General features: G+C 34.1%; 9 protein-coding genes across 11 annotated transcripts; 5 read left to right on the top strand and 4 right to left on the bottom strand.

The window, feature by feature from the left end:
• Positions 1-27896: 27896 nt before the first annotated feature.
• On the bottom strand, positions 27897-32982 carry LOC112707129 (uncharacterized). Its single transcript, XM_025758718.2, has 7 exons — positions 32725-32982; positions 31524-31803; positions 30550-30880; positions 29354-29438; positions 28924-29010; positions 28586-28831; positions 27897-28439 (listed from the first exon to the last, which is right to left on the bottom strand). Exons 2-7 carry the CDS (start codon positions 31697-31699, stop codon positions 28360-28362), a joined length of 1005 nt encoding a protein of 334 aa, XP_025614503.1. The 5' UTR covers positions 31700-31803; positions 32725-32982; the 3' UTR covers positions 27897-28359.
• A 32233-nt stretch (positions 32983-65215) lies between these two features.
• LOC112707126 (probable L-type lectin-domain containing receptor kinase VII.2) lies at positions 65216-67684 on the top strand. Its single transcript, XM_025758715.2, has one exon. The coding sequence runs from the start codon at positions 65384-65386 to the stop codon at positions 67490-67492; it is 2109 nt and encodes a 702-aa protein (XP_025614500.1). The 5' UTR covers positions 65216-65383; the 3' UTR covers positions 67493-67684.
• Positions 67685-67850: 166 nt separating this feature from the next.
• LOC112707127 (L-type lectin-domain containing receptor kinase VII.1-like) lies at positions 67851-70548 on the top strand. Its single transcript, XM_025758716.3, has one exon. The coding sequence runs from the start codon at positions 68319-68321 to the stop codon at positions 70383-70385; it is 2067 nt and encodes a 688-aa protein (XP_025614501.1). The 5' UTR covers positions 67851-68318; the 3' UTR covers positions 70386-70548.
• Positions 70549-70984: 436 nt separating this feature from the next.
• LOC112705281 (probable L-type lectin-domain containing receptor kinase VII.2) lies at positions 70985-74033 on the top strand. Its single transcript, XM_025756118.3, has one exon. It carries the CDS (start codon positions 71839-71841, stop codon positions 73912-73914), a length of 2076 nt encoding a protein of 691 aa, XP_025611903.1. The 5' UTR covers positions 70985-71838; the 3' UTR covers positions 73915-74033.
• A 44-nt stretch (positions 74034-74077) lies between these two features.
• Positions 74078-79480, bottom strand: LOC112707128 (probable serine/threonine-protein kinase At1g54610). The gene is made up of 8 exons (XM_025758717.3): positions 78399-79480; positions 77483-77767; positions 76969-77286; positions 76668-76895; positions 76326-76426; positions 75798-75912; positions 74963-75433; positions 74078-74598 (listed from the first exon to the last, which is right to left on the bottom strand). Exons 1-8 carry the CDS (start codon positions 78777-78779, stop codon positions 74434-74436), a joined length of 2064 nt encoding a protein of 687 aa, XP_025614502.1. The 5' UTR covers positions 78780-79480; the 3' UTR covers positions 74078-74433.
• Positions 79481-84095: 4615 nt separating this feature from the next.
• On the top strand, positions 84096-89216 carry LOC112705280 (uncharacterized). Its single transcript, XM_025756117.1, has 2 exons — positions 84096-86369; positions 86535-89216. The coding sequence occupies exons 1-2, from the start codon at positions 84096-84098 to the stop codon at positions 89214-89216; spliced, it is 4956 nt and encodes a 1651-aa protein (XP_025611902.1).
• A 5630-nt stretch (positions 89217-94846) lies between these two features.
• On the top strand, positions 94847-98537 carry LOC112707125 (mannan endo-1,4-beta-mannosidase 2). Of its 2 annotated transcripts, none has more exons than XM_025758712.3 (5): positions 94847-95889; positions 96239-96361; positions 96961-97083; positions 97423-97634; positions 97892-98537. In XM_025758712.3, the coding sequence occupies exons 1-5, from the start codon at positions 95524-95526 to the stop codon at positions 98283-98285; spliced, it is 1218 nt and encodes a 405-aa protein (XP_025614497.1). In that variant the 5' UTR covers positions 94847-95523; the 3' UTR covers positions 98286-98537. The 2 variants fall into 2 exon arrangements, with proteins under 2 accessions (XP_025614497.1, XP_025614496.1); XM_025758711.3 differs by having other exon boundaries at positions 96239-96436.
• Positions 98524-99497, bottom strand: LOC112705279 (uncharacterized). Its single transcript, XM_025756116.2, has one exon. The coding sequence runs from the start codon at positions 99495-99497 to the stop codon at positions 98715-98717; it is 783 nt and encodes a 260-aa protein (XP_025611901.1). The 3' UTR covers positions 98524-98714.
• Positions 99498-113014: 13517 nt separating this feature from the next.
• LOC112707123 (uncharacterized) lies at positions 113015-119863 on the bottom strand. 2 transcript variants are annotated; one of them, XM_025758709.3, is made up of 19 exons: positions 119645-119863; positions 119455-119492; positions 119313-119335; positions 117227-117333; positions 117084-117135; positions 116898-116982; positions 116616-116706; positions 116199-116237; positions 116000-116067; positions 115801-115863; positions 115627-115682; positions 115459-115532; positions 115208-115300; positions 115016-115117; positions 114710-114790; positions 114518-114609; positions 114387-114402; positions 113479-113589; positions 113015-113389 (listed from the first exon to the last, which is right to left on the bottom strand). In XM_025758709.3, the coding sequence occupies exons 1-19, from the start codon at positions 119768-119770 to the stop codon at positions 113276-113278; spliced, it is 1431 nt and encodes a 476-aa protein (XP_025614494.1). In that variant the 5' UTR covers positions 119771-119863; the 3' UTR covers positions 113015-113275. The 2 variants fall into 2 exon arrangements, with proteins under 2 accessions (XP_025614494.1, XP_025614495.1); XM_025758710.3 differs by having other exon boundaries at positions 115016-115072.
• Positions 119864-140180: the final 20317 nt, after the last annotated feature.

Here is a 140180-nt window from a genome sequence, read left to right as displayed (position 1 = left end):
ATACAATAGATGATGATTATTAATGATCATAATTTGATCACGTAATATATATAAGAACATGAATTTTAATATACCAAAAAAAATAAATTTTAATATAATACTCAATGATTTATCACATAAACTTTGACCTCCTCTCAAATTAGTATAATGTTTAAAAATAATAATATTAATTTCTATGAAGAAATATAAATTTAAAATTTGAGAATGAAAAAAAAATTGTTTAAAAATATATTCTCTTTGTAATTTCACAAGCTCACACCAAATTAAATTTGATTAATATTATCATGTATGTATAAAAAATTAATTATTAAATTAATTATTTATTTATAATATATTTAAAATATAAAATATATATTAAAAATAAATTATATATATTTATACACAAATAAATAATAATTAAATACTTTGAAATCTAATAGTAGATCTCAATAATCAGTAATACTAATAGTAATAGAGAAAGTTTAAGGATTAATATTTTTGTTAAAATTTGACCAACACTTAACCATCAAAAAGAAAATAATTAATTCTACATTATTAAATATCATCTCACACCATTAAAAATATTAATAATAGCTAATTAATAGTTAAATATCACAAATTTTACGAAAATATTTAATAACTATAAAGAAAATCAGCCAAAAACAATTATAATTTATCTTATTTAATATTCATTAATGATTATTATAATTAATAAATATTAAATGAGATAAATTCTAACTATTTTTTTTTGTCTCCTTATTATTATCCATTATTGACCCTAACACTCCTCATAGTAATAAACTATTACATGCTGTTTAAGCAAAATAAAAAAATAAAACAAAATCCAGGTGTACTTGACGATGATTCATAGATGGATTGGGGAGGGCTTATCCAAAATAATGTCAAATGGGAGGGATACTTTTTAATCACTTTTGATTTGGAATTAGAAAAGTGTGGGACCGGCTCAACTAGTTTTGGTTGTTATACGCATATTCCATATCAATATGCTACTAGCTGTGCTTCTCCAATATATTTATATATATGGCGAAAGTGCCCCTCAATAATTTTATTCCTCCTGTTGCTGAGATAACCTTATTAACATTTAAAAGGGTGGCACTAGTTTCGGCATCTCAGCCCCATGGTTTGCAAATTCCTGGTTTTGTGTTTTTTTTTTTCTTTTTTTTAACGGATCATTATGTCATTATTTTATTTTTTTAGGTAGTTGAAGGATTCGGAAAAGCTAATACATCCCGAGTTTGAAACTGCTAGTTTAATTAAGTTATCCAATCTATTAATGAATTAAGAAGACCAAGTCATCTGTTAAATATATTATTACTTTCTTTTTACCATTATATTCACAAGAATTTGTATCATCAAAGGCTTTAACTTGATTTTTGTGATGGGCTGATTAATCGAATATATTAAAAAAAAAAGACCATAGAGTTAGAGAGAATGCCATCACAATAAAAGAGGCAGATTGTAAGTTGTTTAAGATGTCAGATAATAATGGATACAATATAAATTTATTAAAAAATATTGGAGAAAAATTTATTCGAAATTTATTGCTGTAGTGATGGATTTTTTTTGGACAGTAAAACTACTTTAATGTTACATAAGTGACTTTGGCTTCGAAATTTCTTAGGTTTAAAAAGATCAAAGACGGAGATCAGTATGGTTGGATGTATATATAATGTAATACCTAAATTTTTAATACTTTATGATCGTATTAAAAATTCGAATGCTTTTCATTACTTTTACATTTTTTAATTTTATACTATATTTATTTAATATTGAACCTTTGTGAATACGATCTAAAATTTTTAATTAAAAAAATGTAAATTTTTTATTTTAAATTACTTAATCACAAAATTTATATATTCACATAATTTTATATACATAAATTTAGTCAAAGAATCTCAATTATAAATCCTACCCCTCTAAAAACTAAAAACAATAAACAATGAAAGGAAAATAAATTTTAACAACTCAACTTGTGAATATAATATGTTATGCTCCTATAATTTCGCACTAAACTTACGCACCTGTAGCTGAAAATGATGGAAATAGGGGGTAAGAATTGGGGAGTTCTTAGTAGGGTCGAGATTAGAAGTTAAGTTCGTTTTATTATACTCTCAGTCAATAACAACAGTCAACAAAGTATAATCGAATTCAACAATTACAGAACATAAAATCCAATCACAAGCACACACAATCATAGAAAACACAATGACAAACAAATATGTACAAACAAGTATGATGCATGTCTAGTCCTATACAGGCCATGAGCTCATGTGTCGGTTTGTTGTCCGATTCCCGACACTGGTCCTGAGATAAGCGTTTCGTACCGCCATCCTTATCTCAGCCAACGTCCCCTCCATGAGCGTTAAGCATCACCGTCCTCATGGGGGAACATTCCTTTCGGTCTTCAGTGAGCGTTACGCATCGCCGTCCTTACTAGACACTTGGTACTAAGGCCCAAACAGCACTCAATTTCTTTTCAATCTTTACTCTCTACTCTACTGCGATAGAGATTCCTTTAATTAATACCTTCTTTTCTATCGTATTCTCTGCTCTCATGTGGCAGAAGTTCTTTAGTTTCTTTTATTCTCTATTATTTATTGAATTATATTTCCACTTAACTTAGCAACCTTTGTCTGAGTTTGGCTTCCAATGCTATAACCTTTGTAAGCAACATCTGTCTTACAGGCGCGACTCTTTTGAGTCGATGTATGCAAATATAACCTCTGTAAACAACATCAGTCTTACAGGTGAGACTCTCTCTAGCCAATGTATATATTGATAACCTCTGTAAGCAACTTCTGTCTTACAAGTGCGACCATCCCCTAGAGTGGCCGATATATCTCTGGAAAACAAATCTCGGTGGACTCACCACCATATCTCTGCTTATATCATTTTCTTTTCGTTTTTCTTTATTTTTTTCTATGCTCTGCCCTCCTTTAGCAGGGATTCTTAGTTCTTTTAGTTTTTATTCTCCACTCTCCTGTGATAAGGTTTCTTTAATATTCTTCTTTCTTTTTCTTTTTCTTTCTTCTTCTTTTCTTTCCTATCCTTCCATAAATAATTTATCTTCGCATTATTTTCTCACATTTTCCTAAGTGTCTTATGAAAAAGAATTATAAAGTACTTTAATTAAGTCTGTATTTTCTAAAATTTTTAAGATAACTCTGTTTGCTCTTCTCTAACTTATAATAATATTAATAATATCTCTACTAATTAATATTCGTAATAAAATATTAACAATAATATAAATAGAATAATTTAAATGGTAAAAAAGTAATATATATATATATATATATATATATATATATATATATATATTCTTAAAACTTAGTTTATAAAACCTTATTTTTAAACTTTTATTAATTACTTTCTAAATCACGAACTTTTTAATATTATATTTTTAATCTTAATATTTTATAAAATTATATTTGAAACCTCACTTATTTTCATATTTATAAAAATAACCCTAAACTTTTATAAAATACCCATTTTTACTCTTATACTTTATTTATTACCCAAAATACCCAAAAATTTATATAATTATAAATTGTACCTCAATTTTTATATACAAATACAATGTTACCTTTCAAAAATAAAGTTTAGGTATTAATCTTCCTCTTATTCCAAAACCAAAACCCTTACCCTTTTTCTCTTAAAATATTACTTGTGCTTTAATCTGACCTCGAATTTTTCAATTATCGATTCTTCGTAACTTTTAATCTTTTCTCTTAGCCATTAAACCTCACCAAATTTATCTCAAAATACTATACCACAACAATCCCAAATTTACCAAAACATTCCAGGTGACTGTTCATACATAGCCGACCCAAAATCTCAAGCAAACAACAATAATTCAATAATAATTCAACATAAATTTATTCAAACTCAAACGATAATTAATCAATACAATATTTACTTATCAAATTTAAATTTAATTATTATAAAGTTACCAAACCCTATTTCTGTAAGAAATCAAAATACTCGAAATTTGGAGAAGTTTTTTGACTAAGCTGCCGTAAAAAAAATGTCAGAAATCGTCTGTAACTCATAAAATTCTAATTGGCCGAACTCAAAAAAAGAAAAATTACGTCACCGTCAATTTTTATCGAACAAAAATAATATTAATATGTAAAAATAAAAAATACAAACATTTTTATCAGATTATATTTTTTATTGAAATTACGATTTACAAAAAATCGAAACCAAAAGCTCAACGGTTCCATGGTTTCCGTTCTCCTCTCTCTCCCGGTATTTCTCTCTTTCTTTTTATTTGTTTTTCGTTCGGTCATATTGAATAGAAACTATAATTATATGCATGAAATAAGATTAGGTGTCAAGCTTATATGTATATAAGCCGTCTCCTCTTCTTTTCTTTAATTTCCTTAATGCCTTCGCCAAAGTGAAGGTAATAATTTAGTAATAATAATAATAACAATAAACAACAACAATAGTAATAATAATAATAATTTTTTTATTTTTTAAAAATATTTTATTATAATAAAAATTATTTAAAAATTTTAATAAATTTTAAACTCAAAATATCATAAAATTTAATTTAATTATTTTAAAAAAATAATTTTATTTAAATAAAATAATAAATTATGAATAACTCAATGAAATTTTTAAAATCTCGAGATGTTATATATAAGGTATATTGAATGTACTAATTCAAAAAATGAGAAACGTAATATCATGATTAGTAGAAAAAATTCAAAGTACTTGTGTCAAAAGAAAAAAGATACATGATGGAGCATTAATTATTTATGAGATTGTGCAATGGATGAAAACGAAGAAGAGTTTAGCGATAATTAAGTTGAATTTTTAAAAAGTGTAGAGTCAAGTAGAGATTTATGAATATTGTCCTTCAGAAGATGGTTTTGGTCACAGATGAAGAGGATGAGTTAAGAAATGTGTTTGCACGGTGTCTATGTCGATTCTGATAAATAGTTCGCCATCTAAATCCTATAAGATGGAATGAGAATTAAGGCAAGGTGATCTTCTTTTTTTATTTTTCTTTGTTCTGATTGTTGATGTGCTCCATAAGATGGTAGTTGAGATAGTGAGGAATAGAAGAATTTTTATATTGTTGGTTGGAAAGGACAATATTAAATTGTTTCACTTACAGTTTACAAATAATACCATTTTTTTCTGAAGGATGAGAAAACTATCAAAAACTATAAGAGACTCTTGTGATATTTTGAGGTGATTCTGAACTGAGTACTAATTTTGATAAATATAATTTGATTCCAGTTAATTGGGAGTTGGAGTGGACGCGGATGATGTGTAGCTTGTTGGGGTGTAGAAAATTTTTTTTTCAGTTAAATATCTTGAAATTTCATTGGGAACGAATTCGAGACTTATCAAGACATGGAAGTCGATAATAGAAAAAGTGAAAGAGAAGCTCAACTTATGAAAAATGAAAACATTCAATAAAGCTGGTAAGTTTGTCCTTATTAAATTTCTGCTTAATATATAGTTTGCTAGTATACTATCTTAACTTGTACAAAATGTTAAAAGTAGTGGTAGAGAGGTTAATTTCATTGCAAAGGAGATTCATGTGGAGTAACGAGGATGGCAAGTATGGGATCCCCTTAGTGAAGTGAAAAATAGTGCAAGCTCCAAAAAGGTTAAGAGGGTTGGGAATGGAAGATGCAGTACTTTAGAATACTTCCTTCTTATTCAAGTGGTGATGGTGGTTCTCAAATGAAGATTGTCCATTATAGAAGAAAATTATGTGTTTTTACATTAATTTAAAAACCAATATGTTACTTTTTTATTAGTCTATATCTACAAGAGAGGGTTCATAGAAGGATATATGTCTCTTACAGATAAAGAAACAGGCAGTGAAAGATAAGATGATCTGATGATTGTCTTTGAAGGTAAGAAATGACAGAAGTATCTAATTATGGAAAGATAATTGATTACCAAGTGGTGTATTGAAAGACACTCTTTTAAGACTTTTCTCGGTCTCAAAACAAAACTATCTGTTATAAGAGATTGTGGATTTTAGGATGAGTTAGAGTGGATATGAAATTTCCAATGGAGAAGAGAACTATTCCAATAGAAGTTGAAACTAGTTAACTAATTTCATGAGATTCTACAATCAGTTAAATTAACAATTGAGAGAGAGGATCGACTTGTATGAAAATTTGATAAATCAGGTGATTATTCTACTAACTCCTTTTGTGCAGGTTTTACAGACGAAAACACTCCTCGGGGATATTACAAGCTATAGCTTTACTAGTTCTATTTGAAGGGATCTAGTACAACCACGAATTGAGTTATTTTGTATTAGTAGGTAGAGTTAATACTAAGAAGAGATTATGTAGGTTAGACGTTATTGATTAGAATGATAATATACATATTATGTAAAAAGGATGTTGAAAATGTTCATCACTTATTTGTTGGTTGCCTTGTGAGTTTATTTGATAGGTGTGGTGTGTGTGGTTGCTTATCTATGGTAGATTATGGGTTATCTAAGGATAATTAAGCAACATTTTGAGAGTTGACAAAAATATCTCTAAAAACAAAAGAACGTAAAAGGTGATTATTAATTGAATTTTTTTTATCATTTGAAATACATGGATAAAAAATAATAATAAGATATTCCAGTTCAGAAGTAATGAATATTATTATTGAGAAGTCGCTTATGAATTACAAAGAGTAGACATATCGATCACAATAATTATTAATGACAATGTGAGAGATGGCTATAGATTGATCGAATTTTTTATTCTTAGATGTTTAGCACTTTAATTTATACTTTATATTTTGTACTTTTGTTATTTCATCTTGTTATATGTTGAGTTCTTTAATTTATTTAAAAACTAAATAAATAAACGAATAAGTTGATATTATTCGGTTAATCTAGGTTGATTATATTAAATATATTATTAATAAAGCAATATATACATTTTAGATGTTATTATATATACACACAATAATTAACTAGTAAAAATTATAATAATTATAGTAGTGTAATGTAACTATCGCTTTGTTTTATAGACGTGTATCTATTTCAAAAGAATTTAAATGCAGTACGTAAGAGTGAGTGCGACAGAAACATATTCTTATGCTGTAATTTGTATCTGATAAATAAAGAGACTTGTGCTATTATTTTGGCACTAATAATTAACTAAATTAGTAGAAGAGATAATGATATCTTATTAACTTTATCGCGAGTATTATAATTAAGGACGAGCTAATAATAATTCGAATTTTGTTATATAGACAATAATTTTTATAAATAATGTGAACAATAAATTTTAAAATTGATCTAATAAAATAAAAAATATACTATTTTAGATTACTTCTTAAATTTTAACATTAGAATAATTATTTGCACATTTAATGAATTGAACATCTAATCATTATTAACTGTATATAAATAAAACAAATCAAAAATAATAACCATTCAATTAAAAATAATTAACATAATCATCTATATATCTATTAAATTAATAAACATTTAATATATTTATAGTTCACGTTATTATTTAGTATTTTCATTGTTTAACTAGACTTTTTCTAATAATTCTCTCGTGTTGTAGTTGGAGCTTTTCTTTTCATGTTAGTGTCATAGCAATTGGCAAGTGCTCCATATAAGCTAATCTCTCTTATACTTGATGTGAAAACAACATTATTGTTAATTGGTTTAATTAACGTTGTTAACAACATTATTATTGTTGATTTAATTAACGTTGTTATCGTTATTATTTTTTTCGATAATATTAAAAAATAAAAAAATTAAAAATTTTTGACTGTTTTTAACTCATTGATTTTAGTTAATAATTATTATTGAATTTAAAAAAAAAATTCCCACGTCAAAGAGAAACCACGATGGAGAGATAAATACATAATACAACTGTGACATATCTTTAGTTTCTTTTAAATAATAACAATCTTGAATTTTAAAATTTTTTATCATAAAAATTTTAATATTATATCATCAAATTATTTATTTTAAAAATTTAAATTATTAAAATCAGATATATAAATAATTATATATAATCTAAAAAAATTGATAGTTTAACATATATATATAATTATTCATATATTTGTTTTTAATAATTTAAAATTTTAAAATAAATAATTTAATAATAGATAAAATATATTTTTTGTCCTTAATATTTGTCAAAAATTTAAAAATACCTCTAGACCGGATATTGTTCAAAGTGTGGGTGTATGTTCAAGATTTCAATCTCACCCAAAAAAATCTCATTTAACGGCTGTTAAGCGCATCATTAGGTATATTAAGGGAACATGTGATTATGGCTTGTGGTATCCAAAATCTGATGATTTTTGTGCAGTAGGATTTTGTGATGCAGATTATGCGGGAGATCGAGTGGATAGAAGAAGCACCTCGGGCATGTGTTGGTTCCTTGGAAGCTCACTCAACATGTGGTCAAGCAAGAAACAAGCCACAGTGGCACTATCCACAGCTGAAGCTGAATATATATCCGCATCTGCTTGTTGTTCACAATTAATTTGGTTAAAAACTCAATTGGAAGATTACAAATTAAAAATCAATAGCATACCCTTATTTTGTGATAACATGAGTGCAATAAATATTTCCAAGAATCCTGTTCTGCACTCAAGAACAAAGCACATTGAAATTACATATCATTTCGTTAGAGAACATGTGCAAAAGGGTACTATTGATATTCAATTTGTAAAATCTGAAGAACAACTTGCTGATATTTTTACAAAACCCCTCTGTGAAGATAGATTCTGTTTGTTAAGGAAAAGCTTGGGAATGATTGATTTAAATCAAGTTGAAAAACTGTGAATTTCTGAATCTGTTCAATTTTATCTCGCAGGAATGGACGAGATAAAAATAAATGCATAATAGGAGAGCTATGCCTAAGGGGGAGACTGCGCAGAAACAAATTTCAATGGGCCCCACAAAATCCCTTTGATCCATCTCTGACCACTTTGTTAATTATTCTTTTTTTGAAAACCAAATCTCAAAGATATCCTTTCATATCTAGTTGAAAGAGGTATAATGTCAAATCAAATCCTTCCCTTTTCAACTAATCCCTTGATTTAAGGAACCCTCCTTTCAAATTTCTTGGAAAACCGCTTTGGTTAATAACCGTACATAATGACTATTAACCACCCCCATCATCTCTCTCCAATCAACATTTATTGCTTCCTTAACCTCCCTCCACTCTCCACCTTCGGCCAACCTTTCTTCTTCCACCCCCATTATCTCTCTCCCCATAATGAAAAAGAAAAGTGCATCAAGAAAAAGTGAAAGAATCCATCTCTCTCAAAAACCGTTCACTCCACAAACACACACTCATATTCACATTCACTCAACATCCTCTTCCTCTCCTTCTCAATCTGTCAAACCAACACCCACCATGAGAAAGAAGATTGCTCACAAGAGTTCTGGCCATGGCAAAAACAAGGAGCCCAGTGTTGAAGAAGAGTCGTCTCAAACCTCACCCGTTCCTTCTCCACCGCCGCGATCACCCAAGAAGGCAACACCACACACATCAGGAAGAAGTTCTCAGAAGCCCAAAGGTTTTGTGTTGCATGAAACCAGGGAATCGGCAAATCTTGAGTCACTAGAATTCAAGAACAAGTTTCACAAGTCACATTCTCACTATGATCCATCCAGATTCCTCACATGTGCATTTTATGAATTCCATCAAGAAGTTCTGGAAAAGAGGCATATCTGTCCCTCCTACTTGGTGAATCTTGATCAACTGTCAGCCAAAGGAATTATTTTGCAACCCTTGTTTGATAACATCAAATGGTCTCCACTGCTACACACTCACAAAATGGTATATCCAAAATTGGTTAGGCAATTTTATGCGAATCTCAGACTGATTGATGGTACTCTTCACTCTTATGTGAAACGTGTGCATATGGCTCTGAACACTGAAACCATCAGTGCTGCCCTTGGTTACACGGACGAGGGACCGAGGGTATACATGAGTGACAAATGGGATGATCATGTTGGGATTACTTACAAGCAGGTTCTCTCTCAAATCTGTGCAAACATGTCTGGATTAGATGGCACTGTTCCTACTCACAAAGCTCTTGGACCAACCAACTCATTGCTGCATCGCATCACTACCCACATTTTAACTCCACAAAGTGGTTCTCACAATAGGGTAACTGTATCTGATTCCTTAATAATTTTTGCCCTTGTTACTTCTTCTCCTATTTCATTTGCTTATCTCATGATCAGACATATGTGGGATTATGTAAGAAGTACCAAAAAGGCTAACTTACCTTATGGAATATTTCTCACGTGTATTTTTGAGTACTATAAGGTAGATTTAACAAATGAGACTGTGGAGAACAAAATTTCTATGATTAAAGGCGGTGGTGCTGTAAAAGGAACAAAGAGTAAGAAATCAATGCCAATGGACAGTGACCTCGAAAGCCAGTTTGAATCCTCCAAAGCAACCGAGTCAACAAGGGAAATCCTCACCGAATTTTCTAACATGTCTACACTCATGATTCAATTCCATAGGGCTTCTCGAAAGCTAGCCTATGAAAATGAACGTGCTTGGGGGAGATGTAGAGAGCGAGTTGGTATGATGCTGGAGAACTTGGAAAAGGATCTGGGCGCTGGCAGTGAAGAAGATGTTGCAGACTCTGATTATAATTTGTCTGATGAATGACTGTTTTCCTTTTATTTGATATTGGCTCTATTAGGCTCAATCTATTTTTTGTATGAGCATGACTTGAAACTCCCTGCTCTGTGATACTTTGACACACTCTTGTTACTTTTGTTATGAATATTTTGTGGTATTATTCATATTTTGTGCAGGTGCCCCTTGATGATAAAAGGGGGAGAAAAACCAGTCTCCAAAATTGAAATTTGGAACTAATGAAACAGGGGGAGGATAATGAAAACAAGGGATGAAATTTTCAATTGATGAAAATTCATGATCACCCTTGTTTAAAGAATGCATTTGGCATTTGGTTTATAATGATGTTTGATTTATTGAATGCCTGATTGTTGATTTATCTTGATGAACATGTTTTTATTTGAAATACTCTTATTCATCTTGGTAAATATTGATCAGAAAACATATTTTTGGTAGTTCCTTTAAACTGTGATATCTAACAACTGCCATGTTTTTTGTTCATATGAGATTCAAAAATATTTTCCTTACTTGAATGATATAGCTCTGATACCTTGACTGGAAAATAATTGAATTTTTTTAACAACACTGTTTGAGCTTAGTTGATGTGTTAGTTTGAGCAGTTAATCAGTTTTGATATCAAATGAGTTTTGATTATTAATTAAAACTGCTCATAAATCAAGCATTTAGCATTATGAATAAGTATGCTAAATAACATTGTTATTTTGAAGCTTGATTAAAATGTTACAGGTTTATGCTTCCCTTGGTAAAATAGCATATATTAAGGGGGAGCCATGTAACAATTTGGAAAGGGAGAAATTCAATCCTCAAAGGGAGTACTCGTACTCAATCTTTAAACTTCTTTCCATTTCAATTTTAATAATGTTTGTCATCAAGGGGGAGATTGATGAGTTTGGAAAACTCCAAATTAATTTTTGTGATGAACAAACATTATTAAAATATTTAATTACAAAATTATTAATTCAATGTTATTTGATTATATGTTAATTAATAATTTTGTAATGCAGGAATTGAATCGGGCCGAAAATAAAATAAAATGTTGCAGCCCAAGTGTGAATTTGCTTTCCAATTCAGCATTGATTCAAAAATATTCAATGATATATGGCTGAATTATTGTGATGGTTAACTGGGCTAGATTAATATTGTTACTACAAGCCCAAAGAAAGCTTCCTATGTTTGATCCAAATCCATCAGGAAAGCAATTGTTACTAGTTGGGCCAAGAATAATCCTTATTGCAACCAAGCCCAAAATTATTGAATGCTTCCATGCATTACCCGAATCCATGAAGCTTCCAACGGATTCCAACTCACTTTTTGAAGGATTTGAAATTTAATTAAACTAGCATGTGGAACATGAGAGAGAAGGTGTGATTGACATGACGGTGATCATAATGATACACGCCACTCTAAGCTAGGAAAGTGGGACTTTAATTTCATTTTGTTATTACCCATTAGTTTGAGTTCAAACTTCTCTCTATCCTCTCTCTTACCCTTCCTTCTCTCTTCGGTTATTACACAGGAAACAATGGCTTCCATGAAAGCAAAATGGAGCTACCGAAGCAAGGGAAGAACAAGCTACAAGACCATCAAGCTAATGATGGCTAGAAAACATACTAAAATAAAAATGAGCTGTGGCTGAGATATTCACCAAATATGGTTAGATTTGGTGAGGTTATCTTGAGCTTTTCATGCTCAAAATGGACATTGAAGATTCGGCCAGCAAGGAAGATCTTGGAGGCGTGACTTGTCTTCGATTCTGATCAACCAACACAGGGAGTAGCTAGAGTGGCGAAGTGATGGTTGAAGGCAGAGATTGAAGCAGATAAAGTCATCATCATCATGAAGCATCAAGGGCCAGAAATCCATCTTGGAGAGGAAGCCAAGGATGGAGTGCTCAGATTGATGAAGAATGATGACCAAGGAAGGACTAGAGGTATTTGCATGTTGGTTTTTGCATGAGTTACCTCTTCTCTCTTAGTGGCCGAACCGGTTTTGTGTGAAGGAAAAGAAGCTGAGCTCGGGTTTGTGTTTCAACTGTGAAAGCTTCACTTCTCTATAAAAGGGGTAAACAGTCATGGTTTGAAGCAAGGAGTAAGGTTTGAGAGTGCAAGGCACAGAGTTCTCAGAGCTACATAAGTTAGCAGTTCTTCTTCTCCTTCAATGTTTTATGTTTTGTATTTTTTTGTTTAATTTTGTCATGTCTTGAGTCTCATGGAAAAAGGCAAACAGTGAGGTTTGTAAGAAAAAACCATAGAGCGGAAAAAGGCAGAAAGTGCAAAATTAAAAGAAAAAGCCATAGATGTCTTAGAGTTCCTTTGTACATCTGTGTTGTGTTTCATGATTCTGTGGGAATCCCCTTGTAAGTTGGGTTAGCACTTTACAACTTGTAATCTGGATGATTATAGTGAAATTCCATCATTGTTGTGATGGAGATTGGATGTAGGCTGCACTGCACTTAGCAGCTGAACCAGGATACATCTGGGTGTAATCTTCTCTCTTTCTTCCTACTTCAATTCTGTTTTTACTGTTCAGATGAAGAATCAAAAAATGTCTCGTATCAAGTGACAAGACAAAATGAAAATGTCTCGTGGCTAGGGACGAGATAAAACAGAAAAGTCTCTTCTAAGTCCAGCAAGTGTTAGCAAGCAAAAAGGGGCTAAGATTCAACCCCCCCTTCTCTTAGCCACTGAAACCATCAATTGGTATCAGAGCCTGGTTTCAAAGAGATCAAGCTTTGCAGCTTGGAGTAAAGATCCTCATGGCAGAAAACAGTGGCACAAGTGTGTTGTCCTACAATCTGACTGAAGGTCAATCAAGCAACAGACCTCCCCTCTTCAATGGGAAAAATTATACCTATTGGAAGGAGAGGATGAAGATATTTGTACAAGCCGTGGATTACAGACTTTGGAAGATCATTTTGGAAGGCCCTAAATTTCCAACTACCACAAATGCTCAAGGAGTAATCTCTCTGAAACCAGAAGCAAACTGGACCGAGGAAGATAGGAAGACCGTGGAGTTAAATGCCAAGGCAACCAATCTACTCAACTGTGCCATCAGCTTTGAGGAGTACCGACGTGTATCACGATGCACAACGGCAAAGAAAATCTGGGACAAGTTACAAATCACTCATGAAGGAACTACCATTGTAAAGAAAACTCGGACAGACATGTTAAACAGGGAATATGAGATGTTTGCAATGAAGGAAGGAGAGTCCATTGATGAACTGTTCGAACAGTTCAATATCATCACTGTTGGCTTAGATGCTCTTGGAATCACACATTCAGAATTTGTGCTAGTGAGAAGAGTGTTGAGATGTCTCACAAAAGAGTGGGAAACAAAAGCTTTAATTATTTTTGAGAGTAGTAACTTAGATTCCATGACACTTGATGATTTGAGAGGAAATCTACTTGCTTTTGAAAACTCCTATTTGAAAAAAGATTCAAAAAAGAAAGGAATTGCTTTTTCTTCTATGACTAACCTTCTAGATGATGAATCCAGTGATAACTCTTCTGAAAATGAGTTTGTGTTGTTTGCAAAAAAATTCAGAAAAATGGTAAAGCTCAAAGGCAAAGGCAGCGGCTCAAGGAAGATGAAGAAAGACCTTAGCAAAGTAACTTGTTACAATTGCAAGGAAATAGGTCATTTCAAATCTGATTGTCCCAAGTTAAAAAGGGAAGAAAAGCCAAAAAGGAAAAAGAAAAAGGGACTGATGGCTTCATGGGAAGATTTGGAGAATGACTCAGATGATGATGATGAAGAATCTGAGACTAAGTCACAGCCTTGTCTCGTGGCAAATGAGGTAGAGCAGATATCCTTTCAAAACTCTAACACTGAAGACCTTCATCTCATGATAGATCACCTTTCTGAAAAAATAAGATGTTTTCTAACTGAGAATCAAGATCTTGAACAACAAAATTTCATTCTTAAAGCTGAAAATGATTTCCTCAAAGAAAAACTAAGAGAGGCGGAAACTGCTTGTGATCTTGTGGAAGAAAATAAGCAGTTAAAAGCCCAAGTTAGAAGCTGTGAAAGTAACCATTCTGTTCTTGCATATGTGAACTGTTTTAAGCAAAATGAAGAGTTGCTCAAAGAGGTTAAAAGATTTAAAGATGACTTAGCCAAGTTCACCCAAAGTTCTGAAAATTTGAACCAAATCTTGGCTAGTCAAAAACCTCTTTATGATAAAGCTGGGTTGGAATTTTATAAATCTGAAAAATCACATGTTGAAAATATTGCTTCAACTTCAAATGATGTAAAATATCAAGATCCAACTCACTTTAACAAAACTGCAACTCCAAGATTTTGTAGACTGTGCAACCGAAGTGGTCATTTTCCAGTTCAATGTTTCTTTGGTGAAAGAATGATTGGTGACAAAGTTTACAAAGTTGTTTTTGATTACAATGATTTGGGACATAAGAGATGGTTTAACGTGAAAGGATCACAGAAAATTTGGATACCTAAGGTCACTTGAGTTGATTTTGCAGGTATGCCTAGCATCCAAGAAGAAAGAAAATATGTGGTACATGGATAGTGGATGCTCTAGGCATATGACCGGGAAGACAACCTTCTTCATAAAGCTTGATGAATATGATGGAGGATTTGTCACATTCGGTGATGATGCAAAAGGAAAAATAGTGGCTGTTGGGAAAGTGGGTAAAAATTTTTCATCTTGTATAAATGATGTCCTTCTTGTACATGGCTTGAAACATAACTTGCTTAGTGTTAGTCAATTGTGTGATTTGGGCTTTGAAGTTATTTTTAAGAAACTTGTTTGCTTAGTAGTTTGTGAGAAAACTGGGGATATTCTATTTGAAGCTAAAAGATGTAATAATGTGTATGGATTAACTCTTGAGGATTTAAAGGAACAAAATGTAACATGCTTCGCCTCACTTGAATCTGAAAAATGGCTTTGGCATAGAAAGTTGGGTCATGCTAGCATGTACCAAATTTCTAAGCTAGTCAAAAGAAATTTGGTTAGAGGAATTCCAAACATCAAGTTTGATAAAGATCTTACTTGTGATGCGTGCCAATTGGGCAAACAAGTAAAATCCTCTTTTAAATCAAAAGATGGAATTTCAACCAAAAGGCCATTAGAAATGTTACATATTGATCTTTTTGGTCCTACTAGAACTCAAAGTTTAGGAGGTAAACACTATGGTCTTGTGGTGGTAGATGATTACACTAGATTTGGTTGGGTACTTTTCCTTGCTCATAAGAATGATGCATTTTATGCTTTCTCCACCCTTTGTAAGAAAATTCAAAATGAAAAGGATTTGAAAATTGCCCATTTGAGAAGTGATCACGGAAGAGAATTTGAAAATCAAGACTTTGAAAAATTCTGTGATGACTTAGGGATTTCTCATAATTTTTCATGTCCTAGAACCCCCCAACAAAATGGGGTGGTTGAAAGAAGGAATCGAAGCCTTCAAGAAATGACTAGGGCCATGCTATGTGAGAATGAAATCCCCAAATTCTTATGGGCTGAAGCTGTGAACACAGCATGTTATATTTTGAATAGAACAATCATTAGAAAAGGGTTAAAGAAAACTCCTTATGAGCTATGGAAGGGAACCCCTCCAAATCTTAAATACTTTCATGTTTTTGGATGCAAATGCTTTGTTCTTAACAATAAGGAAAACCTTGGTAAATTTGATCCAAAATCATATGAAGGAATGTTTGTTGGATATTCCACCACAAGCAAGGCCTATAGAGTTTATCTCAAAGAATATAGAACCATAGAGGAATCCATACATGTTACCTTTTGTGATTCTAACTTAATTCCCAGTACTGTAAAGGAAAATGAATCAGATTGTGAAGAAGATGGAACAAATAAAGAAAATCCTAAATCTATGCAAAATGAAGAATCTGTCAGCCCAGTTTTGTCTCGTCAGATCGAAGAAGAAACATCCATTTTGTCTCCTGAGCAGGCACGAGCAACTGAAACAGGGAGACCACCAGAAGATCATCAAAGCTCAACATCAGTCCGAAAGCCTAGAGAATGGAAATCCATGAGGGGTTATCCTCATGACTTCATCATTGGTGATCCCTCTCAAGGAATAACAACAAGATCCTCCACCAAAAGGCAAGCCGAACCTAGCAACTTTGCTCTCTTGTCACAAATGGAGCCCAACAATGTCAAACAAGCTCTTGAAGATCCATCTTGGGTCAAGGCCATGCAAGAGGAGCTTGCTCAATTTGACAAGAATGAGGTTTGGACATTAGTACCTCATCCGGATGGTAAGAAGGTAACGGGTACTAAATGGATATTTAAAAATAAACTTGGAGAGGATGGACAAGTTGTTCGTAATAAGGCTAGATTAGTGGCTCAAGGTTACGATCAAGAAGAGGGAATTGATTTTGATGAGTCTTTTGCTCCGGTAGCTAGAATGGAAGCAATTAGGTTGCTTCTTGCCTATGCTGCCCATAAGGGTTTCAAAATGTTTCAAATGGATGTTAAGTGTGCTTTCCTTAATGGCTTTATTGATAGAGAAGTGTATGTGGCTCAACCCCCCGGTTTTGAACATAAAGATTTTCCTAATCATGTTTTTAAACTATCAAAGGCTCTTTATGGCCTTAGACAAGCTCCTAGAGCTTGGTATGAAAGGCTTAGTGCCTTCCTATTAGAAAATCATTTTCAAAGGGGAACCACCGACACTACTTTGTTCATTAAAGTTTCTAATGATGACATTCTTCTTGTTCAAGTTTATGTGGATGATATTGTGTTTGGATCGGCCAATGAGTCCTTGTGTGAAGAGTTTGGAAAACTCATGACTAGTAAGTTTGAAATGAGTTTAATGGGAGAGCTAACTTTCTTTCTTGGCCTCCAAATTAAACAAACTCCTAGTGGTACCTTTATTCACCAAGGCAAGTATGCAAAAGAATTGATAAAGAAATTTGGCTTAGAGAATTCCAAACCAATGGGAACACCAATACATCCTAACACTAAACTTGAAAAGGATGATGATGGCCTAGATATGGATGAGACACGGTATAGAGGAATGATTGGCTCATTAATGTATCTTACATCCTCTAGACCGGATATTGTTCAAAGTGTGGGTGTATGTTCAAGATTTCAATCTCACCCAAAAGAATCCCATTTAACGGCTGTTAAGCGCATCATTAGGTATATTAAGGGAACATGTGATTATGGCTTGTGGTATCCAAAATCTGATGATTTTTGTGCAGTAGGGTTTTGTGATGCAGATTATGCGGGAGATCGAGTGGATAGAAGAAGCACCTCGGGCATGTGTTGGTTCCTTGGAAGCTCACTCAACATGTGGTCAAGCAAGAAACAAGCCACAGTGGCACTATCCACAGCTGAAGCTGAATATATATCCGCATCTGCTTGTTGTTCACAATTAATTTGGTTAAAAACTCAATTGGAAGATTACAAATTAAAAATCAATAGCATACCCTTATTTTGTGATAACATGAGTGCAATAAATATTTCCAAGAATCCTGTTCTGCACTCAAGAACAAAGCACATTGAAATTAAATATCATTTCATTAGAGAACATGTGCAAAAGGGTACTATTGATATTCAATTTGTAAAATCTGAAGAACAACTTGCTAATATTTTTACAAAACCCCTCTGTGAAGATAGATTCTGTTTGTTAAGGAAAAGCTTGGGAATGATTGATTTAAATCAAGTTGAAAAACTGTGAATTTCTGAATCTGTTCAATTTTATCTCGCAGGAATGGACGAGATAAAAATAAATGCATAATAGGAGAGCTATGCCTAAGGGGGAGACTGCGCAGAAACAAATTTCAATGGGCCCCACAAAATCCCTTTGATCCATCTCTGACCACTTTGTTAATTATTCTTTTTTTGAAAACCAAATCTCAAAGATATCCTTTCATATCTAGTTGAAAGAGGTATAATGTCAAATCAAATCCTTCCCTTTTTAACTAATCCCTTGATTTAAGGAACCCTCCTTTCAAATTTCTTGGGAAACCGCTTTGGTTAATCACCGTGCATAATGACTATTAACCACCCCATCATCTCTCTCCAATCAACATTTATTGTTTCCTTAACCTCCCTCCACTCTCCACCTTCGGCCAACCTTTCTTCTTCCACCCCCATTATCTCTCTCCCCATAATGAAAAAGAAAACTGCATCAAGAAAAAGTGAAAGAATCCATCTCTCTCAAAAACCGTTCACTCCACAAACACACACTCATATTCACATTCACTCAACATCCTCTTCCTCTCCTTCTCAATCTGTCAAACCAACACCCACCATGAGAAAGAAGATTGCTCACAAGAGTTCTGGCCGTGGCGAAAACAAGGAGCCCAGTGTTGAAGAAGAGTCGTCTCAAACCTCACCCGTTCCTTCTCCACCGCCGCGATCACCCAAGAAGGCAACACCACACACATCAGGAAGAAGTTCTCAGAAGCCCAAAGGTTTTGTGTTGCATGAAACCAGGGAACCGGCAAATCTTGAGTCACTGGAATTCAAGAACAAGTTTCACAAGCCACATTCTCACTATGATCCATCCAGATTCCTGACATGTGCATTTTATGAATTCCATCAAGAAGTTCTGGAAAAGAGGCATATCTGTCCCTCCTACTTGGTGAATCTTGATCAACTGTCAGCCAAAGAAATTATTTTGCAACCCTTGTTTGATAACTTCAAATGGTCTCCACTGCTACACACTCACAAAATGGTATATCCAAAATTGGTTAGGCAATTTTATGCGAATCTCAGACTGATTGATGGTACTCTTCACTCTTATGTGAAACGTGTGCATATGGCTCTGAACACTGAAACCATCAGTGCTGCCCTTGGTTACACGGACGAGGGACCGAGGGTATACATGAGTGACAAATGGGATGATCATGTTGGGATTACTTACAAGCAGGTTCTCTCTCAAATCTGTGCAAACATGTCTGGATTAGATGGCACTGTTCCTACTCACAAAGCTCTTGGACCAACTAACTCATTGCTGCATCGCATCACTACCCACATTTTAACTCCACAAAGTGGTTCTCACAATAGGGTAACTGTATCTGATTCCTTAATAATTTTTGCCCTTGTTACTTCTTCTCCTATTTCATTTGCTTATCTCATGATCAGACATATGTGGGACTGTGTAAGAAGTACCAAAAAGGCTAACTTACCTTATGGAATGTTTCTCACGTGTATTTTTTAGTACTATAAGGTAGATTTAACAAATGAGACTGTGGAGAACAAAATTTCTATGATTAAAGGCGGTGGTGCTGTAAAAGGAACAAAGAGTAAGAAATCAATGCCAATAGACAGTGACCTCGAAAGCCAGTTTGAATCCTCCAAAGCAACCGAGTCAACAAGGGAAATCCTCACCGAATTCTCTAACATGTCTTCACTCATGATTCAATTCCATAGGGCTTCTCGAAAGCTAGCCTATGAAAATGAACGTGCTTGGGGGAGATGTAGAGAGCGAGTTGGTATGATGCTGGAGAACTTGGAAAAGGATCTGGGCGCTGGCAGTGAAGAAGATGTTGCAGACTCTGATTATAATTTGTCTGATGAATGACTGTTTTCCTTTTATTTGATATTGGCTCTATTAAGCTCAATCTATTTTTTGTATTAGCATGACTTGAAACTCCCTGCTCTGTGATACTTTGACACACTCTTGTTACTTTTGTTATGAATATTTTGTGGTATTATTCATATTTTGTGCAGGTGCCCCTTGATGACAAAAGGGGGAGGAAAACCAGTCTCCAAAATTGAAATTTAGAACTAATGAAACAGGGGGAGGATAATGAAAACAGGGGATGAAATTTTCAATTGATGAAAATTCATGATCACCCTTGTTTAAAGAATGCATTTGGCATTTGGTTTATAATGATGTTTGATTTATTGAATGCCTGATTGTTGATTTATCTTGATGAACATGTTTTTATTTGAAATACTCTTATTCATCTTGGTAAATATTGATCAGAAAACATATTTTTGGTAGTTCCTTTAAACTGTGATATCTAACAACTGCCATGTTTTTTGTTCATATGAGATTCAAAAATATTTTCCTTACTTGAATGATATAGCTCTGATACCTTGACTGGAAAATAATTGAATTTTTTTAACAACACTGTTTGAGCTTAGTTGATGTGTTAGTTTGAGCAGTAAATCAGTTTTGATATCAAATGAGTTTTGATTATCAATTAAAACTGCTCATAAATCAAGCATTTAGCATTATGAATAAGTATGCTAAATAACATTGTTATTTTGAAGCTTGATTAAAATGTTACAGGTTTATGCTTCCCTTGGTAAAATAGCATATATTAAGGGGGAGCCATGTAACAATTTGGAAAGGGAGAAATTCAATCCTCAAAGGGAGTACTCGTACTCAATCTTTAAACTTCTTTCCATTTCAATTTTAATAATGTTTGTCATCAAGGGGGAGATTGATGAGTTTGGAAAACTCCAAATTAATTTTTGTGATGAACAAACATTATTAAAATATTTAATTACAAAATTATTAATTCAATGTTATTTGATTATATGTTAATTAATAATTTTGTAATGCAGGAATTGAATCGGGCCGAAAATAAAATAAAATGCTGCAGCCCAAGTGTGAATTTGCTTTCCAATTCAGCATTGATTCAAAAATATTCAATGATATATGGCTGAATTATTGTGATGGTTAACTGGGCTAGATTAATATTGTTACTACAAGCCCAAAGAAAGCTTCCTATGTTTGATCCAAATCCATCAGGAAAGCAATTGTTACTAGTTGGGCCAAGAATAATCCTTATTGCAACCAAGCCCAAAATTATTGAATGCTTCCATGCATTACCCGAATCCATGAAGCTTCCAACGGATTCCAACTCACTTTTTGAAGGATTTGAAATTTAATTAAACTAGCATGGGGAACATGAGAGAGAAGGTGTGATTGACATGACGGTGATCATAATGATACACGCCACTCTAAGCTAGGGAAGTGGGACTTTAATTTCATTTTGTTATTACCCATTAGTTTGAGTTCAAACTTCTCTCTCTCCTCTCTCTTACCCTTCCTTCTCTCTTCGGTTATTACACAGGAAACAATGGCTTCCATGAAAGCAAAATGGAGCTACCGAAGCAAGGGAAGAACAAGCTACAAGACCATCAAGCTAATGATGGCAAGAAAACATACTAAAATAAAAATGAGCTGTGGCTGAGATATTCACCAAATATGGTTAGATTTGGTGAGGTTATCTTGAGCTTTTCATGCTCAAAATGGACATTGAAGATTCGGCCAGCAAGGAAGATCTTGGAGGCGTGACTTGTCTTCGATTCTGATCAACCACCACAGGGAGTAGCTAGAGTGGCGAAGTGATGGTTGAAGGCAGAGATTGAAGCAGATGAAGTCATCATCATCATGAAGCATCAAGGGCCAGAAATCCATCTTGGAGAGGAAGCCAAGGATGGAGTGCTCGGATTGATGAAGAATGATGACCAAGGAAGGACTAGAGGTATTTGCATGTTGGTTTTTGCATGAGTTACCTCTTCTCTCTTAGTGGCCGAACCGGTTTTGTGTGAAGGAAAAGAAGCTGAGCTCGGGTTTGTGTTTCAACTGTGAAAGCTTCACTTCTCTATAAAAGGGGTGAACAGTCATGGTTTGAAGCAAGGAGTAAGGTTTGAGAGTGCAAGGCACAGAGTTCTCAGAGCTACCTAAGCTAGCAGTTCTTCTTCTCCTTCAATGTTTTCTGTTTTGTATTTTTCTGTTTAATTTTGTTATGTCTTGAGTCTCATGGAAAAAGGCAAACAGTGAGGTTTGTAAGAAAAAGCCATAGAGCGGAAAAAGGCAGAGAGTGCAAAATTAAAAGAAAAAGCCATAGATGTCTTAGAGTTCCTTTGTACATCTGTGTTGTGTTTCATGATTCTGTGGGAATCCCCTTGTAAGTTGGGTTAGCACTTTACAACTTGTAATCTGGATGATTATAGTGAAATTCCATCATTGTTGTGATGGAGACTGGATGTAGGCTGCACTGCACTTAGCAGCTGAACCAGGATACATCTGGGTGTAATCTTCTCTCTTTCTTCCTACTTCAATTCTGTTTTTACTATTCAGATGAAGAATCAAAAAATGTCTCGTATCAAGTGACGAGACAAAATGAAAATGTCTCGTGGCTAGGGACGAGATAAAACAGAAAAGTCTCTTCTAAGTCCAGCAAGTGTTAGCAAGCAAAAAGGGGCTAAGATTCAACCCCTCCTTCTCTTAGCCACTAAAACCATCAGTAGATTTGGAGGCTTTATGTCCCAAAAAAATACAAATTCTTGATATGACTTTGTCTTCACAATGTTATTTCTTCCGTGGATTTTAGATGTAGTCGTGGTTTAGGTACATCTAATATATGTCATAGATGTAATGCTGCACTATCTCATAAATTGTCCCAAGGCTAACATGATTTGGACTGCTTTAAGCCTCACTACAGCAAATATTAACCTATCTTTTTTTTTAAAGGACATCTTCAAGTATAGTAACTTCTTTATCTTCCTCTCGGCTCTTTGCTGGATTTGGCGTGGTAGGAATGAGCTTTTTAACTCTGACAATCCTTGGAATATGAGTAGTGTGATTAGTTTGATTAGAGGATCAGTTAGGGAGTTGCATACTATTTTTACCATGGATCATTCCTCAAGTCCTCGCTATTTTGGGTGTCTCCCGCTACTGATGTTGTTAAAATTAATTATAATACTAATCTTTGTAGTCGAAATGGTATTGTTGGTTTTGATTGTATTATTCGAAATTTTGATGGATATTGATTTAAGAGTTCTAATGGTTTTATCGTAACTGACAGTATTCTTTGGGTTGAATTTTATGCTATTTGGAGGGGTCTTATTCTTGTATGCTTAGAATTATGGTTATCGGGAAGTTCTGTATGAAACAGATTACTTAAAAGATTTCTCTTTGGTGCAAACAAGGAGATTTGGTGATACTATGCAAGAGCAGAATTTGGTGAGCAAAGTCTAAGATATCTTGACATAAAATTGAAGAGCTAGTATTTCTTTGATCTAGAGATCAGCCATCATAGCTCGAAAAGCTTTGTTGAATATGGAACATTATGTGGAGTACCTGCAACCTTTAGATGAGCTTCTTCATCTAATTCCTTTAGATTATAACTCTCTCATGCGATTTGGCGTGTTTTTTTTTTCTTCTTTTTTGGTTGTTTATTTTTATTTTATCTTTAATCACAAAAAAATTATATAACTGAATTAATTAACACCGATTGTTTGATATATACATCGAAATCTAAGGATACCAAAGAGATTCAACAAATCAAAAGTCTTTCGATTTAGGTTGTGTTTGTATTTTGAGATCGAGACTACAACTCGTGTTTAGTGACTAAAAGTTGAAATTAAAATTTCAATTCCGGATTACAAAATTTCAGTTCTTGCAGTACTTCTAAAAAAATATGGACATAGAGTAGTGAAATTTCTAAAAATAAATACTAAAATTTTAATAATATTTTTTTCCAAAAGTACCATTATTTAATTTTTTAAATTTTAAATTTATTTTTCAATCTTTATATTTATCTTAATCTAAATATAATACTAAAAAATAATTTAATCTTTCTCTTGTAATGTTCATCTCTCATATTAAGTCACCTCTCCAAACAAAACCTTAAAACTACAAGGTTGTTATTCTCAAATGAAATGTGTTCTAAAAAGTAAAAAATAAAGCCCTAGACCCTTGAGCCTTCTCAAGGGACATGCATCCAATTTGTTATTCAAAAAGGTTCAGAAGAAATATAAATTTCACACACATAGGATGTGATTTGTTGTGATTAAAACTATAGGATGATATGCGGCATGGATCTCCAACATATACATCCAAGAGTTATATGTCATCTGAATATATTGATTTCATATATATATATATATATATATATATATATATGTAAACAGTTGTTCTTTCTCTATAGTATATTATGGTTTACCTCCATTTAAAATGCTTTAGTTTGCACCATTCTTTTTAGAGAAATATTAGATATATCATCCATCTTTTCTTGTACACATTTCGATTCACCTTTAGTATTAAAAATAAGGGATAAGAAACAATAAAAGATAAGTCTATCTAGGACAGCGGATGGTAAATATATGGAAATTAACTCGTGCAATAATATAAGAGATAAATGAGTAAAATGAATTTTGAAAACGAAGAAATATTTTTCTATTACAATAATAACGATAACATACAATAAACAATAGATGAATAATACGTACAATATTATAATAAAAAAATACATATAATATGAATGAAAATAAAGGGAATTGATTTGTCCACTTCAAAAAAGTGCACTCAAGTAGTAATTATTAATTGGCCCTTTTTGTTTACTCAGAATGAAAGGGATAAGTTAATCAATGAGGATGATCGTGCAACTAGCTTCCTGTTATATATTCCTTTTTGATTATTTATAACGTGTCTAGGTTAAAATAATAAAAAGAAATCACCACGTTATACTCCGAGGAGCTGGAAGTCAATAAATCCCAAAAAGGCTTATGTCAGGTGAAAACCTCTTAGAGTTAAGAGATAAGATCAAAATTATTTTATTCTACAAGTAATTAAGGATTAAATTAAAGAACTATTGTGAAGAATAGTTAATAATAATATAATGTAGATTCAAGTATTAACCTTATATAGAGCATGATAGAAAAAGTGAAGTTTCCTGTAAAGAAGACAAACATAAGTTGATGGGGCCCACCAACTTATTGAAAGTTGACATGCAGATTTACAGTTTAGAAGTGCTCATAGATCATATTTGTATATTTGTAGTGTTTATTCAAATTTTATATAAAAATTGTAGATATAGATCTGATTCGTAAAATTATCGGATCGGATTGGATCGGATTTATACATTAATTGAATCGGATTACAGATTTTATATAGATATTTGTATATTTTCATATTTATAAAAATAAATAAATAAATAAATATTTTTTTATAATTTATTTCAACTAATAATTATTATATATATTGTATTATTTTATTTTTATTATTTAAAAATATATATTTAATATTATTTTAAAAATAAGCATGTTTAAAAAAATAGAAAAAAAGATATTAATATTTTTTAATAAAAATAAGTTTTAAAAAGTATTTTTATATTTTGCGGATATATCCGATATTCGATCTGATCCGATCCGCAAATGTGTGGATTTGATCTAGGGCTGGCAATGAGTAGGGTTTGGACTCTACTCTAACTTTATTCGGGGGATGAAAACTTTTTTAAAACTCTACCATACCCTATCCGCGGTTAAGAATCTCTCAACCCTAACCCTACCCGTACCCTAAAGTTCTAAACTCTACCCTACCTGACCCTACCCGCAGAAAAATAAAAAATTTTTAAACAAATATAAAATTCAATCATTCTAATTTTTATACATATTAATAAAATAGAAAATAAAAAACTAAGTTCAAATTAAAATTAAAAACAATAAAATTTTAAAAAAATCCAACATAAAATTACAAATAATATGATCATCAACTAATTTAGTGGTTATTTTAAATTTTTATAAAAGAAAGATTGTAAGTTCAACACTCATTTTCTTTACTACATACATAATTTGTATATATATGAGGGGTGCGGGTAGAGACTAGAGTAGGGTAGAGTATGCCCTAAACCCGTACCTAACCCTATCTACAGGCAAATTTATATCATACCGGATTCTACTTTACCCGCAATGGATAGGGTAGACAACCCTATTCGACGAGTTGGTTTGGGTTGAGTACCTGCGGATAAGATATAAATTGCCAGCCTTAATTGGATCGAATCAAATCCAAGATTAAAAACAACAAATATTAAATCCAATATGATATTTTAGTGCAGATTAAATCGAAGTTTTGGTCATATTCAATGTAATCCACATGGGTGCTTAATTTAAACTTTTCCATTGTAAACTCTAAATACGAATCAAAGCTTTTGTTAAAAAAAAGAAAAAAGAAGAAGAAGAAAAACGAATCAAAGCTTTATATTAGAAGCTAAGAATAGGAATGCAGCATATATATCAATTAAAATCATACGAAGTACTTTAGCGTGGAAAAATTTACATTCTAATTCATAGCTATTTATTTATTTATGGGTAAAGTATTTTTTTTTTAAATTATCAAAAACTTTTAAAATATCTATAAATTTTATTTTATTTTAATTTTGTCTAAAAAATTTTTAATTTATATCAGATATATTCTTAATAATTAAATTTTTGAAAAAATTAAAACTAATCTAACAATAATAATGTATGATAAATATATTTGATTTGCTTTGTTAAAGACTGTTCTTGTAAAGTTATTTTTAAATTGGTTATAATTTTTTAAAAAATTAATCGTTAAGAATAAATTTGATGTAAGTCAAAAACTTCTAAAACAAAATTGAAACAAAATAAAATTTAAAAATATTTGTAAAATTTTTAATAAACTTCAAAAACAAAAAATATACTTTATTCTTTATTTATTTATTTTTACAACAGAGCATCTATTGTCGAATATAGAAATTAGTTTCTTAATAGCATATAAATACATCAATGATAAAAGAAATAGTCGAAAAAATAATTAATTATTTTGATCTTTTAGCATTACTCAATTAGGTTAATTGAGAATTAATTGTTGTCTCCATCTCTATGATTCAAGAAGTGTACTGTATTCAAAAGATGACGGAAACAATAATAAGATAATTGACAACTATTTTTTAACACTTTTGATAATGCGATATGATGTTACTCAACCAACATGATTCATCTTAACAAGAGTAATAAGTTTTTTTTTTTTTTCCCTTCTCTTTTCAAAAGTATGAATTCCAATATGCTATCTAAAGTCTAAAGAATAAAAATAGAAACTTTAAACTTATACCCCTAAGCGCGGTAAAAACATCTATCTAAATTCTGCAAATTATTCTACAGAATGGACAATAATAATCATATAATTACAAAGTTAGTAACTTCAATCTATTCTAATCTAATGGTCCATTAAGAGCATTTTATACCAATAATAATGATTCAGTAAAAATTAACTCTAAATATATACTTAGCTTTCGCAGTTTAATACATAACTTGTTACTTGAAAGAATCTAAATCCCATAAAAGGATCGGATTTGCTAACACATCATGATAGAGTAGCTACAAAGTTAATTAGATAATAATGTGCATTAAGTAGGTGGATCACTAAGCAAATTGAACTATAATATTGATTAATGAATGGTGAAGAATGAATTACAAGTAGGATGATGTCAAGATCTGAAACCAGGGATCATCAACTAAACATATACGACAAGGCCATGAGCATATTAAAAACATAATTAAACTAGCTGACGTGCGTTCAATCCATAATATTGCAAAATTATATAATAATATGGTTGTGGTATGATTAATATGATCATCAAATTAATCCAAATTAAAGGTTTCCAAATGTCATATTTTTCAGAATTAAAGTGAAATAGAATGTTTAGAAATATGCGGTGAGCATTGATCAAACATGCGACCTTCAGACCTTCAGTCTAACGCTCTCCCAACTGAGTTATCCCTGCATGAGATTGAAGAGTACTATTCTACTACTAAACCACTGGTGCTGGTGTAGTGGTGTATATAAGAAGGATTGATATATTAATATATTATAATTATATCTTGTTAACAACTCCTCCTTTGAAGGTTGAGCCTAGCTTTATTTCTTTTTATCGGCCAACTTTTAGTGACTCAATTAGATAAGGCATATAGAAGAGGAAATTCTATGAAATGCCAGTCTTCGGAAGCTGGTAAAGAATCTTTCAGAAAATATAATTAGGAAAATCTCACTTGAAATAGTTGGTCGGCACAATATGCTACAATAATGGGACCAGCCAAATCACCAGCAGCACACCCTGGAGAGAAAAAAAACATGAAAACTTAGAAAGAAGAATATAAGATATAATCAAACCTTAGGTAAGAAAAAAAAAGTATACTAAGCATTGGAAAGAAAATCATTAGCAAACAATGGAGTTGGTTTTTGCATGTGTGCAACACTTACCAATCCACTGGCCAAGCGATGGACGAATAAGGGTAGCACCGATGCCAGCTCCTATGGAAGCAAAGATTAGAGACGACGAACACCTAACTGTAGCAATGAAAATTTTCTGCCCAAGAATTGCAACTTGTTCGGATTTGTCAACAATGTCACCCACATCATCTGTGGACTTGAGAATCGGTTTAAAAAACCGGTACACATCAATGCCTACTTGGACAATCCATGATGCTGCAACGCCAAGCATGTGTCCTGTAAACGACCAACAGTCAGCACAAGATAAATGTAAGTAAAAAGTTGGGCAATCTCAAGACTAGCAGATGATTCAGTAAGGGTGTTTTGACCTCTAAAAGTTGTTCTGCTCACACAAAAGAAGTAAACATGATAAGCCATATTCCTCGCAGCCTTGCGAGTAGCTGATTTAGGGACATCTGTTCAAGAAATCAACACAAACTGCTGTAAGATCTCCTGGAGATAACACAATGAATTTCATTATGATGAGAAGGAAAGAATAAAAGAAAATATTTTTTCATGGAAAATAGTAATTACTTAAGGGTATGTATGTGCAAGAGTATATACTGATTCGAGGGAGTGAGTAATAATTGAATGGTTGTTCAATAATTTAAGGTAGGGTTAGAAAATACATGTCATGTTGCAAGGAAGGTGTCCCTCCCTCTGTCATTCCACAGCTGCCCTTCAAATTATTCGCACACTATTTGGCCATTCCATAACCAATAATATCGCAAAACTTGAAACTAGTTCCAGAGAACATACCTTTAAGAATTTTCCATGCCATTCTTTGTGAAAAATAATGAAAAGCAATTCTTTCTAAAATCCTTCTAGTCGTCACAACGGTTGTCTGTAAAGGCAAGACACAATGACCAACTAAGTTTACACGTTATGAGAACTGAGAAAGCTAAGGGAACCAAACCTATTTACTTGGTAATTTACTCACTACAAAAGAAAACCAAAAGAAACCATCGCTAGAAATACATAGTATCATCAACAGCAAAAGATTAATTTGGAGGAGGATTTGCATGAAGATCGTGAATGATTTAATTTTAATGTTATAAATAACAAATTAACAATAACAACAAACACAACAAACTAGCATTAAATAAGTATGTATTTATTTTTCAACATTAGATGTCTAAGGAGGCTAACTAGATTGGGGGGAAAGACTCGAATAAACTAATATGAGCAAATTTGTGCAATCTTACAAATATAATTGTAAATACTTTCATAGGAGATGAAGTTTGCATAACATTTGATAGGATGGGAACACCTATAATGAATAGATGTAGATTAAACTTGGAATAGATATATGCTATATGATAGAGATCAAATAAATATCATAGGACATCGTATAGCTGTCTACTCCATTTAACTGACCACATATTGACAAAAACATTCTGATGTTATTGTGTTGTTGAAACAATTTTAAACCAAGAGCTACTACCCTCTTTTAGGTGTGAACTTAAAATATCCAGTGTTTGTTATTATTGAATCTAGAGAAGTTCGAAAACTCGCTAGAGTAAACCACCAACCACCATCGTGGCTCCCCAAGCTAATAATATATCTAATACATTTTGTAAGGCAGAACTAATCTTTGGGGGGCCAAGATATCATTTTTCTTTTAGGGGGGCATTTTGTCAGAAACAGAACTTAACAGAAACAGAATTTGAAGAGCCACAATGGTGTTTTCCTCCTTTGCTAAATTCCACATGTCAAATCAAAAGCCTGGTTTAGTAATCAAGCACATGCTGTCCACATTGATTAACATGATCATCTACCTATGTCTGTGATGGCAAGGAGGCTTTTAAATCAGAGATAGGATTTCTAACAGCGAAACATTATATTCTCGCTAATAATAAATGACAAACACTCTCATCAATTTCATAATTATGAATAACCGAAGTAAATAACTTGCTGAAAAAAAGAATAGAAAACCGGGTCAAATAAAATCACACCTCTCGGATGATTTGCTTCACTGATTTCTTGAAGGGGACAACCAGATCAGTTGGTTGTTCTTCCCTCTCCTCAAGGAAATCATCATCTTCCATTTCAGCACGAGGCTCCAAAAGAGGCAAATAGAACATTAAGAATGACCTTAGCGATGTCATCATGAATGGCCTAAATTCAAAAGCAGAGAATAGAGGCTTAAGCTCCACATTGTAATGTTTGGTAGTACTATATCTTAGAGCACCATCATTATTATAAATCCCTTTAGAAGTACTTTGCAGACCAGAAATATAATCTTCAGATACTGCTGAACCAGCATCGCAATAAGCAACTGGAGACCTGAAATTCAATTGGAAAGATTGTTTGAAAACTTGAAATACAAATTTATGCTAGTTGCTCAAGGTTAACCACAGTAGAATAGACAACAACATTTTTTATTTTTTATTTTTTAAAAAGAAAAATTTATTGTAATGAAGATTAGACAAGACCATAGAAGGTCGAGGAAATTCATTTTACCCTGTCTAGGTTGTCTGCAATTCCATCCAAACAACTTTAAAAGCCTACAGTTTAAATCCAACATGTCTAAATATATTTTCATTAATAAATCAGATTAAAGAGTCAAAACATGGAAACAGTTTTAAGTTTTAGTTAAAACTATACAACAATGCCTCTCATTTAAGACATTACTATGACATTCTTTATATCTAAGAATTTTCTACTACCTCAAATAAAAATTAAGTCTTGAAATGTTAGCAACTTATCCAAATTTTTAAAACATAAATAAATAAATAATCCACAACTTAAAATCAGCTTCCCATTATGAAAAACAGATCAATTTTCCAACATCCAAATACCAAATCAAATAAACAAAGCAATCATGTATTTTCTCATGTTTTATAGCCTTATCCACAACAAAGCAAATCCATCATCCATCCATATAACAAGAATGAATGCATAGACAAATGGAGTCAAAAGTGCATACCCAAACAAAGCCCTTGAGGCAAAGCCAGTGGTACCAGCAGTAAAAGAAGCTGCAGCACCAACAGCAGCAGAAGCAGAGAAAAAAGCAGAAGACTGAAAGGCTTGTGGAGAGTGCAAACCAGAGCCAAAGTTTTGGTTTTTCCTCCACAAATCTAGAAGTATAGCTATTCCAGCCATTATTGGAGCTTCTGACGTAAATTGGCAAGTTGCAAATAAACTACCTTATAATCTCATACACAGAACGTGATGCCAAATAATCCTCAACTGTGGCCTCCAAAAACCTGATCCATAGACAAAATGTGAATAAGAGGGAAATGGTGATGCAATTAGCTATAGGAAAAGTGGCACTGTTTTGAGCTTCACTTTCGATAGACCATTTTATAATTCCTTTGATGTTGTTTTGGTTGAGTCCCCAAGTTTTAGTAATTTTAATGCCTTACATTAACCATGCGGAAAAATGCCATAGCCATAGGTAACTACAATGTAATTGTAAGTGTTCCTATCAGATATAAGGCAAAGCATTGTAGTGCAATCCAATCCAAGATTACTTATCACTACTCGAAATCTATATTCTACATGATGATCAAAGTTATTAAGACAAGACAACGGTTCGGTGATGCAGATTATTAGTTGTTAGTTATGCGCTGTAGTCTTAAAATAAAGAATATGTACCCGAATAGGTTCCTGAAAAATTTCGCATATAATATTTTTGTCCCCAAAAAAATTTTATTGAGGTAGTGAACTTTACAAAAACAAGACATATAGATCATTGGTCACACTTTTGAGTACTTGTTTATCCAAATAAAAACAACATATCTAACTAAGGTAAGACAATGTCTTACTTTTATAAAGTTCAATGTAATAAAAATTTTTTGGGAACGAAAATGTTCCATGCAAATTTTTTTCCGGACTTATTTGGGTATATACTCTAAAATAAATAAATAAATACACTTTATAAGTGGACGATGTTCACAAGCTAATCGCACACAGTATTTTCACTCATAAAAGAGGCAAAACCAGAATTACTCTAATAAAATAGAAATTTTAAAATTGAACTAATCCATATTCTTAACAGATCAAGTCATCAATATTCAATAATCAATTAATCAGAGATCAAGATATTGAAAGAGGCACACAAAACTAGAATAGAGAGAGAGAGAGAGAGAGAGAGAGAGAGAGAGAGAGAGAACAAAGGAAGCGACCGAGACGGGGTAAGTGGCGGAAAGATGAGAGCAGATCGGCGACGAAGTGACAGGTTGCATCGTCGCTGGAGAGACATTACATAGCCACAGCGACGGTGGAGAGAGAAGACATAGCAGCAGCCGCAGTGAAGAGATGAGAGTGATGCTGGACAAAGAAGCCTGCTGCCGTTCTGGTGGGAGAAGAAGGGGCCGCCGTTCGGGAGATTTTCGGGGTTTTCTTAAGAATTTACTAATTAAGATGTTTAAATTTTTGCTGTTAACAAATTAATTAGAATAATTACTTAAATTAGTTCCGATTTTAAAAATAGATATTTTAATTTTTAAAAAAATTAATACATAGATTAATTTTTAAAATTTTATTCAGTTTTTAGTTTATTTTTTGGTAGATTAATCATTTAAATTAGTGTTCAAAAATTTTTAAAATAAATATTTTAATTAAAAAAATAATACACAAATCAATTTTCAACATTTTTATGTTAAAAAAATAAAATAATAATAGTCACTATACCATCATTTTTTATGTCTTTTTAGATAAAAATAATAATAAATTTATTTATTAAATTCTTATGTATATATTTATAATATAAAATATATATATATATATTCACTCAATAATAATAATAATAATAATAATAATAATAATAATAATAATAATAATAATAATAATAATAATAATAAAATTATTATTAGAGATTATTGTATACAAAATTTAAGGTTGAAATTTTTGATATTTTGTATTTAATATGATCAAAAGATGTTCTATTTTAAAAAATATGTTTGTATTAAAAAAATATTTTAATTTGGATTTCAAAGAATCATTATTCACCTTACTTATTTCTGACGAAAATAGTGTATTAATATACTAGTGTTATCGTTCACATACACAAAGCTAAGTTAATAATAATAAAGGTCGACATACAGTAAAAGTAAAATGAACGGAGAACTGTTATTTCTGACAGAGAAAAATGTTGGGGATTGATCTACATATTAATTGTTTTGTGGATGAAAATATCCACTTTTAAAATTTTTAGGAACTGATTTAGGTAATTATTTTGTCAAAAAATAAATTAGGAATTAATTTGTCTACCAGGATAAAATTTTAGAGATTAATCTGTATATTAATTTTTTTAAAAAACTAAAATATTCATTTTTAAAATTCTTAGAGATTAATTTGGGTAATTACTCAATTAATTATCATACATTAAATACCTAAAATTTTAAAAAAAAATCTCATATTTAAACATAGTTTATAAGTTTATTACATAAAAAGTCTTGTACTTTTTTATTATTTAGAAAAATCTTATTATCTTTTTATTTAGAATTTAGATATAATCAATTAATCATTTTTTTTATTTATCGTAAAGTAAATAGTTTGCACCTAACTATCATTTTAATAAAAAATTTTGTTTTTGACTGACATTGTATGAATGAGTATTTATAGTTTACTAACTTAAAATGAAAGTAAAATTTATTAGAGTGTGTATTTATTTTTTTCGCCAAAAAAGAGCGTGTATTTATTTGCTAATATTTTTTACATCGAAATTATTTAATTTTGTTATTATAAACTATAAAGTGTTAATTCATTTTTTTTAACTCACATATAATTATTTTTATATAAAGATAATAATTAAAAATTATTAAATATATTAAATTATTTAATTATTCTCAATTATCAATTTTATATAAAAATAATTATATATGAATTTTTACTATTTTAAAATTGTATGCTCCAAGTTCTATATATTGAATGATTTAAGAAAAAGCAATGTTCAACAATGATATAGTGTCCGAGGAATAGTGGTATTTGAGTTGATATATAATGGGTCTGAAAAGGGATGATGACATGATGAGTATGACCTCAATATTTAAAGAGGGCTTACAATCGAATTGAGGACGGTAGTAGAACCAAATTTCTATGTGAAGTCATTTTTGCTGGTAATTTACAAGAACCTGGACAAATATGGCGAGCAGAATATGTTTAGCCGAAATTTGGCGGGAAAAAATCAATCTATCCACTTTTGACCTTAGCCAAGTCTCCAATCCGAATGTACTTTTGAAAGATAAAGAATTTCATTATTTTTTTTTAGTCATACAAACACACACACTCACTCACTACTTGAACTATGGTCTTGCATGCTACTATTTTTTTTTTTTTTTTTTGATGGTGAAGCTATTATTCTTGTTTTTGGTTTCTCACGGTATTTAAGATGACGAAAGTTAGTTAGCTATTATTCTTGTTGACAACTCCGTTGTATGTTGGACATAGCTTGGGTGCACTCTTGTTTGGTACATAAATGGGGCAAAAGCCCAAAAGAAATTGGGTGGATGGAGAATTTAGTTTGCGTGCACCTATTAATGTTATTTTCTTTTTGTCATACAAACACACTCACACACTAATGACAAAAAAAAACCCACTCATACACTCATCTTAGTCATCTACTTACACGCACAACCTAGCCACTGCTAAAAATCGAATTTGATAAGGCTGCTTTTGAGGCAAATAGCTTGGCCACTTGAACACATGGCTCAGCCACATGATTATTCATTTATTCTTCTTAACAACTTCTTTGTATGTTGGGCCTAGCTTTTTTTATTTTATTTGTCCAAGTGAATGCTTGAAGAACAAAAAATAAAAGCTAAAGCAGAGAAAATGTATATAGTATATGATCTGAATAAAATTGCTATTGTGTGCATAAGAGAGAGTTAGCAGTGCTTATCTATGCACTATCTGAGGTAACACACAACACATACACGCTCAAGTAGCTATGCATAGCCAAGCCAAAATAACTAATATAACTGCCAATATCAGTAATAACAGAATCTGACTAAGCTTTATCCTTTGAGCTAAAAAGCCTACGGGTATGCAAAAGGATACATTCATCAATTACATCTGTATATTAATATATTTATTGAATGAAGATTCAGGCCCAAAATGACTAATATGAATGGAGAATTGGAGATATGCCACAGGAAACTTTTTTAAATGTTCTTGGAACGTATTTCAATCATTTTAATCCTTAATTTTAAGTAATATATATCATATATATATATATATATAATTAAGATTAATGATAAAAAATATTAAAATACTGATATTTTAAAAATATTTAAAAAAATTTTCATATCATATATCAAATAGTGAAATTATTTCCATTAAAAAAATCAACTTTAATCAAGTGATTTAGAGTTACGCATTATTTATAACAAAATTTTAACATAAATTTTTTATTGTTCATTTCTCTTTTAACGTAAATTTTTTTCTTCATTAATTTTTTTTGTGCTTTCGTCTAATTATTATCTCTTTCTTTTTAAATTTTCGTTTTCTTCTTTTATTTTCTTGTGTTCTCTTGAATTTTTTATTCTCTTTCTCTTTAAATTTTCGATTTGCATTTTTTTTAAATTGAATAGTGTAATTAAAATCATTTAGATTTTGCATGTTTCAAAACAAAGAATAATTCAAGTTCAAATAAGTTGAATGAGGGCGATTTGGATTATTCTTCTGAATCGAATCAAGTGGACGAGATTTGAATCGTTCTTAATTTTATCTAGTTTCATTCTTCAACTATTTTAAATTGAATGGAATGAAATGAAATCTAATGCAATTAAATGAAGTGATAATGAATAATTTCATTCTTCTTTATTAAAATCAGTGTTGTTTATGTTTGAATTTGAATAGAATGCAGGAGTTTATGAATTTATAGAATGCACAATTTTCGATTTATTTGTTATTATACAATGGTGTTATTATAATAATATTTCGGTTCATTTGCAGTCCAAATGTATTGTCGATGGACAATTTGTCCCAAATGTTGGGATGACTTTCAAGACAAATTGAATGGAATGGAATGAAATCTAATGCAATTGAATAAAGTGATAATGAATAATTTCATTCTTCTTTGCTAAAATCAGTATTGTTTATGAATTTGAATTTGGATAGAATGTAGAAATTTTTGAATTTATAAAATACACAATTTTTAGTTCATTTGTTACTACACAATAGTGTTGTTATGATAGTATTTCGGTTCATTTGTGTGCACAAGATATGAATTATCCTGAAGGGGATATGACGCACTATGATAGAAATTTCGGTGTTTAATAAAATAAATTTTGGTTCATTTATGTTTTACTCATATAATGTTTTCTCCTTTGATAAAAATGAGGATTAATTTCTTATTAGTGTTATGTTTTATTGGATAGTCATTTTTTAGTTTTTTAAATTAGTTTCTACAATTGTGTTGTGGTAAACAATTTAGATATTTATTAGAATAAATTTTAGTTTATTTGTGTTTTTGCTGTTGTTAAGATTTGATAAATATATTCAATCTATTCAGTGTGAACCTAGATTCATTCAAATTAATGTGATCTCAATATAGTCCAAATATTTCTAACAAATAAATAAAAAAAATTAAGAAAAGATTTTCAAATATATATATATATATATATATATATATATATATATATTAACATTTACAAAGAGTCAAAGAAGTGTTTGTCTTTTTACAATTTCTTACAAAATAGTGTTCAAAAATATCAATAGTTCAAGAATATCAATAAAAATTTATTATAATTTAGAATATTAAACCTATTTACTTTCTATATCCTTGAATGATAATCTACAAAAAGGACTTGAGAAGGCAGCGGATGACTTTGAGATTCTTGTGCCTTCAGATTTTTCAATGACTTTGTCTCTCAATTTATTTATCTTGTCCAAGAGAATGGTTGGACCATATGCATACCTAAAAGCATCAACTTGTTCGTACAATTGAAAGAAATTTGTTAATATATATTAATTTAGAAATAGAGAAATAAAAAATTTGGTCAATACCTAACAGTAGCATCAAATGAACCTCAGTTAATTTACAAATGAACCGAAATTAGTTTAGATTTGAATAAATAATCAAAAAGACTCAATTATCAACAAAAATACATCAAATTTATTTATGAATTTAAATAAATCACAAATAAATTAAGAAATAAACCAAAATTATTTAATGATAACACTAAAAAAATCAAAATTAATAAAAATATTAACAAAATATTACGGTAAAAAAAGCTTTATATCCTAACCTTTATTAAAAAGGAGAAAAAAATAATTACCAAATACTAAATATATCCCTTGACAAGAATTAACTGTGCATTGTACATAAATCATGTTTCTCTGCCATTATGTGAAATATAACAAGACTATAGTGAAAGATAAAGTTCACTAAGGCCAATACAAAAAAGTATGGTACTTAATTGACTATCAACATTAAGTACTTGTTTGAGTGAATTTTTAAGAAAATATCTTTTTTTGAATTAATAAAAATAATTTTATGTTTGAGTATTTTATGTAAAAAAAAAAATTATCTATTAATTATATTTAGGTATAACAATATAAAAGAACTTTTTGTTTATTTATTATATGAAAAACATCTTTTTTTAAGAAAAAAGATATTTTTTATTTTTCTAATATTTTTATTTTTATTACTAGAAATTTACCAAACACGCTAAAAAATAAAAAAAAATCTTTTTTTATCAACATAATATGCATGTTTGGGCGCCATTATTTTGTTAAAAAAAGTTTTTAACTTATTTGACAAATTTCAAGTAGTAAAAGTAAAAGCACTAGTAAAATAAAAAAAGATCTTTTTTAAGAAGTTGTAATTTATATCTTTTTTTAAAAGATTTTTTTTCTTTAAAAAAATATTTTTCATGTACTAAATAAATAAATAAATACTTTTATATTGTTATACCCAAATATAATTGATAAATAAAAAGACTTTTTTACATAAGATATCCAAACATAAAATTATTTTTACTATTTTATAAAAATTTTTAAAAAAGATTTTTTTTTAAAGGTTCACCGACCCAAACAAGTCCAATAGCGCCCAAACAAATACTAAAATGTTCCCAAAGCTTTTACTAAAATATACTCACATAATTAGCAACTATTAGTAAATCCTATTGAAGATATCCAAATAGTACTTGGTATGAAAATAATGTTCAAACTATTACGGTCAAAAACTACTTTAATTTTTATAGCTAACAACATAATTTTTATGAACGAAGAAAATTTTTACAAAAAATAAAAAATAAAAACTCCTACCAAAAAACCTGATACATCATATTATTTTTCTTGAAATGAATCGAAATTATTTATTAGAATCAGTCAAGATATTAGCAAAATGTTACAATAAAAAAAAACTTTATATTCTAACACTTATTAAAAAAGAGAATAAAAATAATTACTAAGTACTAAACAGATCGTTTGATAAAATACGATTAGAGTAATGACTAATGAGTGATAAGAAAAATAAAAAATCACAACCAACACATATACAGTAAGAAAAATGGCATCTTATTATAAATTATTTAAGTGTATACAATTGACAAATATCAGAGCTATAACTAACTAAACAAGCACACATGAATAAGTTTAGCAAATTTAAGCAAAATAAAACCAAATGAATCTCAAGTATACTAAGGCCCAGTTTGGGTAAATAACTTAAATAAGTTCTTTTAAAAAAAGAGTTTAAAACATAAGGACTTTTATTAAAAGTAGCTTATAAATAAGTTATTTTGTATTTGAATTTTTAGTTATAAAAGTACTTATTTTAAAGTTGTAGCGTTTGGATAAATAACTCAAAAAATAAATTTTTTTTATAAAAGAGAATGAATATTAAAATAACCATGATAACAAATACTTTCCAATATTGAATGTTGATTTTACATAACCTAATCACTAATATTGTGTATGATATGATAGGTGAAAATAAAAAATAAATATAAAATACGTGTCAATGTATATTTTATTGCTGTTTTTTATTTTTTATTTTTACTCCTATTAGAACTCTCTTCTCCTTTATTGAGGTCAAAAACTTGTTATAATTAACTATGAAAATAATAATAAGCTATAAAATTACATATGAAGAAAATAAAATTAAAACTGAAATTTCATACCACACTTGAATACAAATTTAATAATAAAAAATAGTGATAAAATGATAAAAAAATTTAGAAGGAATATATGCAGTAAGTTGTTCAGATGTAATAATATTGTCTGAAAATGTGGAGTATCAATACTTCCATCAGATGTTACGTAAAAATGGTGAGACTTGGAACATTGCGTGAGAATGATGATGGAAGGCCAGTACTTCTAGCAGACCTTGTGTGAAAATGGTGATGAAAGGTCAGTATTTTTCATAGAGTCAAGAAGGAAAGTAGATTTTTTTGTTTTAAAATTAATTTTTTTTAAATAAGTGATAGAATGACTTCTCGAGAAGCAAGAAGTCATATATTTCTACTTCTTCAAAAAACTGCAAATTAACTTTTCGGAAAGTTAAAAGCTTTTTTTAAAATAGTGCCAAACACATAGATTGTGACTTTTCATAATCCAAAAGTTAAAAAAAGTAGCTTCTGCTACTTCCCAAACGGGCTCTAAGAAATAAACAGAAATTACTTAATGAACTGAAATTACTTAATAGTAGCATTAAGTTAACCTCAGTTAATTCACAAATGAATTGAAATTAGTTCGTATTTAAACAAGTAATAAAAAAAAGACTCAATTATAAAAAAACACATTGAATTCATTTCTAGATTCAAATGAATCTCAAATAAATTAAGAAATGAACCGAAATTATTTAATGATGGCACCAGAAAAAATCAAAACTAATTAAGATGTTAGCGAAAATGAAACAAAACCAAATGAACCTCAATTAAAATGCAGCACAACAACTACAGTTTCATTCAATGCCCTAGTTACAGAGAAAAATAAGAAAAAAATTGAATAAGAGAAACTTGATCTACTAAATGAACGAACTTGATCTACCAAACCACTAAACCATAAACCGAACTAGTAGAAATGTGAGAAATACAAGAAATCTAAAAGAGAAAATTGAACATAATGAACAAGTAGTTTTGTCAGTACCTTGAGGAATCTTTATTGTTCTTTTTTTGTGTCTTTTGTTATTGATGTCAAATGCAGTATTAGATTTTTTTGTAGTTTTTGCAGGGAATTTAAAATTTTTTTAAGAGATTTTGAAATTCCTTGGTTGTAGTTTTGCGTAGAAGATGTGAATGGTTTTTCATATTAGAGTGCGAAGCAAGAGATAACGTTTGTTTGGAGTTTCGGGCGCGTGTCACACGCTCTTTTAATGAGAATAGTTTTTATTAGTATTAGGTCTAATTAATTAAACTTGGATGACAATAAAACTTGAATGTCTAACAGATTTGTTAAAAAAATGAAAATTGTTTGTACAATATTATTGTAACAACAATAATACGGGTTAATACTCAAAATCGTCCCTGAAAGATCACGCGTTTTCCATTTTCGTCCCCGAATTATTTTTTTAATCAAATTAGTCCCTGAATGAATATTTTTAAATCATGTTCATCCTTTCGTTAATCTCGTGACGCTGCCGTTAAAAATCTGCTGACCTAGAACGTGAGTTGGCAATAGGGCTGGAAGTGAGTCAAGCTAGCTTATGAGCTAGCTCGAGCTCGACTCGTTAATAGCTCGATAAGCTAAGTTTGTGAGCTAGTGAGTCAAGCTTGAGTTTGGAATTGAACTCATAAATTAAATGAGTCGAGCTTGAGCTTGGATAAGCTCAGCTCATTAGCTTGTGAGCTGACTCGATTATATATATAATTATTAATAGACATATCCTATATGCATTTAATCTATACTTTTAATATTATATATATACATATAAAATAGTAACATATATATATATATATATATATATATATATATATATATATATATTAATCATCTTATTTATTTAAAATTTTATATTTATTTTTTACATATAATTTTGATGTAGGACATAAATAAAAAATTTATAATTTATTGATAGATAACAATATATAAAATTGATCTTTTTAAATATTTTTACAATATATAAGTTATAATTTATTGATATAGAATTATAGATTATGTATTTATGTTTTTATTATTTGAGCCAACTCATGAGCTCGAGCCAGCTCATGAGCTTTCGGTGAGTTGAGCTTGAGCTTAAGAAATAAGCTCGATTGTTAATGAGTCGAGCCGTGAGCCAAGCTCAATTTTTGTGAGCCGAGCTTGAGCTTGGTCTAGCTCGACTCAACTCGGCTCACTTCCAGCCCTAGCTGGCAATACGAGTAACACCTGGCATAATGTGTATGTTGCTGACGAGATATGTTTAGAGTTATGTATCAATTTAGTCCCTAAGTCTCAAATAAATAAACCCTAATTCCCATCTTCCCACGAACATGAATGCCTTGCTTGAGTCTTGTCGCAAATCCAGCAACTGTTGAGGGAGGAGGAAGTCGATTTCGGGAGGAGGAAGTCGATTTCGGCGCCATGATGGGGAGCGGAAGTGGAGTTCCCGATGGTAGGTTACCGTCGCACTCACATGGTAGCTATGCTTCGAGCTCATCCATGCAAAGAAGAAGGAAAAACGATGAGGAAACTTGTTTCTACGATTTAAAAACTTTGATTAGGAAATATAGGACATCACATAATCCAGATACGTTATTTCATACTTGTCCAAGATATCGGGTGAGTTTAATTTTGTATGAATGATAGCATCATCTTGGCTTTCACTCTTTATGCGGGGTTAACAATTTTATTCAATGTTTTCAGAAAGAGAGCCACTGTAATTTTTTTAAATAGGTCGAGGAAAATGAATATGTAGCTGTTGCAGAAGGTCCAAGGGGAGTCCCAGAAACTAATGGAGAACTGGAGATTAATTATGAAGATTGGAAAGTTAAATTTGCATGAAAAATAGGTAGTTTAGAAGTAGAAGTTAGAGTACCCAGAATGTTAATGTATTTCATGTCCACTGGTCTGATAATGGTCATCTTAGTAGGAGCTTTACTTTGCACGTCATATATGTACAAGTAGAAGACAGTGAATGTGATATGGTGGTGTGATTTAGGGTTCTGGTTTTTTTGTTTTCAGTTATCATGGCTAAGCTATTGTAAACTAAAAGTAGAGCTTATAAATGGCAACTTAGATTTTGAGTACCCCTGTGTAGAAATTATATTTATGCATCACTCACACTGTCATATGTAAAGAAGTAAATAGCGAATCAGAGACATAAAAAGATAATAAAGTTCTTAAAATTTCTTAATATAAAGTCTTAATATAAGGTTGTCAATATTGTGTTTGTCACCACAAAATATAGTAAAGTTCCTAAAAGTAATTCCTCAGAAACACTACATACCAAGGCAAAACATGCATTCAAAATAAAGGCCTTATAAAACAGTGAGACTTGATAGTGTTTAACACCATGATATCTTTCCTAATCTATAGCCTTATACAAAAAAAGCATATGTTTCGATGATGGTCTTCAAATAGTGTTATCTTTCTTTCTTGGCCGTTTGAACCCCGGAGTCGACACAAAGGTCACGAGATTTGTAAGCTTCTTGGTTGTCGTAGCACTAGATCCTTTGATTTTTCCAGTAGAAATTGGAATTGTTGCAGTTGTTGTAGCAGGTTGGAGAGAGACGACCTTTTTTATTTTCCCTTGGAAACCTGAAGCTTGGGTGGTCTTCCTCTCACCTTAGCCTGCATGACATATGAAGTAAATACATGAATAGACAACCACAGATTCAGTTATATGAAAATAAAAATAAAGTAATTAATCAAACCGCTACAGCTTCAATGGGTGGTGACGGTTGTGTTTCTTGGGTTGCTGGGATTCCTTCCGGTTGGTTCAAGACTATCTGTGAGGTTGTATTTGATTGTAATGGTGATGGAGAAACAGACACTGGAACAGGGTTAATTGGGGCAACATGAGCAGCATCATTTAGGAGTTTATTTGGTGCATCTATGTTAGGATCAACAACTGCAAGTTGCAGTTGTATTAACTTTGCTTCTTCTTCAGCATCAGCTTGTTTCTTCAGTTCTCTTGTTGTGTCCAACCTCACCACAAAATATGCATCGAATGGGGTTATATTTTCTCTTTATCGTTGTCTTGGAACCAGAGCCTCCTTCATCTTTGTTTTTTCTTCTGTTCTTTGTGGGTCTACCTAGTTTGGGCTTAATTGGAGGGGGGACTGGTGCAGGTGAACCTATTTTTTCCATAAGTCTTGACCCTTGATTCGGTTAACATGGAAAGCATATGCTTTTCGGTATGATTTCATGGTTAACCACTCATGGTAGTAATCCTCAGTCCTCTTATCATTCTTATCTTGTATACATGATATAGCATGCATACAAGGCATACTTGTGCATGCAGTTATATTTTTAGACCAATTTGTATTATTAATATAGTATATTTACATAAAGATTGAGAAAAGATACCTGTCAGTTGCCAGAATCTACATGTGCAAGTACACTTTCCTAAGTCAACAACCATTATGCTTGACCAGCCTTGAACCTCGTATAAGTCCTCATTCTGATCACCACTCAATTGTAGAGACTAATGCTGAGAAAACTTTGTCATTGTCTCAAGCCTGCTTTGTTGCACTGGAGGCAGAATTCCCTGGTAGTTTGCCAGTTTCTGCCTATTGTCGATCATAGTATTCATTATGATCCTCCTGACTTCCTCTGCCAACGTGAGGATAGGCTTTGCCCTATCATGCTTTGTCCTTGCATTAAACGACTCACAAGCATTGTTACAAATAGTGTCCATTTTTCCCCTCATGAAAATGAGCTTTAGTCCATGCTTCCTTCGGCCACTTATTCAGATAAGCCCATGCCCTTTCTTTTATTGCCTTGACTCTCTTTATGTTTCTATCAAAGTCACGCACAGTCCTTGATCTTGCACATTCTCACACTAACTCCTTCAGTTTTATACTCCCCAACTGCTTCGAGAAACTCCTCCAGAGATGCCACACGTAAAATCGATGGTGAACTATTGGCATTACTTCCTGCATGGCTAGGATTAATCCCTGGAAAAACAGTTTACATCGAAAAGATGTTACATTAAAATAGTCCTCAAAAGATATTTTATTAAATCAAATATGTCTTCACAAGATATTTCAGTACATCAAATTGGTCCTTTAAAATCTTTTCGTAGATCAAATTGGTCCTTACCTTCTACGTATATGAGATAAAGGCCCATCCATTTTCCTTGTAGTCACTAAGGTCGTTGTGTAGCAGTTCAAGAAACCATTGTCAGTTGTCTCTGTTTTCGACATCCACAATTGTATAAGCAATCACGAACACGTGATTGTTGGCATCTTGGCCACAAGCAGTCAGCAGCTGTCCTCCATGCAAGGTCTTCCTTCAGAAAGGCTCTGTCCGGGCCAATCAATGGTCGACACTCGGCCTTGAATCCTTTCTTACACTCATCGAGACATACATAAAACCTTTAAAACCGTGGATGACTTTTAGGCATGGGAATGACACCAACTTGAGCTGTTGAACCTGGGTTGGTGGTCCACAGTTGGTTAGCATAATTCCAGATAAGTGCATATTGTGCAACTTCATCTCTAAAGACAATAAAGTTTAGTACTCTAATCAACATGTGTGATATAAAATAACATGAGTAACATAAGAAAGACTAATCATGACTTACCAGAATAAGATGGCTCATCCTCCTCAATATCTTCATAGCTAGAGTTATCGGTGTCAATAACCTTTTCATCCCCTCTAGAAGAAGTTGATTTGTGCTTCTCTCTGGAATCAGTTTTTCTTGGCCCTCTACTATTAAAGTCATCACTACCACTGTCAGTGTCACTGAGATCTCCCAAGAATTTAGTGGATTTATCTACATTGTCTTCAGTACTCTCATATGAGTCATGAGAGTCACTATCATCCTGAATTAGGGGTGGCTTAATAGCTCGACTAGACCTTGTGAATTGCAGAGGTTCTTTGTTCTTATTTTGAGCATGTGACTTCTTTGGAGGTTGATAGCCACTTCTTGGTTTAACAGTAGGTTTCAAAGGACCAGTGCAAGATTTTGCAGGTTGGGAGAAACTTTTTTGTTAGAACTTGGGCTAGGATTTGGACTTTTGTGTGGGTTGAGAACTGCACTTTTTGGTGGGCTGAGAATTGTCCATTTTCTTGAGATGAGGATTGGATCCAGTAGAGGTAGGACTGACTTTGGCTATATTTTTGGAAGCGGAGTGGAGATGGTCAGTCTTCAATGACTGTGAGTGGTTTTTTATGGGCTGGGATGCATTTTTGGTAGCTTGCATTGTAGGCTGTGTGTTGGGCAGCTTCAACAAAGAGGCATTCTTTGACAAAATCACTTCATCATCCTCACTCATGCATTCCACTACGTGTGGCTCTGACATTCAAAGAATATGTTCATGACGTTGTGATTCCTTTTATAAGTTTTACACATTTTAAGCAGATCTTTATTAGTCTCCAACTTTCTCAGCCCACCCTCAAGCGACAGCCAAGTAATTTTCCACCAATATATGTCCCCTCCAGCATATCCCAGTTCTTTATATTATCCTTTAACAAAAAATACATCAAGAGTATTCCAATCAATTACCCCATCAAAACTTTGTATTATCTGGTTCGTAGATTCTACTTCCTTTCTCATCATTTTTTAAAATTTTTACTATAATGAAATATGAATGTCATCGGAGGGTCTTTCATCTACATAATAGCAAACAACAATATTAAGAAAAAAAAGTCAATGTAGCAAGCCATCTAAGACTATCAATGCCTCCAAACCCTATAAAAAATTAACACAAAACATGTATAACACTAACTCATCACCAACACAACTAGACCGATAACCATTACTTCATTAACACAAACAACAGGTATTATTTTTCGAAGCCACAAAAATAAAGTCTTGTCATTGTTACCCATATAACCAATCATAAACTAAACCCTGGGATGAAATCTTAAATCCTATGCACTAACAGATTCTTCACCATGACTCAATCATAGAATGGAGAAACTAAGGGGTTACATAGTGTTACTAATTTTTTTTTTTACAAAATACAAAAATTTTACCTCTCAAATCGAATACAGAAACAACGCTATGTCATTGCCTTCAAGATTCCCACCAAACTCTAAAACTGACGCACGAACAATACTTCACAACTACTCTAATGATTGCGGGCGCGGTCTTCTTCGTTTTCGTGATGATAGCTTATGGGTAAGAAAAACGGAGAATAAAAAAGAACAAACCAGGACTTATTCAGGAGACAAAATACACAACGTTACACTCTATTCTCAAAATAGTGGCGTTTCACAACTTACATACTCTTAAAGTGTAAAACAACGTCGTTTGGTAGGATGGACTGTCATCTCACGTTCCAGTTAATAGATTTTTAACGACAGCCTCACGAGGTTAATAGAAGAACAAATGTGATTTAAAAATATTCATTCAGAGATTAATTTAATTAAAAAAATAATTCAAAAACAAAAATAAAATACATGGAATTATTTTGAGACGATTTTGATTATTAACTCACAATAATATAGATACGATAGGAACATCAAGTCTAAAAAAAACATCCGATCCCTAGATGTGAAAGCAAAACCACAAAATTACATGCAATAATTAACTTTTGCACTCACTTTATGAATCCGACTTCTAGCAAATTCAAAGTAACGGAATAGTATTGAAGGCATTACCATTATTGGTCAATTATAATTACGAAGTTGTATATAAATTGTTGAGATAAGATTTGTTACGTGGATGCCCATTTATGAAGGGCGGTGTAGTATTCTCAAGGAAGAATGCTTTTAATAAGCATTTGAAAATCTATCCTATGTACATCTATAAATAGAGGTCCAAGCCTCTGAAAGTTACAGAACAACTGAACAAAATACTATTCTCCCTTCCTTTTCATACAAATAAATCAATCCTCTTTTATGCTGCAATCAAATACTCTTCTCCTTGTATTTCTACTACAATTCTTTCTCTTCTTTTATTTTATAAGTATTTTAAATTCTATTTTCTATTACTCTTTACATATAATATTAATAGCAATATTAATCATCTTTATTATATTGAGATTGTAACAATAAACAAATGCAATTCTCCCTCTCTTTATTTTTAATACTTCTTTCTATCTTTGTATATATATACACAATACAACATTTAATTTTATTATATATATATAAATTATTATTGAGCTAATTATTTTAATACTAGAGTCTTCTATTTATACAACTTTATATATATATATATATATATATATATATATATATATATATATCTTTTATTTTACAACACGTTATCAGCACGAGACTCTGATCAAATTTTTAGGAAGACTCAGGTAACAAATTTTCATTATGTCGAAGCTCTCTCATCTTGAATTTAATGCTCTTGATATATCTGGAAACAATTATTTATCATGGATACTAGATGCTGAAATCCATCTTGATTCAATGGATCTTGGAGATACCATTAAGGCTGAAAATAATGCATCCCAAAAGGATAAAGCTAAAGTCATGATTTTTCTTCGTCGTCATCTTGACGAAGGATTGAAAAATGAATATCTTACATTAAAAGATCCAGCAGATCTTTGGAAAGACCTTGAAGAAAGGTATAATCATCAGAAAACGGTAATACTTCCTCAAGCCCGATATGAATGGACGCATTTGCGTTTACAAGATTTTAAATCTATAAATGAATATAATTCTGCAATGTTTCGGATCACCTCACGAATGAAATTGTGTGGGAAAAAAATAACTGATCATGATATGTTGGAGAAAACTTTCTCAACCTTCCATGCCTCGAATGTGCTCCTGCAGCAGCAGTATCGAGAGAAAGGGTTTAAAAAATATTCTGAGTTAATTTCTTGCCTTCTTGTTGTTGAACGCAACAATGAGTTGTTATTGAAAAATCATGAAGCGCGCCCAGCTGGCGCCGCCCCATTTCCTGAAGTAAATGTGGCAAATTACCCCAGAAGAGGTAAATGACAAGCTTTTAATAACAAGAAAAATTATGGAAGGAAAAAGAATTATGTTCAAAAGAGAGGATCTCACCAGAAGTGGGATAAAGAAAGGAATATCAGGCATAATAAATCAACCGAGGAGAAGTGTTTCCGCTGTGGTGGAAAGGGCCATTGGTCACGTACCTGTCGTACCCCAAGGCACCTAGTCGATCTTTACCAAGCATCTTTGAAAAAGAACGACAAAGGAAAGGAAACAAATTTTGTTTCAAATGATGCTGAGAACTCCACCACTCATTATGATGTATCTGATTTCTTTGAGAACCCTGAAGGAAATATTGGTCATTTGATCAATGATGGAATAGTTTAACATGTGGGATTGTGAAGTATATATGTAAATAAATAATGTAAAGAACTTATTGTTAAGTTTTATTTTCTATATATTTAAGTTTCAAATGTGATGTACATAAATAATGAAATATTAATATGAATTTTGAAATTATTAAATGTGTCAAATTTTAAAATAAAATTTCAGTATATGACATTATTTTATGTACAGTGTTTCTTAGAAAAATAATTCTGATTAAGTATTCAATTTAACTGTGCATACTACTCATTTTATTATTTGTTTTTGAAGAGAATGGCAAGGATATGTAATGAAGATGTATGCCTTGCGGATAGTGCAAGTTCGCACACAATTCTCAAAAGTGATATATATTTTACCCATCTGGTGCCAAAAGAAGAATGTGTTAATACTATTATTGGCTCAGGCAATGTGATTGAAGGCTCCGGAAGAGCTATAATTTTGTTTCCTGGAGGAACAAAATTCATAATAAATAATGCACTATTGTCTACCAAGTCTCGTAGAAACTTGTTGAGCTTTAAAGATATTCGCCGAAATGGATATCATATTGAGACTATGAATGAGGGAAATCATGAGTTCTTATGTATCACAACTCATGATTCAAATAAGAAAGTTATATTAGAAAAATTACCCTCACTTTCATCTGGGTTGTATTATACCAAGATTAGTGCAATTGAATCACATGCCACTGTAAACCAGAAGTTTACTAGCCCAAATGAATTCATAACTTGGCACGATCGTTTGGGTCATCCGGGAATAACCATGATGAGAAGAATTATTGAAAACTCTCATGGACATTCACTAAAGGACCAGAAGATTCTTAAAACTAGTGAATTTTGTTGTGCTGCATGTTCTCAAGGGAAGTTAATTTTAAGGCCATCACCAGTAAAGATTGGATTTGAGTCTCCTGAATTCCTAGAAAGGATTCAAGGTGATATATGTGGGCCTATTCATCCACCATGTGGATCTTTTAGATATTTTATGGTCCTCATAGACGCATCTTCGAGATGGTCACATGTGTGCTTATTATCTTCTCGCAACCTGGCGTTTGCGAGATTACTGGCTCAAATTATTCGATTAAAAGCACAATTTCCAGAAAACCCAATTAAAGCAATTCGTCTTGATAATGCTGGTGAATTTACTTCCCAAGCTTTTGATGCTTATTGTATGGCTAACGGAATAAGTGTTGAACATCCAGTAGCTTATGTTCACACACAAAATGGGTTAGCAGAATCACTTATTAAACGCCTCCAATTAATTGCTAGACCCTTACTTATGAGAACTAATCTCCCAACCTCGATTTGGGGGCATGCAGTTTTACATGCCGCAACACTTATTCGTTTGAGGCCAACGAGTTACCATCAGTTCTCTCCTATGCAATTAGCTTTTGGCCAGCAGCCAAATGTTTCCCATTTAAGAATATTTGGGTGTGCGATATATGTTCCCATTGCACCACCTAATCGTACCAAAATGGGACCCCAAAGAAAATTGGGGATATATGTTGGATATGATTCTCCCTCTATAGTGAGGTATCTTGAGATACAAACTGGTGATGTGTTTAAACCCCGGTTTGCGGATTGTCATTTTGATGAATCAAAATTTCCAACATTAGGGGGAGAGAATAAGTTTCCTGAAAAGGAACTTAACTGGAATGCATCATCATTGATGCATTTAGATCCTCGATCAGGGCAATGTGAACTGGAAGTTCAAAAGATTATACATTTGCAAAGAATAGCAAATGAATTGCCTGATGCATTTTCCGATACAAAGAGGATAACCAAATCTTATATACCAGCGGAAAATGCCCCAATTCGAATTGATGTCCCAGTAGGACAAGTAGCCACTGAAGCAAATTCACGCCAGAAGCGTGGCAGGGCGGAAAATGCCCCAATTCGAATTGATGTCCCAGCAGGACAAATAGCCACGAAAGCAAATACACGCCAGAAGCGTGGCAGGCCTGTCGGTTCCAAAGATAAAAATCCTCGAAAGAAAAAGAGGTAAATAATATTCCTGTTGAAAAAGACATAGTAGAGACACCTGCAGTTGTCCAAAATTCTGATATAACGCCAGAAGACGTTCAGGTACCTGAAAATTGTGAAAATAACGAGATCTCGATAAATTATGTCTTTACAGGAGAGAAATGGGACCGAAATAAGACAATTGTCAATGAAATATTTGCATATAATGTGGCATTAGATATCATGCATGAAAGTAAGGATCTTGAGCCAAGATCAGTTGAAGAATGTCGACAAAGAAATGATTGGCCAAAATGGGAAGCAGCCATGAAGGCTGAATTAGACTCACTTGCAAAACGTGAAGTCTTTGGACCGGTAGTCCGTACACCTAAAGATGTAAAACCTGTTGGATATAAGTGGGTATTTGTGAGAAAACGAAATGAGAAAAATGAAGTTGTGCGCTATAAAGCCCGACTTGTGGCACAAGGTTTTTCACAAAGGCCCGGTATAGAGTATGAAGAAACGTATTCCCCTGTAGTGGATGCGATAACATTGCGTTATTTGGTCAATTTATCTGCATATCATAAACTGCATATGCATTTAATGGATGTGGTAACAGCCTATTTGTACGGCTCATTAGATCGGGATATCTATATGAAAGTCCCTGAAGGATTAAAGATATCTAAACCATCCAATGAATATTCGCAAGGGTTATACTCAGTCAAATTGCAAAGATCTTTATATGGTCTAAAGCAATCTGGACGAATGTGGTATAATCGTTTTACTGAGTATCTGGCCAAAAACGGATTCAAGAATGATGATATCTGCCCATGTGTTTTCATAAAGAAATCTGCATCTGGATTCGTTATAATTGCTGTGTACGTTGATGATTTAAATATCATTGGGACTCCTGAAGAGATTCCAACAATTATAAAAACTCTAAAAGAAGAGTTTGAGATGAAAGATATTGGAAAGACTAAGTTTTGTCTCGGCCTGCAGATCGAGCATATAAAAAGTGGGATCTTTATTCATCAAACAACATACACAGAAAAGATCTTGAAAAGATTTTATATGGATAAGTCACATCCATTAAGTACACCAATGATCGTAAGATCTTTGGATGTGAAAAAGGATCAATTCCGTCCTAAAGAAGAAAATGAAGATATCCTTGGTCCTGAAGTACCATATCTTAGTGCCATTGGAGCGCTAATATATCTTGCTAATAATACGCGACCTGACATATCATTTGCTGTGAATTTACTAGCAAGATATAGTTCCTCTCCAACCAGAAGACATTGGAGTGGAATCAAACAAATTTTTCGATATCTTCATGGAACGGTTGATATGGGATTGTTTTATCCCTATGGATCCAAGTCACAACTAGTTGGCTATGCAGATGCCGGATATTTGTCTGATCCACATAAAGGGAGATCTCAAACAGGATACCTGTTCACGTATGGTGGTACAGCTATATCTTGGAGGTCCACGAAACAGACGATTGCTGCAACATCCTCTAATCATGCTGAAATACTGGCGATTCATGAAGCTAGTCGCGAGTGTTTTTGGCTGAGGAGTCTGATTCAATATATTCTATCATCATGTGGACTGATTGATCATAAGATAGCTCCAACTGTCCTGTTTGAAGATAATACAGCATGCATTGCTCAACTTAAGGGTGGATACATCAAAGGTGATAGAACAAAGCATATTTCTCCCAAATTCTTCTTCACTCATGACCTTCAAAATCAAGGGACAATTGATGTCCAACAGATCCGTTCAAGTGACAATCTGGCAGATTTATTTACAAAGTCACTCCCAAAATCCTCCTTTGAAAGATTGGTACATGAGATTGGGATGCGCCGATTTCAAGACATTAAATGATGTCGGCAAGAGGGGGAGACTGTACTCTTTTTCCCTTGGTCAGGTTTTTTCCCATTGGGTTTTTCTTGACAAGGTTTTTAATGAGGCAGTCCCCATCACTAAAGGATATTGTACTCTTTTTCCTTCACTAAAGTTTTTTTTTTCCACTGGGTTTTTCTTTAGTAAGGTTTTAACGAGGCAATAATCCTAAATGGACATCCAATGGGGAGTGTTGAGATAAGATTTGTTACGTGGATGCCCATTTATGAAGGGCGGTGTAGTATTCTCAAGGAAGAATGCTTTTAATAAGCATTTGAAAATCTATCCTATGTACATCTATAAATAGAGGTCCAAGCCTCTGAAAGTTACAGAACAACTGAACAAAATACTATTCTCCCTTCCTTTTCATACAAATAAATCAATCCTCTTTTATGCTGCAATCAAATACTCTTCTCCTTGTATTTCTACTACAATTCTTTCTCTTCTTTTATTTTATAAGTATTTTAAATTCTATTTTCTATTACTCTTTACATATAATATTAATAGCAATATTAATCATCTTTATTATATTGAGATTGTAACAATAAACAAATGCGATTCTCCCTCTCTTTATTTTTAATACTTCTTTTTATCTTTGTATATATATACACAATACAACATTTAATTTTATTATATATATATATATATATATAAATTATTATTGAGCTAATTATTTTAATACTAGAGTCTTCTATTTATACAACTTATATATATATATATATATATATATATATATATATATCTTTTATTTTACAACATAAATATATTTATTGTATAGGTATATTTATTGTATTTTTAAAAGTAGGATAAAGTAAAATTTCAGAGTTAGTTAATTGAAATTTTAAGGTGTGTTTGATTTATATTTATATTTTTTATTTTTATTTTTAGTATTTTTTTAAATTTTATAAAAAATAAAAATAATAAAATTTTGTTTTTTATTTTTATCTTCTATTTTTATTTTTTATAAAATTTAAAAAATAAAAAATACTGAATAGTAAATAAAAATACAAACCGAAGGCATCCGTAGTTCTCATTTCATACTGCATTCCCACTATAGTCTTTCAGGGAAAAAAAGGAGCAAGAAATAATAGCAAGGTGAGAAGAATGGGTTCTGTGCTTATGAAAGGAAAGGAGAGGCGAAATAAAGTATTACAGAAGTTAAAAGACATAATAAATAATTTATCGCAGAAAAACCAAAAAAAAAATGTGAGTAGAACTTTATTGTGACTTGTGACTGACCAGTCACCCGCGCCATATCGTGTGGTCTCATTCAAGCACGGGTTTTTGCGCTTTTCTAAATGAATAAAATGTGAATTATACGTGGCTAATGCTTGTAGACACAGCACTTTCTTGATTTTCGTATTCTTAGTTATATTAATTATTAAAGCATAAGTACGGTTTTGGTTCTAAGGGTCATAATTAAAATCGTCCAAACGTAATTTTTTATTTAGAATTATCTTTAACATTTTATTTCGTATTAAAATCGTCTTTTTTAATAAAAAAATTTTAAATTTTATTTCTAAATTACTCCTACTTTAATAAAAAATTAAAAAATTAAAAAAATAAAACAAAAGAACGCGTGTGTTAGGGGGAGAAAGGAAAGGAAAAGGACGCGGGGGTGGGGGAAGAGGAGAGGGGAGAGGGACGGCGGCGGCGAAGCTTGGAGCCACCGTCGCCGTCGTCGTGGCCGTCGCCGTTGGGAATCGCGAGGGAGAGAGGAGACGCGAGCCACTGCCGCCGCTGACAACCTTGTCGCCTCGCCGCTTCATCTGTAGCTCGCCCTCTCGCCGCCTCGCTGCTGTACCTTCCCATTTCTCCTTCTGTTTCTTGTTTCTTGGTTCTGCTTCTTGCTTTCTGCTTCTGTTACTTCTGTTTTCTTGCTTTCTTGATTTTGCTTCTTGCTTCTGCTTCTTTTTTTTGCTTGTGCTGCTTCTACTTCTTGCTTCTTGCTTCTTGCTTCCCGATTTTTTATTTTGCTTTTGTTTATGCTTTCTTGCTTCTAATCAGAAATAAAATCAAAGAGCATTTGAGACATCCATTGCACAAGGAGCATGATAAGTTTTCTGATTCTGTGACGGTCTCTGTTTTTTCTGCTTCTGTGACTGTCTCTGCTTCTACTTTTGTGACTGACTCTGCTTCTGTAAATTTTGATTTGTTGTTTTCTGATTTTATTGTTGTTGTGTGTTGATTTGATGGTTGAATTTGTTAAATTTTTTATTCTTTAATTTGTTGAATTTGTGTTGATTTCATTGATATTGTTTTTCTTGGTGGTGGAGGTAATGGTCCTGGTGGTGGTGAAAGTAAAGGTGCTGATGGTGGTGGTAGAAGTAAAGGTGCTGAAGGTAGAAGAGGGCATTTTTGTCCAGAAAAATTAAAATGACTATTTTAATACGAAATAAAACGTTAAGGATGATTCTAAATAAAAAATTACGTTTAGACGATTTTGATTCTGACCCTCAATGTTAGGGACCAAAACAGTATTTATTCCTTATATTAACTAAAGTTATTTTATCGGTCCAAAAACTGTTGGATTATGTTTGGAATTTTTTTAATATAAAATAAAAAAATTATTATTTCTCTAAATTTAATATTTTAATTTTAATTTTAAAAATATGATTTTTCTTCGAGTAAGTTCGTTTAACTCTCAAAAAACTTCTATAACTTTAAGCTATTATTTTTGTCTCCAATAATATATAAAAATACACAAAAATATACCGATAATGGTTTTTTCAATATCTTTGGTATTAATAGCAATCATTATTATCGTCTCAAAAAATACACAGATACACAAGAATAAGTCATATTACTATTTAAAAAAAAAACGATTTATTCCGTACTCTTGTTTACTCCTATATACTCTAGAGACGATAATAATGGTTGTCATTGTTAACCTTCTAACTTTTCTTCCTCACCCATTCTGATATATTTATGAAGAAACGTAGTGAAGTTCATCGGGATATAAGGTGAATTCTGTAAAAATATAAAAGTTTGTCGGGGTGCAATGAACTTGCCCTAAATACAAAAAAAAAATCGTATTTGAAAAATTAAAGTTAAAAAATCGGGTTTGAAAAAATAATTTTTTTAATTTCATTTCAGAAAAAAATTCGATTATGTTTAATGTTATAAAATAAATAATAAAAAATATAAAAAAGTGTAAATAAAAATTTTAATATTAATATTTACTAATATTATTATCTCAATATAATTGAGATAATTTATATATATTCACTAATATTATATATTGTAGCGTCTTTATAGAGAGAAAAATATTTTATATTAATTTTGTGTATGTCATGTCTCATACTATACTATTCTATTTTTATATATATAAGGAATATTATCTTCAAATCTCATTAAATACAATAGAAAAAAATTTTAGTAAAAAAAAAGAAAAAGAGTACAATATCCTTTGTAATAGAGACGGTCTCGTTAAAAAATTTTGTCAAAAAAATCCAATAGGGATAAAAAATTGATCAAGGAAAAAAGAGTATAGCCTCCTTTTGTCGACATTATTTAATATCTCGAAATCGATACATCCCAATCTGATGTACCAATCTTTCAAAGGAGAATTTTAGAAGTGATTTTGTAAATAAATCTACCAAATTATTGCTTGAGCTGATCTGTTAGACATCAATTCTTCCTCGATTTTGAAGATCATAAATGAAGAAGAATTTGGGAGAAATATGTTTTGTTCTATTACCTTTGATGTATCCACCCTTAAGTTGAGCAACGCATGCTGTATTATCTTCAAACAGAATAGTTAGGACTATTTTATGATTAATTAGTCTATACGATGACAAAATATATTGGATTAAATTCCTGAGCCAATAACACTTGCGCCTTACTTCATGTATCGCTAGTATTTTAACATGATTAGAGGATGTGTTGCTATCCTCTGTTTTGTGGATCTCCATGATATAGTTGTATCACCATATGCGAATAGGTATTTTGTGGACCAGCCAAGTATCCTGTATCTGCATAGCAACTAATTGTCCCTTGGATTCATATGGATAAAACAGTTCCATATCAACTGTTCCATGAAGATATCAAAAAATTTGTTTGATTCCATTCCAATATCTTCTGATTGGAAATGAACTATATCTTGATAGTAAATTCACAGTAAATGATATGTCAGGTCGTGTATTATTAGTAAGATACATTAGTGTTCCAATGGCACTGAGATATGATACTTCAGAACCAAGGATATCTTTATTTTCTTCTTTAGGACGGAATTGATCATTTTTTACATCCAAAGACCTTATGATTATTGGAGTACTTAATGGATGTAACATATCCATATAAAATCTCTTCAAGATCTTTTCTATGTATGTTGTTTGATGAATAAAGATCCCATTGTTTGTATGTTCAATCTGCAGATTAAGGCAAAATTTAATCTTTTCAATATCTTTCATCTCAAACTCTTCTTTTAGAGCTTTTATATTTGTTGGAAACTCTTCACGAGTTCCAATAATATTCAAATCATCAATGCACATAGCAATTATAATGAATCCAGATGCGGATTTCTATAATTATGAAAACACATGGGTAGATACCATCATTTGTGAATCCTTTTTGGCCAGATATTCAGTAAGACAATTATACCACATTCATCCAGATTACTTTGGATCATATAAAGATCGTTGTAATTTGACTGGATATAACCCCTGCGAATATTCATTAGATGGTTTAGATATCTTTAGTCCTTCACGGATTTTCATATGGATATCACGATCTGTATAAATAAGTTGTCAACCTATCACTACATCTATTAGATGCATATGTAGTTTATGGTATGCGGATAAACTGATAAATTAATGCAATGTTATTGCATCTACTACATGAGAATATGTTTTTTCATAATCTATATCGAGCCTTTGTGAAAAACCTTGTACCACAAGTCGAGCTTTGTAGCGTACAACTTCATTTTTCTTATTTCGTTTTCTCATAAATACCCATCTGTATCCAATAGGTTTTACATTTTCTAGTATTCGCACTACATGTCCAAAGACTTCACGTTTTGTAAGTGAGTCTAACTTTAGCCTTCATAGCTTATTTTCATTTTGACCAATCATTTCTTTGTCGACATTCTTCGATTGTTCTTAGCTCAATATCCTTACTTTCATACATGATGTGTAATGCCAAATTATATGCAAATATTTCATTAACAATTATTTTATTTCAATTTTATTTTTCTCCTATAAAGACAGAATTTATCGAAATCTCATCATTTTCACAATTTTCAGAACTTTCAATTACCTGAACATCTTCTGGCGTCAAAACTATATCAGAATTTTAGATAACTGCAGGTGTATTTAGTATGTCTTTATCTTTTTCAATAGATATAGTATTTACCTCTTTTCTTTTTCGAGGATTTTTGTCTTTAGAACTGATAGGCCTACTACGCTTCTGACGTAAATTTGTTTCGGTGGCCATTTGTTTGACTGGACATCAATTTGAATTGGGACATTTTCAGTTGGTATATATGATTTTGTTATCCTTTTCGTATCAAAAAAATTATTAGGTAATTCATTTGCTATTCTTTGCAAATGTATAATCTTTTGAACTTTTAGTTCACATTATCTTGATCGAGGATTTAAATGCATTAAGGATGATGCATTCTAATTAAGTTCCTTTTCAAGAAGCGTATTCTCTCTCCCCTACTGTTAGAAATTTTGATTCATCAAAATGACAAACTATAAATTGGGCTTTAAATACATCTCCAGTATGTATCTCAAGATACCTCACTATAGATGGAGAATCATATCTAGCATATATCCTCATTTTGGTGCGATAAGACGGAAAAATTGGAACATATATCGCACACCCAAATATTCTAAAATGAGAAACATTTGGCTGTTGTCTAAAAGTTAATTGCAAAAGAGAGAATTGGTGGTAACTTATTGGCCTTAAACGAATAAATGTTGCAGCATATAAAATGGTATTTCCCAAGTAGAGGTTGGGAGATTTGTTCTCGTAAGTAAGGGGCGTAGCACTCAATTGGAGTTGTTTAATAAGTGACTCTACTAGTCTATTTTGTATATAAATATGAGCTACTAGATATTCAATACTTATACTATTAGCCATACAATAAGTATCGAAAGTTTGAGAGGCAAATTCATCAGTATTATTAAAGCGAATTGTTTTGATTGGATCTTTTGGAAACTGTATTTTTAATCGAATAATTTGAGTAAGTAATTTCGCAAACGCCTGGTTGTTGCGAGGTTGCAATAAGCACACATGTGACCATCTCAAAGATGTTTCTAATATGACCATAAAATATCTAAAAGATCTACATGGTGGATGAATAGGTTCATATATATCATCTTGGATTCTTTCTAGGAATTCAAGAAACTCAAATCTAATTTTTACTAGTTATGGCCGTACAATTAACTTTCCCTGAGAATATGCGGCACAACAGAATTCACTAGATTGAAAAACTCTCTGACTCTTTAGTGAATGTCCATAGGAGTTTTTAATAATTCTCCATATCATAGTTGTTCCAAGATGCTCCAATCGATCATGCCAAATTATGGATTTATTTGAGTTAGTAAACTTCTGTTTTACAATGGCATGTGATTCAATTGCACTGATTTTAGTATAATATAATCCTGAATAAAGTAATGGTAACTTTTCTAATATAACATTTTTATTTAAAGAATGAGTTGTGATATATAAGTACTCATGAATTCCCTCATTCATGGTTTCAATATGATATCTATTTCAGTAAATATCTTTAAAACTCAACAAGTTCTTTAGAGACTTGGTAGATAATAGTGTATTATTTATTATGAATTTTGTTCTTTTGAAAAATAAAATTATAGCTCTTTCGAAACCTTTTATCACATTGTCTGATTCAATAACTGTATTAACACATTCTTCTTTTGGTATAAGATGAGTAAATATATTACTTTTGAGAATGGTATGCAAACTTGTACTATTTGCAAGACAAATGTCTTCATTATATATCATTACTATTTTCTTCAAAGACAAACAACAACAACAACAACAACAATAATAATAATAATAATAATAATAATAATAATAATAATAATAATAATAATAATAATAATAAGATCATATCATAAAATAAGTAAAAGTACATCTATAGTAAAATTGTATTTTTGATTAGGGCTATTTATCACTGAATATAAAAATAGTATCATACCAAAAATTTTGAAATTATTATTATTATTATTATTATTATTATTTTAAAATTTTAAAATTCTAAAATTCTGATTGGGACTATTATTATTATTATTATTATTATTATTATTATTATTATTATTATTATTATTATTATTTTAGAATTTGACATATTTAGTGATTTTAAAATTCTTAACCATAAACAATAATACTTTCTTAAACATAATAATATTTTATTAAATATTATTTATATATATCATACTTTAAATTTAAATGCATAAAAGATAAAACGTAACAAGTAGTTTCTTACATTATTTATTAATATCAATACTTAACGAACTCAAAATATTAAACTTTTCATTATTGATTAAATGACTAATATTTCTTTCACAATCCTCAAAGAAATCATATACTTCATAATGAATGGTGTAATTTTTAACAAAATTCTTTGAAACAAAATTTGCCTCCTTTTCTTTGTCATCTTTTTCCAAGAAAGCTTGATAAAGATTAACTAAGTGCATTGGGTGCGATAGGTACGTGACCAATGGCTCTTTCTACTACAACGAAAATATTTATCCTCTGTTGATTTATTTTGCCCATTATTTTTTTCTTTATCCCACTTTTAGTGAGGTCCTTTCTTATGAAAATAACTTTTCTTTTTTCCATAAATTTTCTTGTTATTAAAGTCTTGTCATTTACCTTTTTTGGAGTTATAATTTATCGCATTTGCTTTAGAAAATGGGGCGGCGCTAGCAGGGCGTGATTCATGATTTCTTAAAAGTAATTCATTGTTATGTTCAGCAACAACAAGGCAAAAAATTAGCTCAAAATATTTTTAAATTCTTTTTCTCGATACTGCTGGTGCAGGAGCACATTCAAGGCATGGAAGGTCGATAAAATTTTCTCAAATATGTCATTATCATTTATCTTTTACCCACATAATTTTATTCGTGATGTGTTTCAGAACATTGGTGAATTGTATTTATTTATGAATTTTTAAAATCCTGTTGATGTGTGTCCATTCATATCGGGTTTGGAGAAGTATCACTATCTTTTGATTGATGATTATACCTTTCATCAAAGTTCTTCCACAGATCTACAGGATCTTTTAGTGTGAGATATTCATTTTTCAATCCTTCGTCAAGATAACGATGAAATAAGATTATGGCTTTGACTTTATCCTTTTGGGATGCTTTATTTTCAGTTTTAATGGTATCTTCAAGATTCATTGAATCAAAATAAATTTTGGCATCTAGTATCCATGATAAGTATGTGTTTCCAGCAAGGTTGCGAGAATCGGATCGGTCATTGTACCGGTCGAATGACTGGTTTAATGGTTTAATGGTTCAACCAGAGTCAAATCGTAGTTGAACTGGTTTAATTAAAAGGCTAGGAATTTGGTTTCAGAAGAGTGATCTTAATAGTAGATAGTCTCAGCTAGCGTATGCAAATTACCTCTCAAATGTTGATCCAAAACATCATTAGTGAAACAAGTCTTAAGACACAGAATGCAGAAAAAAATGTTCTTCTTATTTCCAAACTTACGTAGCTCAACATAGGGATGCCCTTGGATTTCAACATTTCTCAGTATTTTCTTTGCCAATTGCTCTTTCAGCTCAACAACAGTAGCCTTCGAAAGCCCTTTTTTCTTCCATCTCATTTCGAATTTCCTCCAAAAACAACTAAACCTAAGATTCAATACTACAGACTTCAAGAAACATCACAAACACTTAGATACAACGAGAATTGCTCTGAAATTATAAAAAACACATGCTTCTAACACTTCTTCCAGATCAAGATTCCACAAAAACTCATGCTAGATCAGCTTTAAATCCTAGGGATTCCAATTTTCACAACATTAATACAAAAAAGATTTCTCATACTGACTCAACATCAAGAATTTAAAAATTGAACTTTGCATTAAAAAAAATAAACAAGTAGAAGAGCATAAACCAATACCTGACAAACAAATCGACAAAGTAGCGGGTGAACGGAAAGGAGAGGTAGATCTCAGATCTAGCGGCCGTGATAACGTTGGATCTCAGATTGGGAGAGCTGTAAACTTGCTGGCGACTGCTACTAATTAGAAGCTCAAATCAGGAGCTAGTGACGTTGACGCCGATGCCGACGCAGGTACCCAACAACAGTGGAGAACGAGGGCACGAAGCAGAACAGAGACGCAAACTCTAGCGCAGAAATGGAGACACGAAGCAAAGCAAAGCAAAGCAAAGAGTTAGAGAGTCAGAGATACATAGTTGAAGGCGTGAACTAGAGTAAAGGAAGGAGAAGTTGGCAAACGGTGGAGAATGGCAACGAATGGTGGAAGACAGAGGCGTAGAGCATTAGAGCAGTGAGAGAGTGAGAGTTGAAAGAGGGGAACAATGCAGAGAGTGAGAGTTGAGTGAGTGGCTTCGTTGAGTTAGATTAGGTTTGTGGGTGGGTTAGCTTCCGGCCTCAAAACGACGCGTTTTAGGGCATGTTAAAAACCAGGGCTTAAAAAAATCCGACCAGTTTGCCTGGTTCATCGGTTAACCACCGGTTCAGCCGATTTTTTTGTTGGTTTTTTACAAGCCAATCTTGGGTCAACCGAATTGGCTAGATGACTTGTTTTTGGTTAATCTGGTCGAACTAGTCGGTTTGATTCGGTTTTTAGAATCTTAGTTTCCAGATATATTAAGAGCATTAAATTTAAGATGAAAGAGATTTGACATAATAAAAATTTATTATCCGAATCTTCTTAAATTTTAATCAGAATCTCATGTTGATAACGTGTTGTAAAATAAATAAGGAAGAGAAAATAAATATAAAATAAAAAAGTATAAATAGAAAACTCTAATATTAATATTCACTAATATTATTATCTCAATATAACTAAGATGATTCATATATATTCACTAATATTATATGTTGCAGCGTACATCTCTAGAAAGAGAAAGAGAGAAAAATGTTTTATATTGATTTTGTATGTATTATATCTCAGATTGTGCTATTTTATTTATACACATACAGGACATTATTTTCAAACCTTATTAAATACAATTGATAACATGAGTCTCTCAACTTTAAAAAATCCAATAGTCTATATTAAAAGTCATAAACATTCATATCACAATATTAAGTTGTTAACCCTTTGTTTTTAGCATAGAATTTTTCAGAAAATATATATAATGATATTGAATTTCATTTACAGCGTTGATATATGTGTACTTTTATCCTCATTCATTTTTTAAAACGATCTTACTTTTATTTTGTTTAAATATCAAAATAAATATCGTCGTTTAAATATCTGTCCAACCTAATAAATCAGAACCAGCTCAACACTCTATAATATTTAGAACTAAATTTAGAAATCAGTATAATAAAATTTTAAATTTAAAAACTAAAATAATAATAAATTATAAATTTCAGAGAGTATTGCGAGAATTTAATCCAATTTCTGGTACCAAAACCCAAAGGGACGAAGGTCAAGGGTGATGAATCACAAAGCATGATAATTGAAGGTTACGTACTTACGTAATTATATGAAATAAAATGCGTTAGAATATTATTGGATCTAAACCACTTTCTCCGAAGCCACAAGTTAATTGACGGTGGGCCCGTAGCACTTTCTATGAATTTGTGGATCAAATAATAATCATACGACACAAGACCAAAAATAAATAAATATACTAAGGAATCGTTGTGGGATAAGGATAATTAGTTTACCGTAAAACTTTATGATAAAAGAAAATGTAAATGTTTTTGTAAATTATAATAAAGTTGATAAAGTGTTTAGGCCACGACATAAATTGAAACAAGATCTCCTCCGTGGAAAAAAAAAAAAATAATAAATGGTGGCACGATTTATTCATCAATATTCAATACAACGTGGCTTATGAGTTATGAACCCAAAAGAGAGAGTGAGACAAAACACTCCCTCACCAACTCACACTGGCTGACGTATCACGAATTATGTGATTGCAACTATTGCCTTGTTTATTATTCTCATCATTTTTGTTTCCTTTCATGTAATGATATGTTTCTATATTTATTTTTGGTAATCTTTTTTCGGGAAAAATTATATCATCCATAGTGTCGCTTCCACCATGCTTTCATTTTGTGTGGGCTGGGGGACTGCCTCGCTTGCTCCAATCAAAGAAACTAAAATAGAATTAGACAAGTCAAAATTATTTTATTCTACCACTAATGAAATTTATATTAGTTAAATTATGTAAAAAAGGTAGAAAGATAAGTTAGTTAGGAAGGTTAGGAATTGGTTAGCTTGAAATTGAATTTCACTGATTAACTCCATCTTTTGTAATTATCCAACACAAGAATAACAAATTAAACACTCCTGCTTTTTAGTTTTTATTGTATCCATGAAATAGACACTTTTATTAATAATATACTAATATAATTACACACTGGTGTTAATAATGATAAAATGATAATAAACACTCATCCTTTATATTTTATCTACTACTCCTAATATATAGAAATGACTAAGATAATGTAAAAAGTGTAATTCTATAGAACAAAAATAAGATAATTGCAAAATAAATAAATAGCGGAAAGAGTGAGATAAAGTCGCATTAACTTGCGCACTTTAATTTAGCTTCCATCTCATGTAATGGGTCGGTCGATGTTCGACTCTTAGTCACTAATTAATATTTAAACAATTTGTTACATTCCCTTTATCATAGTAATAGAAAAATAATTGACTATTGTCTATTGTAGTAGTTAATATCCCAGTTGCCAACTTGTCTTTACTGAATATATATAATAAAAAATATATTATATTTTCTTACAGAAAAAATAAAATTTTAATTCATAAAAAAAATCAAAAGTCACTTACAGATAGTAGAAAAATCATAAAATTTATATCTAATAAATAAAAAATAAATATTCCGTTGATAAACTATTATTTAATAGAAAACGTAATATTTGATTATAAAAAATTTTAAAAGATAAAAATAAAGATAAATCGAAATCTATTGCATTTCTAAATCGATATAAATACTATTTCTCTTTTTTCTGAATAAATCTAAATATTTTCTAAATCTTCATAAATTTTTATAAACAACAAACTTTTTTTTATAAGATATTCTTTCCAAATTTATAAAAAACCAACTTGGTTGGTCGAGTGACGAGTGGTCAGTTTACTCGTCCGTTTAAGCACATGTCGGGGATTCGCAGCAACCCATTAATCAGCAGCAGATCCTTAAATGAAACTCCTATTTGCGACGAATTAATCTTTGATATGTAGGATTTAATGGACAACCAAAAAAAACTTATAAAAATTATACTACCAAAATCGTAACACTTATAAAGATGAACTATTATCACCACAAATAACCACAAGAGAATTATATTAATTCTACTTGTTCAATTTTATTATTATTTTTTCCAACAAGGACAAGGGTCAATAGTCAATACGAAAAAACAGCACATGTTTTCTTGGTAAGCTTTGTACAAATTAAAGTACTAGAAAGTGAAGCAAAGAACCATCTTCCTTTTTGATTGTCTTACCTTAACCCTGAAGATGATGATGATGGTTCATGATATTCATACCTTGTTCTTCTTCATGGCCATTCTCAATCTTAACATAGCTCTTTTGAGTTGTGTGTCAGCAACTGAATTTGTGTATAACAGAAACTTCAACTCCACAAACACCAAGCTCTATGGAAATGCCACAATCCAAAACTCCATTCTCTCTCTCACTAACCAAACTTACTTTTCCATTGGCCGTGCCTTTTACCCTTTCAAGATACCAATGAAGAAACAATCAAATTCTACCCTTCTTCCCTTTTCAACCTCTTTCATATTCTCCATTGCTCCTATCAAGAACTTCCCCATTGCTCATGGCTTTGCTCTCTTCTTCACTCCTGTCATGGCCATCCATGGTGAACTCTCAGGGAACTACATGGGACTATTTAACCGTTCCACAGCAGGTAACGCCTCAAACCATGTATTTGCCATTGAGTTTGATGATTTTAGGAATGAGGAGTTCAATGAATTGAATGATAACCATGTTGGTGTTGATGTGAATTCAATGATGTCTGAGTATTCTGAACCTGCTGGGTTTTGGGGTGGGAAAGATGGTGAAACAATGGAGGAATTGAAGCTTGCTAGTGGTGAAAATTATCAGGTTTGGATTGAGTTTGATGGTTCACATATCAATGTTACTATGGCCATAGCAGGGCATAGGAAGCCTCAAAGGCCTTTGATTCATAATAAGCCTATTAACCTTTCTGGGGTTTTCTTGGATGAGATGTATGTGGGGTTTTCTGGGGCAACAGGGAGAATGGTTGATGAGTGTAGAATCTTGGCTTGGAGTTTTAGCAATTCGAATTTTTCGATCGGTGATGCCTTGCACACCAACCGTTTGCCTTTATTCGTGCATCCAAAGGCATTGGTTTATAGATCAAAATATTTCATTTTGGGGGTCATTTTTGGTGGATTGATAGTTATTGGTTGTGGTACTTTGGTGTTTATGAGTTTATTATTAAGATCCAAAGGAAAAAAAGGAGGGAAAGATGAACAGGTTGAAGATTGGGAATTGGAATATTGGCCTCACAGAATTAGCTATGAAGAGATTTGTGTTGCGACGAATGGATTCTCCGAGGAGAATGTGATTGGGAATGGGACAAGTGGGAGAGTTTACAAGGGAGTGTTGAAAGGTGTAGAAGTCGCGGTTAAGAGATTCAACCATGAAACTCAGCATGAGATGAGAGAGTTTCTGGCAGAGATCTCAAGCCTAGGGAGAATGAAACACAGGAATTTGGTTGGTTTCAGAGGGTGGAGCAAAAAAAAAGGAGGGAAATTGATCCTTGTATATGATTATATGGGGAATGAGAGCTTGGATAAGAGAATTTTCGAGTGTGAAGATGACACCATGATACTCAGCTGGGAACTCAGGCTCAGTGTGCTTCAAAATGTAGCTTGTGGAATTTTGTACCTACATGAAGGCTGGGAATTCGAGGTCTTGCATAGAGATATTAAAGCAAGTAATGTACTACTCGACAAGGATATGAACGCACGATTGGGAGATTTTGGCCTAGCCAGGCTGCACCGACAGGAAAACGTGTCTGACACAACAAGAGTGATTGGAACTCTGGGTTACATGGCACCAGAGCTAGTCCGAATTGGTCGACCATCAACCGCTACTGATGTGTACAGTTTTGGAATATTGATCTTGGAAGTGGTGTGTGGGAGAAGGCCTATTGTGGTAGATAAACCTGCATTGGTTGATTGGGTATTTTCCCTTATGGAGAAAGGGCAATTGAGTTTTGCCGTTGATGAGAGGCTGAAGAATCAAAGTGGTTTCAGCACTGAGGAAGTTGAGAGAGTGTTGCATTTGGGTTTGTTATGTGCAAGTTCAGACCCTGGTATTAGGCCAGCAATGAGGCAAGTGGTGAAAATTTTGGAAGGAATAAGAAACTGTGATTGTAATGATTCATGCATCAATATGAGTCTTCTTGGGAAAATAAACTCAGCGGCATCATGGTCTAGGAGTTCAACAAGTTCTGCCACTGTGAATTATCCTACTTTTGATGAAATTTTGCAGACTAAGTTCTATTCCACAGCATCTCAAAGCTTCTCTTATCCAAGCCTACAACCAGATTCTGAGTCAATCGCAGAAGGAAGATGAGAATTGAAATTGAGTCTATCACCATGTAGAGTGCTAGAAGCACTTGCCGCTGCTTTGTAAGTCTTTTGTAACACTGAAGGATGATGCTTCTTGTCATCAATTTCTGTAACATAATTTTTTTTCCACTTTTGTTTAATTTTTTTTTAAATGTTCATTGCAACATTATAATTAATATATCTCGTGGATTTGTCATTTCCATTCTTTATATGATCATAGTAAAACTACCTTATTTTAGTATTAGCATACCTATTGAATTTTTTAATTTGATTTTGATGTATTTTATTCTATGAATATTCTTTTGTCGACTTTTATTCAAGAGAAGGACTTACGTTTTTCCAACGACAGAGACACATTTTTGTACACTATAATAATATTCATATATACTAATTAATTCACAATGCGAAAGGTAGGTGCCATACATTTTTCTTTCAACCCATTTTTTCTACTTCTGTTTTGTTCCAAAGGAATACTCTATAACAAGAAGTTGCAACATGCTTCTAGTCAAAATTAAACTACCAAGTTCTTTAAATACCTCTTGTGGGACAGATGACACTTATGTTGACCTAAAATATTCTCAAATGTTTAAATCAGAAACAAATATGAGAATTGAGAAGGAAATGCTAATTTTCAGCAACCAAGGTTTGAGTTGATATGACTGATCTGCAATGACTTGTGTATGCCGGCAAGTACCTTTCAAAGAACATACCATTAACTTTCCTCCTCCTCCTTATTTTTGACACTTCACTGGAGATAAAGAATCATATGCAGAGCCTTATTTCAAGTTTGAAAAGTTTGGTTACCATTCTCATTCCTCAGTTACATTCCAATGTCTCTATTTCATTTCCTTGTTATCCTTCTTCATATTGTAACCACTCTGAACTTGGCTTCAGCCACTGAATTTGTCTACAACACAAATTTCAGCCACAAAAACATCAATTTATTTGGAAATGCAAGTATTGAATCCTCCATTCTAACTCTAACTAATCAGAGTTTCTTCTCCATAGGCCGCGCTTTCTATCCTCATAAAATACCTACCAAACAAGCCAACTCTTCAACTCTTCTCCCATTTGCAACCTCCTTCATCTTCTCTGTTTCCCCCATTAAAAACTTTGTTATTACTGGTCATGGTCTTGCTTTCATATTTGCACCATCAAGAGGTGTAAACGGCAGATCCTCGGCCGAGTATCTTGGCCTTTTCAATCTCAGCAATGAAGGCAGTCCCCAGAACCATGTTTTTGGAGTTGAATTCGACACGATTATGAATGAAGAGTTCGACGATATCGATGGAAATCATGTTGGCGTTGACATAAACTCGCTTGCTTCGACAATTTCACATGAGGCTGGATATTGGTGTGGGAATGATGATAAGGAGTTCAAGGTGTTGAAGATAAGCAATGGAGAGAATTATCAGGTATGGATTGAGTTCAAGCATTCACAGCTTAATGTTACTATGGCTAAGGCAGGACAAAAGAGGCCTCGAGCGCCTCTTATCAGTATAAACCTTAATGTTTCTGATGTTCTTATGGATGAAATGTATGTTGGTTTCAGTGCATCAACAGGAAAAATATTAGACAGGGTTAATATTCTTGCTTGGAGTTTTAGCAATTCAAATTTTTCAATTGGTGATGCTTTAGTGACTGACAACTTGCCTTCATTCTTCCTTCATAAAAGATGGTTTTCCGGATTAAGAGCCTTACTTCTTGGAGTAATCAGTGTGCTAATCATTGGTTGTGGCTCTACAGTGTTGTTTGTGCTATGCAGGCGAAACAAGAAAGGTGAAGAACTTGAAGACTGGGAGTTAGAGTATTGGCCTCATAGGATTAGTTTCCATGAGATTGATGCAGCGACTAGGGGATTCTCTGAAGAGAACGTGGTTGGTAATGGCGGAAATGGGAAGGTATATAAAGGAGTTCTGCAAGGTGAAGAAGTAGCAGTGAAGAGAATTCTTCAAGAAAGAGAACAAGGGATGAGAGAGTTCTTGGCTGAGGTCTCAAGTCTTGGTAGAATGAGGCACAAAAACTTGGTTGGATTGAGAGGTTGGTGCAAGAAAGAAAAGGGAAACTTGATTCTTGTTTATGACTTGATGAACAATGGAAGTTTAGACAAAAGGATCTATGACAGTGACGAAAACATGATGCTATGTTGGGAAGAGAGGATAAATATTTTGAAAAATGTGGCTGCAGGGATTCTATACCTGCATGAGGGTTGGGAAGTTAAGGTTTTGCATAGGGACATCAAAGCAAGCAATGTTCTACTGGACAAGGACATGAATGCAAGGTTGGGAGATTTCGGATTGGCGCGAATGCATGATCATCATGGACAAGTAGCCACCACAACACAAGTATTAGGCACAGTAGGATACATAGCTCCTGAAGTAATTAGAACTGGAAGAGCATCAACACAATCTGATGTGTATGGTTTCGGAATAATGATGTTGGAAGTGCTTTGTGGAAGAAGGCCAACTGAAGAACACAAGCCAGGGCTACTTGAATGGTTGGTCTCCCTAACGGTGAATGGCCAGTTGCTTAGTGCTGTTGATCAGAGATTGAAGGCTAAGGGTGGATACACCATTGAAGAAGCTGAGAGGTTGCTTCATTTGGGTCTGTTATGTTCAAATTCAGACCCTAATAAGAGGCCAATGATGAGGCAGATTTTGAAAATGCTAGAAGGTGATATGGAAGGAGTTGATTCTGATGAAGAAAATATGGAGATCAGTTTACTAGGAAAAATAAAATCAGCATCAATGTGGTCTGATAATGAATGTACTTTTCCACAACCTACTTTGGATGAAATTAGGATATTCAGTTCTAGTTCTATGATGATTCCTAGAAGTGGCTCAGGTACCATTCCTCCAGAATTCTCAGAATCAGACATCATTAGAGAAGGTAGGTAACATTTTAGTTGTTGCAATTTTCAGATTATCCACCATGTTGAATAAAGAAAATTCAAAGGGTCTACCTTGTTAGAAGCTTGTGAAAAACTACCAAAAAAAGCAATTCAAAGTTTTTCAAGACTTTTCAATGCACGTGACCAATTGACGTCCAAAGAAGGACTCATATATTCCTGTGTAATTAAAAAAAAAAGTGAATTGATTTACTACTGCTATTTTTGAATTAGTTGTTTGCCTATCCTTCTTGTTTATTGACAGGTAAAATTTAGAGAAATTTTTTTTTTTGAAAATGTTATTTGAACATTTAAAACGGTGTCTACGACAGGCTTATAGATAAAAACAACGAATTTGGATAATAAAGTGCGGACCACACCAAAATCTAAAGGTGATGGAATGAGTGTCAATATAAAATATTATGTTTAGATATTCAAAATGCATTTCGCACTCAGAAATTAGTATCAATTAATTCAGCATGCAAACTTATAAGATTTATGTACCTCTGAGCACAAGTAGTGTTTGCTAAAACAGTAACTGAAAATTTGTTAGAATGAGCTTTTTATAAAGAACTTAATACAAATAATTTGAAGCCATATATGGAGTGATCCAAAGAAGTAATTTTCCATTTCATTAATATCATGTAAATAAATTTATGACATATGTTGAGATGAAAAAGAGACATAAGTACAGAAGCTGAGCCTTTTTTGGCTTTTTTTTTCCCACAGTATCCTCAACTTAGTAGATCAAAGATTAATGTGTTACAAATCTGAACTTCATTTAAGAATTTGCTGCATGTATATAGCAAAATTTGAACTCTCTAACACTTGTTTAAGCGAACGAGTGTGTTAATCATTCGACCAACCCAAGTTCGTTTTTTTGTTGGACTATTTAGGGTGCGTTTGGTTTCATTTTCATTTTCTGTTTTCATTTTCAGTGTTTTCTATTTTTTGGATTTTTTGAAGAAAAAAGTGAAAACAGGAGGTGAAAACAGAAAACAGAATTTTATTGTTTTCACTTTTTCCTTCACAAAATTTTAAAAATAGAAAACACTGAAAATGAAACAAAAAATGAAAACGCAAAGCAAACACATCATTAATTGCTCAAATTAGCTAGGTTACCCTCTAGAAACTTGGCATACTTAGCTTAATGACTCCGCAAGATATTCATATCACTTTCTCTGATGGAATAGCTACCTTCAGCATAGGTGAATAATGTCTAAAATCTTGATAAATTGTATTACATTTGAATGCCAAGTATACCTAAAGATGAGTACTTCACGTGCATGCCAAATTGCCAAAAGACAATTTAATTTATGCAACGACTTCTGTGGTGAATTGATGCGGATTGACCTGCAAAGACTTGAATGTGTCAGCAAATACTTTTCGAAGTATTAGATACGATACTTGATATATCTTTGCTGCTCTACACTCTTTTGGAGTATTCATAAGACATAAATCATATGCATCAACCTGTTTCAGTTTGGAAAAGTTTTTTCATAATGTCTCTACTATACCTCGTTCTAATTCTTCACACTTTAACCACTTTGAGCTCAGCTTCAGCCACTGAATTTGTCTACAACACAAACTTCAGCAACAAAAATATCACCTTATTTGGAAATGCCAGTATTCAGTCCTCCATTCTCACTCTTACAAACCAGAGTTTCTTCACCATTGGCCGTGCTTTTTACCCTCAAAGAATACGAACCAAACGATCCAACTCATCCACCCTTCTCCCCTTTGCAACCTCCTTTATATTCTCTCTTGCCCCCTTCAAAAACTTTGATGCTGGCCCTGGTTTTGCTTTCTTGTTCACACCATCAAGAGGTCTAAATGGCACAACCTCAAGTCAGTATCTTGGTCTCTTCAATCTCAGCAACGAAGGCAATCCACAGAACCATGTTCTTGGAGTTGAGTTTGACACTATTAGAAATGGAGAAGTATTTCAAGACATAAATGACAACCATGTTGGTGTTGACATAAACTCGCTCGTTTCCTCGGTTGCACATGAAGCAGGCTATTGGGGTGGGAAGGATGATAAGGAATTCAAGGTGTTGAAGATAAGCAGTGGGGAGAATTATCAAGTATGGATTGAGTTCAACCACTCACAGTTAAACATTACTATGGCTAAGGCAGGAGAAACGCGGCCTAGAGTGCCTCTAATCAGTTCGAATGTTAATCTTTCTGAGGTTCTTGTGGAAGAAATGTATGTTGGTTTCAGTGCTTCAACAGGGAGGGCAATAGATAGTACTAAAATACTTGCTTGGAGTTTTAGCAATTCAAATTTTTCAATTGGTGATGCTTTAGTCACTGATAATTTGCCTTCATTTGTCTTTCATAAAAAGTGGTTTTCTGGATCAGGAGCTATAATTGTTGGAGTCTTCATTACTACAATTATTGGTGCTGGGTTTGTGTTGTTGATTTTCTGTAGGGAAAATAAGGCAAATGAAGAACTTGAAGAATGGGAATTGGAGTACTGGCCCCATAGGATTAGTTTCCATGAGATTGATGCAGCAACAAGGGGGTTCTCTGAACAGAATGTTGTTGGTAATGGAGCGAACGGGAAGGTATATAAAGGGATCTTGCAAGGTGAAGAAGTTGCAGTGAAGAGAATCCCTCAAGAAGGAGAAGGGATGAGAGAGTTCTTGGCTGAGCTCTCAAGTCTAGGAAGAATGAGGCATAAAAATTTGGTGGGGTTGAAAGGCTGGTGCAAGAAAGAGAAGGGAAACTTGATTCTTGTTTACGACTTCATGAACAATGGAAGTTTAGACCAAAGAATCTTCGAGTGCGAAGAGATAATGCTGCTAGGGTGGAAAGAGAGGATTGAGGTTTTGAAAGATGTGGCTGCAGGGATTCTTTACCTGCATGAGGGTTGGGAAGTTAAGGTCTTGCACAGGGACATCAAAGCGAGCAATGTTCTACTGGACAAGGACATGAATGCTAGGTTGGGAGATTTTGGATTGGCACGAATGCACAATCATCAAGGAGAAGTCGCCGCAACAACTAGAGTATTAGGGACAGTAGGATACATAGCTCCTGAAGTAATTAGAACAGGAAGGGTATCAACTCAATCTGATGTGTATGGTTTCGGAATCTTGGCATTGGAAGTGCTTTGTGGCAGAAGGCCTATTGAAGAACACAAGCCAGGGTTACTTGAATGGTTGATGTCCCTATCAGTGGCTGATCAGTTGCACAGTGCTGTAGATGAGAGGTTAAAGGCTAAAGGGGGATACTCTATTGAGGAAGCTGAGAAATTGCTTCATTTGGGTTTGCTTTGTTCAAATTCAGACCCTAATATGAGACCAATGATGAGGCAAGTTGTGAAAATGCTGGAGGGGGAAATGGAAGGTGTTGAGTCTAATGAAGAAAGTGCAGAGATGGGTTTACTTGCAAAAATAAAATCAGCAGCAATGTGGTCTAAAAGTGAGTGTACCTTTCCACATAATGATTATCCAACCATGGATGAGGTAAGGATGTTCAGTTCTAGTTCTATGATACAACATACAAGTGACAACAGTGCCATTCTAGAAGGCAGATAAAGTTTAGGTTCAAAGTTGTGGCCGTCTTTAGAAGTGTCTCAATGCATGTGATTAGATAACCTCCAAAGGAGGACTCTTTATTAAGTCCTATTTATAAAAGTAGCTTTTTCTATTATTCATTTGCCAATCCTTATTGTTCATTGACTTAGAAGAAGGGAAGGAATATTCAAATCAAATTCTTTTTATAAAATGCCACAACTTACATTATTGTTTATATAATTACAAAATGTGCTTGCTTGAACATACTTTTTCAGATTCTGCAATGTTTAGAGATAAATAATATTGCCATTAAAGGAGAATGCTACTATGCATAAAATTGAATTCAATTTATCATACACTAGGTAAACCTAAAGGTGAGATGGACGGTTGAATAATTTGAAGTACATATAAACATCACAGTCTCACCTTTAAATGTACCTAATGCATGTTAATGATTCTTGTGTTGAATGTAGGATGCGTAATAATTATATATAAACAGAAATGAAGTATGTGATTGACTAATGACTAATCATCTAACTTTCACTTTGCATGAATCTTGTCACCTTTGGACCTATCATTTCTTAATCGCCTTGAATATTCTTGGATCTTTCTATCATGTTCTTTGAGGATCTGATCTACATTGTTTGATGAAACCACCAATGGACCAGAGAGATACATTTTGTTTCCCATGGACTCACGTCCATCCTGAAATAGTGACATTATTGTTCAGCAAAACCACAGGATCAAAAGCAAATTTATAGAAAATAACGACAAATATTGGCATTTTTTATGATACAAGGATATAATAAAAAAAATGAGTTCTTACCAAAGATAAAAATTAGTAAAATGAGTTCTTACCAAAGATGGGAATTAGTAAAATGAGTTCTTACCAAAGGAAAAAGACTTGTACGAAAAAGTAACTATAACCAAATTATTTTGTCTAGTGTTTATTTTAGTTTGTGAAGTAAAACCTAGATATTTTAACTTTCAGAAAGTACTTAATTGTACAGCCAATTTGGTCCAAACAGAACACACCCCATAAGACAGAAGAGAAATCTAAAAAACTAACCTGAATTAAATTTTCAGTGGGGATTTTTCCTTCTTGAAGTTGACTGATATCGATTCTCTGAGACAAGCGAGACCTATCATGCCTCCTCCTTGTTCCTGAACCACCATTAGTCGAAACAAAAGATTGTTGTAGTTGACTTGTTTTCTTCGACTTCAAGGGAACTGGCTTTTGTTCTTGATCCTGAGACAACACAGTCCTAGATGCCACTAAACCAGACACTTTTGAAAGATTGGCTTTGTTTGATCCAGAAATCTGGTCACCAACTTCATTTCTAGCCTTTTCCCAGGCAAAGACCGGAACTAATGGACCTGAATGTGAAGGCCTCCGATAAAGAGGTCCAGAGAAGTCATTTTCCATTTCTTTAGTGTCATTTGACTGGTTATGTGGAAACACTAAATATCCAGACACTGCTTCGCCGTGAGAGTTTAACAATCCACTCTGGCTCTTTGAGCTTGAACAATGTTGCCCTTGCTGCATCCAATAAACTTGTCATATATCGAGATGAAAATTGAAAGAATATTTTGCAGTTGAGAGGGCAAAAGGAAAAAGAATAAATAGACATTTTTCCTCCCTTTTGGCATATTTTAACTAGTTCTTCTAATTTGAAGAGTATATACATAGCATAGTGTCTCATTGTATCTGTTTATACTTAGCAAAGCAAAGCAAGCAATTAAATTGGAACTCTCAAAACATAATTTTCACTTGCCATTATCATCCTATGAAGAACAATCATGAGAAATCCTATAACTGGATGTATTCAACAGAGGCAGGTCATAAAAATTGATTTCAACTAGGAAACGTAACAAGGAGAAATGATGAAGCTTGTTTGAATTACCTGCACCGACTTGCGGGAGTTAACATTGCCTTTTGATTGGACAAAAGAATGTTGTTCGTTATCCTGTCTGACTCTCCATCCAGATTTTTGCTGCTTTCCCCCAGCAGCTCCTTGCCTAAGATGATAAACAAAAATGTATATCAACAATATTACTAGCTAACAAGTATAGCTCCCATATATGAACAAATGATGAATCATGCCATGCACAATACAAAGTCGACATAGGCCAAGAAACAAAAGCTGCAGTTGATTGAATTGCTAAAAAGCTTTAAGAGGAAACATATTACTATTTTTTCCAGACTTCAAACACCAATGATATGCATATTTCTTTGTGTTATATGTATTTGATTGACATATGATGTTGCTTTTGTTCATGTTGAATATCTCATAGGCTATAATTTATTTCCGAATGATAGTTTATGTTCTAATGATGGAATATAATTTTCCACTTACAGTTAATAGAAAATGCATCTCAATTTGTCTTTGTTCTACTTAAAAAGAGAATAATGATAATCTTATAGCAGGTACCTTCTTGTTGCCTCATCCAAGATTTTAGAGTCAATCTCTTTGCTAGGAGGATATTTTGGTAAACTTGATGGATCACAAGCAAGGGGTTCCAATTTAAAGAACTGCCGATAAAAGGGGGTAAATATCAAAATGGAGAATTACTGCCTCCAAAGAGTCTTAGAAAGGAAAAGGTTCCTTCAATATCTTGTAATACAGTATTACATGAGAGATATAGCGCTATCTTACACACAGTATGCAGAGAACATAGTCTATGAATCTCACAAAACGCATTACAGATAGATGAAAATCAAAATCAATCTAAACCATATTAACTGCACTTGCTGAAAACATAAATCCACTTACATCACTCTTTAGAGCATCGGCTGCTGTTCCTCGATTTGTAGGATCAACAGAAAGTAGGGTCTCTATAAGCCTCACGGCAGCAGATGGGCATTCCTTAAATGTGTCTGTAATACATCGCCTATAATGGTGCGGAGGCCTGAATACCGTTGAATGTGGCAACCGCAATTTACGCCAGTAGTCCTCGGATGGTGATCCGCAAAGTTTAAAAATCTTATGCAATTGCTCAACCTACAAGGAACTAAAATTAAGCTAATGTAAAATATCAATTCAAAATTGTGCACGAGATTCTGAAAAATCATACCTCTGTTTTTCCAGGCAATATGGGCCTGCCAGAATATAATTCTCCAAGTATGCAACCAGTGCTCCACAAATCCACTGCAACTCCATAATGAGATGCTCCAAGTAAAAGTTCTGGGGGTCTATACCATAGAGTTACAACACGGCTGGTCAATGGAACATTATGATGGGGATCTAAAAAATTTGCCAAGCCAAAATCTGCAATCTTTAAGATGCCGTTATTGTCAATGAGAAGATTTGAGCCCTTTATGTCACGGTGGAGGACACCATGACCATGACAATGATCTAATCCACTAAGGAGCTGCTTCATGTAGCATTTAACCTGAAATAAAAAGGAAAATTACTTAGATAAGTTAGACTATCAGACTAACGAGTTACACAATAAAAAGGTTAATATCAAATAACAAAATGCTTCTATCATTATATCTGATAGGAATATGCATAATTATTGATAACCAGACACTGCAAAAGCTTAAACTATTAGGTAAAGACTTGTGAAAAATTTTAGTAATTGGTACCTGTGGTTCAGAAAACTTAATGGCAGGATTTGCTGCAAGTCCAGTAAGATCATGTTCCATATATTCAAAAACAAGGTACAAGCTGCGAGATGTTGGCGCTGTTATCAAACCCTCCAACTTTATTACATTTGGATGGTCAAGCCTGCGCAGAATGAGGATTTCCCTTGCCATAAACTTGACACTCTCAGGATCGAGATTATCAAAACGTACTCTCTTCAGGGCAACAATCTTTTGTTGAGTTATGTCACGTGCTTTATATACAGTACTATAAGTTCCTTGGCCAATCTGCACCATATGATACCATCACATCAATCATTTAGAAAGTGCAAGTGAGGAATGTATCAACGATAAAGCATCATCAAATTAACAAGTTCACACACAGAACAATAAAAGGACAGTTAAATCGTCTTAACTTGCATTCTTTTTCTTGCTTCCCCCCACTCTCCCCCCTTCCCTTTATTAACCATAATAAAAATAATGGAATGATGCAGTATTAGCTCCATTTTATAAAACACTCAAGTATAGAAAACAATGCAAAATGAATTACACACAAAATCCAGTCATCTAAATAAGTGTATACCAGCTAGCAGCCACATTTATTGCCATGTATGCTTCAAATGTAAAAACATGATTTGTGCGCATGTAAAGTATCAATGAAGTTAGTTATCTTCTGAAATTTAATTCCCTTCAAATCTTCAGTATACTCTACATGGGTTCATTCACACACCATAAGACACACAATTACCAGAAATGAAAATGTAATTAATCTAGTAACCCTCTTTAAATAAGGAAAACTGTAGATACTAATTGAAGTTAAAATTTCCCAATAGTAAATTAAGCAAAGCATGTATTAAGTAATTAGTAATTGAGATGTGAGAGCAGTAGAGCACATAGTCATACAAAATTAGAGCCTTACTTTATAGAACTTCTCAAAAGTATTAGCACTCCTAGGTATCCACCCTCTGATAGCTTCACCAGCAACAGAAGAAAGCCATGTGGGCCACCCTGCTGCAACTTGCTCTCCCTGTGAAGCCTTTGGAACTCTTCCAATTCCATGATGATAATTATGATGATGATGATCAACCACACCACTCAATTCATGCTTCTCTATTTTATTCTTTAACTCAACACCATCCAAAACCTTATTATCCTCAACTCTTCTAGAAGAATTCAGCCTTGGAACACTGATATTTGATGATACCCTTTTGCTTGATGATGATGATGATGCCAATTTCCTTTTCATACCTTCCCTACTGTCATCAACAGCTGCAGAACTCTTGGAAGTTATGCAACCCATTATTGAAGCAGCGACAATAAGCTAATCTAATCTATGCAACAACTTCAAATCTTCAACAACTGTAAATATTGCTACCCTAGGATAATATCAACAACCCCTTCATGTAAATTCATGCATATCACCAACTAATCCGGGAAAGAATGAAAGATTGGAACTTTTCCCTATATGCATGCTCATATAACCATTGCCATCTAACAATCGTGTTTCAAAGTTGAGACCATGAATAGTATGAATTTGAAACTTTCAAATTGACCCCATTTTTGGCCCAATTCTAAAGTCAGCAACTTCGAATAACTACGCAATTGAGAACCCTCCACTAACACAAAAGAAACACCGATCGTTAAAATTCAAAAAGGAAGCGTTTTTCCATCAAAAGATGGGAAACAGGATCGTGTATGTTATGTGGAGCTTGAAAAATTAAAATGGGATTCAAGGGTTTTTGGGTGAATGGTGGATCTTATGCTTAGTGATTAAGAAGTGTTGGTTGGGCCGTTGGGGAATGGTAATTAAGGATTAAAAGTTGAACGCGTATGCATAGTTCATAATTCGTAAATCATTAATAAAATTATTGAAAATGATACGCGTATTCAGTCAAAGATCTCATTTTCTTTTCCATGTTTCTGAAAAGTTGACTCCATCTTTTCCTATTTGCTTTTCCATGCTCACGCAGTCACAATAGTGATAACCAGAAAACTACGGAGTATAGTTCCGTAAATTTATTTATTTATTTATTCATTGAAAAAATAATTTTTAAAGGATTAAAATAATAAAAAATAATTTAAAAGATTTTATAATATGATAGTATAATTGGAAAAAAATATTTTTTATTTTTAAAATTTTATAATTTTACATTAATTTTTTTGTTTTTATAATTTTTTTTGTAAATGACAAAAACTTTAAAAAATTAAAAAGAGTTTAGACATTAAATTTTATTCTAATATTTTGCATGGATCTTTTAAATAATTATCTAAATTCTCACCAAAATTTAGAGTAAACTTATAATTTATTGATTAAATGCAAAAATAATTTAAAATTTTGCTATTCTATACCGTAAGAGTATATCATAAAAAAATGTTTTAATGTTATTTAAAAGTAAATTTTTTTACGCTTTCAACATATTGAAGTAATAAATAATATTAAAATATTTTTTATCGTATACTTAATTTATATCTTTAGGATATAGGATAGCAGAGCCTAATAATTTATTATTTATAAATAAATAATACTTTTATTAAAATTTTAAAATGTTTATTTAAAAATTTAATCATTTTAACCTTTCAATAATATTTTTATTAATATCTAAATCTTTCAAAAATATTTCTTGTCCAAACCAATATTTTGCATGTTATAATTTAAATGGATAAAATTTATAATAATAACTTATTATGTAATCAGGGATTCAGGGTTGTTAGTAATGTTAGTGGTTTTAACGTTAATTCTTCTTTTACGTGTTAACTTTGTAACCACAGAGAATTTGGTTAGTCAAAACTAATATTATGGTCAAAGATAATAACAGCAGGTCTAATAATCCCAGAAGACGTTGAAGCACAAGAGCCAGAAATGACGTCACCAATCACTTTCTTAGAACTTGTCTTAAGTCGGCAAGGCCACCAACTCACGAACCTACATCTGTCCTTATGATCCAAAGTCCAAATAAATACTAATATTTTTTGAGCCACAAAATATTATTAGCTTTAAATTAAAAATAAGATCTATACTAAAAATAATAAAAAATATAAACATTGGTAATAAATAGGTTTCTAAAAACAGCCCAGCTATACATCTAAATTTTTTTAGTAATTAAATCTAATTAAATTGATCTAAGTTTAACAAAAATTATTTTTATTACACAAATATGTACACATACTCGCTTTAATAACGCAAATATATCTTCTTCTTTTTTTGCGTTCTTTTTTTTTTGCATTCTTTCTTCTTTTTCTTTTTTATTTTCGTCCCTTTCTTCGTTTTCGCATTCTTTTTTTTTATTCTTCGCATTCTTCCTTCTTCTTTTTTGCTTTTCTCCTTCTTCGTCTTCTCATTACTTTTTCTTTTTCTTTGCGTTCTTCCTTCTTCTTATTCGCCTTCTTTCTCCTTCTTCTTTGCGTTCCTTCTTCTTCTTCGCGTGTTTTATCTCAATTGTCATTCTTTTATTGCTGCTATTGTTGTTGCGTTTTTTCTTTTCCTCCTATTAATTGAGGTTCATTTGGATCCAAAAATAAATTCGATGTATTTTTGTTAATGATTGAGTTTTTTTACTGCTTGTTCAAAATTGAACTAATTTCGATTCATTTGTAAATTAATTGAGGTTCACTTAATGCTGCTGATAAGTATTGACTAAATTTTTTATTCCTTAAGTAATTTCGGTTCATTTCTTAGTTTAATTGAGATTCATTTGGATTTAGAAATAAATTGTATGTGTTTTTATTGATAATTGAGTCTTTTTAATTGTTTGTTCAAAACTAAACTAATTTCGGTTCATTTGTGTGTTAATTGAGGTTCACCTGATGCTGTTGATAAGTATTGACTAAATTTTTTATTCTTTAAGTAATTTCGATTTATTTTTTAGTTCAATTAAGGTTCATTTGGATCCAGAAATAAATTAGATGTGTTTTTATTGATGATTTAATTTTTTTACTGCTTGTTTAAAATTGAATTAATTTCGGTTTATCTGTGAATTAATTGAGGTTCACTTGATACTGTTGTAAGTATTGACTAAGTTTTTTATTCCTTAAGTAATTTCGATTCATTTCTTAGTTTATTTGAGGTTCATTGGATCCAGAAATGAATTCGATGTGTTTTTGTTGATGATTGAGCCTTTTTTATTGCTTGTTCAAAACTGAACTAATTGAATGGAATGGAGTGAAATCTAATGCAATTGAATAAAGTGATAATGAATAATTTTATTCTTCTTTGCTAAAAAATTTAGTCAATACTTATGGACAGTATCAAATGAATTTCAATTAGCATGCAAATGAATTGAAATTAGTTTAGATTTAAACAAACAGTAAAAAAGACTCAATCATTAATAAAACACATCAAATTTATTTTTGGATTCAAATGAACTTCAATTAAACTAAGAAATGAACCGAAATTACTTAGAAATAAAAATATTGGTCAATACTTATCAGCAGTATTAAGTGAACCTCAATATGAACTGAAATAAACTAAAAAATGAACCGAAATTATTTAATGATAACATAAAAAAAATTAAAACCAATAAAAATAGGTTTAATTACTTTGTTGGTCCCTATAGTTTTATCAAATTTTCAATTAGATCTTTATATTTTTTTTCTTTTCAATTGAATTCCTACACTATTTTTAATTTTGTAATTATGTCCTTTTCATGTTAAAAATGTTAAAATTAACATAATATTTTTATCAAAATACATGTGGTCAAAGATTTAATTAAGTTTTTAATTATAAATACCTTCAATTTGCAAAGAAATATTTAATTAACTCTAATATTTTTTATACTAGGGAAGATTTGGTAATTACAAAATTAAAGCAATGTAAGGATCTGATTGAAAAAGAAAAAAATATAGGGACCTAATTAAAAATTTGGTGAAACTATAAGAATAAAAAAAGTAATTAAACCATAAAAATTTTAGCAAAATGTTGGTATTTTTTTTTTATGACGATCGAAAGAAAAAGATAACGAAAAAGGAAAAGAAAAGAAGAAGAAAATGCAACATCTAAGAGAGAAAAAGAAGGAGAATGAGGAGAAAGAAAAAGAAAAAAAAAGAGAAGGCGCATTATTTAAAAAGCAGTTATAATAATTTGGTTTAATTTAGTTAAGTATGTTGGTTAGATATAGAATTTTATTTTTATAAGAAATAACACTTGAAATTACAATATTTGTAAAATATGAAATGAAATGAAAATATCACATTTTTATATTTTTTTTAGAACATAATTGGTATACAATATAATAAGTTTTTTTTATTCCAAAAATTTTGCTATCATTTTTTAGTTTTAAATATTTTTTATTTCTTCGTCGTCTAAGAGCCGGCGCCTTCAATTCATGCTCCCCTTTTCCTATGATATCTGATAAAAGAAAAACGAGAATGAAGAATTGGTATTAGACAGAATAGATTAATAAACATATTTCATTTGAGTATGATATAAAATATTTAATAAGAAATAATAAACAAACCATCCGAAAATAAATTATGAATATCAGAACAAAAATTACACATCATCATAAGTTTAGTGGGTGACATGTTGATGATTTCACTTAATAAATATTTATAGTTTCATATATACTTTTGTAATAGGAATTCAAAGTTCTTTATCTTAAATACAATTTATTATTTTATTTTTCTCTTTAAACATGTGTTTATCAACATCTAATTATATTAACTATATTAAGTATACACTAAAATTAATAAAAAAATTAATTATCAATATAAAATATATATTAAAATATAAAATACATATTAAAAATAATTAAATATATATATTTATACAAAAATATATTAATTAAAATAAAATTATTTAATAAAATAACTTAATTCATGTATAATAAACATAAAACAATTAATATATAATTACATCGCTCACGTATACTTTTTGTTAATTTTTTATATTTGATAGCCTAAGTATTAATTTGCTTTGAATTAAAATTCTATTTAATAATGAGTTATTATATAAATCAAGTAAAATTCGAATCATCAACATTTATGTGTATATAAAATTAAAATTATTTAAAACAAAAAAAGTATTTATAACATAAATTTAGATCCAACATGAGTTTTGTGCTGCCTTCCTTGAGGAGAATTACGCTAAGGGTTGCCCTAATTAAGTCAGATTAATTGCTGATATGGTCATCATTAACACATGCCGTATACCTCGGTTTCCTAACCGTTAATCGGCAAATATCATAACTCGCCAACAGCCGTTATTATTCGGAATTGATGAGCTATAACTCGGTAACGTACGCATTTCCGTAAACGACATTTCAAAACGGCACAACGGGAAACCAACAATTTATTACCGAACAAGAAGGATCCTCCTTAAATAGGAGGGAAAAGGCATCTCGAGGGGGTAAGTGATTATTAAGTTTCGAACATTGATTTCCGAATACTGACTTAAGCATCGGAGTGCCCTTGCAGGTACACTCCCCCCCTTTTTCGTCACCCATACTCTCGCACGGCTTTGATCGCAAGAAGCTCGGTGTTCGGCATTCCAATCCATAGTTCGGTTGATCCCGAGGAGTAGAAGCCGACCCCCCTTTTTCCAGGCAAGATCAATTGGCGCCCACCGTGGGGCCGAAGATATTACATTTTTATTTTGGCCCTTTCGCTTCTACCTACACCTATGGCAGACGTACCGCCTCCTTCACTGTCCGAACTCATGCGGATGGTAGCCGAGCTGCAACAAGCCAATCAACGAATGGCTGACGAGAACCAGATAATGGCTGCACAGATCGCCGAACTGAATCATGTTCGGATTGAACATGGCAACGCTCATCAAGAAGAGGACGGGGAGCATCAGTCCCAACCGTCCCATGTGTCGGAAACCGCTCGGAACGAAGAACAACAACCACATGACGAGAAAGAAGAGTCCGAGGACGCTGTGGGCCCCTTTACAGAAGAAGTAATGAACTTCGAACTACCGAAGAGATTCACTCTGCCGCTGACCCTCACGCCTTATGACGGACTCGGAGACCCAAAAAAGTTTATAAAGAAATTCCGATCAATAATGATCGTAAATGGTGCATCAGATACAGTTTTATGTCGATGTTTTCCGAATTATTTAGACGGCCCTACACTTGATTGGTTGTGTGCTTTGCCTGCAGGTTCCATTTCGCGTTTTCATCAGTTGGCGAAGCAATTCGAAGAGCATTTTGCTGGATCCGCCATATACCTGCACGACTCCGACTACCTGAACACTATCAAGCAAGGACCAAACGAAAGCTTAAAAGACTATATGACTCGCTTCACCAAAGTCGCAATCAGTATCCCAGATCTCCATCCCGAGGTCCATCTGCACGCAATTAAAAGCGGCCTCCGACCCGGGAAGTTCCAAGAGACGATCGCGGTAGCAAAACCAAAGACTTTAGCAGAGTTTAGAGAAAAGGCCAAAGGACAAATTGACATTGAGGAGCTCAGACAAGCTCGGAAGTCTGACAAGCCACACTTCCGCGAAGAAGAAAAGAGCTCGTCCAGTAAGAAAAGTTTTAAACTAACACCTCGATTTGATTCTTATACGCAGTTTAACACCAAGAGGGAAGACATAATCAAGGAAATCTTAAATTCCAAACTAATCAAACCACCGAGAAAGGCAGGCACATACCAAGATACAAGGAATATCGACAAATCGAAGTACTGCACTTTTCACCAGAAGCACGGCCACAATACCGATGATTGCGTGGTCGCCAAGGACCTTTTGGAGAAACTAGCCCGACAGGGACATCTCGACAAATACATTGGTAGTCACATCCAGAAGCGCGGCTCGAGTTCAACAGCAAATGACGTCCCTGAACAACACCGCGGAAAAGAAAAAACGCCTTCAGGCCAATACGAAAGACCGCGAGGTATAATCAATTGTATTTCAGGGGGATACGCAAGTGGAGGCTACTCCAGTTCGGCAAGAAAAAGATCATTCAGGGCAATATGCTCGGTAGACAGACCAGAACGAGACGTAACCATCACTAATGCACAACCAGAAGTCACTTTTACACATGCCGACTTTAACTCTAATGTACAAAACTTGGACGACCCTGTAGTAATCAGCCTGCAGTTAGGAGATCTGCTAGTAAAGAAAGTTCTCTTAGACCCAGGAAGCAGTGCCGATGTTTTATTTTACTCCACCTTCCAAAAGATGAAGCTCAGCGACAACATGCTGCAGTCAACAGGAGGAGATTTAGTCGGATTCTCAGGAGAACGAGTTCCGATACTCGGGTCAGTGTGGTTACAAACCACACTGGGTGAGCAACCTCTTTCCAAATCTAATGATATTCAATATTTAGTTGTTGATTGTTTCAGTCCATATAACATTATTCTCGGCCGTCCTTTTTTAAATAAGTTCGGCGCTATAGTCTCCACAGTTCACCTCTGTGTGAAGTTCCCATTGCAGGATCACCAGATTGTCACAATCCACGGCGACCATAAAGAAGCACGACAATGCTACAACATCAGCATGAAATGGCAAAGTCGCCCAGCCCAACAAGTCAACAACGTCGGCCTCAACTCAACAGAACACACACTAGCCGAACTAGATCCAAGAGCAGATTTCCTCGACCGCCCAAAACCCTCTGACGACTTACAAAAACTGTACTTCAACAACGACCCTAATAAATTTACGTATGTTGGTAACTCACTAGATGCGTCCGAGTTGCAGGCCATAACAACTTTCCTACAAGAGCACGCCGATCTTTTTGCATGGACACCATCAGACATGCCCGGAATAGATCCGTACATCATCAGTCACAGGTTGGCGACGAATCCGTCCATCCGACCAGTGCAACAGAAGAAACGTCAACTCGGCGAGGAAAAAAAGAAAGCATCATTAGAAGAAACACAAAAACTCATTAACGCCGAATTTATCAAAGAGATCCGATTCACCACTTGGTTAGCAAATGTGGTAATGGTAAGGAAACAAAACGGTAAGTGGCGCATGTGCGTCGACTTTACTGATCTAAACAAAGCATGCCCAAAGGATTCTTATCCTTTGCCATCCATAGACTCTTTAGTGGACAATGCATCAGGCTACGCCACTTTAAGTTTTATGGATGCTTATTCCGGATATAATCAGATAATGATGCACTCTTCTGATCAAAATAAAACAGCTTTTATCACTGATTTGGGTAACTACTGTTATAAAGTTATGCCATTTGGATTAAAGAACGCAGGTGCAACTTATCAACGCCTCATGGATAGGATGTTTGCTAAACAAATCGGCAGGAACATCGAAGTCTATGTCGATGATATGGTAGCCAAAACAAAGGTCGGAGACAACCACATCAATGACCTAAAAGAAATTTTCGGCCAGATCCGCAAATACAACATGCGGCTCAACCCCGAGAAATGTGCATTCGCCGTCCAAGGGGGTAAGTTTCTGGGTTTTTTATTAACCCGCAGAGGAATAGAGGCGAATCCAGACAAATGCCGAGCAGTGCTAGAAATGGCCAACCCCAAAACGATAAAAGAAGTTCAGCGCCTAACAGGACGACTCGCAGCACTTTCCAGATTTGTTCCTTGCCTTGCCTCAATTTCGATTCCTTTTTTCCAAACAATCAAAAAGAAAAACAAATTTGAGTGGAACGACGATTGTGAGAGAGCATTTTCAAAATTAAAAACAACACTCTCACAACCGCCAGTTTTACAAAAACCCCTACAAGGGGAAGATTTATTTTTATATCTATCAGTTACTGATTGGGCGGTAAGCTCAGCCCTTGTGACAGAAAGAAACAATGTTCAACACCCGGTGTACTTCGTCAGTAAGACACTACAACATGCCGAGCTCAACTACCCAAGGATTGAAAAGCTCGCCCGAGCACTAGTATTCTCGGCACGGCGCCTTCGACCTTATTTCCAAAGTCACGTTGTCCACGTCAGAACCAATCACCCATTAAGACAGGTGTTACACAAGCCAGAACTTGCAGGCAGACTAATAAAATGGGCAGTCGAACTATCCGAATTCGACATCAGATATCAATCCCGAGGACCGATCAAGTCACAATTCCTGGCGGATTTTATCGCCGAGCTTACAATCCCGTCCGAAGACGACCATGCAAAACAGTGGATCTTATATGTCGACGGTTCTTCAAACAACGGAGGATGCGGTGCAGGAATTCGCCTGGAAGCCGACGATGGGCTTATATTAGAACACTCAATACACTTTGGTTTCAAAGCAAGCAACAACCAATCAGAGTATGAGGCATTGCTCGCCGGAATCCGACTCTGTTTAGATCTGCAAATCTCAGCAATAAAGGTATACTGTGACTCAATGCTCGTCGTCCAGCAGGTAAACGACCTTTTTCAAGTTAAAGACCCTCTACTCTCTAAATACTTATCGTTAGTTAAAAAGTTAACAAAAAAATTCTCTAAGTTTGAATTAGAACACATACCACGTGAACAAAACCAAAGAGCAGATATCTTATCTAAACTTGGAAGCACACAGTCCGAGCTATCCACACTGCAACAATTCACAATAACATCACCCACTGTGACTCTGACAAATGTGTTGAGTGTATCACAGATAGCAGACTGGAGGAACGACTTCATACAATATTTACAAACAGGTACAATACCAGAGGGAATTAAGAGCAATAAAAGATTCCGACGACAAGCATCTTTCTTCACATTACTCAACGGGACATTGTACCGACGAGGTTACACTCGGCCTCTGCTCAAATGTCTCAACAACACCGAAGCTGACATAGCTTTAGCAGAAGCACACGAAGGAATCTGCAGCACCCATACGGGAGCTCGGAGTTTAACATCCAAAATCCTGAGAGCCGGATTCTTCTGGCCGACTTTGAAACAGGATAGCCAAGAAAAGATCAGGTCATGTAGCAATTGCCAACGGCATGCACCCTTAATACACATACCAGCCGAAGAATTACATCAATCCGACATCAGCTGGCCATTCAATCAATGGGGTTTAGATATACTCGGGCCATTCCCAACGGCGCCGGGCCAGGTAAGATTTCTAATTGTAGGAATTGATTATTTCTCCAAATGGGTGGAAGCCCAACCTTTAGCAAAAATAACATCAAAACAAATGATTTCATTCGTCTGGAAAAATATTATTTGTCGTTTCGGCATACCTCAACACATCACAACTGACAACGGTCGCCAGTTTTCCGATCAGAAATTCCAAGCTTTTTTGCAGGACCTCAAAATAAAGCAACATTTCGCATCCGTTGAACATCCTCAAACAAATGGCTTAGCTGAGACTGCAAACAAAGTCATCCTTCATGCCCTAAAGAAAAAGCTTGATGACGCAAAGGGACTTTGGGCCGAGCTAATACCTGAAGTCCTCTGGGGATACAACACCACTCCTCAAACATCTACAAAAGAAACCCCTTTTAGACTGGTATACGGATCAGAAGCAATGATTCCTCTGGAGATCTCCCAAGAATCCATTAGAACTCACACAGACAACCACGACGAAGCTCGCAGAGTCGAACTTGACATCATCGAAGAAATCAGAGACATCTCCGCCTTAAGACAACGAGCAACACAGCAAGCAATCGCACGACACTACAACAAGTCGGTCAAAAGAAGAGCATTTGTCAAAGGGGACCTAGTCCTCCGCAAAACCGAAAATGCTCGGAAACAACCTTCACACGGGAAGCTCGCCGCCAACTGGGACGGCCCATACCGAATATCAGAAATACTCGGCAACGGAGCATACATACTTGAATTAATTGATGGACATGTATTACCGAATAGTTGGAATGCTTCATCCTTAAAGAAATTTTACAGTTAAATCAGGGACAGGTTGGTACTCTTTTTCCTACTACCAAGTTTTTTCCCAAAGGGTTTTGCTTGGAGAGGTTTTAACGAGGCCAGCCTACCTGAAAGTTTGTATTCAAACAATTACAATTTTACTATCCGCATCACCCATAAAAGTATGCGATTTCTATCTCAAATCATTGTCAATTCAATAAACAATGCTCAAACTATGCACAACCTGCCCCTACTCGGCAGTACATTCAAACGAGAATAACAATCTCAATCGACTCATGCAAATGCTTTCCAACAAGAGAAAAAGCATCATTTCACAATAACGCTTCAGAAAATCCCAAAAGCTAAATTACATTACTCTTTCAAATAGTTAGACAAAAAGTTCAAAATATCAAACAACATACCAAAAGCAAAAAGAAGAAATAAACAAGCTAAACATTTTCTGCTTGATCTTCACCATCCCCATCATCTTCAACCATTTTTCCATCAAGAACAACCTTCCCCGGATCCATGCCCGACAAGTCCACCTCCGGTGCCAAGAATTTGGCTTGTAAAACCGCCCGCTCAAATCCCTCAACAAAGGAATCCAAAATTTCGTCAGATTTTTTCTTCTGCAAATCCTTCAACTCAGCAGTTACCTCAATAACACGAGTTTGCACGCTCGCCAACTCAATCTCCTTCTTCTTCAAATCCTCCACGTCCCGAGCATAGTTATCTTTTGTTTCTTTCAATAACTTTTCCGCCTCAGTTAGGCGTACCTGAAGCTCAGCAGCAACACTTTTACTCTTCACCAACTCCTCATTCAGGACAGAAACCTCGGCCTTATCAGAGGACACCTTCTTACATTTCAGCTCCTGGCTACGACCAAGACTAGCAAGACGAAGACCAACAACCTACAGAAACAAATACAAAACCAGTAAGAGTTTCATAAAATCAACAAAGTCAGAAAAGTTAAAGCTCCTACCTGCATATACTGACCAATCGCCATGTCTCCAACCTCCTTTGCAAGAGAAACATCGGCTGAAGACTGACAATACTCGTCGACCACCGCCATATACGGATATTCACTGCCCCAAACAGAAAAACCCTCACTTTGCTCAGAAATTTCGTGAAGCCTCTTCTGATTACCCATGAAAGCTTGTATCTCCTCCACCAGGACCCCAAACGACTTTCCCTCAGAATCATCAGACAAATCCACAACATCAGATTTCCTCTTTCGTTTAGCAATAACCTTCCTCCGACCTTGCCGAGGCTGAGTTACCTCACCAGTCCCGGCAACCTTCTCAACATTCCCGACAACTTTCTCAACATTCGAAGATGAAACTTCCTTCTCCAAATTCTTATTCTTAAAGCGCATCCTCAAAGACGCAGCTGAAACCCCAGGATATTTACCACCTGCAAAAACAAAACATCATCAGAAAACTGAAATCTAATAGCAATTACATTACCCACAGCCCTATAACTCACCCAAGTAACTTAAAACAGCGTCCTTATCTTCCTCCCACTTCAGAAGCTCATACATTGAAATCAGATCCCCCCGACCAATATTCTCGACAAGATACTCAATCAAACAAGCGTTTCTGGGAGATATAACCTCGGGTCCGAGTATATTCTGAGGTTCCGAACACCAATATAAAGGAAACTTCTCGGCCAAATTTTCATCTATGAAAAATGGGAAATCCCTCTTTAAACCCCTAACCTTAAAATACATCTCTTTGAAATCTTTGAACGAAGACTTGTACAACTTGAAAATGCCAAACCCAGGGGTGCTGTTGAAATTTATCCAACCCCCCTTCCACACCCCCTTTTGCTTGAAATAGTGAAAAGAAAAGATGAACAGAAGGAACCTGCTCTAGAAACTCCATTAGAATTTCAAACGAACGCAGAAACGCCCACCCGTTCGGATGAAGCTGTGACGGAGCGCAGTTCAGCTGTTTAAGAATCTGGCACTCGAAATCCGTGAAGGGCAACTTCACCCTCAGTTCCTCCAGAACACAGCTATACATGTAGAAAAATTCAAACCCACTACCACGATGATAAACCCTATCATCTGCACTACATGGCAGCAACTCAACCCCAAGTCCAGAACCAGGCCTCACCAACCTAGTCACATCAACCTCCCTCACCGCGACTTCATCACAAAATAACGATACCCGAGACCTAACGTCATCCCCAACCCAATCGTAAGACCAATCCACCTTATCTCTCTTCTCCTTCTCAAACCCATCAACGCAAGCAAATCCAAACAAACATGCAACAGCAAACACAAACAAGAAGAAGGAAGAAAATAACAAAAAACACAGAGTTAGCCGTACCTCTCTTGCTCATTCTTCACAGAGAAGGAGAGTCAAAATTCCAAATTCCAATCAGTAAAACGTCATTAATCAAAAGGCGTTTCACATTATCACCACTACATCAATCAAACGAAAAGGCAAATGAAGCATTGGAAACTACCACACCATTAATGAAGCACCCACTCAATCTCTCTCCTAAAGAAAAAACAAACACGTTGTCCCACGTGGCAGAAGCAAACTACTTTTAATGAAGTACGTTGAACTGGGGGCCCACCCAGGAAACCACTCAACCGAGTTATAACTCCTCACAAAAGCTCAACCTGCTTCATTAAAAAACTTTCCTCAGCTTAAGCTTGGGGGCTGTGATATGGTCATCATTAACACATGCCGTATACCTCGGTTTCCTAACCGTTAATCGGCAAATATCATAACTCGCCAACAGCCGTTATTATTCGGAATTGATGAGCTATAACTCGGTAACGTACGCATTTCCGTAAACGACATTTCAAAACGGCACAACGGGAAACCAACAATTTATTACCGAACAAGAAGGATCCTCCTTAAATAGGAGGGAAAAGGCATCTCGAGGGGGTAAGTGATTATTAAGCTTCGAACATTGATTTTCGAATACTGACTTAAGCATCGGAGTGCCCTTGCAGGTACACTCCCCCCTTTTTCGTCACCCATACTCTCGCACGGCTTTGATCGCAAGAAGCTCGGTGTTCGGCATTCCAATCCATAGTTCGGTTGATCCCGAGGAGTAGAAGCCGACCCCCCTTTTTCCAGGCAAGATCAATTGCTTAATGATAACTAACCTCATTTGTTTTCTAAGAACTCGACTATGTTAAAGTGAGAGATGTTACAATATTCAAATTTTTGTCCTTCTCTTATCATATTTTCGGCTTTACACCATATTATAGTAAAAAATTGTCACCATAGAAAGTCAGAACAAAAATTAAACCAAACTAAACCAAAGGAGACAAATGATTATAACGAACTTAGAAGGAGTAGTAACATGCATTTGGTGTGATGTGAGTGAGTGTGAGACTACATGAAATTGAATTTGGGATGTGGAACAATGAAAGTAGTGCATGGTGCAGAAGTGCAAACTTTAGAGTAGAGAGATTATGATCATATAGGCACAACTTTAACCATTTAAATTTACTTATTAAAATTCATTTTGTGATTATTTTAAAACCATAATTTCTGTATCTCCATAGTGTATTTCAACTACTATACCTTCACATACAAGAATTGATTTGGTTCCCCGGCCCCACTATCAAAAGGTCAGAATAAGCTGCATGGTATATATAATATATATTGTCGGTAATACTTTTTTATTTTTGCGAAAAAAAAAAAGCTTCCATTTTCAACCACTTGAGAGAAGAGCATTTTCAACCAATGCTGAAAGCTTACCATAATACCATCTTTTACTCGAATATAAACTCTTTCGGCACAAGTTAGTAAATGTACATATCCTATATATCATGTAATAGTCATGTAGAACAAAGTGCATGCACCATTTTCTTTATATATATATATATATATATATATATATATATATATATATATATATATATATATATATATATATATATATATATATATATATATATATCGACTGGTCAAGAATTAATCTGTCGTAAATATAAATTTTTAATGTTTATTATTAATTAATAAATTACTACATATAAAAGATAAAATTCAAACTTTTCATGCTTACTTAATTACTGACTCAATCAATCTAAATGATTTCTAGCTTGGATATACTTATAGAAGAATTATTTGGTTCATTTCTTCTTTGGTAGGTGGAAAATGATTTTCCAACTCTATTTGTCATTTTGGATTAGAAAGAGAAAGACATAATTAATCATCTAAATCCATTAAAGATTCAAAGCATTAACGTTTGGTTGTAACGAGAAATCTTAATTATACACCTTTAGCTCACACTCCTTGAAGGTCCCACACTCGATCTCACTCAAAATCATATATGACTGGCAATAAAATAAACCTCTACAAAAAACGAAAAAGATTGAGAGTGATTTCCTAGCTTCCCATAGAAGCGTTAAGACCCTTTTATGGCAATCTTTCTTATTAAATGGTTCATTTAACTTGCCACTACTTTAGTATTTAGCTTTTGCATGGCTTGTTTCTAGTTTCTTGTTCATTTTAGGTAAAACATTGGTAAAATTGGTAACTATAAACGTAATCATGATTCCAAAAAGATTAAAATCAAGGTTGATAGTTTAGGAGTTAGATTATATATTTTTTTTTTGTCAGGTACTTCCGAGTTTGAAAGGGACAAATTCTGAATCAAGATTCAAGAAGATGGTGATCATGGAGGACCATGTTTAGGTCAATTGCTTCGCTTACATGGATGAAAAAAGTAAGATTAATTAACATTTAGGGTTTTGTATAGATATACATTTTAAATATTACTATTATAACAGAATTTTCCTCTATTTTTTATTTAAGTAAACTATTCATCCAAATTTAGATAAATTTATTCATAAATTAATGGAATTAGCTTTTTAATTACAAAAAATAATCTTTATATAATAAAAATAACCAAATATTAGTTTCATTTATCGATAAGTCGTCAGTATTTTAAACATTCATAAATAAAAATAATAGTATATTCATTTTTTATAAATACAAAGTTAATATAAAATTAATTTTGTTTATTTATAAATAAATTTATTAATATTTTAAGTTTTATAAGTAAAAATAGTAATTTATTTTTTATTTATTTATTTTCATTACTTTTCCTCTTTTCTACAAGTAGTAATATAACTAAGGTATGTTTTACCTGAAAAAAAAAAATAATCGGGTTATCAACTTATCATTGAAAATTATTTTCTAAACAACCAATATAAATTTCAATAATGGATATATAGTACTAGACTTACAAGTGTACTTTCAGAAGATTTGGTAATTAGCAAATACTGACCCACAAATGCACGATAGTAAATTGAATAGTGGCATGATGTTCCTAATCCTTAGAAAAAGGGTTCTTCTGGTACAATGGGGCAGATGCCAAATTAATTCTCGCTTCATGACTTCATAGTTCCAATTTCCCTTTCCCAGCACATCCAAGTTATAGCCTAATTAATTAATTAATTTAGATTAGCCAAATAATTTATTTACTTATCCCATAAAATAAGTATTGAAAATTTAAATTATATTTTGTATATGTAATAATTTATTAACTAATAATACCAATAAGTTATAACTTAAATAGTATAATTTTTTATTTTTATAAAAAAAATTAAATTCAAATTTTACTGCTAACTATAAAAAAAATCATTAACTAATAATAAATTTTTAAATAAAAGCTTAAATTAACAACAAATTAATCGTTAAGGTATAGAATTTCGCGAGAAACCAAAAGAAGTTACAGCAGAAATTACCAGTTACCAAACCACACTATCACAGTTCACATCGACACTAACATTTCACCGCACACAATCTCCATCATCATCATCATCACCACTTGACAATTTTTGACTGGTTTTGAAGATAGATAAACCCCCAAAGCATAGCCATGTGATTCTATCTCAGCTCAATTTCAATGCATGAGCTGAAATTGGAAGCTGCAACCATAAGCAATTCCTCATAATTTATGCACATTCATCGCCCTCTGCTCATCTCATTATACCATTTACATTCCCCAAGTTGCTGCAACTTACAAACTTGTCAAAACTCAAAATTCCCCAAAATGCATTATTGTTGGGGTCACTAGATTTTCTTTCTTTTTTTCTTTTCCATTTTGTTGGTACTCAATAAAGTCGATGCCTTTCAAGGCCGTCCATACTATTTCTCAATCTTGAAAGAGAGAGATCCAGACACTTCAACCAATTGGGGTGTTAAGAACCGCAAAATTCAATTCTGGGTTAGCTTCAGCAATCTTCAATAAAGTGCGACTAATTCACTATAAATTTTTGGCCTTTCCGGACAAAGGGCCAAAAGGGTACTCGAGAATCCCAACAATTCGTTAAATTTCTTCGGTTTAACCCACCCCTCAGAATTCAGATAATGGTCTCAGGAAATGGCGTGTGTTTCCCTATTCTGGGTTTTGCATCCTTTTTGCTTTTCTTTTATATGTCTTTCGGAAGCTTAAGGTTCAGCTTTCTATTTGAGGAAGATGGAAAACCGTTGTCGTTTGTGGAGAGGAACGGGACGCAGTTCGTGTTGGATGGAAAAGCCTTATATGTGAATGGTTGGAACTCTTACTGGTTAATGGGGCAATCAGTGGAAGTGTATAATAGGCCAAAGGTGCGTGAAATGCTGCAAAATGGTGCAAAGATGGGTTTCACAGTTTGTAGAACTTGGGCGTTCAATGATGGTGACTACAATCCCCTTCAAATTTCACCTGGCCATTTTGATGAGCAAACATTCAAGGTATTTCTTGCATTATAGCACATGATTTTCAGGGAATTTTGCAGTAATATTGGATGTTATTGTTCCTAGATTACAGTATCATAATTGTGTTTTGGTCCGTCTGTTCCGTGTTTCACGCTGGGCACCGACAATTTTTTCCCCTTTATTTTTTATTCTGTACTTCTATTTGTTTATTTATTTATTTAATGAATGTAATGGTGATGCCGAATTTTTTTATTCTTGTCCTTTTGTTTTGTTTTGTTTGTTAATCTATTTTAGGCTCAATTCGTTTTGCCTATGCTGCAACTTGTTTAAGGTTTAGCATGATTTGCAATGAATGGAAACTGTGTTGAGGATTGGTGCTTTGCAGGCCTTGGATTATGTCATAGCAGAAGCGAGGCAAAATGGAATTAGGCTGCTTCTTAGCTTGGTGAATAACTTGCAAGCTTATGGTGGGAAGACTCAGTATGTAAAATGGGCATGGGAAGAAGGGGTAGGGCTAAGCTCATCTAACGATTCTTTCTTCTTCGATCCGTCAATCCGTAGTTACTTCAAGAATTATGTCAAAGTATGATAAGCCTGTCTTTCTATTCTGTGAATACTCTCTGTTTTCTGTTTCCTTATCTATGCTAAATTTCAAACATAGATGAACGGTGTACACTTTTCTACACCATGCTAATACTCACGATGCTTAGTTAAGTTTATGTAAGTTTTAACATATAGGGTTAAGTAGGTAATTGCAAGATTACTGGTATTGCCACTACTTTTTCCTATGCTGATGCATGATTGCTTATTTATTGCCGCTAATTGCATCGGAATTCGTTTTACCTATGTTGATGCATGATTGCTTTAATCCTTCTTCAAGGACCTGATTCTTGATTTGTTGTCCTCGTTGCTTTCATTTTTCCCCCTTATATATGAATATGAAGCTTGCATCTCTTGCCCTTCCAAAAAAGATTATTATCTGTAGTTCTCTTTGAAATCTAAATTGTATGATGACAGTGTTGTTTTGCTGACTTTTCAATTTTAGCTGCATGTTTACATGAGGCTGGTTTTATTTCAATTAATACTTTTGTCTCAATTTTTCTGCAGACTGTCTTGACAAGGAAAAATACTATCACCAAAATTGAATATCGAAATGACCCCACCATTTTTGGGTGGGAATTGATTAATGAACCCCGTTGCATGTATGATCCTTCTGGTGACACTCTCCAAGTAAGTCCTATACCTTATATTTAAATATGCTAATTAAAAGTTTGAATGACTACTTGAACTTACGATTGAGCCTACAATAAGAAGATTAAAAGGTTCAAATTTCTGCAGAAACTTGACAACTCACTATTTCATTGTCAGATTTGATATTATAGATTGCTCAATATCCATCTTGTGGCCATTAGATAATTGTGATACTCTGAAGTTTTGGTTCTGCAAAACGCATTAAAACAGGGCACCTGTTTGAAGGTTTTAACTCAAGTAACTAAAATGTAGCAAGAATCTTATTGCTTCTTAGTTCTTACATTGATATCTTAGTGTGCACTTATTGACATATTGCAGGAGTGGCTTGAAGAAATGTCAAGTTTTGTCAAATCAATTGACAAGAACCATTTGCTGACTATCGGTCATGAAGGTTTTTATGGTCCTAATGACCTGAAAGACTCAACTGTTAACCCCGAGTATTGGGCATCCCGACTTGGAATTGATTTCATCCGGAACTCCAACATCTCGAATATTGATTTCACCTCGGTCCATATCTATGCTGACCATTGGTATGCATCGCATGAATGCTGTTTTTGTAATGTGTAGTTTTAGATTTTCTTAGCTTCACCTAAATTTATAAGAGCCAGAGGGCAAAAGCTACAAAAAAGTAAGGCTTGTGTCTTAAGTCTTCAAATTTTGCCACAACCAACAATAGTTCTTTTGAAACTTGCATTTTAAATTTTTAATGCCTTTTAAAATCAGGATTCTGATTATATACATAAGTAAAAGGCAATATTCATTTACCTACGTATTTATTTTTGCCTAGGTTTCATGATCAATCATTTGAAGACCAACTGAAATTTGTTTCCAAGTGGATGCTTTCCCACATTGAAGATGGTGACAATGTACTGAATAAACCCGTCGTGTTCTCCGAATATGGATATTCAGAATTCAACAAGAACTTTTCATTTTCAGACAGAGAAAAGATGTATAGAAGAATTACAGACATAATCTACAAATCTGCTAAGAAGAACAAGTCAGGAGCAGGTGCTTTGGTTTGGCAATACTTAGTTGGGGGAATGAATGAGTTTTCTGATGAATATGGTATGGTCCCATGGGAAAGTTCATCAACCCACTCACTCTTTATTGAGCAATCATGCAGATTGGCCAAACTCAAACAATTGCCCCAACAGTATCCAAGTTTCAAAGACCTTTGTTAACAAAAAAATGGAGGTAATTTGTATAGCAAGTTTTCATCATAAGACATGGATCCTTGGGGCTGCTTCATGAGAGGGTTCATCGCCAAAATTACACCGTATTGATTTGATTCGTTGAGTATAAATTACAGTTTGATAGCATAGACTAGAGACTATTATAAAACATGGCATTGTTTCAGATTGTTTTATACTGTTCTAAACAAAATGTACAAGTCAAGAATCTTAATAAATATGATGCAAATTTTTGTGCTAGAATCATCGAAAATTCTTTACTTTTCCGCAGATCAGAGAAGCTTCCAGAATAAAAAGGGCGAAAGAAAAATTGAAAACAAAAGAAAAAAATTTGAAAAATGCTAGCCCTGTTTCTCCCTAAAACCCTAAAAGATTAAGAACAAAGAACACAACAGTGTAGCTAATTACATAAGATAGAGTCTAATTGGATCTACTCTTAGACAACCTCGGTGAAGTTCTAACCGCATTCGAAGAATTAGATCTCTTTTCAACTTCACCACTCTTTTTCTCCTTTGGATCCGATGATTTATTGGACTCATCAACCACCTTGTTCGTCACAGCTTCACCACCCTTCATCAACCTCCGGCGACTTCTCTTTGTGCTCGCTGACACCGAATCCAATACATCATTTGGAACCGCATTTAAATCCAGATTGTCAGCCACGTCAGCACCTCCGTTCTCCGAAGCCACGCGATCAAAATCGTCGCCGAGTTTCTTCACCAACCGCCTTCCAACGCAGCGCTTTGAATCCTTAGCCTTGGACTTAACCTTAACCCTAACCTCCTCTTCCTTCCCCTCTTCATTCTCTTCGTCCTCTTCGATCAGCGCTGTGAGCCTTCGGCGCTTGGGTGCAATAGGAGCGGGAGGCGGGGGAGGAGAATCCACAGCGGGCCTCTTGGATCCGCGGGAGAGCGTGGGCTTGAAGTGAGGTGGCGGGCTTTGGGATTGGGCCCCGGCGTGAGAGAGAGACTCGAGTTGAGCGCGGAGCCTGTCGACGTTGCCTTCGATTTTGCCCTGAAGGTGGAGGCGCTTGAAGGAGAGACCGCCCATGGACCAGTGGGCCTCTCTGGCCCAAGACATGAGTGGGTCGGCGACGGAGACAGGGGGATCAACGCGGTGGTCGTTGAACTTGACGTCGGTGTAGATGCGAGGGCGGGGGAGGCTTGTGCCGTAGAACTTGCCTGGGCCAAGGGACACTACCATCTTAATCTTGCTACTGAATGAATGGCGAAGATCTACAGAGAGAGGAGCGAGGGAGGGAGTGAGTGAGTGAGTGTGGATTGGGGATGGTGTGATTGTTGTTGTTGTTTGTGTTAAATAGAAAGAAATAAAGAAGGATGAAGTGTGGAAGGAGAGGGAGCGAGTGATGGCGGGAACGTCACCTTGGCGGGACGGGTTTGGCGCCTGCGGGAAAAAGGGGTGAAGTTGGCGCCTCTGCTGAATTATGTGAAAATTTTGGCGGCTTTTCTCTTTGGGATGTGTTAAATACTGGATACCGGATTCAGATTACCTAATGATGCCTAGGCCAGGAGGAGAATGTCACGATGATAGTTAAAAACTTAAAATTTGAAAAGTAATTATCCAAATCAATCCTCAACCATTTTAAAAATAAAATCTTAGTCTATAAAAAAATTAATTTTTAAAATTTTATTTAATTTATTTTTTGTTAGAATAATTATTTAAATTAGTCTCTAAATATTTTAAAAATAGATATTTTAGTCTTTAAAAAAAATTAATACATAGATTAATTTCTAATATTTTTTCTGTCAAATATAACAGTTCCATCCATTTTATTTTTACTATATATCAAATTTTATTATTATTAATGATAGAACTGTTAAAATTTAAGAAGGGAAGTTGAATCAAGTTAACTCAGAAATGACGTTCTTTGTTCTATTTTCGTGGAAATTAATTATGAAGGAAATTTTTTTTGTTTTGTCTCTAAAACCAAATAGAAATAGAGAAGGGAAGAAGAGAATGAAGTTAGCATGTATACTGGTTCGATTTTCAAGTGTATGAAATCTACATCAAACCTCCACCACAACCATGATGGAATTTTCACTATAATAAAACAAATTACAAATATCAATACTAATGAATTACAACCTAATTCATCTAGTATCTTTCGCTAAACTTTCTATCCCAAAGTCTAGCTACCCAAGTGCTGTCCCAACTTGGAAGCAAAACCTAACCAGATTCAGACCCACCAAGTGTTATCCCAATATAGTAAGGGAAACTAATTCTAGTTCAACAAAATCAAATACACAGAAACAATTCTTTAGCTTTTTCATGCATCTCTCTTACCTCTTCTCTCATGGCTTTTTCAACTTACATTCATAAGCCTTTTTTCTCAAATACAACAAAATGATAATAGATATCTATAACAAAAAAGTATAGATTAAAGAAAAATGATTTTAACTCAAGTGTTTTGAGATGATGCTCTTGTATCACTTTTTTTTCCTTGACTTTAATTGATGTTGTGACTTGTGAGGCCAGCTTTATAGGATAAAGCTTGCCCCTCAAAGTTCAACACTGTCTCTTCCAATTCCTTTTTTGATTCTGCCCGTTGAAGCTGTCTCTATTGACATGCAATACTTTTTTCATTATGCTCCACTAACTCTGCTTCTTTGAGGAGCTGCTCCACCACCTTTTGCTGTCTTTGAATCTTATGTCTTCCTTGGCATGCATAGCATTTTTATTTATGAGCCATTCTAATTGCTGTTCATTTCTCTGCATTTTTGTTTTGTTCTACCCAACTTTGTGAATATTACTTTACTGATGTCCTTTGTGTAATGATATTGTCCTTGTGTCTTTGTTGCTTTCCTAGAGTCATAACTGTCTCTTAATAGTACCAAATGTCCTTCTTGCTTTTTTTCTCTTTTGTTCCAACCATGATCATTCGAAACTCTCTCTCTTGGCTCATAGGAACTTATTTGTTACTCATTAAAATGTAATGGGCTGAAATTTTGGAGTTGTGACATTTTAAGTTGCTGGAGCAACATGAACTTGGGTTGAGAAGTGAATAAATAGGTCTGTATCACTTAGCACACACGTTAAATAAATTTGGACTTTTAACCCAAAGAATGTTTATCATCATTTATATAAAATCCAAAATCAAACTTAACTCAATAATCTCTTCCTTGATGACAAACATGATTAAAAGGATAAATAGATTGAAAAGTTAATTTAAATAAGTTGAGAACACTTCCCTTTGATGATCAACCGAATTGTGTAGTGCTCCCCCTTAATGTTAGCATCCCCCCTTAATCAAGGCTTGTTTTTGAAATGGAGATAACTTAAAACAGCCAAAAACAAATACCAAAAGCAATGTATCACAGCAATAATAACATATAACAAATAAAATTAAGAATTAACTACAAAGCAATGTATCACAGTGTCTAAAGTTAAGCATTAACACATAAGGCAGTTTATATCCTAAGCCAAATCTAACTTTTCTTTTCTTTTCTTCTCCTTTTGTCATCAAGGAGGAAAATGAAAGATCCTGCAACAAAATTTGTTAGTGGCTTAACACAGATAGTCTGAAGTAGCAGTCAATGCAAAATGTTAAAGTGTCTATAGTCATCCAAGATAAACAAAATAAACTAAAATTTTGAAAACAAAAATAGAGATTGTTTGAAAATGTTCAAATCAGAGATGAGATAAGTCAGGCATTAGAATTGGAGTCATCGGAGCCTTCATCCTCATCCTCATTGTTAGTTATGGTTCACCCAACTTCAATTTCCTCAACATAATTTCTGAGAATGCGAATGCAGCCTTCAATCTTCTTGAATGCAGTTTCCTCCATGCCTTCAGCTCTCTTCCTTTCGGCCCCAAAGTTGATGAGAAGATCTGTCAGATTCACGAATTTTTGGAGCACATCCTTCATGATACCAGTCATGATTCGGATTTTGGTTGAGTTAGACTTAGGAATCAATGGATTATGACCTTGAGATGGAGCTTCAGTATCCTCATTAGTGCTTCTACGCTTGGTCGCTGTTCTTTTTACTGCACACCACCCCCTTTAATGTAAGAGTTAAACTCTCTAGAAATTTTAGCCCTAAAATCAACACTATAATAAAAGCATTTTTCGAACTAACACATGCATGCATATGTCTCAACAATAAATAAGCAAATAAAATAGAAATTTTGGAAAGGAGAGCAAACATAACTAGTGTATCACAGAATGAGACTCATTGAAAAGTGCCACTTTGAGGCAAAATAGTGTGATTCACAATCCTGTGCAAACTGGCAGGGACTAGACCAAAAGACTTATGAGTAGAAGTGGTACCTTCAAGGAGAGGAATGTTGACACAGACAGTCTCTAGGGCTTCAAAGTAAGACACATTCAAAGACTCATCCCACTTACCAGATGTGAACACATTGATTCATTTTTCTTGGTAATGTAGGGCTTTACTGAGATAGTATTTGTCTAGAATAATAGTGCAACCCTTGACAAGAGAAGCAATCCTCTCTTCTTTGTAGGACATGTTACTGAAGAACTGTCTCACAAGATCTGGGTAGACTTTTTCACGAATGGAAAGGATGGGATCCATCCTTAAAATGCAAATAGAGGCATAAAGTTCAGACCTTTCTTGCAAAAACTCTATAGGTTGACAAGCTTAGGAGGGCAGATAGGGCGTTGAATGATATCTTTGCAGAAAAACATATGGTTCATGAACAAATTGTAGCAACGGGAATCATAGGAAACTTTTGGAAAATCAATATAGAAAAATTTATAGGCAATGTGATTTGAAAGTTTAGGTTTAGAAACTGGGCGAAGTAGAAAATCAATGACCATACTGCGACTAGGGTGAGTAGAAGACTGAGGGAGCTTAACTTTTTCTTCGCTAATGGGTCTCTTCCCTCGAGAGGAACTTGGCTAAGAGGAATTTGGCTGAGACGGAGTTGGCGTTGGAGCCATTCCTAGACGGTGAGCGATGGTTTTGGTGCGAGCTATTTCTTCAGGGACAGTGGTAAGAGGAGGAGATGGAGGAGAAAAGTTGGTTGGAGAAGGAAAAGGAGATGAATGAGAGTTTAAGGAGACGAGGGTAAAGGGATTTAAACGGAAAGTATGAACATCGTTATGATAGCCTCTGCGGGCAGCTCTCTTCTTACGAGCCATTCTTATAGATCATTGGTAAGCTGCAAAATATGAAGAGTGGGGTGAAGAAGTGGAAAGTGGTATGTGTGAAACGGTGCATGAAGAGGAGCACTAATATAGACCCAAAGAAGTGTAAAGGTCTCAACTTAAAAGTATTTGAAAAGATTTTGAAAATAATTAAATTTCATAGCTGTAACCAATTGAACCAAATTTTCAGAAGATGAAAAAGTTAATTGTTGAAAAAAAAATTAAGACCAAGTTAAAATTAAAAACAATTGTTTTAAATTCCAAGTCCAAAGTAGGCCCAATACTTTCGGACACAAGTGGTCCATCTGAGAGTGTGCAAGCAAACACGCTAGGCCCACCAAATCCGAAAAGCCTCCAACAATTCTAGGTTGTGACAATCTAATAAATGAAGTCCACTCATCATCTGCCCAGAATAATCTCATCTCGACCTATGAGATAAAACGTTAAATCAGAATATGAGAAAAATCAAGAAATATTAGATGAATCAATGATGTCCACTGAAGTTCGCAACTTGCAGAACCTCTCTTCAATTAGCGGTTTAGTGAAAATATCAAGTTGATCTTATGATTTAACAAATTGAGTATCTAAATTTTTATTTTGCACATGTTCTCTTATGGAATGAAATCTAATTTCAATGTGCTTTGTTCTTGAGTGTAAAACATGAATTTTTGAAATAGTTATGGCACTCATATTGTCATAAAATAAAGAAGTATTAGATGCATTCAGTTTGTAATCAGCCAATTGTGTTTTCAACCACAATAATTGATAGCAACAAGAAGATGCTGCAATGTACTCAGTTTCGGCAATGGACAATGCTATTGTTACTTGCTTCTTGCTTGACCAAACATTAAGTGATTTTTTAAGAAAGCAACAACTGCCATTGGTACTTCTTCTATCAACCCTATTACCAACAAAATCTGCATCATAATAACCCACTAATTGAAAGAAATCAATTTTAGGATACCATAGGCCATAATTAGTGGTACCAAGCACATATCGAATAATTCTTTTTACAGCTGAGAGATGAAATTTCTTGGACTTTGATTGGAATCTTGAGCACACACCAACACTTTGAATAACATCAGGACTTGAAGAAGTAAGATACATTAAGAAACCAATCATTCCTCTGTATCTTGTTTCATCTACATCTCTAGCATGTTCATCCTTGACTAGCTTGATGTTGGGATGCATGGGAGTTCTCATTGGCTTAGCACATTCCAGCCAAAATTTCTTGACAAGTTTCTTGGCATATTTTTCTTGATAAACAAAATACCCTCTGCAGTTTGCTTAATTTGTAATCCTAGAAAGGAAGTGAGCTCTCCCATCATGCTCATATCAAATTCACTTGTCATAAACTTAGCAAACTCTGCACACAAAGTCTCATTAGCAGAACCAAAAATGATATCATCAACATATATTTGCATAAGAATAAAATGATCATTAGAGTTTTTAATAAATAGAGTGGTGTCAGTGGCTCGTCTTTGAAAATTATTTTTCAACAAAAATGAGCTAAGCCTCTCATACCAAGTTCTAGGAGCTTGTTTCAAACTATACAAGGTTTTAGCTAGTTTAAAAACATGATTTGAAAATTTTTTGTTTTCAAATCCAGGAGGTTGAGTCACATAAACCTCTCTATCTATTATTCCATTTAGAAAAGTATACTTTACATCCATTTGGAATAACTTGAAGACACAATGAGCTGCATAGGCTAAGAGCAATCTGATGCTTTCCATTTGAGCTATGGGAGCGAATGATTCATCAAAATCAATACATTCCTCTTGATCATGGCCTTGAGCAACTAATCTTACTTTATTTCGGACAATAGTTCCGTCTTCACCCAATTTATTTTTGAAAATTTATTTTGTACCCGTGACTTTCCTCCCATTTGAACGAGGCACAAGGGTTCAGACTTGATTCTTTTCAAGCTACTTTTATTCCTCCTTCATAACTAACACTCAAGATGGATCAGCAAGTGCTTCTTGGATTGATTACGAGTGAGCACAGATGAACGTAAATGTTGCCGCCCAAGAAAGATTATGCACAATAACTAAAAGAGTAAATGCCCAAAATGTCCCTAAATTTCAAATCGCTATTCAATTTAGTCCTCGACACTTTAAAATGACCAATTAAATCCCTGAAATTCGAAATAGTGTATCTCCATTAGTCCTTTACAGAAGTGCTGTCTAAACATTAATGATATGGTATTCCAACTGTATGCTGATGTGTACCAAACTTGAATTTGATTCAAATTGGTACTTGAAATTGTTTAATAATATCCAAATTAATCAATTTTCAATTATAAAACCCTAATCCCTAAATTATTGTCTTCTCTTCTTCAATCTCTCTGCTGTTTTCTTCTCTTCTTCGTTATCTCCGCTATCTTCCAGTTCATATTCATTCTGAACTACAACATCAGTACACTTACATAAAAACTATTTTAATTACAAGTTAATGTGATTGGATTAAGGAAAAACTACCATTTGTACCCATAAATTTTGCGAACGCTGACAAAAGTACCCATCGAACAAGAAAACTAACGTTGTACCCAGGAAAGATGGTTCCGTGTGACAATAGTACCAAAGCCGTAATTTTTCGTTGATTTTTTAATAAAATTTCCAAATTACCCCTTCTATCTTCTTTCCCAAATTTCAAATTTCACAACCCTCATCATTCGTCTTCCTCTGTTGCTGCCAGCCACCTAAAAATTAAAAAAGATTAAAAATTATGGATTATTAATTATCTGAGGTTATTGTTCAAATATTATGGATTTGTAGATCTGGTGTAGAAAAAGAAAAAGAAGTTTTGAAATTAACAAAAAAAAAAAAACATACACTTTGGTTTCTTGGTGTCACTGTGGGAACAAGAGGCGCAGAACTAAGAGCCTTTGGGAACGGAAGGAAGGATAGGTCGGAGATAGAAGATGTGATAGCCTCGGTCGCATTTGTTGCAGAAGAGAAGCTTCGCCGGGAACTCACCGGAGGAGCAGCACTTGCTGATGATGTCGTTGTCGAAGGTGGGCTTGGGAGTGTGGGTCCTTCTTCACCCTGCATTCCCCTGGCCATGTCTTCGATCATACTCGGCATATTCAGAAGCTCATCCTCATCAATGTACCCCGCCACCATCATCCCTCCTTGTTCTCTAGTACTCAAAGTGAAACAAGATCCTTCAACAATAACGTTACTACCACCACAACCTTTTAGAGGGTTTTGCGGTGGCCTCGAAAGCCTAGCTTGAGCAGCGGCGGCGGCTGCGATGTGAATATCAGTCCACCAAATGGCATGAAGATACTCTAACAGCGGCCCTTTTTTCTACAGATCGACGGCGCTGAGTAGTGTTTAGAGTCACCATCGGAAAGAGAACGAGGCCACCGGCCTCTTGTTGACTCTGGTTGCTGAATTCTGCTACTTATTGCTTTGGAATAAGAAGAACAACAATATTCAGGTTGAAGAGGTCAAAGAGTTTGACAAGGGTGTGCTTTCTTAGTGTTGTTGTTGCATCCGAAAAAGAAATAAACAACAAAGGTAATGATGTTAAAGTTGATTTGGATTTAGATTTGGAGAACAAATTAGGATTGGAAAAAAGAGAGATGGAGGTTGAGGATAAAGGTTGGAGGAAGACATCAGGTGCTTGGGTCTTGAGGAATTTGGAATTTGAGGAAGAAGATAAAAGGGGTAATTTGGGAATTTTATTAAAAAGTCAACGAAAAATCACAGTTTGGATACTATTGTCACACGGAACCTATCTTTTATGAGTACAACGTTAGTTTTCTTGTTTGATAAGTACTTTTGTCAGTGTTCGCAAAATTTATGGGTACAAATGGTAGTTTTTCCGTTGGATTAATTTTAAGTTCAACACAGATTTAAATTATATGTATCCTTGCAGGTTCGTCCATTAAGCTAAAATATATTTTCCACTTTTAAGAAGGCAATCATTGTCATCATCTTCAAAGTCTTAACATCACTTTCTAAGTTTGTCATTTTTCAATTGAACTCATGCAAATTTTTTTGTGAAATAGGTGTTGCACAAACTGGTTCTTCACCTCCATCAACCCAACAGAAAAAATTACAATGGATTCCATACTGCAAAGTAAAAAACGCAGGTGAATCCAAATTCAAAGTGAAACTATCTTAACATTTTCTTTAAAGTCATAACCTTACCTCATAGTTTGGACAACCATAAAATAGTCTATCAGGATTCTCTGTCATCGTTGAGTACTTCATCACCATTCAAAGTATGCAATTACAAAAAACGACATTCTTACCTCCCCTGTTGCACATTCTTTTGCTGCCATAAGGTCTCCCTACAGAGTTAGTTGTTCCTACTTGAGCTACTTTGCCTTCTCTCCCCACCACCCATCATCACTCATGCGGACGAGAAAACAAGATGAACTGGAAGATAGTGGAGAGGTCGAAGAAGAGAAGAAGATAGCGGAAAGATCGAAGAAGAGAAGACAATAATTTGGGGATTAGGGTTTTATAATTGAAAATGGACTAATTTAGATATTATTAAGCAATTTCAGATACCAATTTGAATCAAATTCAAGTTTGGTACACATCAGCATACAGCTAGAATGCCACATTATCAATGTTTAGACGGTACTTCTGCAAGGGACTAATGGAGATGCACTTTTTCAAATTTCAGAAATTTAATTGGTCATTTTAAAAAGTCGATGACTAAATTGAATAGCGATTTGAAATTCAGGGATCATTTTGAGCATTTACTCATAACTAAAATGCAAAAACAACTATAGGTTATCGGGATTATAAAAAAGTTTAGTGATGTAGCTTGCAATGGATTACGTATTGAATATGTTTTTTGGATAAATTAAATTTTTAAATTAAATAATTTTATAATTTTATATTAAATTTTTTATAATAAAAAGTTTAAAATTTAATTTTTGTTATCTAAATAAAATTTAAGATAAGTAAAAATAAAAAATTTATACATAATTTACCTAGGATATATATATATATATATATATGTGTGTGTGTACTAACTATTGAAATATATAAACCAGGTTGAATAAGCTATAAATCCTATTTAGATCGCTTGATGTAAATAATCAAAAAATCTAACTATTGAAATATATAAACCAGGTTGAATAAGCTATAAATCCTATTTAGATCGCTTGATGTAAATAATCAAAAAATCCATACACATGTTTTATCCATTTTAGAAAAATGTTAGGATCATTCCTTAAAAATAATTGTGACTTATTTTTGATATAATTATTTAAAGTGACAATTATTATTATATTATATCATTTTTTATTTTTGTAGAATACATTAAATCTTATACGAGTTGGAGTACGTTACTATATTCTATTAAGGGAAAGTTTTAGGCAGTATTTTCCAATTTCTCACTTATAATTAGAAGACGACTCCAAATATTTATAAGAATATTTATCGTACACTTAAAAATTTGATAGTTGTATAATGTATTTTAAAAAAAATAAAGAATAATATAATACAATAATAATTTTATAACATTAAATAATTATATCTAAATAAGTCATTAAATAATTATTTTTTAAGAATCATCTTAACATTTTTTTAAAAAATGGATAAGACATGTGTATAATATTTAGATTAAATAAATTTAAATCAAGTTATCTAAATAAGATTTATGGCTAATTCAACATGATTTATATATATATATATATATATATATATATATCAAAATTACATGTTATTCTACATAAATTATGTATAAATTTTTTATTTTTATTTTTATCTTAAATTTTATTTAGATAACAAAAATTAAATTTTAACTTTTTCCTATAAAAATTTAATATAAAATGATGAAATTATTTAACTTAAAATATTTAATTTATCCAAAAAATATTCAGTACGTAATTCACTACAGGTTACAGCAGATTACGTAACGATTTCTGTAACCTGTAACGGTTTCTGTACTTCAATTCTCATGCTTAATCCTCCTTAGGCTGCAGCTGTTAACTAGTGCTCACGCATAATCCGCGGTAGGATCGTTTACATGAAAATTGTAATAAGTAATAACTCTCTAGCTTATAGCGATTTACATAGATTAAAGTTACAACCAAACTATATACTATTTAAAAATGTTGTATTTGTGTAAATTTAAGCTCCAATTATTTTAAAGGTGTAAATTGCCCAAGAATTGAGATATAATATGTAATGCACATTTTTCTAACAAATTTAGCATTCTTTAGCAAAGAAATCTCAAATATAATATTCACTTCATACATCACCAAATGAATTATCGATAATAAATTTGGGAAATGGATATTGTCACTTTTTTTTTTTTATATATAAATTTATGCAAACATACAGTATAAAAAAAATACATATGCAGAATAACATTATCAAAAATAAGTGGTATGCAGTTATGCACAAGTTGGTTAAGATTTAAGCAATCTTAAATTAATAACTTGCATATGAAGTCAACAATCCTGTTAAACAGAAAACTGAGTTTCAAATTTTAACAAGATATTTTAGAAAAACAGGTTCTGCATTTGTTCATCTATCATGCACGCCTCATGTCTTTATCGATCTCTTGTTTAAAGGTCGACCAAAAAAGGTTTGTGGGTAAATCATAAGATTTCGACATTAATAGTGCAAATAAATTAAGATAAAATAGAGGCAACGCTTATTATTTCTAGGTTGGTATGATCATGCTTGCCCGTGAAATCCTACTTTAGGACTTAATGTGCCACAAAAAGATGCCTCGACATACTCATGAATCACGATGCTAAGTTTCAACTGAATAGAAGGAAAAACACTAGCGATTTTTATTTACACTTAACACCCGTGATCTCAAAAAATACAAACACTAGCAAAGAAACCCTTCCCAACAAAACACACAATGGCGCCTCCACCAGAAGAGTGATGGAGGAAAAAGTAACCTTCATATGAAAAAAATTCATATAAGATCATATGTGATGTATGCAGACATCAAATATGGTAAGATATGCACTGTGGTCTAGCTTCAGCACCACAATTTTCACGGTCACAGGACGCACATGCAATTGGATTATCTGCCTTAACAAGTCAACAATGCAATGCAATACAATGTAAAATTTTTTTTGTAATATCATGTATACTATACTATATGAGATAGTAGAGATAAGAATCTAATTTTAATGCACGGTCAATGTAGAACAGTTTTATACATGCATCCAATTATATAACAAAAATAACTACCTTTTACATTCAGCGAATGGTCATTCAAAAAAATAAATGTGATTAGACGATTGTGTAAAATGTTTTAAACTGTCAATGCATCAAAATTAATCTCATAGAGATAAAGGCAAAACATTTTTCCTAATATAAAATATAGGATGAATTATGCAAAATTATATCCAATAAAAGGTTATATTCTATACAGTGCCCTTTGTTTTGTCATGCATACACTAACCTCCCAAGAAGATGGGGGATCATGTCATGTTTATAGGAACACTTAGTGTTCAAATTTTATTAAATACAAATAAAGAGGTGTTATGCGCAATATCACTTAAACGAGTGGAAATTAGTATAATTTACTCTATATATAAAACTAAATGAATGAAACAAAAAAATTGACTTATTAAGTGCATTAGAATCAAATTCATAATTTTGTTTTGTGAATTGAAATGACGTGATTGGCTAAGGAAATAAATCTGACATTTAAAACCCTAGTAATAGCATCACACGAAAGTTTGTCAACTAGACATAATTGTAAATTAGTCTTAGCACCTAAGCTGGTAGTGATGCATATCTGCATTGGTCATCAGATATTTTTTGGTCATTCTCACTCATTAAAATTGATTCATGTCATGGGGGTTCAGCTATAATTTTATGTTGGTTGCCGAAGACCTAACACAACCCTCCTCCTTTATCCGGGCTTGGGACCGGCTATGTACCGCTAGTGTAACATAGGCGGAGTACAAGGAAAGAAAATCAAAACTTTGACTACTATCGAAGGATTCGAGACTTCGAGGTAAAAGAAGCTCTAAAGCAGATGAAAAATGGCAGGGCAGTAGGACCTGATAATATCCCGATTGAGGTTTGGAAGGGTCTTGGAGAAAAAGGCATCAACTGATTAACCAAGCTTTTTAATGAGATTTTAAGGTCAAAGAAGATGTCTGACGAGTGGAGAAAGAACACCTTGGTACCTATCTACAAGAATAACGGGGATATACAAAGTTGCGAAAATTATAGAGGGATTAAGCTTATGAGTCATACTATGAAGTTATGGGAAAGGGTGATAGAACGGAGGTTGAGAAAAGAGACACAAGTAACAGAGAACCAATTTGGATTTATGCCAGACAGATCTACCACTGAAGCGATATACCTATTAAGAAGGATGATGGAGAGGTATCGTAGTAATAAAAGTGATCTACATATGGTGTTTATTGATTTGGAAAAAGCGTATGATAGGGTACAAGAGAGGTCTTATGGAAGGTTTTAGAAAAGAGGAGAGTAAGGATCGCATATATTCAGGCAATTAAAGACATGTATAATGGGCCACAACTAGTGTGAAGACTCAAGGTGGTGTGACAGAGGAATTCCCTATTGGTATAGGATTACACCAGGGATCATCCTTAAGTCCATACCTTTTCACATTAGTCTTGGAAGTACTCACAGAGCACATCCAAGAGCCTGTGCCATGGTGCATGCTTTTTGCCAATGATATCGTCCTTATGGAAGAGTCAAGAGAAGACCTAACTAAGAAGTTGGAGTTATGGAGAGAAACTTTAGAAGTGTATGGTCTGCGCATAAGCCGTAGCAAGACGGAATATATGGAATGTAAGTTCAGTCTGAGAAGGGAAAACCCCAATATAGAGATGAAGATTGGAGAAAACACCCTACGAAAAGTTAAAAGTTTTAAGTATCTTGGGTGCATCATACAGGATAATGGAGAAATTGAACAGGATGTAAATCATAGGATCCAAGTAGGTTGGTCAAAATGGCGGAGTGCATCTGGTTTTATATGCGACAAAAAAGTGCCTTTAAAACTTAAAGGTAAATTCTATCGCACCGCTATAAGACCGGCTATGCTGTATGATACGGAGTGTTGGGCGGCTAAAGGGGAGCACGAACATAAGCCGAGTGTGACAGAGATGAAGATGTTGAGATGGATGAGTGGTTATACGCGATTGGACAAAATAAGGAATGAAGATATAAGGGAGAGAGTTGGAGTAGCACCCATTGTGGAAAAGATGGTTGAATCGCGTCTCAGGTGATTTGGACATGTGAGAAGAAGACCGATAGAACATCCAGTCAGAAGGGTGGATGAGATGGAAGGTGGACAAAGAGCGAAAGGCAGAGGAAGACCTAAGAAGACTATCCATGAGGTGGTCAAACGAGATCTACATGTAAACGGTCTCTCTGTAGACATGATACATGATAGAGCACAATGGCATCGTTTGATTCATGTAGCCGACCCCACTTAGCGGGACAAAGCTTTGTTGTTGTTGTTGTTGTTTGTTGTTCTCACTCATTAAAAAATTGGAGCCGTTTTCAGGAACAAAGGTTGGTAACATTTGCAGGTTGCAATGCCAACTAACAAACACAAGAAAAGATTGCTCCCACTGACATTACAGCTAAAGAAAATTGTAATACACTAAAAACCATTGAAGAAATTTCCTGCTATACATTAATTAACACTTTAATTTGTAAACTCAATTAGAGTCTCCAGAGTGTAGCACACGTTTCTTGTATGAAACATAACATTAAAAATCACCTTTCAAACAACACAGTGACCCTATTGACTCAGCTATATATTTTAATTGTGGAAAAATGTAAGTACTTGTAAACTTAAATAAGGAAGAGAAGCAGCAGTTTACTCACAAAAATAAAGGGGGAAAATGAAAGGCCAAAAAAGTGGATAGACCTCATATACATGCAGTGTATCGACGTTTCTTCTTCTCTGGTGTTGAGTGTATTTGTGCTTTGATCCCATATGTTTTTAACTGAAAGTTTTCAAAAGCATCCGAAATAGCTTCCACCTACAGGATTGCACAAAGCAGAACATAAGTGACAGCCGATTTGAACAGGTAAAGAAGATCAGAGTATAAATGGATTTGATTCCACTGACCAATTCTGGCTTTTTGGCATACACCCGAACTATCATATCTTGATAAGTTGTTGGCAGCAGGTGGCTTACGCGGTCATTGGAAATTGTAAATTTCTCATCACTATCATAATCCTGAATGGATTACTTAACACGTTAATGACTAAATGCAATATAGCAGGTGGCAAAAGACAAAATACACCTTCAGGTTTTCCATACTTGAAAGTGTAGTTCCAAACTTTCAATTAAACAACACTATTGCTCATCTCCAAAAACTTAAGAAAAAAAAAGAATTTAATGATAATAAAAACAGAGTTTGCTGAAATCCAGTATATTACCAAACTATTTAATACAATTCTGTCCTGGCAGAAGCTTGAAAAGTTTTCCCACAAAACGTTCATGAAACTATGTACCAATGTGAAGAATCCTGAAACACCACCTACCATCCTACTGCTTTGATATGCAACTTATCTTGCTCAATCAGAGAGACTTTAAATCATATAGTTCTATGCTTTTAGGGAGGAGTGTGCTAAACAACTTTGAACAATGAGAGTGTCCGTCCAGCCTTCTTATTCAGTATAAGCTGATTATGCAACTAAATACATTTTTGAGCTCTCACAGCAACATTTGTATGTGGACACTTGTGCAGAAGTTACTTTTTCAATTATTTATTTAAAAGAAATGCATCCAAGAGCAAAGTAGAAGCTGGATAACTAAATTGGTGTATATCCCAACAGATTTAGTAATACATACAAAGTAGACCTAATTAGCTAGCAAAAAAACTAAAAGAAAATATAAATTATAAATGTCAAATAGCCTTCAGGCAAGGGGTTTACAAGTCCAAAGATCTTGGCACCACCAAACCCAAATAAAATATAGTAAGCTTATTGATGAAATGTGTCGGTAAAATAAAATAAGGTTCATTGCTGTACCTTGAAGAAGTTAATGCTGCAAGAGAAACACACAACAAAAGGTAGAGACGAAGATTAGTTGTGTAGATGCTAAAAGGAAGTTAAACAAAAAAACTGTATTTCAACAAGTGTTGTTGCTGATCATTGAATACCTTTCAAGAGGATTATGTTTCCCACGAGTTAAATCAATTTTTACATTAGAAACAGCGACGTCCTCCTCTCTGAGTGTACCTCCACCACTCTTCTGTCATTGTATTTACACGAAAACAATTTGGTCCGCTGATTGAAATTTAGCAACAAGCAAAAGTATATGCCAATGAGAAAGTTTGAAACAGATTAGGGACCTGGGAACAGACAATATCTTGGGCAGTGACCTTCTTAAAGTTTTCCACCATATCCTTTGGTACAGCATACTCATTACAGAACTGCAAAAAGAACAAGATAAGCTCCTGATCTTCAACAACAACACGTAGCTATAATTGAATAGACAGAAATAGATGATCCACACTAACTCTTCAGGCTGTATGCAAGTTTAGATACAGACAGAAGACTTAGCATAGTTTGTGCAAAACATATGCGAAAAGATACTCATCAATGGATCATTATTGCATGGAATTTTAAACTCAGAAAACTAACTAATAAAAACATGCCTGGTACAGATTCCTTCTTCGAATGCGCAGGATCAACTCTCTAGATTCCTTTAGTTCCTGAATAGGTGCTGTCTCAATTGTTTTAATTATTGTGTCATCCAGCTGCATTTTGTTTTTATTCCTAAAAACATTTTATATTTTATGGCTCGATAAAAGATTTTATATGCATGTTTTTAAAACAGGTTTATTCACCTTCCAGTACTCAGAAGGATTTAGAATGTGAGATGAGATCTCCAAATAATCATTTGCTTGAACAAGTGCATCAACCACCATAAGTTCTATTGCCTGAAAAGTGAAAATATCGAGACGGGATTAGAAACAGTAAAAGCCAATACAGTTATGTTTATGGATATTAAGACTTGGACAAGAGAAATCAAAGAAAAGCAAGAATATCTGCCATAACAAAGAAATATAGCTATTAGCTTCCTCTTAAAATATCATACCTTTACTTTTGGGTGAGTATAAACTGTTCTGTACAGATCAGCTCGAGTGGAAAATAACTTATGGATGCTCAAATCTACAAAATTATACAACCAAAAGACCAGAACAATTAGAACAATATAATTAAATTAGGAACAAAGGCACTAAAACAATGTTTGATATACACTAACATTCCTTTGCACGATAGCAAATCTCATCATCCAAAACCCGCATGGTCTCCAATAATCTGAAAGTCAAATTATAATTTAAGATACCAGAAATGATATGTAACCTCGGGTTACTTTCTTGCTAGGAAAATTATCTAATAAGTGACATGAAAGTTGTTTTCAATAAATTCATGAAACCTCTGAAATTCAAAGTTGCAACCCAGACCACAAGCTCGACAATCACGGGCAATATAATCAAATCTGCAAGTCAATAATATATATTAAAAAAAAAAAAAGAAAAACCCTTACACACACAGTCACTGCATTAAAGAGGAAGGATAGAAAAAAGTATATATACCACATAACAATAATAATTATAACTTTCCTGCATACTTACTTGTCAACATCAATTCCATTTCGACCATTTGCAACAATATCATACAAGAAACCTTTCTCAGTTGAGCTCTAAATAACCCAAAACAGGAAAGATAACAAGAAAAAGAGAAAGATTCACAATTAACACCTATTATAAGAAACAAATCAGTCAATATGTATTGAGAATAGATATTTTAAAATACAACAATAAAAAATCTTACTCGGGGAAGAGTAAATTCAGAGCTCGCTAGTATCATCTCCTGTCAATAGTAACAACCCATCAAGGAAAAAGACAGAAACCTATTCCAAACTTTTATTTGTTGGAGTGAATGAGTGATGCACCATGTTCTCATGCTGATTAACAAGATATTTAAGAAAAGCAATACATGCACAAGTGAAGCTCTGTCAACTTAGAATCTCATGCAAAGGGAATGGACATTGGAGAATGGCATCAAAAACACCCTAAAGATGTCTTGAAAATGTACAAAGCAAAGCTTCCAAGTCTACTTCAAGTAGCACTAAATCTTATACAGATAACTTTATATACTAATTTAGGTAATGATGCTTTGGAAATAATAATTCAAAGACACCTAATAAAACAAGAAAATGGTCGTTGTAAATATTGGCATTTGGCATACCTTGACTCTTTTTATCATCTCAGGATCAACATCAATGTGATGTTCATTAACAATATAATCTACCATATTGACTGACATTTGTTCATGTGACCTAGAACATACAAAATATAGAACATATTGAGTTAATAATGATGATCATGAAATGAAATCAAGAAAAACCAGATGAAATGCAGATAACTTTTTCAAGGATTTCAGACAAATAAATTATAAAAATAGATATCTCTAAATTAGCCTATTGTATTCAAGAACATATAATTATAAACATGAGAGAAATAACAGTACCAGTGAGAACCATTAGTAACTTTGGGAAGAAATTCACGTTCAAATAAGTGACTGAAAGGCCCATGCCCAATATCATGCAGAAGTCCTAAACAAACAAACAAAAAAACAAGAAAAAAAGATTACGAGATCACTTAAAAATAAATATTGGATAAGAATCATAAAACAGTCCTAAGAACCAATGCATACCTGCTAGTTTAACTGTTTGCATATCAAATCTATTAATACCAAGTTCCAAGCCCTGAAAAGATCACAATACACATGCCTCTATGAGTATGCTCTCAAAAATTTCTATTTATACTCTCAAAAATCAGTGAAAATAAAATTTATACTTGAAAATTTTTAAGCATTTCAATGGATTGACCAGCAAGCCAATACACGCCAAGAGAATGCTCAAATCTAGAATGGACAGCACCTGGATAGACCATATTTGCCAAACCTGAAACACAAAACAAATTGATCTATTGAAGAGTTCATACAAACTTAATAATAGAATAAGCTAGAAAGTCTCAGCTAGGCTTTGAGAACTAGCAGCAGTAACTACCTTCTGCTAGTATATAAACAGAGAAGTCACTCAATTAAGGACTTCAGATTCATATTACACAAGTCAGGAGAAAGAAAAAAAAAACACACTCTTCTCTCTTTCTCTCTCTACTTCTCTGTCTTTTCAATTCTGTATTACTTAAAATTCGAAAAACTGTTATCAAACCATGTGGAAGTTTCAAACATTAGCTTACTCCAACAGTCCTCCTTTTAGTGGTAACAGGAAAAGTATAAGAAAGCACTTTGCTGACAGTCTCTCATGAGAGACCTATTAAATACTTCTAAAGATCCTTTTCTTATCTAATCACAGACGCCAATGTCCGTCTTTTTTCTATTGATAGAGATATGTTAATCAGTGTTAATAGTTAGTAACAACAAGAAGAAAGACTTATCCCATTGTGCCCTATCATATATCATATTTAGGGTGAGACCATTTATACATATTTAATAATTTTCAATAATTTCCTTTATACCAGCTAGATCTCTGTGTGCCTCTAGCTACTAAACACCCTCCATCTTAGTTACATTCTGTACTATGGCTTCAACAAAAATTTCTACCACCTTTTCCTTAAAAGACACTAACCAGGTTTTTTTCTCTAATGCAATATTCCTAATACAATATTGTCTAACGTATGTCCACCCATCCACGTTAGCATCCTAAACGCTGCAAGATTAAGGTTATTTTCACTTAATTATTGTTTAATATACAATCGCACACAAAATCCTTGGTCTTATAAGTTGGCAGAAATTTCTCCTTTGATCTTGAAAGATACTTTTTCTTTTATTACAAATAATGCCTGCAGCATCCTCCATTTCATCCATGTAGCTTGAATTCTACGATTCTAATTCTGTTATCCTGGACAATGGATCCAAGATACTTAAATTGTTTGGCTTGTGGTATGGTATCGTACCAATTTTCATCCATATTAGAATTTGTGCATCTATCACTAATTTATATTCCATATACTCCATTCTACTTCTACTTTTACAAAAATCATTTGCTTCCAAGTTTGGTCTTGTTAACATATACGAGTATACAAGTACTAATAAAGCTTCCGAAAAAATAGAAATAGCCACCATGCACTAACTCAAAGACCTTCAGTTCACTATAGACACTAACTTTAATGAAAATTGGTATTAATGGTTATGAATAATACATTTAAAACCTAAGAGTACAGTAGCAACATCAACATTTCAATGCAATTCTCCAACTGAGGAAATAATAGAACCAAACAAACTTATCCTCTATTCAAAAGTAGAGTCACATAACTGCCATTTATAATGACATATAATATATCCTAATAAGTAGTTATAACAGTCTGTTATCTATTCCATTAAATATAATATAAGCTGCTATCTGGTACTTAATAGTCTGTTATTTATTCCATTTTAATGCAGTGATAAACTGATACAAACTGTCACAGCATAAGCAAGTTAATAATTAATTAATAATTAATTTTGTATGCCCAGCCCAGTCAAATCTAACTAACCTCGTTGTCCACACTCTTCCCCTTCCAATTGTATACATTCCATAACTTCTATGCAGAGAATTCAGCATGCCAATCACCGGCATGAAGAATTCTAAGCTATCTACAGTCTTCACCATTGCGTTAAAGATTCTTATCATTTATTCATTAAATAAATAAATAAATAAAATAAAACCAATTCTTTTCATCCTCTCTCTAAACTCATCCATTCCAAAGATTATCTTAGCATATAGAAGTAAAAAAAATTCAACAACAATGCATAATGCTCCAAAACAAAACTCAGAACATGTAAGCGTGCAAGCATGTCTCAATTCCAATTTGCAAATTAGCTTCTAAACCACTTCCTGAATAATATCTATTGAACTAAATAAACGGGGATTCAACTCACCGAGTTGTTTCAATTCGCGAAGCCTGCAATTTCAAGCAAATAAAAAATAAACAAAAATTAACAAACAAAGGAACAAAAAAATAAAAATATAAGACTCTGGAAGTGACACAGTTGAACGAAGAAAACAAAATCCCGAACTTGCCTCTGAAACTGCTCAGTGTCAATGAACTTCAAACTGAGCTGCAAAAACAGAACAATCACAACAATAAACGCCTTTTGCATTGTAACATGGCGGAGAATTTCTAGTTTTCGAAATTTCAATCACAAAAGAATTTTAATGATAAGAAGGGGAAAAAAATGGAAAAGACGAGAAGGAAAAAAAATTGAATTACGTTGTCAAGGTAAATGTTGCCATGGAGATTGTCGTGGACATGCTTGGAGGGCCTGAGATCGCGGGCGGAAACGGCGTCGTATGAGTGAGGCAACGCCGAAACATCGCCGTTGCAGCAAGCTCCCATGCTGCTGCTTCTTCTTCTTTGCTTGCTCACTCAGCAAACGCGTGTCCGTGTCTATGAGAAAGAGTGAGAGTGTGGCTCGAAAAGAAACAGAATAGTGGCTTTTTAACTTTTTATAGTATGAAGTGTGTGTGTGTGTGAGAGAGAGAGAGAGAATGCTGCTGCTTTGCTTTCCCTTGTTTCTTCGCTTCGGTTTCGTAATAGTAACTTACTATTAATTTCTACTTTTTAATTAGGTTAAATTATTAAGTTAGTCTTATACTTTTAGTAAAATTGTAAATTGGTCTTTACAGTTTAAAAATTTGTAATTGAGTCTTTGAAATAAATTAAAATTTGTAATTAGGTCCCTACCATTCAAATTCTGTTTGATTTAACGGAATATTCGACAACATATTCGCCCCTTGAACATGTGAGTTGCACGTGCAGAAGCTGGACAGACAAAAGGCTCGTTATTTCTAAGTTCCAAATTTTTATAATGACCAAAAATCCCACTGAGACCCTTCATTATCCCCGCGCTTCATTTCCAGTAGAATATGTCTCTGCTCATGCTTCCCTTCCATCGTTGGAATTGATCGTCGAGTGTGGTTCGGACTGTGTGGAGTTGCTTTCTGATTGACATTGTTGGCAGTTGAAGAGTGAAATATGCAAGAGAGCAATACTAAAACAGGTAAGAGTTCATAACCCCCAGTCCATTCACAGCTGTGAATTGAATGTTATGGTTTGATTCCGTTTTTTATTTTTATTTTTTCAGTGGAGGTTAGAGTATCTACTGTAGTTAGGGTTTCTCTGATAAATCTATTTTTTTTTTTGGTAGCGATGGAAGATTCTGTGTTTATCCTTGATCTCTATCATGGTGGTCAGATGGTTAGCAGGAAAGGAGGAAAAGAATACATTGGTGGAATGATAGTGGAAGGGTTACAGTTTGAGTTAGATGAGTGGTCATTACAAGAAATTGTTGCAGCGTTGAAAGAAATTGGATACACAGGCAATGCTAAAATTTGGTGGAACGAACCTGGAATTGCATTGAAGGATGGTCTTAGGGAGTTGAAGTCTGATGGAGATGCAATGAGAATGGGTAAGTTTGTAGTGGAACAAGAGACTAAACACTGCCATGTGTATGCGGTTAGTGGATGTAGACAAGGAAATGGGGTTGAGATAACCTCAAATGATGAGGACTATATACCCTCTGATGGTGAGTACAGTGATAATGATTTAGTTGAAGTAAAAGTGGTAAGTCAATCAGACTCTTCAAGTGAAGATGACAGATTTGATGACAGTGCTGACGATGGTGATCATGAGGATCATTTTGGCTTTAATGTTGAAGAAGAAAACCAACAAGGTCAGCATCCGAATGCCTTCGGAGGTAACAGTGGCTCATTAAGAACAGATGATAATAATGTTGATGTGGGAGTTGGTGTTAAAAATAACACAGGACGGGTGACTGAAGATGGAGCAGAATTGATGTTGGAGATATTTCTTCGGGTTATGATACAGAGTCATTGGACAGCTATGATGGAGATTTTGATGAGCCCATAAGAAGAAAGAGGTATCCTAGATATAATTAAGCTGACATGAGTGTTGATTATGAGTTTCGGATGGGGACTGGGTTTAAATCTATTGCTGAGTTTAAGGAGGCTATTAAGGAACATGCATTATTAAATGGGAGGGATATTAGATATGTCAAGAACGATCAGGTTAGATGCAGAGTCAAATGCAAGGGTTTAGGCAAAGAGTGTCCATGGATGGCATTTGCAAGTAAAGTAGAAAAATCTGGCTGTGTTAGGCTGAAGACATTGAAGAGCAAGCACACTTGTGGGAGGAACTATAGTGGCCGTCTTGCATCCAGCAATTGGATTGCTAAGAAAATCACCAATAACTTAAGTAGAGGAGAAGATATGAAGCTAGGGACTGTAACTCAAACAATTCAAGATAAATACATGGCAAATATATCTGTGTGGAAGGCTTACTGGGCAAGAAGAAAGGCAAGAGAAGTTGTGCATAGGAAGGCAGTGTAGCAATATGGGAGGATCAGAGACTAATGTGCAGAGGTCTTGAGAGCAAACCATGGATCAACATTGAAGCTGAAGTTGGATAGACCCTGTCCAACAATCCAACCAAGGTTTGTATGAATGTACATGTGTCTCGATGCTGTGAAAAAAGGGTTCTTGGCTGCTTGTAGGCCTATTATAGGACTCGATGATTGCCATCTGAAGGGTGATCATGGACAACAATTGTTGGTTGCTGTGGGCAGAGATCCTAATGATAACTACTTTTCTCTAGCAGTTACAGTAGTAGAGGCAGAGACTAAAGATTCATGGGCCTGGTTCTTGGAGTTGCTACTTCAAGACATTGGAGACTTTACAAATAAGAAATGGGTCTTTATATCAGACCAGCAAAAGGCAAGATATTAATTTTAGTTTTCTATGAACTCATTTTTATAATTTTTTATGAATTTCATTCTTACTTCAGCTGACCATTGATCACTTGGCAGGGGCTGCTTCAAGTATTTCATGAAATGCTTCCGAGAGTGGAGCATCAGTTTTGCCTTCGACATCTCTATGCTAACTGTAAGAAGGCTTTTGGTGGGGTACAGTTTTAAGGGACTTAATACTTTCTACTGCTAAAGCAACTTATGTGGAGGAGTGGAATAGAAAGATGGATCGTTTGAAAGAGATAAATAAAGAGTGTTATGACAAGTTGGCAGCCCTGGATCCTAAGGTATAAACTAAATCTCACTTCACTCCATATGCCAAGAGTAATATGCTAATGAACAACATATCTGAGGCTTTTAATGGATGAATTTTGGAAGCTCGTGACAAGCCCATTTTGACCATATTTGAGTGGATTAGATGTTATTGGATGGGGAGGTTTGTTGAGAAGAAGAAAAAGGGAGCTAAGTTCATGGAAAAAATACTGGCCAAGCCTAGAAAGAGGTTAGACATCATATTAGAAGGTCCATGGAATGGCAATCTAGGTGGGATGGGGATTTAAAGTATGAGGTTTCACATAAAAATAGAATGATTCAAGAGAGGTTTGTTGTAGATTTGCTAGCCGGTCCATGTAGTTTTAGGTTTTGGGGACTGGCTGGCATGCCTTATCAGCATGCTTGTTCTGCAATCTTCATGAAAGGGGACAACCCTGAGGACTACTGCAGTAACTATTACACACCAGCAGCATATCTGACATGCTATGGGACAACACTCAATCTAATTAATGGTGAAAATATGTGGCCAAAGGTCGAACTTGAGACAATTAGACCTCCAATTTTTAGGGTCAAGCCTGGAAGACCTAGAAGAGTAAGGATTAGAGAGCACGATGAGGATAGATCACAAACTAAACTGAGGAGGAGTGGAACATCAGTTACCTGCAGCAACTGTGGCCAATATGGACACAATAGGAGACATTGTCCCAATTCAAACATAACAGGTATCTGCCTTTATATCTTTACTTCCTCATAGTTTGGTAATTTTGTACTCTATCACTAAGTCTGTGTGTTCTTGTTTTCAGGAAAAACCCTGGATCTGAAACTATTGCTTCTCAGGGTAGTGCTCCTACACCTGCTCCTCATGGTAGTGCCCCTGCTCCTACTCCTGCTGAAACTTCCACTACTAGATCTGCCACTGTTAGCCAAAGAGGAAGGGAAAGGGGAAGGGAACATGGCAGAGGAGGATCCAGACCTGGAAAGGCTAGATTTGCTACTCCTGCTGATACTGTTTCTCAGCCTGCACCTGCACCACCTGCATCAGCTACAATTGCTCCACAAGTGACTGCACCAGCTCCACCACTGCCTGCACCAGATCCAAGAAGTTTCACGGCTCCACCACTGTCTCTTCTAGCAGATCCACCACAACATGCACCAGCTCCAACAAGGTCCACAGCTCCACCACTGCCTAAGACAAAAAAATTTGGTGTGAGGCGCAGTGAAAGACTTAAGATAGGTGTGAGAAAGGCAAAAGCTGGACCAAGTGAAACCGTAGAACTCACAGCAGATTAGTTTTTTTAAGTAATTATGACTTAGTAGTATTAGTTTTTTGGCTGTGGCTGTGAACTTTATTATATCCTATGTCCATGTACTGTCAGTGGCTTATGAACCTCTTTTGTCGACCACTATTTAGGATGCTTGTTTTGTTTTGTTGCTTTTGTTATATTGGGCATGTGGCTATCTATTTTGGAGGGACCACTTTGACTATTATTTAATATGAATGTTGACTACTTTACTCTGTATTATGTCTACTAGAGCTTTCTGCAAAGGGGCGAAATGAATGCAAATAATTTTTTAGAATCACTTGTCATTGATAAAAAAAGATGATTACATTCAGCACTAAACACTATTCAAATATACTACAGATACACTTTTTCTCCTAACTCATCAAACTTAGTTAAATCAATACACTGCAAATATTACTACCAACACACAACTCAATATCATCTTCTGCAGTTGTTTCTGTTTCTTCATGTCAGTCTCCACTCTACCAGTTTGTTGTTGGAGCAATGTAAAATCAGAATGCAATCTTCCTACACTTGCTTCTATGCGTCCTATCTCTATATTTAATCTATCTATCTATCTTTCTTTCTTGTGCCTTTAGTAGTGCAGCATTCATAGATTCATCTAACCTTATAAAATCTCCATCATGTTTTGAGCATCCCTCCGTTTGATTTCTGTGTTGGGTGCATTGAGATTGAGCCCAACCATGTCTTCTTCATCAATCCATTCAAAAAACTTGCATCTTCTATTGGGACAGGATATAAATCTTCTATTTGGGTTCATCACAGTACTGGAGGTTCAGAGTGTCAGCAGATCTCCACAAAAGCAGTGAGTCCTTCTCCCCTTTCCCATCACCTCTTCCTCTCTATCAATCCACTCAAAAAAATTACACTTTGGTAATTTATAACAAGCAACAAATTTTTTACCTGGGTTGTTCATAGACGACGATGAGAGCACCACCATCTCTTTCCCACAGAAGCATTGATGTATTCTCTTGTTCATACTCCTGGATGTTGAGCTTCCTTTGGACAATTGGTTTGGGTCCATCACAGCTCGAAAAAAACCTTCAACCCTAACAAAAGGACACAGATACTGGAGGAACGTTATGAGAGATCGTTATCTTCTCTTTTAAAGTGACTCTTTAGAACATTATGAGAGATAAGGGCATTCTGGTAAAATAACAACATTTAACGTCTCTATTCATGCTAAACATTAGTGGGGACCCAATTACAAATTTTAATTTACTTCATGGACCCAATTATAAACTTATAAACTGTAGGGACCAATTTGCAATTTCATTAAAAGTGTGAAGACTAACTGTATAATTTAATCTTTTAATTAATACGTATAGAGTTAAAATTTTGAAAATGATGCATATTATGGTATTTATATATTTATCTAATTTACTAAAAAAAATAAAAATTAATATTTAATTTAAAAAATATAAAAATAAATAATTTTTAAATATTTAAAATTTATCATAAACAATAAGTTTGACGATTTTGACATTAAACTTATAAATACCAAAAAATTTATTTTTGAAAAAATACGGTGATTGGGTTGACTCATGAAGTAACGTTAGTACTAATTGTATGTAGTACTTAGGTTTATTTAATAATATACTTTACGCATAGAAATTTTTTTGATAATTAAGTTTAATAAAATTGGTTCATATCGAACAAAAATTAAGTTTATTAGTGAAATTGTGAGTAACATGCTTTAACTAAGGGTGATAACATTATCTAAAATTGGGTACTCACCCTATCTGCTCGGGGCGAGTAATTTACTTACTCTGCAGCAAAACTATTTTTAGCAGGATGAGTTCTTGGTCGAGTCGAGATCGAATCTAGATAATACCCGTCCTATTATATATAATATATAAATATATACATTTTTAATATAAAATATATGTAATATATATAAAATAATTAATAATATTGTATTATATTTAAATTTTTACTTTAATTTATGTTATATATAATGGTAGTTATATAAATTTTAAAATTTTATTTGTTAGATTTTAATAATTATAGGAGCAGGTAAGAGCAGTTTAGGATTTAACTTTTTACTATCCGCGAATAGGAGCAAGGCGGGTTCTATAAGGGTTACTGTAAAGTGGGGCGGGGTCGGATAGGACAAAAACTCGCCCCATTACAACCCTAGTTCCAACTCCCACTAATGTGTATTCCACATTCTTTAATATGAATACTTTTTTTTCTTTACATTCTTCCTTCTTTTTTGCTGCATTTCTTTCTTCCTTTTCCAATGATTTGAAACATTATGCATTTTTTTTGTTTGTTTGTTTTTTTTTTTTTGTTAAAAGTGTAAAATAAGAAAAATTATGAAAGGTGAAATAAAAAAGAAAAAATAAACAAGAAAAAAGAAGAAGAAAATAATGATGATGAAGAAGAAAAAGAGGAGGAGGAGTTTTGAGTTATGCAAAATTTAAAAAACATAGCACCAAAATTTTTTAATCATGACACATAAATTTCTTAATTTTAACATCAAAATTTCTTAATCGTGACACAAATTGTTGTTAAAGGGGTAAAACAAGAATTATGAAAATGTGAAAGGAGAAAATTTGGAATTTTGAGTTATGCAGACTTCATCAGAAAATATCATTGAAATTTTTTAACTGTGACACTGAAGTTTCTCAATTTTGACATTGAAATTTTTTAACAGTGACGCAAATTCTTGTTAAGAGAGTGAAATAAGAATGATGAGAATATCAAACAAGAAAAAGAAGAATGACAAACAAGATGATGATGATGAAAAAAAAATTTGAATTGTGCTTAATTTATCAAAAAAATAGTACCAAAATTTTTTAACCATGATACCAAAAATTTCTTAATTTTAACACCAAAATTTCTTAACTGTGATATATAAATTTCTTAACCGTGTCATTTCTAACTAAATGATGTACTTTTTTTATCATTGAACTAGTTGGGTACTATTGAATTCATATATAAAATGTTTAGCCATTTCTATGTCATTTACAACAAATTGATGTATTTTTTTTCTAAAATATATTTGAATGTATTTTGTTAGTTGGGTAAATTAAGGTTTTAGACTTGCAATTTTTTAGATTTTTTGTGTCAATTGTCATGATTTGATTTCTATGTTAACTAAATGATGTGTTTTGTTATCATTGAATTAATTATGTGGTATTAAACTGAAGAAGAAGAAGAAGAGAAAAAGGAGTTTTAAGTTATGTAAAATTTAACAAAAAATAAGACCAAAATTTTTTAATTGTGACACAAGAAGTTTGTTAATTTTGACATCAAAATTTTTTAACCATGACACATGTTATAATTAAGAAGGTGAAACAAGAATTATGAGAATATGAAGAAGAAGAAAAAGAAAAAAAAGAAAGATGATGATGATGATGAATGAGAGTTTTGAATTGTGTAAAATTTCTCAGAAAAATAGCATCAAAATTTTTTAACTATGACAGAAATTTTTTAATTTTTATACTAAAAAAATTTAACCATTTCATTTACAATTTAATGAATCGTTAAATTAACCGTGTGATATTTAACTAAGAAGAAGATGATGGTGATGATAACAAAAGAAGAGGAGAAAAGAAGGAAAAGAAGACGTCAAATGAGAAAAATGAGAGGAGGAGAAGGAGGAGAAGGAGGAGGAGAAAGTGGTGGTGACGACGACAACGATGACAATAACGAAAAAGTAAGATGGAGAAAAAGAAGGAGGAGAAGAAGAAAAAAAAAAGCAGGAGTGTAAATAAATAAGAAGAAGCAGAAGAAAAAAAAAAGAAGCAGGAGTGTAAGTAAATAAGAAGAAACAAAAAAAAAAGAAGTAAGAAAAAAAAGGCGCATTCTAAAAAGAGAAAGAAGAAAAAGTGCGCGCACAATATTTTTTCGCCAACATCAATTAATTTTTCTAAAATTATTTTATTTATTCTAAATTTAGATTCTAAATTATAAATCTTTAACTTTAAATTCTAAATTATAAATTTAAACTCTAAAATTGACTAATATTGACTGAATAAAAATTTGTTTCCTATGCTTTTTATTATTGAATGCCCAAGTTATTTGAATATGAATAATACTAAATAATTAATCTTTTTGTTATTTTTTTAAAGTTAGTTTATTTGTCTTAAATTCTAAACTCTAAATCATATATTCTTAATTCTAAATAAATATTAAAATTAGCTAATATTTGCTAATTAAAAAATAGTTCTTTATATTTTTCTTTAGATATAAATCATATGGTATGGCATGCTTCTGGATTTAGGTTTATTTAGCATACGAAAATTAGAAATGATAACACAATTTCAATATACGAATAAAATTTTAAAGTAGTCTCTAAGATTGGTGTTGTACATCAATTTCGTCATTAAAATTCAAATTTCACTAATTACATTTTTAGGATTGGCAAAAGTATAATATGTTAGTCTTTAATCTTTTTCCGTCAACAATATACTAACACGACTTGATGACATGGATCATTAGTAACACATATTACATTATAATTTGACCATGTATAATGGTATGATGACAAATCAGTCAGTGAGGCGTGACACGACGTGAATGAGCGTGTTACGTGTCGTAACACTATTTGCCATGTGTCATTTTATAACACATGTCATAACATTATTCGTGCATGTGTCATTTGTTACGTTATTATTATAGGTCTACCAAATTAGTTCTTGACTTTTTATAAGGGTGTTCAAGACCCAAAAACAAAGTATATTTTGTCGGTTTTGGATTTGCCATTTTTACTCGGCGTTATTTTTTAGTCGGATTATGCTTGAGTCACTCGATTAAGTCCGAAATTGTTTTTATAATAAAAATATATATTTTAGAGTAAAATTAGTAATAAAATATTATATATTTATATTTAAATTAGGGTTGTTTTTGTGTTAAATAATTTATTTAGGTATAAATATGATATAGTATTGTTAATTTTCATTTCTAAAAGTAAAATTTATTAATTTATTTTATAAAATTTATAAATTTGTATATACTAATTTTTTATTAGATTAATTTGATTTATATGATCGAATTATTAGATTAATTTGTATATACTAAAGGGATCTTGGATAGATGAGTTGACTTCTGTTTTATGGTCCTATAGGACAACAACATAAACTTTCACCAGGGAGACATCTTTTCGGCTTACCTACGATTTTGATGTGTGATGAGTGGATATTTTATACGTTTTTTTGGCATCATTTTCATATAGTTTTCATTATGTTTTGTTTAAGATTTATTAAGTTTTCATAGGTTTTAGTGCAAAATTCACATTTTTGGATTCTACTTTGAGTTTGTGTGTTTTATGATGATTTCGGGTATTTTCTGGCTGAAATTGAGGAGCTTGAGCAAAAGTCTGATTCAGAGACAGAGAAAGGACTGCAGATGCTGTCAGGATCTGACCTTCGTGCACTCAAAGGAGCTTTTTTAGAGCTACAAAAGTCCAAATGGCACGTTCTCAACAGATATGGAAAGCTAACATCTAGGGCTTTCCAGAAATATATAATAGTTTATATTTTGCTTTAGAAATGAAGGCCCAAACTTGGCGTTCAACGCCAGCGACCAGCCCCATTCCTGGCGTCCAGCGCCCACAGGGGAGCAACTGGCGTCCAACGCCCAAAAGGGAGTCTCAAGCCAGCGTTCAACGCCCCTAAGGGGTACTAGCTCATGGGAGACACTCAAGCTCAGCCTAAGCACTCACCAAGTGGGCTCCAGAAGTGGATTTTTGCATTACAAGACTAGTTTATCTTATTTTTTGTAATCCTTAGTTACTAGACTAGTATAAATATAACAAAGATCACCATTGTTAGCCGGACTTTTGATCTTTGCCTATTCGAACCTTTTCATTGTATTTTCGTACAATATCAGTCACTAATCTCCTAAGGTTAACGTTAGGAGCTCTGCTGAGTTTCATGGATCAATAATATTACTGTTTTTATTCAATATGTCTGATTCTATTCTCTTATGCAAACTCGTTCTTCATCTTATGAATTGAGGGTGACCCATGACAATCACCCTTGTTCTACATGGGTTTCGTACGATTCCTGACCCAGATAGCGTTGAACTAAAGCTAGAGATTACATTGCAGATTCCAATAGAGAATCTGAGCAACTTTGGATATGTGACATGAAATTCCGTTGACTATGGGTGCATGGGGTCTCTGTGGCGTTAAGGCTAGAGTCAGAGAAGTAGCACTTTTTGATCCGGAAGATCTGCCTTGTCTGTGGCACCTTGAGTAGGATCGTGAAGGGGAGTAGATTGCTTAGAATTTCATCTTCTGCTACAGTGAGAAACCTAGAGTGTGGCTTGATGAGAAGACATGAGTCATCTTAACGTGGTGGATTGCTGCAGTAGAGAAGATTAACTTGATGAGAGGACATAAGTTAATCACTTACGGCTGCCATTGACAGAATCAGAAGGTTATTGAAGAAGACAGCAAGAAAATTTAATCCAAAAAGACAAAGCATCTCCGAAGCCTCAACCATTCTATCACCATTAAATTATCATTTATCTAGTAATGTTTTATTTATTTATCTGTTTTATGCATTTTTTCCATGACAAACTATATTTTTTATCCGCCTAACTAAGATCTGCAAGGTGTCCACTGCTTGCTCAAACCAACAATCTCCGTGGGATCGACCCTCACTCACCTGAGGTATTACTTGGATGACTCGGTATACTTGCCGGTCTATCTGTGCGAAGTCTGTGGAGCCAGTTATGTGCACCAATGTGGTTATCCCTGTAGAGATCAGAGAGCCAAGCCAAAGGCTACTCCTGGGTGGAGGTAGTAAAGCGATCAAAAAAGACTTAGTTGACTAGACAAGAGAGATGGCTCACTTGTCAGAAGCTGCACTAAAACAGAGGATAGCCTTGCATTACAATTGCAAAGTGCTTAACAGGAGCTTTGAAGAAGGAGGTCTAGTCTTTCAGCGTAACGACATCGTTCCGTGGCCCCGGGAGAAGGCAAGCTAGCAGTCAATTGGGAAGGGTCGTACCGAGTAAGAGAAGTTCTCGAAAAAAATGCCTATAAATTAGAACGATTGGATAGGAAAGAGGTCCTAAGGACGTGGAACGTGGCAAACCTGAAGAGTTTTACTCTTGAGCGACTACTGACCTCCCAGTTAGACGGTTATCTTTCACCCTCCTTTTTATTTCAATTTACTGTCATCCTTTACTTTAACATCCCCTTGATTGGTACCTTATTTTCTTTTTTTGATACCTTATGCTCTTTTAAGTACTTGTTATGAAGAGTTTTTGCACTTTCGTTTGATTATTAAAGAAGCACACTTTCCCCTGCCCTCCATACGAGGTAATGGTAAGGGGTTTTAACGAGGCCTACTATTGAGAAAACTTCGTTGTGGCAAATTTACATCATGCTTGATATCATATTCATGGTTTATTGCTATTAAGTTATAAAAACGGCAACCCGAGATTGATCGCCTCGGGCGCCATAATATTGTAATAAGCTAAGAAGATATCCAACATACAACAATCGACGGCTTCATGATCAAGCGAAGAAATAACAAAAGCTACTAAAATGTATTCTAACCATGAATGAAAAATGGTAGCTTAAAAAAGGGATCACATGAGCCTGATAATAATTTAAAGTTTGTAGCACCAAAAGTTACCACTTAACGACCATAAAAGGTAAATTGTTCCAAGTTACAAGATGAGGGCATCACATTGTCCCAATAAGACAAAAAGTATAAAGTACAAGATTCAAAGATTTTTTACAAAAAGACCTCACTTCCTCGGGATATCAACAATCTTCCCATCTTGAACCATCTTGAAGGCTCCAATGGCTGAGGTATCGAGGTCGGGAGCAAGAACAGAGACTTAGGCTTTGATCGCCTCCTCGGTAGCTTTGACTACTTCCCGGGCGTCCTGACAATCTCCTTGTTCTTTTTTTTTCAAAGCCAAGGCCTCTTGTTTGGCAGTCTCAATTGACCTCGGGGCCTCTACAAGTTTTTCCTCCAGCTCTTTTACCTTCACTTCTGCTGCAACAGCCCGACCTTGAGCAATGTTGAGATCACGGGAGAGTGAGAGATCGCGATCCACCAGGCGGTTGATCTCATCAGCACTTTCTTGGGCTTTCTTTTCCTCCTCGTCAAGTCGGGTCTTTAGAGACTCCTCCCAGGCCTTTATGTCACCAATGTCTTTCTTAGCGGCCCGGAATTTCCCCTCCCAGACCTGGTCTTGCGCTAGCAGGAGTTCTACCTTCCTGGTAATGGCAGTTGGTTGGAGGAGGCTACAGTACGTCCACCTCACTTGGGTAACCAGGTCCTCTTCTCAGAAGAACTCCTCAGTACCCGAAAGGAGTTGGGAATTAATGAAGTACCCCCGTGTCAAAGTTCTTTTCCATAATCGTAAGAACTTTCGATGAGCCAGGGGTTGTTTTCCTCTTCTTTGGATTGGTGACAAGGATCAACTCGGGATCATCCTCAGCCCACACCCCCTTACCCCGGTCCACCTCATCGGCAATAGGGTTCTCCTCAAGGTTCTCACGGGTTACCTCGGCAGATGGGTAAGGCTAAGCATCTCCCTCGCTGACAACTTGCGGCCCGTGCTCGACCCAAGGGGTTGCCGAGCTGTCATCATCATTGTCTTCCGCGAGGAAGACGTGAGTCATCAAATGAGCTATTGTAGTATTCCCAGTTGCCATAGCAAATACAAGAAAGTAGAAGAAAAAGCAAAGTTAGGATGTTAGAAAAATGGAGAATTTCAAAACAAGCAAAACATACAAACTCATTGGGAGAACGGGACAATAATGAAATTCAAGCCTTATCCACGCATTTGCGACTGGATTCCCGGTTACCCATCAGTAAATGGGGATTAAGATTTTTTTAACCAAAAATTGCTAGCAAGATATCTGCGATTTGGCGGTCCTCCCGACTTAACCCCTCATAGGACACCTTTAGTAAGTAATCGAAGCCAGCACCAAAGCTCCAATACATTGGAATCCTCCTTTCACTCTCAAGGGTAAGCCAAAAAGGGTGACAACCCTGAGCTGGCCTAACCTTGAAATAGGTGCTTTTAAAGCTATGAAAAGAATATTAAAAAAGTCAAAAAATTTGTTTATTATGTACATCCCAAAAGGAAAGGTAGCCTTTTTTGTGCTTGCCTTCTCGGGAGGGGTTTGTGAATAAGAAAAGGTAAAGAAATACGTTAACGGAGGTCGAAAACTCCAAGTATTTACATACCATCTCAAAATAACGGATGGTAGCCCAGCTGTTAGGATGAAGTTGTGGCACGGCGACGCCACATCGATTTAACAAAGCCATGATGAAAGGGAAGAAGGGAAGATGAACACCCAGTGTGGTGAACATAGGTTTATATATCCATAACCAGTCGACTACCCGGGGAGTCAATAAATTCAGTTGACAAATGCGCTCTTGGTCCCCCGGGACAAAAATGTTGTAATTCGCCTCTTCCGGGCCACCTCCACACAAGGCCCCAGAATTGCGAAACTCTTGTAGTTCCTCTTAGGTTATCCGGGAAGCCGTACCCTTCACATCGGAAGTAACCCAAATGTAGCGATCCACACGATTCGATGCCGCGGGCTACTGCGCGCATACCTACAGTGGGGACACCACTTAAGTTAACTCAGCAGATTGGAAACCCGGAGGAAATAAAAGAAAATGAAAGCTACATTCTGCTTTATCACTACTCTACTTTGCATTAGTCCAAGGCCTAAATCTAGAAAAAAAAAGGAGAAGACGCCTATGGTACTCTATAAGAACTAGCTAACAATCACAAGCCTAATCCAAGCAAAATGCGCAAAAAATAATGAATAGCGCACACAAAGATAGTAGTAACAGAGGCAAGCACAACAATCAACAATAAAGAAGAATTAAAAGTAGGTAAACAAGCATGAAGGTATCTCTTACTAGTGATTGAAGCATGGAGGAGTGATTGATTGAGGATAAATGTGGTGGGATTCACAGCAAGCAAGTAGCAGAACCTCGAACATGCAACAATAAGAAGTGAAGAAAGATGAAGAAGGTGCGAAAGAAAATGAGAAAGAAGAAGTAACAAAAGTAAAAGAAATGAAAATGGTAACCGTCTGGGGGTGCGCAAAAAGACAGGAGCACAATAGACTTTTTTCCCTGCTTTCAAATCAGTCTTAAAGAGCATTAAATACTCTCAGCACAGAAACCAAAACGACGCCCAGGCAACAGTTGGGGACAACTCATGCGCATTGGAAGAACAAAATTCATCAACGGGTTCCTAGGCTAGGAAGGGTCCGACTTGGGAAAGCAAAAGAAGTTCGAACGTACCAACCGCGAGCTCCAAGCTTCACAGATTGGTATGTTAGGGGCACTGTTCTGGTCCGGCCCAGCAAAGGCCATGGGTCCACTTACAGATCCCCGACCCGCTGGGAATTTGACCTGCACCTAAAGGTGACCTGCGTGCCACCTCATGACCTACTGAGAACCTGGACAGCTTGCAGAAGCTTTTAGACGGACGGGTATAAATAAGGAGGGACCTATTCCTCCCCAGAGGTATGTAACATTTTATCTTAATTTCTAGCTGAATTGTACGGACACTAACTTTAGCATCAAAGTATCCTTGCAGGTGGCAGGACCCAGCGACCCACCGACGACTCACGCACCCTTCTCGTGGAGCTTGCGCCCAGGTCCAGATTCTCTTTCACAACCAATTACTTCAAACCCGACTCCATCCGAATCCCGAGCAACCGAATAGATATATTTATCTTTTTATAATTATTTATGAGGATATTTTTGTATGTACAGTAATATAATATTTTTAAAAAATAAATAAAAAATAAATGCTGACAAAGATAAATATAATTCACATAGTAAGTTTTTATTTGTTTATCTTTTTATCGTACCGATACAAATATTAATAATCATCTCGAAATAATAGGAATATGAAGAGAAGTTGATATAAACTCTTTCTTAAAATATCCTTTATCAATATAGAATTTATAAATTAATTTTGTTAACTCCAAAAATTAAACTCATGATATTTTAATTTTAGTGTAAAATATTTACTATTTTGACTAACTTTAAAACTATTATTATTATTATTATCTACATTTAATTCATAAAAAAATGATTAAATATACTAGTTTAATTAATTTAAATTCAAGTGATGTAAAATTATTATTTAAATATTTAATAATAAATATTGTATTTATTTATTTTATCATTTAAATTTTGATTTATTATAATTTATATATTTATTTAATTATCAACGAATCAAATAATTGGACAAATAATTTAACGGTTAAACTAATAACTCAGGGACTGATTAACTTGACTGAGTTGAATACCATAACTATGGTACCCGTCACAAATAAATCAAAGCTAAGTGGTCTTAATTTTGTGAATGTCCAAAATACTTCTACCTAGCATAATTATCAAACCGGCTTCATTCATCGGTTCGATCAAAAACACAGTTAGATCAAACCATTCATTGAACCGTTTATTTATTGGATTCGATAAAAACCGATTTGATCCAAACGGTTTTCAATAAAACTGATGACCAAAGTTGCAAGAAGTGAACCGATTATTAAACCGGTTAAATAACTGGTTTAATAATTTAATGATTCGACGTTAAATATAAAATAAAATTATTAAAAATATAATATAAATCTTTTTTTAAATTTAAATTCAATCATTCATATAATAATAAGATTTAAATTTTCATAACCTACCCACTAACTAAATTATATCTTATCTCACCATTAAAATTCTACATTCAAATTCAAACATCAAAATTTAGAACAAAAAAAATCATGCTATAAAATACTATATCCACATTCAATAAAAAATCACCAACAATGTCAATAATTACTTAATTAGACAAAACTCATTCAATTAATGTCAAATTACTAATTAAAAATAACTATGAACCACATGTTTTCATCCCTAATAAATTATGAGAGATCGAGAGAACGAGAGGGGGGGAACACGGGGGGGTAGAAGTAGGGTGGTGCAACCACGCGCAAAGGACTCTAGGGTTTGGAATTACGAAGCATATCATTGCCTGGAAAACGATCTTTTTCTGTTTTCGTGGATAATCTACCGAAAGATATCTCTAGGAGGGAATTATACCACTTGTTTTGTTGGACGGGAAGAATTAACGACATCTATCTTTGCCGAAAACAGAAACATGCCACAATTTATCTGTTTGCCTTTGTCAGATACACGACTAAAGGGGGAGCCTTGAAGGCTATAGCGGAGATGAACCACATGCGATTACGGGGTAAAGTCATATCCGTAGGGGAAGCTAAATTCAGAAGACATGCAAAAGCGACGAAACGATTGGTGCAGGTGGATCCTAGACGTCAGAAGAATGAAGAGAAGCCAGAGGAACCTCATCGTGAGATACAGGTGGTTAATGATCAGGTGGTGGGGGAAACGACGCCGGATTGGCAAGCGGATGGCCATAAGGCGAGTGAGGGAGCGACAAGGATTGACATCCATGTAGTGGAAGTGAATGTGGATTGGCTGCGGCGGAGCTTAGTAGGGAGAACCTGGAGACCTATGGACGTGCATTCGTTGAAGAAAACAGTATGCAAGAACTTCCCTCAGGTAGAGGACGTTAGGGAGATTGAGGCAACGAAGGTGTTAGTAATCTTTGATACGGTGAAGCATGCAGATGAGGCTTTTACCTTCAAACTAGATAATTTGTTGCAATTGTTTCATACGGTCAATAGATGGAAAGGCTCTGAATGTTGTAAGTCTCGGAGAGTGTGGTTGGAGTGCTACGGGGTGCCGCTACATGCCTGGGCACCGGAAACGTTTAAAGCGATCGGGGGACTCTGGGGTGAAGTAATTCAGTGCATGGTATCAACGAAATCAGGCGCTTCTTTTAGGGCAGGTAGGCTTCAAGTGGAGACAGGTGTGTTTGATGTCATTAGAGAGTGCGTTCGGATTAGTGTGGGGAACTCTGGGTTCGACGTCTTTGTTAAGGAGATGGAGGTGGGGACTTGTGGGGAAGGTAGTTACGTTGTTCACCGAGAGGTTTGTGCGGGGATCAAAATTTCTGGCTCACATGACAATAGCCGGCTGAAGGAGACGGAGTAGTAGGATCCGGCGGCCGCCTTTATTGGAGGTGATGCAAATGTGATCGAATATGGAAAGGACAGAATGGTAATTGACGAGGTGCTACTAAATGATCTTAATGTGGATTATTCAAATTTTAAACAGGATACGAAGGTCTCAGATTCTGTTACTTGCACCAAGGCTGAGGGTGAGGCGGATTCTAAGGGATTTAATGTCAATGATGAGATAGAGTCAGACCAGACAGTTACACAGGGCTATGTTAACGTTGGAAGAGAGGATTTGGAGGATACCTATCAATTGGGCCATCCATATTGCTGCCCAAATGATTTGCAAAACATTGAGGGGAGTGAGCTGGGCTTGTCTCAATTTGGCCCAATACACAAACAACAGGAAGGTAGGTTGTGGGTTAGAGAAGGTTGGCAGCTGGGTCGGGTGGCTAAGGACGGGTCTGACCTGGGTATGCTGTTGGCAAAACGGGTCGAGGGAAACCCTGGGTTGGAAGACGCAGGGCGGCCAGGTTGCAGCAGAGTCACGAAGGTTGCGCATGATCGGTTGAAGGCTACGCTTGGGAGTGGATTGCTCAGCGAACCTGGAATCATTGTTAACGTTGTGAAAGAGAGGGGGAGGCTTTGCTGTGCGGAACCGGGCCTGGGGTGGATGTCTCCTGAGAAGTGGTGGCTGAGTCGAGGGGAGCGAATAGGAGTGCGTCTGGTGCAGTTGATGGAGATCTCGAGCCTGGGAGGTTGGGGATGGTGAGGAGCATCGAGGCTGCAAGGACGCAGAAGCAAAGAGACTTGGCAGGAGCGGGAGGGTTAAACGTAGGCGGTGGAAACTGGCTGGTGAATCGGGAACGCTTAAGAGGGAAGGATCGGGAGTCAGGAGCGCACCCAACAGCATTGGAGGAAGCACAAGGGGTGGTTACTGGCGAGAGAACCTTGGAGACTATGGCTGGGTCCAACACTGAGTCAGGGAGGCAGAACGGGAAAGGTAAAGACAAGCTATCGCAGGAAGAACAGCTGAAGGAAAATGAAGAAACGTGGGCTTTGGCAGTGGAGTCGGGCACTGTTCTGTATGATACAGAGGAGGATATCATGGGAATTTTGCAAGCTCAGAATGAAGAAATAGCGGCGAAGAGGAAACTGGCGAAACAAAAACAAAAGGCAAGAAGGAGTCGCCCGAAGAATCAAAACAAGGTGACTAAAATATGTTTAAATGATTGTGGGCTGTTGGAATATTAGGGAGTTGAGAGGAGATGGTAAAATAAGCATGGTGAAGTCGTTGAAGAAAACATTTAAGTTGAACATGTTAGGTTTGCTTGAAACAAAAAGGGAGTTGACTAATAAATATGATGTTGCAAGAATCTGGTGAAATAGTTTTGTAGGCTGGGAGTTTGTGGAGTCTGTCGGTGCGGCAGAGGGCTTGCTATTAATGTGGGATGATATGCTGTTTAAAAAAAGTAACTGTTATAAAGGTGAGAGGTGGTTATGCATTGAAGGTGTGTTAACAAAGAACAACTTTCACTGTGCATATTGTTTGGTATACAGAGCGCATGGAAGGGAGGCGAAGCAGGTGGTATGGGAGGAGCTGAGCAACATTATGGGGTTGTGCCAGGTACCGTTCTGTTTGATGGGCGACTTTAATGAGATCATGCAAGTCGAAGATCGGAAAGGGGTGAACAGTTTACCAGCATCGGAAGAGGAGTTTAAGAGTTGGGTACATGACATCCAGTTGATGGATTTACCACTTACTGATAGGAAGTTCACCTGGTTCAGGGGTCAATCATGTAGTCGGATTGATAGAGTTCTGGTAAATATAGAATGGGCAGAAGAGTTTCCAAATTTACGGCTAAAAGGTGGACCAAGGGGATTGTCAGATCACTGTCCATTGATTGTGGAAGATACAAGAGTAAGAGAAGGCCCCCGACCTTTCAGAAACCTGGATGCCTGGTTTACACATGAGGATTTTATGAGAATGGTCAAGAATGAATGGAGAGGGTTGGTAGATGCTCAGTTCACGAGTAAACTGAAGGCCTTGACGATACCTTTGCGACAATGGCATCGGGATAACTTTGGTGACATGGATAACAAGCTAAGGAGGTTTAAGGAAGAGATCGGGAGGCTTGACAATATGGTTAGTGATGGCGTCTATGATGGTACAACGGAGGCTCGAGGAAAGGCATTGGTGAGCTTTTGCGAAAAGTGGTATGTCAGGAAGGAAATCCACTGGAAGCAGATGTCCCGGTCCAAACATGCTAGGAACATGGATAAGAATACCAGATATTTTCATAACATTGCCTCGGCTAGAAGAAGAAATAACAAGATAGATGCTCTGATGATTCATGGAAGGCTTGTGCAAAATCAGACAAGAATAAAGGTGGCAATTAGGGTGTTTTACAAGGATCTGTATCGACGGGACTATGCTCCGAGGATTGGTGTTCGGGATGGTTTGTTGAAACAGATTGATGAGGTTGAGGCTGAAGCTCTAGAGGTATTGCCAACGATGGAGGAAATCAGGGAGGCAGTATGGGATTGTGAATCTTCTAAGGCCCCAGGTAGTGATGGATTTAATATGAACTTCATCAAGAAATGCTGGGAGGAGATTGGTATGGAATTCACTGCAGCTGTGATGGGGTTTTTCCAAAGTGCTAAGCTACCAACTGATGCGAATATCACATGGGTGACGCTTGCTCCGAAGTTTGTCGGGGCTAAGGAGATCAAGGATTTCCGGCCGATTAGTATAGTGGGGTGTGTGTATAAGGTGATTTCGAAGGTACTGGTGAGAAGGATGAGATCGGTTATGCCAGGCTTGGTAGGAGAAACTCAGAGTGCGTTTGTGAAGGGTAGAAAAATTCATGACGGCGCGCTCATAGCATGTGAGACGGTTCATTGGCTCAAGTCGCGGCGAAAGAAAGCGGCTATTATTAAGTTGGATTTTCAAAAAGCTTATGATAGAGTCAGATGGAGTTTTGTTGATATTGTGCTTCAGAAGATGGGGTTCGGCCACAGATGGAGGACTTGGGTGAAGGAGTGTGTTAGTACGGCCACTATGTCAGTCCTGGTTAATGGGTCTCCTTCCAAGCCGTTCAACATGGAGAGGGGCCTCAGACAAGGAGACCCTCTGTCTCCCCTTCTATTTATGCTAGTGGTCGATGTTTTGCATAAGATGTTGGGGGAAGCCATCAGGAACGGGCGCATCGCTTTGCTACTGGTCGGGGGAGATTGTACGAATTGTCACACCTACAGTTTGCAGATGATACTATATTATTTTGTCCTCCAGAGACAAAGACAATTGTGAATTATAAGAGGCTGTTGAGGTGTTTTGAGCTGATGTCTGGGTTGAGCATTAATTTTGATAAGTTGAATCTGATTCCGGTGAACTGTGAGCAGGAATGGGTTGATCAT

The sequence above is a fragment of the Arachis hypogaea genome, chromosome 8, assembly GCF_003086295.3.
Source record: "Arachis hypogaea cultivar Tifrunner chromosome 8, arahy.Tifrunner.gnm2.J5K5, whole genome shotgun sequence".
In the NCBI taxonomy this organism is placed as follows: Eukaryota; Viridiplantae; Streptophyta; class Magnoliopsida; order Fabales; family Fabaceae; genus Arachis; species Arachis hypogaea.
Note: the sequence above shows the minus strand (reverse complement) of the source record. Positions and strands in the feature narration are given on the sequence as shown.

Excerpts from the sequence above, each read along its gene's own strand:
- LOC112707129 (XM_025758718.2), bottom strand. The coding sequence starts at position 31,699 with ATGGCTGGAATAGCTATACTTCTAGATTTGTGGAGGAAAAACCAAAAC. Across the intron at positions 28,832-28,923 it reads GAGCAGAACAACTTTTAGAG|GACACATGCTTGGCGTTGCA; the intron begins GTCAAAACACCC and ends GGTCGTTTACAG. Across the intron at positions 28,440-28,585 it reads ATCGCTTGGCCAGTGGATTG|GGTGTGCTGCTGGTGATTTG; the intron begins GTAAGTGTTGCA and ends TTTTCTCTCCAG.
- LOC112705279 (XM_025756116.2), bottom strand. The coding sequence starts at position 99,497 with ATGGTAGTGTCCCTTGGCCCAGGCAAGTTCTACGGCACAAGCCTCCCC.
- LOC112705281 (XM_025756118.3), top strand. The coding sequence starts at position 71,839 with ATGCATCAACCTGTTTCAGTTTGGAAAAGTTTTTTCATAATGTCTCTA.
- LOC112707128 (XM_025758717.3), bottom strand. The coding sequence starts at position 78,779 with ATGGGTTGCATAACTTCCAAGAGTTCTGCAGCTGTTGATGACAGTAGG. Across the intron at positions 76,896-76,968 it reads TATTGCCTGGAAAAACAGAG|GTTGAGCAATTGCATAAGAT; the intron begins GTATGATTTTTC and ends AGTTCCTTGTAG. Across the intron at positions 76,427-76,667 it reads CCGATGCTCTAAAGAGTGAT|TTCTTTAAATTGGAACCCCT; the intron begins GTAAGTGGATTT and ends TTTTATCGGCAG.
- LOC112707127 (XM_025758716.3), top strand. The coding sequence starts at position 68,319 with ATGTCTCTATTTCATTTCCTTGTTATCCTTCTTCATATTGTAACCACT.
- LOC112707125 (XM_025758711.3), top strand. The coding sequence starts at position 95,524 with ATGGTCTCAGGAAATGGCGTGTGTTTCCCTATTCTGGGTTTTGCATCC. Across the intron at positions 96,437-96,960 it reads ACTTCAAGAATTATGTCAAA|ACTGTCTTGACAAGGAAAAA; the intron begins GTATGATAAGCC and ends ATTTTTCTGCAG. Across the intron at positions 97,635-97,891 it reads CATATCTATGCTGACCATTG|GTTTCATGATCAATCATTTG; the intron begins GTATGCATCGCA and ends ATTTTTGCCTAG.
- LOC112705280 (XM_025756117.1), top strand. The coding sequence starts at position 84,096 with ATGGCAGACGTACCGCCTCCTTCACTGTCCGAACTCATGCGGATGGTA. Across the intron at positions 86,370-86,534 it reads GGTTAGCAAATGTGGTAATG|ATAATGATGCACTCTTCTGA; the intron begins GTAAGGAAACAA and ends GGATATAATCAG.
- LOC112707123 (XM_025758709.3), bottom strand. The coding sequence starts at position 119,770 with ATGGGAGCTTGCTGCAACGGCGATGTTTCGGCGTTGCCTCACTCATAC. Across the intron at positions 117,136-117,226 it reads AAATGCTTAAAAATTTTCAA|GGCTTGGAACTTGGTATTAA; the intron begins GTATAAATTTTA and ends TGATCTTTTCAG. Across the intron at positions 116,983-117,083 it reads GCAAACAGTTAAACTAGCAG|GACTTCTGCATGATATTGGG; the intron begins GTATGCATTGGT and ends TTGTTTGTTTAG.
- LOC112707126 (XM_025758715.2), top strand. The coding sequence starts at position 65,384 with ATGATGATGATGGTTCATGATATTCATACCTTGTTCTTCTTCATGGCC.